This window comes from Pipistrellus kuhlii, unplaced genomic scaffold (genome assembly GCF_014108245.1).
Source record: "Pipistrellus kuhlii isolate mPipKuh1 unplaced genomic scaffold, mPipKuh1.p scaffold_m20_p_5, whole genome shotgun sequence".
Taxonomy (NCBI): domain Eukaryota; kingdom Metazoa; phylum Chordata; class Mammalia; order Chiroptera; family Vespertilionidae; genus Pipistrellus; species Pipistrellus kuhlii.
The window spans coordinates 50,221,103-50,365,281 of record NW_023425551.1 but is presented as its reverse complement, the minus strand read 5'-3'; the positions used below and the strand labels follow the sequence as shown (position 1 = coordinate 50,365,281).

Sequence of the window (144,179 nt, the reverse complement as noted above, 5' to 3'; positions counted from 1 at the left end):
AAGTTATTAAATGAAACTAGAATTAACAAACTTGCCAAATGTTTCACTTTTAATTGTAGACACAGCTCCTATATTGAGTTTTACCAAAAAAAAAAAAGCTTGTTTTTCAACATGCTTCCAAACTGTTCAATGTGAAATGGTGTAAGAGTAACATTTAACATAATTCAACTTCTTTAATCTAAATATACTTACTGCTTAAGTACATCTTATCATAGAACTAACTTGAGAAAAATGCGAATTGTTTAACAGTTATGGTTTACTGAACTTAGTTGTTACATCCTAGATGAGTATTTGTGTTAAAAAATAAGGAACCTTTAAGTCTTTTATTCACTCCTGATTTTCACTTAGAGTAAGCATAACTCAGAAGCTGGTATTGCAAAAATGTTAAGTTTTGTTTTTTTCTCCTTTAAAATAATCTTAACCAAGCGTCAGTGATAAGGATCAATTACATTCCCCATCCACCACTCACACGAGACATGCTGGACATCCCTCCCATTCCCCTCGCTCCCACAGATGCACAGCTGCCACTACTGTAGTAGCTGCTGCTCACGGCTGCTTGGCTGCCTATGCAACATTTGATTGAAAATCACTGGAGTTTTCCTGTAAAACTTGGTCATATCCACTCATGCTGCTCTGGCTGCCAAAGCCACCTCCACAACTACCACTCAGCTGCTGGCTGGCAGGCCACTGTCACGGGACTGGCTTGACAAGCCTATGCCTCCCAGCGTTTGGCTACTATAAGCACCACCACTTGCTCCTGCTGTAGAATTCAACAAGAGGTCTACATATCTGTCTTGCATATTTGCTTTGTCTTTCGACATAGCTGCCACAGCATCTCCATGAGCTGCAAATTTGACATCTGCTTCACCAGTTACTCTGCCACGAGCACCAATTTTAATACGTACTCTCACAGGGTGGAGCAGTAGGGGAAAAAATTATAAATGTCATTCTCAGTACTTCTGTAAGGCAATCCCCGCATGTGCGCATGGTGTCCAGTTGTGCTCTGGAAAGTAAAGCTACCATCCCCATATCTGTGGTCAGGCAGTCCTGAACAACAGTAATTGAGGTCTCTTCCAAATCTGTCTGACCCCAAACCATAGCCATTCATATAGCCATTATAATCATCATAGCCTCCATAACCTCCACCATAAGCACCACACCTCATCCTTTCAAAGACAGCTCCCCTGCCAATGCTGTTATGGCCCTCTGCCAGCCCCAGGTCTGTGGTAGGGACCTGGCTGCTTCAAGGCCATAAGCCTTCATAGTGGACCATAGTGAGTTCTAACTTCAGCTCGACGGCTCTTAAGAATTTCTATATACCTGTGCCCTGTTCTTTCCTTGTGTTTCTTTAGAGCCTTTTCGGCTATTTCCTGGGAAGCAAACTGCATGAAGGCCTCCGGCGTACACCTCTCCTTGAAGTCCAAGGGCAATGTTATTCCATTCGGCATGATTGCCAACCCTGTGAAGAACTACATGAGTCCTCTACGCTGTACAAAGCCATCATTGGCCCTGTCAGGACTGTTTGGACCAGTATGCTTCAACACCCAATCCATTTCAACGTTGCTTGATTTGAATACTTCAACATATCTGTGTCCCATGGTTTCTCTGTCTTTTTTTTAAGGCCCAATTTGATTTCATCTCCTGATTCAAGTTGAACAAAAGCCTTGCCACTCGCTCTGCCTTCTCTGGTGTAAATGAAACGTATACCTTGAGACCCATGTTGAATTTTGCACAAAAAAAACACACACACACACCCCAAAACGTGCACTTCATCTGCCCAGCAAGCCCAGGACAAGCCTCAGACCTTCACCACGAATCCCTCTCTGCCTTTGGTACCCAACCTCCTCATCTCTTAGTGGATCCTGACATCGAAGCAGACGTGACTTGTGCATGGCTGAGTGAAAATCTGTGCATTTCTTTTAATGCTTTCTCAGCCAATATCCCAGAAGAGCATATCTTTTCATGCAATATTCAGCAAAGATGTCCTACGAAAGTCAGTAGTCATGGATGAAGTGTTAATTGAACATCAAAAGAGTAGCATGCCAGCCTACTACAAGCAATGGGCCCCTTTGGAAATAACCACCATATCAAGAAGCCTGATGTAGACCATTTGAGAATTTTTGTGCAATGTTTCCAAAATGTGAAGAGCAATTACTTTAGAATGACTTTTTTGACTGACCCCTCTGGTGGGCTTTTCCACTGCAGGCTATCAAGACATCTTAAAGTATGTATAAGTTCTTTGGAATTATAAAGTCTTATCCCCAAATTCTTTACTATATAATGGAGCAGTAGAAGCTATTGAGTTATTAAGGGAGCTCTGGCTGCCTTCACAGTGGGTCAAATAAAAGTCAGCTAGGATCTTTTTCTGGCTAAGGTCTTGCCTCTCCAAGTGGGGTCCACAAATAGGCAGTGTCATCATTGCTGTGAATTACTCAGAGTTCAGGCCCTACCTGAGACCTACAGAATAAGACTCTTCATCCCAGGTGATCTGTGTGCTCAGTAACATCTGAAAAGGACTCACTTAGGAGAATCCAAGGCCACTTTGGGAAAGTTCTCAGCTGTCAAAACAGAGGCACTACATCTTATGAATTCCATAACTAACTTCTGAGCATGCCATACTGGTTATTTGCTATTCAAGGTGAGTTAGAAAGTTCTCAGAATGACAGCAGTATTTCAGATTGCAGTTATTCTAAGCATGAGACGCTGTGCCCTAGGGTTTGGAATCAATCCCTTCATTGCCTTGGTGGTTCAGACCCTTTTAATCGTGGTTGCAGATCACAGAGGATTCCATCCTCCAAAGAGTACTCAGTTTTTGGGGTAGAAGTTGCTTTTCAGTCATTGCTGAAATTTTTCTTTGAGAAGTACTTACATAATTTAGCCAAATAAAGTAAGGGAATTCACAGCAGATGTGGGTCAAAGAACAAAGTTCTAGTTTACTACCTCATTTTACTACTTCAGAAGGACTCCTCTGAGTTTGTAACTGCCAGTCCCAATCACAAAGAGGCCCAGTGCACAAAATTCTTGCATGGTCAGGGAAGGGGGCAGGGAGAGGGCGGCACCTCTAATCTGGGACCACTTAGGGGATGTTTAGGCCCAATCCCACAGTCAGACACCCCTCTTGCAATCTGGGACCACTGTCTCCTAATTGCTCACCTGTCTGCCTGATCGCTCTTAACCATTCTGCCTGCCTGTCTGATTGCCTCTAGCCGCCTCCACCTGCTGGCCTGATCATCCCCAACTGCCCTCTCCTGCCAGCCTGATCTCCCCCAACTGCCCTCTCCTGCCAGCCTGATCCACCTACCTGCTCTCTCCTGATGGCCTGATAATCCCTAACTGCCTCTGCCTTGGCCCCACCACCATGGCTTTGTCCGGAAGCCATTTCTTTTAATGGTCACTTTAAAATTCTGTGGTCAGTTGAGCTGTGTCGAGAAACTAGTTCATGAGTACAATTCTTGAAAGCCTTTGGGGAGGGAGTCAAAAAACCTGACTTTACTTATTTTTCCCGTTGTGACCATATTAGGTATAATTAATAGTGTGCCATTATGATGATTGTCTAATGAGTAAAAAAGATTAAGTGGGAATTTCTGAAGTGTCTAGAAGTTTTTTACATAAGAAATTCCAGTGGTGGAAAAGGGACATACTTTTTAAATCACAAAGTTTGTGCTAAGGTCAAAATGTACACATAAATATTAATAGAGCCTTTCCAATCTTTTGACAAATTCTACTGACAGTCATTTGAGAGTTCTTGTTTGTGGAGTATCCTGTGAAACTCAGTAGAGGATTTATTGAGGAGACTGCAACAGGGAATAAAGCATGTTGATTTGAAATTTGTAATTCAAATGTCCTAAAACCCAGTCAATAGGAATGTAAGTTAAAAATATAAAATTTAATAGCTTTCATAATGCAGAGTAGTGCAATTAAGAGCACAGACTTTGAAGTCAGAGGTTAGTCAGACTTGGGTCTGTCACTCAAAAGTTACAACTTGAACATGTTACTCAAACTCTCTAAGTTTTAGTAGTTTTTTTTTTTTAATCTGTAAAATGGAAACCATCATGTCCACTTCCTCAGATTATTTTGAAAATTAAATAAATAAGATAATTGCTTGGTAAACCCCAAGGCTAATTAACGTAGGTATTATATAATAATAATAATTATTATTATTATTATTATTATTATTATTATTATTATACAGGGTAGGGCAAAAGTAGATTTACAGTTGTATAGAAAGTTATACAATTATTAAAAAATATAATACAAGAATAAACTGTGTTTATGTATTGACAAATGTAAACCTACTTTTTCCCCCATCCTGAATACCTGGCAATATCTAGCCAGACAATTTAAGATAAATATTATTAAACCAGAGCCCAGTGCACGAAATCATGCGGGTATAAATCCTAGCCTCCTGCAATCAGGGCCATCTTCTGCCCCTTCGCCAGTCCTCAGGCCCAATGCTGCTTCTGTGCCGGCTGATCACCAGCTCATTCCCAGCTGTTTAGGGGGCTCAGGCCTGAGGGAAAGCAGGAGCCAGCGACTTCCTCATGCGTGTGCTCTGGGCTGGACGCTGATGGAACGTGCTGCCTGCTCAGGGCTGCTCACGTGGGCACCATCACTGCCTCCGTTGCTGCTGCCACTGGGGCTTGAGGCGCTGATGGAAGCTGCAGGGCACACCCATAACCTCTTCTCCCTGACATGAGCGGCCCTGAGCCCCTGAGGCCCTCAGCAACTGGGGATGAGCTGGTGATCCCAACAGCCTGACAACCACCCGGTCCTCCCACCCCCCACCCTGATTCCTACTTTACCATCGCTAATCCATTGGAGCCTGTGGGCCAGGGGCAGGAACCAAGAGGTCAGCCGTTCAGCCCACTCACCAGTCCCCAGTCCTGCCCTGCCCCGCTCGGGGGTTAGGGTGCAGGGGGGCTGAGAGGTGCTCAATGCACCTCATGGTGACCAGTCATTTGGTCATCATGTTCATCATGGACACTAGCTATATACATATATAGTTATTATTGATAGTGTTATTATATATCTATCAATAACTGGCTTGATAATGTAAAAAACAAAATATTTCACAATAGTCATATTCTGTGACCTAAGAAAAAACTAAAAATATACCATGTCTCCAGAAAGGAAAACAGAGTAATTTAAAGATGTCAAATTATTCCAAAATGACTTACAGGCTCACTGACATCCAAAAACCATTTATTTAAAATTTTCAAAATGATCTGAAAATATCTTTAGATGAACACTCAAAGTAAGTTGAAAAATAATAGTTATAAGGAGAGTTATAACATATCCAAATATTAATATATTGTAGTGCAACAAAAATTAAAGTATATGATAAAGAAAAGTTCTCAAATTAACAAAAGATAAAAAATTATTCATTCAATTATTCTAGGATAAGTCATAAGTATAGGGATGTTTGTTTAAAACCTTTACTCATACCATCTCTGAATTTAAGAATAGAGTGTACAAATTCAAAATGTAAAAAACAAGCATAAAATTAGTAAATAATTATCAAATTTTTGCAAGAAGGAAACTTTCTAAATCACAAATGGTGAAAGTAATCTTCACTAAACATATGAACAAGAATATGAACAGATAATTGGCCAAAGATAAATAAACACATGTTCAAAAATGTGGGAAACTCTAATATCATTAGAAGTCTTTTTTTAATTCCAAATAAAATTATTAGATAAAATTTGATTTTGCTATTATCTCTCCTATTTCAAAAATAAAAATATTGAATGCTTATAAGGAGATAATAAAAACAGACACTCTTATACTCTTGGGGAGTATGAACTGGTTAAAACCTTTTTGTTAGCAATATGTCAAAAGTCTTAAAGCAACTGTATCCCTTAACCAAATAATTTGACTTTTAGAAATATTCTCTTTGAAAGATTTTCTAAATACAAACACTATAAAATGCAAACATACACTTATAGTATCACAAAGTTATTTTTGAAAGAAAATTGAAGATACCATAAATAATATGTGGTTAAATATATTATGATTTTGGTTAAATTTTGAAAAACATTAAAAACTGTTCATAGCATTTTATAATGATAAGAAATAAGTATAATAACTTTTTAAAATAAATGAACTAATATGAAAGTATAATAAATGTGTAAAAATATTCATCTTTGGATGGCAGAACTAAGAAAATCTTTTTGTTACTTTTAAATATATGTTCTGATTTTTCTATCATGAACCTATTTAACTTTTGTGATTAGAAAAAGATAAAATACTTTTAAAAACTCCAAAGTAACATATTTACTTTTACAGCAATGCTTTCTAATTTTGTGAAAAATATACGAAATAACAATTTTCAATTTATATTTTTCCCTGACTACATGCATAATTACAGACTACTAGGTGTCCATGTAGAATGATATATACATGTCAACAAAGTTTTACAAAAAGACATGAACATTTTTTAGTTTTAATCTGAAGATATAAGGAGTATCTGCAATTTATATTTTTTATAATACTTTATAGACCATATCAAAACTAACTAATGTTAAAAAAAAAAAAAAAAGGTGATTGGGAAAAGAAGAAATACAGAATACAACTAAGTCAAATTTTTACTTTTATTAAACTAATACTTATCTATAACTTTTTTTGCCTTTTTAAGTTATGATCACTTTAGTAGTTCATGGCAAAAATTAAAATTCATGAATATGAAGGAGATATTGAATTTTCCAAATTAGTGTTAAAATATAAAAGATTTAAATTCTTTTTGAGCAACAAAAATCATCTTGCATGTTTTCAGAACATCTGCAACATGAAAAATAAATAAATAAATAAATAAATAAATAAATAAACGTGAGGAACTATTAATAGTGAAACGAGAGCACTGGAGCATTCCACTGGGAATGTTCCCAGACTGCAGCCTTCCAAGGGTAATTATGGTTAGAATATTTACATTTGGACTAAATGTGCACTGGAGGAAAGTGCTTCGTAATTAGTAGTGGATAAGCTTGCTAGGAAGCATGTTTGCTTCAGCCGGCAAACATTAGATGTCCAAAGAATGTATATTTTTCTAGGCAAACCTTAATATTTTATGAGACAATTATTCATTTATATGTCTCATTTGGCATGCAAAATTTTTTCCAGAGTGCTTCCAGGTTAACTTCCCTCACTGAAGGGAGTTTGGAATTAATCAGACTGGAATGGACAGACTATTATGTACATTACAGTTTATTATTTTGAACCTCACTCATTTAGGATTATTCAAATCTGAGTGGGCTCTTGTTTTCCTTGGAATCATCAAGGAAGAAAATTTTACAGTGCAAGCTAAGACCTTAAATGAGAATCTCCTAAAAGAGAAAACTAAACATGTCAGCACCTTGTTTTGTTATGAGGGTTAAATGAGCTTCACTTGTATGAGCAATACAGGCAAAAAGGAGGAGACAGCAAGGGGAATAAACAACAGAGGAGAGGATGTGTGCAGTCTGCTGAGGTAACTCCTCTAGACAGCTCAGCTCTGGAGATGGATGGACTGTAGAATCAGCAGTTTGGGCACAGGTCATCCATACACAGGAGGGTCAAACAAATAGGCAATGGCTTAGGTGTTGTATACTTTAGGATAGCACTAGATCCTGGCCTCAAAACCACCATTCCATGGTTGCATAAATGTATACTATAAATGTAATTTTAAAAATCCTTTTTGAAAGAATTTTATTTAAGGATATTTAAAGCACAGAATCCATTCATTAGACAGAGTCATGTATTTACTTTAAAAAAAAAATGAAAACACTATTTCACCCAGGTTGTCCAATTTGTTGGCATATAGTTGCTTGTAATAGTTTCTTACAATCCTTTGTACAATATTTCTGTGGTGTCAATTATTACTTCACTTCCTTTGTTTCTGATTTTATAGACTGAGAAATCTCAGGAGGTGGGAGCGTGGGAAGAGATTAACCAAAGACTTCATATGTAACAGTTTAGTAATTCACTTATTTTCAAATGTATGACATTCTTCTTCTGAAACTGTCCTATCAGATAGGTCTTGAGAGAACAAACATACAAAGTTAGGTTATAACCTCTCTGAACGTCAGTTTTTATCATCTAGATCACAGAGGTAAAATGCTGAAAACAAACATCTTGATAGTGTCATGAAATACATCTGGTAGCAACTTTTTCTACCCCTACAGTTAAATGTGAAATGCATCATCTACACACGTTTCTTTCAATTTTAGAACATTAAAATATGGAGAGTTGTGTTATGTCATTTAAGCACAGACCTGGGTGTGTAACATAACACGTCAACTACTATCACTGGTTAAACATTTTCTGTGTAAAACTGACCATCTCCAACAAACTACTTACTCATTGGCTCTCCTCTACCCAGCTATGCAAAAATCCATCACAGCCAACAATGTCTATTGTTTCAAGGAATTCCACTGGTGTGCTTACTGTTTTCATGTACTGCCCACCACTCCCAATCTGAATGTCTTGGGTGAAAATAATATTGATTCATTTCATTATATTTCAGTGGGGAGTGAATTTTTTAAATTTTATCATATTTAGAAAGTGATGATAATTTGAAGTCTGAAAGGCAAGTTGGGTCAACTATATGAATTACAGTATTTTTACTGTTCTCTTCATAGTGTTTAAGACAACTTCTTTAGGGATAATAAGCAAATTGGTTTAAATTAAAGTTTGACATTAAAATATAATCAGAATTCTCCCGTTTGTAGCCATTGCTGAAGCACCAGTGGCCAAAATGAAGTTTGATCCCTTGACTTCTGACTGAAGCAAGGACCATGAAGGCATTTCAGTGCACCTCCCCACATTTGTAGGAAGAGTACGTTTCTCCTCTTTCCAAAGAGCTAACACAGAAGTACAAGATTTGATCCGTGCCCATCCAAAAGAATGATGAAGTTCAGTTGTATTGAGAAGGCTAACCTCTATTTTGTAAAACTATTGTTTAGAATTCTCTGCTATTTTTTTTTAGATGGCCTCTTTATTCTAAAAAAACAAACAAACAAAAAAAACAACAACTTTGCTTTCTACTTGAATAATCAGGAAGATAAACTTAGTTGTCTGACCTTGTAGGCCAGAGACTAGATCTGCCCATACTCTCAATGCCATATCAGATGTATTTTTTAATTGGATAGAACTGTGTTGTTTTTAAGGCCAGCAGCAAGATAACGACTAAGCACACAAAGGACTGGCTCTTTAATAAAAAGGGAAGTTCTGCTTGTAGTTTTGCTTAGAATTTGAATTCATTTTCTCTAAGCCCACCAGGGTGAATAAAGAGTGACTCCAAACTCTCTGAGCATTGCTTGATTTGTTCCGGTTCTCTGTAACAGTATGAGGACACTACAGAGGGCAGCCAATTGGCAAAGTGGTCCGGCCTATAGGAAGAAATGTGTCATCTAAATTAAATGAGTGCTGCAGCAGAAGAAAACTAATTATACAACTCTTCCTGGGGCATTTGCCCCCGCAAGGTGGTCATCACTAGACTGAAGCTGGACAAAGACCATAAAAAGATCCTTGAATGTAAAGCCAAATCTTTCCCAGCAGGAAAGGAAAAGGGCAATACTAGGGAGAAATAGTTGAGAAGATACAGGAATAACGTAATATTCGATACAACTTTTTTTTGTTGCTAATACTAACCTGAAGATATTTTTCCATTGATTTTTAGAGAGAGTGTAAGGGAGAAGGGAGAGACACACAGACAGAAACATAGATTGAGAGAGACACATCGATTGGTTGCCTCCCACATGCACCCGGACCAGGGTTGGGGTTAGTCTGCAACCGAGGTCCTTGGCCAGAATCAAACCAGAGACCCTTCAGTCCTCAAGCTGACATTCTATCCACGGAGCCAAACTGGCTAAGGCTCGATACAACTTTCATTAAAAACTGTTAAAGTAAAAAAACAAACAAACAAACAAAAAACCCCATAAAATCTGAGTTCTTAATTTGAAGTTTAAATATGCAAGCTTGAATGGTGGCAATATGCAGGAAGGGCAAAACCACATGTTTCAGAATAGATTATCATGTTTATTCTCCTATGGCTCTCAATGTAATGCTTCTTCTTTTCGCAATGAAATTGCCCTCTCACTGTTCTATCTGTAAAATCCTGTGTGTCCTTTAAAACCAATTCAGGCATCACCACCTGTTACAGATTGTTCTCAAAATTTCCCCTTACACTCATGCCATGACCATGGATGGTCACCTCCCATACTGAGGTTTTGCTTAACCAGTGAGAAAGTAGCAAATGGGACACGAAGACTTGAAAAGTGATTACACATGGAAACTTACTTTCTCTTGTTGGTTCTGGAACTCAGCAATAAGGAGCCTAGACCAGCCTGCTCCCTGTTGGAGACATGTGATGCGACTGCCCCTGATGTCCCAGCCACCACCATGAATGTGAGCAAGGCCAGTTGGATGTAGCCACGAGCGAGTCCAGGTGGAATCATCCAGAGAGGTCTAGCCAAGATTGCTAATCTACAGATTTGTGGGCTAAGAAATGATTATGCTCTTAAGAGTCTATGTTTTGGAGTGGCTTGTTCTAAGCAAACATGGATACAAAAATTTATTTCTATAAGTGGGGTGTTGCTATAACAGATATCTGAAGTGTGACAGAGGATTTAGGACTAGGCAGCAAGTAGAAATGGAAAAGCTGTGGCCCAAGGCTGTTAGCTAAGTCTAGAATAGTACAGCAGGAAAAGGTTAGCAAAGACTGGAACATTTTTTTTTTTTTTTTTTTTTTTTTTTTTTTTTTTAGCAAACCAGTAGTGAAGGCTGGAACAATAAGTAAACTACTATAGAAGGTTGAAACAATGGTGGCTCAAGTTGCATAGCAGAGAAACAATTTTTAAATTGTTACCTGTGGTAACTTCGGAAGATAGAAAGTATATCTATATTTTTAAAAAAAGGAAGTATACCTAATAAACTTGTGGAAAGTGACTGAAGAGATATCCCGGGTCAACTGGTTTCTGCTAGCTATGTATTAGAAAGTATTGTAAGAGAGAGATGAACTAAAGAACCTGTTCAGTTTGTAGATAGAATTTAGAAGACAGTGGTCTTTATGCCAAGCAGAAGAAATTTTAAGAATATAAGTTGTAGTATATTTTATTCAAATTTTAGCTGTTTTAATTCAACATTAATGCATACTTCCTCTGAATTTGCATACCGTAGTTCGAATCTTTTACTAATTCTACATGGAATTTTCTTAGAAAATACTAATCTCAGGTTATGGATGAGGCAACCAAAGCTATCTTCCCAAACACACAGTAAGTAGTAAATCCAGGATTTGATCTCGGGCTCTCTGAATTCAAAATTACTACTCAATCCTTCTTCCTACTTTCCCAAATTCTTTTAATAAGGAGAGCCTTCCAATTTATGAGTTACTTTACTTAAAATAAAATGTACCAGTGTACTATATTATCACGTGTAACTGACTCTCAAGAAATACACAAGAGCTTTACAGACCTGAATCCTTTTAATATTCAAGATGGGCGACAGAATGATACATTATGTATGAAGGGCTAGAATATGCTTTCCCACTTTTGTAATTATAAGAGAAAGGAAATTATTGTGCTCCAGCAGTTTGTGCTACTGAAGGTGAACTCTCTTTGAAACCTGACCCACAATGCTCTCTTAGTATAACTCCTGCTGCTTCTGACTTACTATCTTCCACTTTTTCTGGGTAAGCTTCATCTCTCTTTTTATTCAGAAAGTTCCCCTGTAGATTAATGAAACGGAATTTTCTCTGGCAGGAGAACAAGGAAGAAACGGATTTTCAACAACAGGAGGATAAGATATTTAAACCTGCCTAGGAAGGGAGAAATGCATTCAGCTAAGATAATTGCTCTTTGTTTTCCTTCCACAAAGGAAAGAAAACTCTATCATTAGGATGACTAATATGGTATTTTTTTCCTGGAATCATAGAACACAGATGATAAATTTCTTTTAAGTCCTTTATTCTCTGTATTTCCTCTTAATCTCCATCCTTCGAGGATTTAGAAAAGAGAAAGTTCTCATCTTTTTAAAACATGAGTACAATAACAATTAGGCTTCCTACAATGACCGTTTTATGTGGCAGTAGAAATTATAAAGATATAAAACTGCACTGTATTTTTCCCAATTTTTAGATATTTAAAAAAAATTCAACATTAGCATACTTTCCTTGAGTTTGAAAATCATGTATTTCACTACTTCTGCCATGATATTTGATTTGAAAAGTAATGCTCATTAACTATAGCTGTTTTGCCATTTATCAAATATCTTACATATTCTAGAAGAGAAATAGAGCACAACTCATAGTTTATCATATTATTTGGTGTCATTATATGCAGTTTCTCATCAGAGGCATATTGGTTAGCATTCTGAGCAGAAAATGTTTCCTTGTGTGAGACTGTCCTGAGCTTTGCATTAGCTTTTCACCCCTGGTCCCAACAACCGAAATGTCTATAGGACCCCAGAGTCATTGTAATAAGTAAAAATGCCTAGACACATTACAATCTCCCGTTTGGAATATGGCATTGTCTCTAATTGAATGAGATTCATTCAATAATGCAGATTTGAGAAACCTACAACTCATTCTCCCTGATAAATCTCTCCTGAGAATTATGGGAGTCTCTAGGGAACATCTCCCATGTGCTCATGCAATGGTCCTCTCCTCTCCCATGCGGCAGCAGCAAATTTCCGACTTCCTGCCTCAGCTTTCTGCAGTGGTGCCCAGGTCCTCATTGCTGGTGCTTCTTCCTATTTACCAGTGCTTTTCGAGTCTCCACTGGCACAACCTATTTCTCAGAACTTGAGTGTTTCCTCCATGCTTCTATGGCTCCTATGAGTGAGAGGAGTGGTACATCACGGTGAGTGCGGGAGTGAGGAGGATGGGACGTAGAGGAACGAAGGAGCTGAGGGCTCTCTCCTCCCCTCTCAGAACCTGTGCAGCACTTCCTCCCTTAGGATGAGTTACTTCCCGAGAGCATCTCAGTGCTGATCAGAGTCTAGATTCCATGAGAACAGGGATTTCTGAGGAATAAGACTTGGCTTATTGCTGGTGTCAAATGTCTGCGGTTGGAATTGCATTGAATTCATACACAAACCTCCAGAATTAAGCAGCAGTCACTAGATGACCTCTAGATACACTCAGAAGTCTCCCATCCAAGCACAGCCGTATTTAAATTCTCAGGCGGGGAGGCCCCACTATAATGTTAGCTTTTAAAAACATAGCAGGCCGAAACCGGTTTGGCTCAGTGGATAGAGCGTCGGCCTGCGGACTGAAGGGCCCCGGGTTCAATTCCGGTCAAGGGCATGTACCTTGGTTGCGGGCACATCCCCAGTATGGGGCGTGCAAGAGGCAGCTGATCGATGACTCTCTCATGGATGTTTCTAACTATCCCTCTCTCTTCCTCTCCATAAAAAAAATCAATAAAATACATTAAAAAATAAAATAAAATAAAATAAAATAAAATAAAATAAAATAAAAACATAGCAGATGTCTCAACTATGTTCTTACCCCATGCTTCCAATTGCTTATGTTTTTCAATTGTCCCAAACTCAGTGTGTACAGAACAAAAGTATTTTCTTTCCCATCAAACCTTTTGGAAAGTCCTTCCAAGTTCTTAATTAGTGGAGGAATCAATAGTATAGTCATAATTCATGAATCCCAGGTGAGAAAATTTGAGGTAATCTCTCTTATTAGATACTAATTATTAGGTTGATAATTCCTAATCAGTGACCTAATCCATCACTAATTTCATTGATCCTTTTATAAATATTTAAATTCACTAACTTACATTCTTCTCACATTGCCATGACACTTTCCTCAGACCTCTATTGGCTTAAAACTGGATTCATCAGCTCCCTGAGGCTCAGGTTTTCCTTGACTCATTCTGCCCTCTAACCTATCGCGAATTTCCCACTGGACCTCCATTTATACCTTCTGTACCTGTTTGATGAACTATTCCTTGATGTCACTAACTTTACAAATATTTATTGGATGTCTATTATGTACCAGACCTTGTTCTTCCTTTCTTTGTTTGCTTTTTAAAAATCCTACTTCATTATGAAATATATCCTGATTATTTCAATTCACACTGTTCTCTCGTTTTTCTGAATAAGTTTCATACTACTTCATGGTCAGAACTTCAAAATTTGGAATTTTATTGATAATCAATTGTTTCCACAATAGATTATAAATACTTGGAAGACCTAAATCATATTTTACACCATTTATATATTTTCTATGTTATCTAGAACAGGGCTTGGCACATTATAATTGCTTATGAATAAATACTTATTCACTGATTTTATTGAAAGCTTAGATTTTTCTAAGATATAGCTGATTCAAAAATGAGCTGGCTGGGATAGAATATATAAGATCTCCATTCATTTATCATAGCTGGGTTCTTATAGACTGTGATGTTTCATTTTGTTAACAAAAAAGAAATCTCACAAATTAAATTTTTAGGATTAATGTTACTGAGTTAACTCATTCCTTAATCATTCTGCACCCCTTTAAAATTATTTAACACTTATTTGTTCAGACTTAGTTATGTTATGGAAAAATTATAATTAAATAAAGTAAACCAGCATGACACATTTATTAAATTGTTTCTGTGGAATATGATAAGCTAATTGTAAAATTTATACAAAATAGCAAAAGAACAAGAATAGCCAAAGAGAAAAAAGAATAGCCAATATACTACTGACGAAAAAAAATGTACATGTGGAGATGGAAAGACTTTCCCACTGTATTTCCAGGATTACTTCAAGTTTCACTAGTATGTTACAGGTGTACAGATAGAAAAATAAGACCAATGAAACAAAAACAGAAACCTCAGGTACAGACCCTCACATATATGAAAGAAGTCAGAGCAATAATTTTTAAAATATGGAAGGAATGGGCCACTTAATAAATAATGCCTTGACAACTTGTTTTCTATATGGATATTTATTATTCTAATAAAAAAAATGAATTCCTCATGGATTAAATACATATAAGTTTCTAAACTTTCTGAAGAAAACATAGGAGATTATATTTGCAACTTTGTGTTACAAAAAGGATTACTTAATACACAAAAGGAGTAGTATTCATAAAATAAAAGAGGTAAATACAACTCAATTAACATAAGAACGTGTTTATTAAAGGACACTATTTTAAAAGTGTGAAAAGACAAGACATCAGCCAGGGTGAGGTAAGGTGGGAAACTTATGTGTTCCAATTTCTGACATATATTAGTTAGAACCAAGTAATATATATATAATATATAATATATACTACTTGGTTCTAACTAAGAAAAAACTAATTATATATTTATAATACAAATATATATATATATTATATATATTTGTTCTAATATATATATTACTTTGTGTATGTACTAGTATATGTATATGTGTACTAGTATGTATATTTGTTTGTGTATCCAGTAAAAAACAAACATGCAAATTAATAAAAATATGGGCAAAAAGCATGGATACCCATTTCATAGAAGAGGAAAATGATTAGTAAATTTGTGCAAATATGTCCAACTTCACTTGTAATTAAGAAAAGACTGAAATATCATTTTATATCCAAAATATTGGCAAACATTTTAAAGCCTGGCATATCAACTGTGCTTGACAACAGGAACCTTTATATGTTGCTAATGAGAGGGTAAATGTGTCTGATCCCCTTTGGGAATAATTTGACAGTATCTAAGAAAGTTAAAGATGTATCCATCTAACAGTCAGCAATTCCCAGTTCTAGATCAATACCCTCAACTATGGGGAATCTCACATACAGAACAGAGGTACTAAAATGTTCAGCACAGCACTGGTTTAATAGTCAGCTGGAACCAACCCAAAGGACTGTTGCAGGAGACGAGATAAATAAGTGGTGGTAGATACATAGTAAATGGAATCCTTACATATAGCAGTGAAAATAAAAGGACTATAGTTTTATACACCCATATAAATGAAACATAATGCTGATGAAAAAGAAAGTGACAGAAAATATATAGTTTGCAGTACCAATTATATAAGATCCAAACATACAAAAGCCAACAAACATTATTTAGGGAAAGAAAAAAAAATAAATGATAACCCATAATTCTAGGAAGCAAGGACTGGAGTATGCTAAGAGGGTGGTAATGCTAGGTGAGGTACACAGAAGCAACTTCAAAACATGACAGTTTCATTCTTAAACCGAGTGGTGGATAGCAATGTTTATTTTTCTTATTCATACTGTACTTATACATACATACACATACATATATATACACTACATTCTTTACATATGTAAAATAATTAAAATGTAAATCTTTGTTAGCATATGAAATAAATGTTTAACTAAATAAACATCCTTCTGGTTTGTAATCTGATGCTAAATTTGGGTTTGTTTGCCTAAATGGCTACACACCTAGAGTGGTCTCTTTAAGCACAATTTCTGCTTCGGTCTCAATGACTACGTATATGTAAAAACAGTTAATTCTTTACATCTCTATCTTCCTTCACAGAGAATTTACTCCCCAAACTCTACAGAGCAAGACTGTCCATGGGAACATGCAGAAAGGGTAGTTTGCTGACAGTAGGAGCTGGGATTATTTATATGGAGTCTGCATATAAATAATTTGGGAGATCTCCATTTGCTCTGTGCTGAGTGGTAGTGGTCTACATGTCTACCATTTTTAAGTAACATTTTCAAAAGGAATCCCTTTCCTCCTCTTTTTTAGGACTCTCCCCCACGCTGTGTATCCTTAGGAACATATGGCAGCTCCCAGAAAAAGCCACGTGAGAAACATCCATGCGCCCTGCTGCATCACCACGAGAATAAAGAAAACTCGGAATCCAACCATCTCCTAACACAACCGCTGCCTCCTGCCAGTTCTTCCATCAAATAGAAATCATCAGTGAGGAGAAGATGGTTGCACAGTGACTAAGCAGACAGATGGCAGGTGTGAGTCAAAACACACTGGGGTGCTAGCTCAAAGCATTCCGCCCCTCTCGCTGATGGAGAGGGAGGGAGTAAAAAAACAAACAAAAAACAAAAAAACAAACAAACAAAAAAACACAACAAAACAAACCACCCAGGGGACCAGGCATAAAATACTGACAATCCAACCAACAGAAATACGAAAGTTGGAGGAGACAACCAAAATTTTAAGAGTTGTACCGCAACTGCTAAACCAAATTCTTCAGGCTGGCCCTTTGATCTCGCCCTGCCTTCAAATGACTTAAGCCTCTCCCACCTGCCCCAGCTGGCCTTCCGGGTCATGCACAAGGAGGTTACTGTTCCTCCACTTCACCTCCCTTCCTGGGGGGGGGACCACCTTGTTAGGAAGGTTAGCTGGCTGCATTCCTGCAGAGCAGCGTTCCAAGGCCAGAGATAAGATGCTGACCGCATCCTTGCCCGGCCAGCAGCCCGCGGGTTCACTGTCGTAGCGTTCCTGTGAGTGACCAGGTCCAATCTGTATGTGCTGGACACAGACTTGGAGCAAAACAAAGACAGCCACTCTCTCTTATTTGCGTAACTGTTTTTCCTCATGGCTGTCCTAAAGATTAGCTTTAATGAGTATGAATGTAATTACAGAAAAGGGCCCTAGGTGGCGACAAATGGAGGAACAATTGAAAATAAAGTCCAGGTCCTCCGAAAATCCCACAAAGAATTGCAACACCGTGTTGAAAAACTTGTTTTGCTACTGTTGTTCTTCCTGCACAGGAGCCAGCTGAACCTACAAATATGTCTCTTGTTGAAGAGTAACTCTCAAAAGAGCATGGCTTTGTAACAAAGAGTGAAAGCTGGTTTTCTGTCTCCGATGGCGTTTCTACAAGGCAGTTTATGGGCGAGAAGTGTCCCTAACCTGTTAGCATGTTCTCCTGAACATTTCCTCTTGCTCCTGAGAGGGCTACCACCACTGAAATTTATTTTTATAGCAAAATGAAAAAAAAATCTCATATTATAAGAGAAATATCAGAATTATTTTTAAAAACGAATTGCCTTTAGTAAATTACAGACACAGAAACTGTAATATGTCAAAATTATTTTCTCCATTTGTTTTTCTAATTTTTGTCAACAATGTCAAAGCACTGAGAAAGAATTATTGGATTTTGAAACTTTAGTTTACTATGAGGAATTTGTGTAGCATAGAAAAACCTATTTGTATTCCTAGTCATAAATAAAGATTATGAATGCAAAAATGAGATTGGAAGATTCTGATGGCTCTTCCCAAACAATGCCAAATAAGTCGTTACAAAAAAGTGGGACAACCTGCCTAAAATGTAGGAATTCTTAAGCTAGAGTTGGGGCTCGTGGATAGAAACCCTAGGGAAAGTGGTTAGGATTTAGGACCTCTATATTGATCCTCTCTTTATTTAAAAATCTTGATATTTTGTTCATTCTGATTTTTTTGCCTAAATTTTTAAAGTATTGCATTAAAATATTTTGATAATTGAGTTTTTAGTAATCATTAAATTTGCTGACTGAGTATGATTGCTTCATTCACTTCATACTAGTCTTGGTCTGATCTATGGACTATTATTATTTTCATAAATGTCTAACCAGAACTTAGCATTTTCTTTAGAAATGAACATAGACAACAAACCACAATAGTATAAGCATCATCTATGACTTGGAGACCAGTATACATTATGATTGTTGCTAATATTGCCAAATATAATTTATATTCATCAGTACTTTCAAATTATGATTATTATATCTGCAGTATATATTGGTACTCAATGTCTCAATTTAAAAAGCACACGATATTTAGAAAAATATAAGCTCCCAAAACTCAATCAGGAAGAATCTAAAAACCTGAATAGGTTGATAACCATTGGAGAAATTGAAGCAGTAATCAAAATCCCTGGTCTGGATGGCTTTACAGGGGAGTTCTACCAAGCATTCAAAAAAGAACTAAAATCTATCCTCCTCAGACTATTTCAAAAAATTCAAGAGGAAGGCACTGTTTCCTTGAAGCCAAGATTACCCTAATTCCCAAACCAGATAAAGACACCACAAAAAAATAGAACTACAGGCCAATATTCTTGATGAATATAGATGCTAAAATCCTCAACAAAATTCTAGCAAATCGAATCCAGCATTACATTAAAAAGATCATACATCATGACCAAGTAGGATTTATTTCAGGGATGCAAAGATACTACAATATCCGCAAATCAATAAATGTGATACAGCACATAAACCATTTTGAGAGTCAAAAATCACATAATCACATCAATTGATGCAGAAAAACTGTGGTACATCTATACAATGGAATACTATGTGACTATAAAAAAGGAAGGAACTTTTACCATTTGCAACAGCATGGATGGAACTGGAGAGCATTATGCTACGTGAACTAAGCCAGTCAGAGAAAGATAAATATCACATTATCTCACTCATATGTGGGATATAATGATCAACATAATTTGATGAACAAAAATAGATCCAGAGACAAATGGCAGGGGAGATTGGGAGGGGAGGAGGTTAGAGAACAACCAAAGGACTTGTATGCATACATATCAGCATAACCAATAGATAGAGATACTGGAGTGGTGGGGCTTGTCCAGGGTGGGAATGGCTGGGGTGGGGGTCAATCGGGGAAAAAGGAGATATATGTAAAAATTTAGACAATAAATAAATAAATTTAAATAAATAAATGAATGAATAAAAAGCACACAATAGCCCGGCCTGCATGGCTCAGTAGTTGAGTGTCGACCTATGAACCAGGAGATCACGGTTCGATTCCCAATCAGGGCACATGCCTGGGTTGTGGCCTCAATCCCCATTGTGGGGCATGCAGGAGGCAGCCGATAAATGATTCTCTCTAATCACTGATGTTTCTCTCTCTCTCTCTTTCTCTTTCTCTCTCTCTCTCTCTCTCTCTCTCTCTCTCTCTCTCTCTCTCTGTCTCTCTCTCCCTTCCTCTTTGAAATCAATAAAAATATATTAAAAATAAAAAGTACATGATATATCACAAATTTGTTTACTTTAATAATGTGTAACTGCACAGATTTTTTAAATGTTAACACAATCTAAATGATTCACAGTCTTTTCCTTAAAGGTTTAATTTTTTTTTTTCCTGAATAACACAATAGTTCCTAACCCTGAATGCATAAAAATATCCTAAAGGTTTTGTTTTCACTCCACATAATGTAGATTTTGTGTATAGATGAGTTAGGAATCCAGTTTCACTTCCCCCTATATAGATATCCATTATCCCAGCTGCATTTATTGAAAGGCTTATCTTTCCCTCCTGATCCACAATGCCTCAGATATTAAAAATCCAGTTCCCATATGTGCTTGGCTCTGTTTCTGGACATATATTCTTTCCATTTCTCTCCCTCTCTTTTTTATTCTTTTGCTAAAGCCACATGATCTTAATTATCATATCTCTGTAAGTCTTATATCTGGAAGAGGCTCCATTTAGTAGAATCTTTCATTTAGGATTAGCTTAAGGTATAACAAAATAAAACAAAACAAAAACAAAAAACCTGGTAGAATTTGGAATTGTGTTGAATTTGAAATAAAATTGGTATCTTTATGTTTGAGTCTTTGTATTTACATATGTGATATATTATTAGTAGGTCTCTTTCAAAGTGTATCGATAAAGATTTATAAATTTATTTCTAGAATGAGCGTAAATAAGACATTAATCAAGTCATCATGAATTAGGAGAGTTAACACCAATAGTCTCTTAACTGTAAGAAATTCTAAAGAATATGCTCCAGACAGAAAGTGATCCTGTTGCATGAATGGGTTGCATGAGAGATAAGAAGGAATGGCAAGCAAAGATCTATATATATATATAAACCTAAGTGACTGGTTGACCATAGACTGGCTGACTGGCGGATCAGCCGACCTGCAGACCATCCGATAACTATGAAGCACACTGACCACTAGGGGTCAGACGCTCAATACGGGAGCAGAAACCACAGGCATGGAAACATGGCACAGACTGATGAATCTCAGAGGGAAGTGGGGAGGGGAGAGGGTGGGAAGAGACTAACCAAAGATCTTTTATGCATACTAGAGGCCTGGCGCATGAAGCTCTCAGCCTGGCCTGCGCCTTCTTGCAATCTGGGACCCTTAGGGTATGCCGGAGGCCTGGTGCTGTGCACTGTGGGATCCCTCAGCCTGGCCTGTGTGCCCTCTTGCAATCTGAGACCCCTTGGGGGATGTCTGAAAGCCATTTTTAGCCTGATCTCTGCAGGCCAGGCCAAGGGACCCCACCAGTGCACGAATCTGTGCACCAGGCCTCTAGTATGAGTATAAATGTAGCTAAATAATAACCATAATGTCTAATTTATGAAAGTTAAACAGGATAAAGCTAAAATACTGAACAATAATAGCATATGACTTGACAAGTGGATAATAGAAGTTAAATCATATTATTATGGAGGAAGATAAAAATATTGACTATTTTAGACTTTAAGTATGCATGTTAAATGGCAAGGGTAAATACTAAAATATATATGAGTGTATAACATTTCAAAAAAGCAGTAAGGGGGATAGAGTAAGAAAAAGTATGAAAAAAAAGGAGAGAAGAGGAAAGAAAAGATAAAGACAGAAAAATAATGAGCATGATATCAAATAGTAAAAATAAACAAAATATGTGAATAATTAAACAAAAATATCTTTAAACTTCTCACAGCTCTAATTAGAAACAAGGCTTTTCAGACTAGAATTTTTTTAATCAGGCTAATTTTGTTTGTTTGTTTCTAAAAGGCACATGTAAAACATAAAGGCATGGGAAGGGAGGGTGGTTTTATAGAGAAATGTTTCAGAAATACACCTTTGTAAAGTAAGATTCTAGTGCTATTCTCAGGTGTTTTTGTGTTTTGTTTTTTTTAAGTTTTGTTTCTACCTATAAACTGGACTAGATACTAAATTCTAGTTTCCTCCAATATCTAGCTATGCCATGAGAGCTGAAGTTGGACAACTTGATATAAATGAGAAAAATCAGCAGAATCATTCATATCTGAACAATCTTTGTGTCTGCTGCAGAAGGGTTACCAGAGATATTCAAAATGCAAGCTAGGAATATCCAGCAGATTGTCGCTGACTGAATTCTGTCCATCTAAGATGCTTCAAGCCAGATATCTAGAAATCTCGACTGGCTGACTTCAGAACTAGGATTGAAATCTGCTTCAATCATTAACCTTTGGCTCACTTCGGTTTCTATAGATGTCTCCTATTAAATACTTTTTAAATACCCGATTGCTTGCACCATGGGCCTAACTTTGGGAACCCACCCACATCACTACCTTCTGAAATGAGACACCACTATTTAACTCACTGACCTCTTTTCAAGACTAACACTGGCTTAGTGAGATATGAAGCAATCTATCAACCCAACTTCTGGAATGTGAAACTTCTCAGGAAGTTTCAAGGGTGGGACTAAAAAGATTTAGAACAAGTTTCATACATGTTCAAGACCTTGAACTAATCAATGGTTTCTTGGATATGACACCCAAAGCACAAGCAACAATAAGAAAAATGATACATTAAACATCGAAATAGAAAACTTTTGTGCTTCCAAGGACATGATCAAGAAGGTGAAAGCAGCCCTAGTTGGTTTGGCTCAGTGGATAGAGTGTTGGTCTGTGGACTAAAGGGTCCCAGGTTCAATTCCAGTCAAGGGCCCATGTTTGGGTTGTGGGCATGATCTTCAGTAGGGGGTGTGCAGGAGGCAGCCAATCAATGAATCTTTCTCATCACTGATGTTTCAAGCTCTCTCCCTCTCCCTTTCTCTCTGAAATCAATAAAAATATGTGTTTTTTTTTTAAAAAAAAAAAGGACAACCCCCCAAACGGTAGAAAATTTTTGCTATTCTCTATCTAATAAGAAACTTGTATGTGAATTATATTATTCAATAATAAAAAGATAGTTAACCCAATTTTAAAAACAGGCAAAGGATCTGAACATTTCTCCAAAAAATATATACATATACATATACATATACATATACATATGCATATACATATGCATATGCATATGCATATGCATATACATATGTATATGTATATCTTTTTTGGAAAAATGTCTGCATATAGATATGTATATGTATATCTTTTTTGGAGAAATGTATTATATAACATGTATGCTATATATACATATAACATATATACATATAACATATGTATATTATATGCATGCATACATACACACACACACACTAATGGCCCATAAACACATGAAAAGGTGCTCAATATCACTAGCTATGAGAGAAATGCAAATCAAAACTAAATTGAGATACTATCATACTTCACATCCACTGGGATGGCAATAATCAAAAGACAGATAATAAATTGGTGAAAATACGAAGAAACTGATAGTAATGCACTATTGGTAGAATATAAAATGGTGTGACCACTATGGAAAACCATCTGGCACTTTTTCAACACGTTAAGAAAGAGTAGAGACACAGAAGACAAAATCGGTTGACTCAAGCAATCCAACAAATTGCAAGGAAAATAAAAGATCAAAATAAAATATTAATGATATCCAGAGAAAGAAGAAGGGCAGTGAAAATACTGCCTTCCTTTTATATGGCATACTCCATAATGTTATCTCTAAGTCGATTAGAAGTTTGCTTAATATATGTCAGCACCCAGAGAATGGCAGACAAGTCAAGACTGATTTGCCTTGGGAAGAAAATGGTGAAATGTGCTTTATACAGGGAGGACTAATTGGCATGCACCTTAAAATATTCAAGAAATTAGCCTACAATGCCAAGCAATTAGCTCTTACTAAAAGACATTGCAAGTCAGTACATATATATTATACTATGCTTGAAAAGGGCAAAAGTTATATATGTTCTTTTTCCATGAAAAACTGTCCCTGTAAATTATAGTAATTCAGTTTCACTTAGAGTCCCAGAAAAATACTGGATTTAATCTTCACACAATCAATGAAAAAATGTCAACATTGCCAAGTGTGGAAGAATGCTTAGCCTGACTGTGAAAGGAAGCTCATGAAACCCATTTACTGCTCCGTGACAGCCAGCCAGGCTACGTGGATAAGGTGAATGCAGCTGATGCAATGTCATGGACTTGAACAAGATTTTAATTCTATAATACCTGATTGTTTTCATCATCAAGAAAGATTTAGAGTTATAGTAATCAGGTTTGTAAACTTAGGTAAAGGCTTGTATTCAAAGAGCTCAAAAGCTCAAGATCTCAATATTGCCAGAAGGTCATTTCTAGAAGTGCTCCATTTATTTTATTTTTAAAATTTATCTTTATTGTTGAAAATATTACAGATATCTCCCTTTTCTCCCCATGTACTCCCTTCTACCTCCCTCCTTCCTCCTCCCCTCCCCCCCCCTGCCTTCACTGCACTATTGTGTGTCTCCATGGGTTATGCATATATGCATATAAATTCTTTAGTTAATCCCTTCCAAACGCCATCCCCCTTCCCTTTGAGATTTCTCAGTCTGTTCCACGCTTCTATGTCTCTAGGTCTATGCTGTTCATTAGTTTATCTTGTTCATTAGATTCCACATATGAGTGAGATCATGTGATCCTTGTTAAAGACAAATATTTTGGTCACCACCCGCAGTCTCCGGAATCCCTACCTTGATTAGTTAGAAAAATGCACCTTTCTCCTCAGCAGGGGGCTGGATTTCAGCCCCTCCTCCGCCTCCTCAAACATCCTCCTGCAGGACACAACTGTACAAGGAGGTGGCCTGATTGCCATTCCCTCACCATCCTCTGATCCTCCCCCTCTGCTTTATTTTCCCCACAACACAAAACTGCCTGAAACATACCATATAAATGAACTTGCTTTGTTTATTTTGGTCTCGTCACACTATGAGATATGTGTCATGATGGCAAAGATTTTTGTTTTGTTTACTGTCACCAGCACCTAATATGCCTGATTAAACATGACAGCGCTCAGTAAATATTTGTTGAAGAAAATGTGCTGGAAATGGATCAAGAACAAAAAATAAATAAATAAATAAAAAATAAATAAAAAGAGTGACTATGTTATCTATCAATTCCACTCCTAGAAAATCCCCTCTCTGTACATAAATACCAGGAGGCAGGTGTAATAATGTTTATTATAACCATAAAAGACTGGTACCACTCAATGTCCATCACCTGTGGAATGGATGCAATTGGCTGGCACTCGGCAGGTACCTTACCAACTGTCCCATGGAAACTGCCCACAACGAGGCAGAGGACATTCTGTGTATGGAAACTGGGCGCTATTAGGAAAGAGGAATGCCCCAAAACAAACACCAATACCACAAAGCAAATACCCTCTACACACTAGGGTGGGTTTTGTCCCCATACGTTCCTAACCCAAAGGGAATAAGGTTGCGTTACCTAACTCCCTCTCTCAAACTTCTACAAAGCAATGCACTCCATTATTAGCCCAGCATGAGCTCAGATTCATAGAAATAATGTCAGAGTAGAGAGAAAGGGGGCTTGGTGACTGTTTTCCAAGGTGTATGATGGGGCTTTATAAGGTGAAAGACACTGACCCTTGCTATGCAAGGAAGAAAAGAAGCAGTAGGCAGATCACTCTCCATTTGTCCTCTGGCTCTATCCCTCCTGCCCCACAGCATCAGGGAGAGGGACAGAGGAAGCCCGGCCCGGACCTTCCGTTCTTGAACTGGCTCAGGACCTGCCTCACCCACATTAACGATTTCTCCACTCTCCACCCACTCACCTGGAGGCCTGGGAGAAAATCAACTGAACTGCCTTTTTTCATTCCTGTCCCCTCAGGCACAGAAGCAGGTACTATCTGTCTTCTCACAGTCCTGGGAAAAGGACTCCCCTATTTCATCTGAAGTGGTTCCCAGCTTCTCTTGCCACTAATCACTTCTTTCCTGTGCGACATTTCCTCAGTTGTCCTTTCTATTAATAAATCCTCCCTTGTCACGCCATCTTCCCAGGTGACGCTATGTCACTGACGGGCTACCCCACCATCGCTTCCCCTTCTGGCCACAGAGACTGAAGAGTGCCCCGAGAGTCCCTCTAAAGCTGCCTCTCCTCCCCCTCCGACAACTGCAGACAAATCGGGGTCAGTGGAAGGACTTCATGTCCTGAAGCTGCAGGCTTGGATGGTCTGGCAACACTGTTTATTTAAGGTGGAAAAAACAGAAATCATGATGGTCAGACAGGTTTTTCTTCTCTACAAAAAGGCAGCAAGGTCCCATATGGGCCCCAAAAAGGCATTTTAAGTGGGTTCGCAAGAATTTATTTTACATACATATATAAAATATGTTTTTATATATGTGTATATATATTTTTTATATATGCAGTAAAGTAATACTTCTGCATTTCAAGTGGATTTTATCTTTTACAAATCCAAATATTTTGCTGATTAATATGATTAGTTTTATATGTAATGTTTACTCATTTCTCACTCAGTGCCCTGTAACATAACAGAAGAATAAAAAAAGAAAAAAAAAGCCTTTTCAATTTTCTACTATTTTAAGTTTCTGTGGTTACTGTTCATGTTCATGTCAATACTTAAGAGTTAACCATTCATAGTATATATCATTCTCCCTCCTGAAAAAGTTATTTTACTATGAAGGACCTAGTATATATTTATTATTATACTAGAGGCTTGGTGCACAAAATTCATGCATGGGGGAAGGGGTGTTGTTTCTCAGCCCAGCCTGTAACCTCTCCAATCTGAGCCCCTTAAAGGATGTCCAACCGCATGTTTAGGCCTGATCCTAAATGGACAGTTGGAAATCCCTCTCACAATCCAGTACTGTTAGCTCCTAACCGCTCACCTGCCTGTGCCTGATTTCCCCTAACCACTTCTGCCTGCCAGCCTATCATCCCCTAACCACTTCCCTGCCAGCCTGATTGATGCCTAACTGCTCCCCAGCTGGCCTGATTGCCCCTAAATGCCCTCCTCTGCAGGCCTCATCACCCCCAACTGCCCTCCCTTGCTGACCTGGTCACCCTTAACTACCCTCCCCTGCTGGCCTTCCTCCACCCCAACTGCCTTCTCCTGTATGACTGTGTCTCCCCCTCCCACCCCCCCACCCCCCGGCAATTGTCCTCCCCTGCTGGCTTGGTCTCCTGCAACTACCCTCCTCTCCTGGTCCAGTCACCCCTAACTGCCTTCCCCTGCAGGCCTGGCCCCCCCAACTGCCTTCCCCTGTAGGCCTGCCCCCCACCCCCCAACTGTCCTCCCCTGCTGGCCTGGTCTCTCCCAATTGCCCTTCTCTCCTGGTCCTGTCACCCCTAACTGCCTTCCCCTACTGTCCTGGTTCCCCATAACAGTCCTCCCCTGCAGGCTTGGTTATCCCCAACTGTCCTCCCCTTAAGGCCATCTTGTGGTAGCCATCCTGTGTCCACATGGGGGCAACCATCTTTGACAGCCATCTTGTGACTTGGAGTGATGGTCAATTTGCATATTACTCTTTTATTAGATAGGATGGTAGTTGCTTTCAAGAAGATTTTGAGGTGACTTAAAATAAAAATAATACAACAGTAAAAGAAAAGCCCTACTAAATAAAGGAAATAAACATGTTCAGCTTCGTAGCAAATACAACTACACTGATGGAGCACTAATCTAACTTGAGCTTCCTAGCAGCCAAAGTAAAAAGGGAAATAGTAACAATGCTTCAAATAAAAAATAATAAATAAATAAATAAATGAATAAATAAATAAAAGATTGATTTTGTTTTACACCCAAATCTAAACGGAATTTATACAAGAAGAAACATTCATTCATTCATTTGAAAAGTATTTATTTACATTTACAATGAGCCAAATCTTGCATAAGATACTGGGAATAATATGTTAAACAGTTCAAAAATGATCTCTGCCCTCAGAGAGTTTAGAGTCTATTTGGGAGAGACAGGCAAAAACAAGTAATTAAGCAAATAAATATAAATTACAATTGAGGCAGTGTACGGGGAACTAAGAGAATAACCCAGTGGGAAGGCCTCTCTGAAAGAGTTAACATTTAAAAGACAAGAGATAAGATGTATTTTCTGCACAGAGATGTTTCAGGGGAGAACAGGGCCTGAAGTACTCCTACAGAAGATTGACTTCTGAGCCTACGAAACTCCAAGTGTGCTTGTCAGATATCCTGCCTGGCAAATTGGAATACAGGCTCCAGGTTTTTAAATTAAAATGCCTCTAAGTATGAGGCCCTTGGCATTGAGAGTCAAGGAAGACTTTTAACAGGAGGGTAGCTAGAGGTTAGATGTAACTTAAAGATCTAGCAGAATCTGCTTCTAAGAGCCTTTGAGGGTGCATGCCTACCTATTTGGGCTCCTATGATTTTGCCTGAACTAAAATAGTCTCATTTTAGTAACTTTGGGCTTTATCATTGCTTTTCCTCCCACATGTCCTATTTAAGGAAAAGAGAGACAAGTAAGAAATGCACTTTTATAATGGAAACATTGTAATTCAGATTTGTATTATAATTTAGAGATTGAAAAACCAGGAGGAAGTTATATGAAATTTCTTTGTTCTTTTTCAGTCTTCTGAGAGAAAGTGTCAGAGGGAGAGAGAGTGCAAGGGGAAAGGGGGAAAAATGGAAATAGTGGAGGGGAGGGTGGAGGGTGGAGAGAAAGAGAGAGCGAGAAAGAGATAGGGGAAGAGGAGAGAGAGAGAAGGCCTTTGCTTTAAAAGGAATATGATGTTGAAAAAAGCTGACAGGCAGAAAACAAGCCCAAGTGTTGTTGCTATGGTTACTATACCATCTGTGTTCTTGCCCACCTTACACCAAAGGGTTATATAATCTGGTAGCTAAGCTTAGTATTAAAATGGACTGAACAGTGGAACCAGTTATTTTTGTTATCTTTAAAAAGGGTGGTGGTACATCAAAATGAAGCACTACGCAATGCTCTTGATGTCTCCCTCCACGTGGGCACTCTGGGATGCAAGCACATTCCCCAAAGAGCACCGAGGGATCTCGGAAGTACCACAGTGCCCTGACTTTTAGTTCTCTGGGGACTATTGTTCTCATTTAACTCACAATTAGGCGATGTCATAGCAGTTACACATTTAAATATTTTTAAATTGCAATTGATTTACAAATAAACCAAAGGTCAAACTAAAACATAAGAACGGTCCTCTACAAGGAAATGAGACTCTCCCTTGATCAAAAATCAATTTTCCTTGTAAGTGCAAAGAACATACTGCCCCAGACATAGAGAAGAGAATATTCAAAATCCATTGACCTAGCTTTCTTATGCTAGGTCACCAGAACTGTGATAAAGAATTGTTGTATCACGACTGGCAGAAAACACAGCCCTGAACCATCCACCTACCCACGGCCCACAACAATCACCACAAACGAGAATTGGGCAGGTGTTGGATTTTGCCAGTTTCACCCTTACACGGCTTCTCAATTTCCCTGGGAAAGTATTAGGGTCTCAGGAAGGCCAATCATTTCTAAGCTCTTCCCCATGGATTTCCTGCAGGCACCTCAAAAGCCACACATCCAAAGATAACTCAGCTTCTCCACCTCCTTTTAGCTTCTCCTATCCCAGCGACTATCCACGCTAGACACTAAAAGCTACCGTCCTCTTTCCCACCCATACATTTAGCCACATAGCTCAGGTGAGTTACCTCACCTATTGTGTCTTCGCCTGGCTTTACCGGGGTTTCCCAACAGATACCTTTCTTCTCGAGTTAGCGACGAAATTAAAACTCTTGGAATGCTGCCTTGAGACCACCACACAGTGAGAAAGCCCACAGTGGCTCTGTGAAGCGGCCACACGGGGTAAGATCACTGTGCCTGTTGGCTGAGAGCCCAACCCCAGCCAATCTGCCAGGCGGGCACCACCACGTGAATGATGCCAGGAGAGGTCAGCAGGAGAATCACGTAACCCACAACCCATTGTGAGAAAAAATAAATTGTTAAACTATGAAGCATATGAATGAATACAGCAGGTCCCACAATAATACCCTCTCTTATTTTATTATTGAACTACAGACCCGATGCACGAAAATTTGTGCAATAGTAGGCCTCCCCAGCCAGGCCCGGAGCAGCCGGGTCTGGTGCGGCCAGGCCCGGAGCAGCGGCTGCCAGGCTGGAAGTGGCCAGGCCCAGAGCAGCCGGGTCTGGTGCTGCCAGGCCCGGAGCAGCGGCTGCCAGGCTGGGAGCGGCCAGGCCCGGAGCAGCCGGGTCTGATGCGGCCAGGCCTGGAGCAGCGGTTGCCAGGCTGGGAGCGGCCAGGCCCGGAGCAGCTGGGCCCAGAGGAGCCGGGTTGGGTGCAGCCAGGCCCGGAGCAGCAGCAGCCAGGTCCAGAGCAACTAGGCCGGGAGCAGCTGGTTGTGGAACGAACCAGAGCAACAGAGGCCAGGCCCGAAGCAGCCAGGCCCGGAACAGCTCGCTTCTCACCTGCCCCTGCCCCACGGCGGCCTCTCAGACATGGCTGGAAACTTTTGTGGGAACTTGAGGGTCTGCTGAATCAAGTGATGAAGGCTTAGATCTGGATGTGTTGAGTTAGTATAGGGCTGGGGTGTTGATCTGTGAGTGCCTTGGGTGGGGCCTGGATGAGGCTGGTTGACCTATTTGGAAATGTCTTTTGTGTGAAGTGTATCATTGGGCATGTGGTGGTATTATTGATATGAGAAAATGCTAAGTAACAGATTTACTATCTGAAAAGGGATTTACTATCGGGGAAAGGGAGGGAGGAAGAGACTGAACATAAACTGTGCACCTATAAATGAGGACAATGGGGGATGGGGAGGGGGCGGAGGGTGGGGTGGGAACCTGGTGGAGGGGGGAAGAAATGAGGAACCTTTGTAACAATATGAACAATAAAGAACAACAACAAAAATAAAATAAAATAAATAAATAAATAAATAAATAAATAAATAAAAAAGAGCAGGCCTCCCTTCCCCTGCTGTTGGCACCAGCTTCCCTCTGGCACCAGGACCCGAAATTCCCTCAGGCTGCCAGCACGCACCTGGGACCCAGGCTCTTTCCTCCATCCCCAGCTTTATCCGGAAGGACCTCTGGAATGACACCTGGAAGGACACCTGGTCCAATTAGCATAGTACCCTTTTATTATTATAGATTTACTGGGGTGACATTGGTATAATAACATCCTTCCATTCAACACCTTTTCATTGCAATGTTGATGAGATACTACAGGAACTTAACGCTTGTTTATATCCATGAGCCCATGGTAAAAAAAAAAAACTGGTTTCACTACAGACCACTTCGCTTACTGTCACCGAGCCTATCAACTGCGGGAAGGACTTACTGTGCCTTCAGGTTCTTTTTCCAATCTTCCGTGATAGTGAATTTTCGACAGCCTGCCTTGAAGTTGCATGAGGAATTACTCTAACAAAAATATAGGCTGTCCCCAAAAAGTCTATACACACTTTGAATAATTATTAATTTCAATGTTTGTTATCCCTGTACTAAGGCCATAACTTTCTTCACAGAGTATTATTACCCTAAACCACGTTGAATCAGCAATGGAGGGACAAAGCTGTAACATTCACATCAGTACATTTTAAAACATGAAGAATTATTTTAATAAACTCTCAATCAAATGTTAAGTGCCAATATGGGCAATCAAGCAGCTGAACAGCATTGTTATCATTCATTGACTTTGGTGCACTACTCAACACGCGAGAGTCGAAATGCAAGCTCTGCAAAGAAAACTTTGGACATGTGTGGGTATTACCATCAGTTTGAGTGAACACATTTTACAGAGAAATTTTTTTTTCTGCTGAGCAGGTCAGGAAGGAAAACAAGTGTCTGAAAGCATTATGGCAGAGCTGGTCACTAAGAAGCACATGTCACTTGGAAATATCATCTTGGTGGCAAGTTTTACTTGAGTTAGTTTTTCTGGAAATAAGATTGCTGACTTCATCATATTAATCCCCACAGGAAAGAATCCAGAAGCTTCTAATTTAAAAGAAACAACAATGTAATGAAACTTTATTACAAGATTGATCTTCAAAACCTGACTCTGCAAGCTGGGAAACTGATGATGCTAAGAGGGTGGAAAGAAAGGTGGAGGTGGGAGGTGGTCGGGTAGAGCAGCTGGCTGAGGGGCGCTCCCAGTGGTCCAGGCGGGGACTGCAAAGCATCCTTTCTGCAGATGGACAGAACAAGTGTGCCCTGCTTAGATCTCTGGGTGTTCCTCAAGGCTCAGGACAATCCTTACACCAGTGGTTCTCAACCTTCCTAATGCCGAGACCCTTTAATTCAGTTCCTCATGTTGCGGTGACTTTTAACCATAAAATTATTTTCGTTGCAACTTCATAACTGTAATTTTGCTACTGTTAAGAATAGTAATGTAAATATCTGTGTTTTCCAATGGTTGGTCTTAGGCTCTACAGCAGCGGTTCTTAACCTGTGGGTTGCAACCCACAAGATTGAAACGGATATCAGGGTCGCCTAAGACCATCGAAAAACATAGATATTTACATTAAGAATCATTAACAGTAGCAAAATTACAGCTATGAAGTAGCAACGAAAATAATTTTATGGTTGGGCGTCACCACAACATGAGGAACTGTGTTAAAGGGTCTCGGCATTAGGAAGGTTGAGAACCACTGCAGGTGGGAGGGGGAGGGGCGTATATTTTGTGTTTCCTAACTCTTCCTTGTCATATCTTACCTAATAATAGACAAACATGTAAATTGACCATATCTCTGCTACACCACCAGCCAATCAGTGTTATACAGATTAACCCAACAAAGATGGCGGTTAATTTGCATACAAAGGTGCTGAGTGGTGGGTGTGGATGCTTGTTTTGTCACCATGGTGACAACGCAGGCGTTCTGCCCCACCCCCAATCTCTCAGGGCCTCTGGGCGGCTGGGAAGGTGGGGCCTGAGCTGAAAGAGGTGAAAGGGGCTGGGCCGGAGTGGAAAGGCTATGCCTGAAGCCAGGGAAAGGAAAGCCCATGCTAGCATGAATCTTTGTGCATCAGGCTTCTAGTCCATCTTAATTTCGTTCTTTGTCTTCTCAGGTCTCTGAAAACTGATTTCCTTCATGCTGGGCATTAAAGGCCCTTGCTGAAGAATCTGGACTTTCTTGCTGCCACAAGAATGGTTACATTGCATTTCCCCTACTCTGCTGAGCACTGCGGGCGGTGATAACTGGATTCCACCAGGTATATCACCGAAAACAATCTGACCCTTGGTGCCTGGCTGGCTGGCTGGTAGACCTTGAGAAGCCACTTGCTTTTAGGTTAAAATGTCACAGCTTACTGTGTCAAGGAAATTTGGTATTTGGCCTTTTAGAAATCCGAAACCCACATTCTCTTTCTTTTTACTAAATACCTTATTTTTTGTCCCTTAAGCTCAGAACAATTTCCTTTTACATTTGAGTTTATATAAATTAACAGCTCTGGTCATCTATTGACACTCTAAAATCTGGATGGAAAGTTCTGCTGGTAACACACATTGTGTAAGTAACGCTGTTAGCTCCTATGACATTTTTTTTTTTTTTTTTTTTTAAAGAAAACTATTTCAGTTTCTAGACATTCATTATTTTCAGAATTAAACGCTGGGCTCCAGTTTTAAGGTGGACATAAATAATTTTTCTGGTTGTTTCGGAGAAAAATACACGTTGCTTCTTTGTGAGAATAGAGAGAAACAAGTGCCCCTCTACAGTGTGTTTTTAGAATTCTCCAGGCCTTGCCTTGGAAAGGATGTCGCTGCTGACTTTTTTTTTGTAATATATTTTATTGATTTTTTTACAGAGAGGAAGAGAGAGGGATAGAGAGTTAGAAACATCAATGAGAATCATGGATCAGCTGCCTCTTGCACACCCCCTACTGGGAATATGCCTGCAACCAAGGTACATGCCCTTGACCGGAATCGAACCTGGGACCTTTCAGGACCTTTCAGTCCACAGGCCGACGCTCTGCCAAACCGGCTTTGGCAACTGCTGACTTTACTAGCAGAACCCAGCCGTCCTTCCCTCCAGCACTCACTTAGGAGGAAGTAAGGAAGCTGGTCTCACAGCACACCCTTTGGTACACAGTCCTTGGTTCCTCCCGGTCTCATTTCGATCTCAGTTGATGAGTTTGGCTCAGCGGATCTTAAAATTGTCTGCAGTTTGGAGCCTTCTACCCGCAGCTGATTCCCTGCAGCTTCAAAATCACAGCAGTGGAGCATTCGCCTTGCAATAGAGCATGCATAAGTAAGAAAATTAGCATCTGATGGCCAGATCCAGGAATGGAAAGCAAAGCGCTGGAATATTAGGGTCAGAAAGCACAGCTGGGCAAACTTCACATGCTGAGCTCCCAAGGTCCCTGGCAAAAGGCAGTTCCCAGCTTTTCTCATTTATGTTTCTTGCCTTCATTATCTCCACCTCCTCCCCTCCCTCCCTTAAACCCACAGTCCTGTTCAGTCCTTACCTCCCAAATCTAGGCCTTTCTGGCTATTCCAGCCTTCCTTCACTTCTTCCCTCAGACACTGGGAGGTGTTTCCATAGGCTCCACTCTAACCCTATCCGACAGCGGCGCCCAGGACTCATGAGTGCACGCGCGCGCGCGCGCGCACACACACACACACACACACACACACACACACACACCATGCTTCAATCAGTCCAGAGAAAGAGAAAGCAGCTGGAGGCTGAAAAGGGCCCTCCCTGGCCTCCTAGGAGGACAGTTACCAGCAGGGCCTGGACCAAGATGCGGCAGGATCATCCCTTCAGTACGTCTGGCTCCTTCCGTCTCTAGATTATCATGTGATTGTTCCATGTACGGGAGTCTTGTTTTCCACAGCCTAGATTCAGTGTTAGCTTCCTGTCGACAGGAAACATGTTTAACCCACTGTGTTTCCCAGAGGGCCTGGCTCATGGTAGGTGTGCAAGAAGTTCTGACTTCATAGGACCCAGAGCTCCCTCCCCAAAGATCGCAATTCAAACTAAGGGCAGTGACAGAAGGAAACATAAGTCATAATGGCCCATGACATTATAAAAATTCCTAGGGGGTGTCTCAGCAGTTAGCATTCTGTCTTATGATCTACAAAATCATTTTTTCCCCCTGAATTCAACCTAAAAATCAGACTTCCAATCCTGGTGGAAGATCGAACTGAACCCCTGAGTGCTAGCTAGAACTATATAGCTGACCTGCCTCCAACCCCATCCCCCTTCACAACTAATTCTGATTCATTAGATATGGGATACAGTTGGAAAATACGCACTTATTTTTTAAATATATTTTATTGATTTTTTACAGAGAGGAAGGGAGAGGGATAGAGAGCTAGAAACATCGATGAGAGAGAAACATTGACCAGCTGCCTCCTGCACACCCCCAACTAGGGATGTGCCCACAACCAAGGTACATGTCCTTGACCGGAATCAAACCTGGGACCCTTCAGTCCGCAGACCAAAGCTCTATCCACTGAGCCAAACCAGTTACAGCAATATGCACTTATTTTAAGTTGCCTAGGTAATGGTCTCATGCTTGGCAAGGCTTGGGTACACTGCCCCCACAGAATGCTGCCATGCAGAGAAGAAGTGGGGAGACTAATCTTCCACACCCCGCCCAACTGCTGGCAGGACTGGGGTGCAGTGCTTCCTGGTCTCCCTATCAGGGCTGGAGCAGGACGGGTGGAGATTCAAGGTGAGCACTTTCACTAAACATCCCTTGTCTGTTGGTACTAGAGGCACCTCCTCACTGGTAAGCAAGAGAATGTTCCCTTGTGGGACACTCTCCTCTCCCATTCGTGACCTCGGACATTGGAATATGTATTTGAGGTTGATGTGCTGAGTCAAAACAATTAGGTAGGATTGGCTGCCAAATGAAAGTTTTATGAGGGAAAATGTATATAAAGAGCAGGAAGCACGTACTGTTTTAAAAGTCTGGGCCTGCCTACCACAGACATTGTGCTTAGACACATCCAGACAGGTTTGACCAGAAGAGGAGGAATGGCCATACGGATACTGGCTTTGATTCAAGAATGTGCCCCACCTTTCCAGGTCCTGACCCCGCACTGCCCTGCCCTCTTTCCTGCTGATGGGCAGCTGACCCTCCCAATTAGAGGAGTCTCTGTCTTTCATTCCTCACATTTCTTCCAGCCTCATTCACCCCAGTCCCACAGCACAGTTAAATCAGCTGAGCCTTCTGAGTTGGCACAACCTTTTTTTCCTATAGCAATTATTAATAGTTCATTCATCCACGAGCCATACTGATGCAAGCAGTCACATAGCTATGTTTCCATTAGCTGTCAAGGGTTCCAAAACACTGAATCAGTCATGTGTCAGCCTTGGTGCCTTTATGGCAAACACAGTCTTGTTTATCACTAATGCAGCAAATACGCCCGTGGACATGGAGTTAGAAGAGACTGGCTAGAATCTTCTCATCCATTTATCTAGGCAAAGAAGGCAGACCATTCAAGTCTCATTTCTCATGTAGTCCAGCAAACAGAATTATTATTGCATTTCTGCACATGGGAACATTTTTCCAATGTCAAATTAGAGAGTTTCAGAAATGTCATTATTCACCCTGTATTAGTTTTAGAGATCTGCTCCTGAGATAATGCCTGCCTTTCTATACATTGACTTTACATTTGCTTCTTCCAAGATTGTAAGACATTTTGCTCACATTCTTATTCTGGAAACGAGGAAGGCACGATATTACTATCCTTTTTTATAGTGTGGAAAGATTCCAAAAAAAAAAAAAAGGCAAATTGATAGAATGAAATAAAATTGGATGGACGCTTCAAGCCCAAGATTGCTGCTAATTAGTTATATGTAACCGTGAGTGGTGATTTAACTTGTTGAGCTCACTTTTCTCAGTAACTTTTTTCTTCATTTGACATACATTTCTTCAATAATGTGCAAATATTTTGAGCCTAAAGCATCTTATAAGTACAGTGCTTTGGGAGTTCATGCTTTCGGCTTGTGGAGACAGAGGTCCATGTCCTTGAAGCTATACCTTGTGCCTGTCTTATGCACAGCGGGAATGCTCTTATCTCCATCAATGCCCCTAGCAGTCCCCAAGTCATGAACTTGATGAATACGGCCCCCTGTTACAGAAACAGATGCTTCTCGTTATTCTTATTAACTGCATCAAAATAAATCATCCAATAAGGTTGTAGTCAAAAGGCTTGGACTTGCCGGGACTGGTTTGGCTCAATGGATAGAGTGTCGGCTTGGGGACTGAAGGGTCCCAGGTTCGATTCCGGTCAAGGGCATGTACTTTGGTTGCGGGCATATCCCCAGTGGGGGGTGTGCAAGAGGCAGCTGATCGATGACTCTCTTTCATCGATGTTTCTAACTCTCTATCTCTCTCCCTTCTTCTCTATACAAAATCAATAAAATATATTAAAAAAAAAAAAGGCTTGGACTTCATTTCTTGCAGGACAAGTCACCCCAAAAGTAAGTCAGAATGGTATTTTTGACACTCACATTTAGGATTAAGTTATATACCTCATACTCCAGTCTGATCTCTCCCCTCTGGCTTCAGGGGCAGGCAGAAGGGCTTTCTCACTAATTGTGGTCAGTCCCATGACTTAAAGCGCGTGTCCTGACCACACAGCCTTCTTACACAATGTCAGACATGCCCTGCCTTCTACACAAGGTCTGACAGAGTTTAGGAGTTGCGTGAACATCTGTCATATTTCACAGTTCAAAAAGAGAATGGTGCCTGGCATACAAATAGGACCCCTCTAGAGGTACAGTGTGTGAATGGGAAGTGAATGAACGAATGAATGAATGAACACAATTCCCTCCACAACCCTGTCATGACCTGTTCTCTTTACTCTTTAGGCTGCAGGGTTATCCCCTACAGAGGTAGAGGTGAACTTCATGACCTTCGGCCCCATGACCTGTCTGCTACACAAGATCTGACAGAAAAATGTCCTAAATCTGGGAGATAGGAGACCTGACCATGTATTTTAGGGAAAGGTTGTAAGCCCATTTTCCCACACATAAAATAGATTAATTAAACTAGGTCATCTTGATTACCCCTTTCTGCTCTAAGATTCTATGATTTTTATATCCTACTTGCCCACCGTTTGGATCCACACCCTAATCCTCCTATCTGGGGCTGATGCCCTGAACTGCTCCACGAAAGAGTGCTAGTTTCATGCACAAAGGTGCACAACAATCCCAGGGCTGTTTTGTGGCTTACATGAAACAAGGGACACAAGGGACCCTGAAACATTCCTGACACCTGGAAGGAGCCCAACAAATGAGAGCTCTTGCCATTTTTATTATTAAACAGCAGCGTTTCCTCTCCTCTTTTAACTAATGGGTTTTGCTAAGTCAGTTGGCCTTAAATTAACTCTAGGTACCTCAGTTCACTAGTTTGAAAATATTCAGTCAAGGACTCCAGTGTTGGGCAAATCTAGATTCTAATAATAGCTCAGCCACTGACTAGGTGTGTAACCTTGGACAGGTCACTAAACTACTCAGAACTGCAGTCTCCTCGTGTGTAAGCATAGAGCATTATGCTTCTCTCGCTGAATTAATTGCATATAAAGAATGTGGCACAGCGATAGTTCAAAAAATGCTAGCTATATTCACAAGTCCATGCTGTTAGGCAAAGCTAGGCCCTGGTGTGTGTGTGTGTGTGTGTGTGTGTGTGTGTTTGTAATAACATCACCATTCACAGGAAAGAACAGGCATGTGTAGTCTATTAAATTCCATTATCCCAACTGCAGCCTACAATAATTTCTGCCAGCATTCCCCAGGAGGATTTTATTCCACTCACCCACTTTATCCAGGAACTTCCCCATTATTATCAAGGATCTGCTAAGTGGGTGAGAAAGTTTAACCCAGTCCCATCCATAAAGACAGTTCTGCAACCTGCTCCTTGTCCCAGTGCTGCTAAAATATAAACTTGGAACATCCAGGTAATCCAAAACCAGTGAGCAATTAAGAAATCATTTTGATTTGACTTTGAAATGAAGCTTAGGATGTTTCAACAGCAAACTTCCTCTAAGTTCTGCCGTGGATTAAAATCAAATCCTATTTCCTGAACTCAAATCAGCTGAAACCAGGAAGAGGCGGCTCCAAAACCTACCCACTTTCAGAGGAGCTCACCTTTCTCAATGTTAAATATTTGCCACGGAAATCCTACTCTTCACACAGGAAACGTATGAATTCAGCAAGCATTGGCCAGTCCCACTCACATGCATCTGTGCCCTTCCTGGCCATCAGGGGTCCGGGTGCAGCCCTTGGGGACATGACTGCTGCCCACTGACTCCAGCTTTGCTGGGGGGCCTCAGACTCCCCTCCCACCCCCAGAAAGGCCAGATGTACTGGCACCTTCATTCCCTGAGAGGCAGAGGCTGCAGCTTGGAGACACCTGCAGGCCTGTTAACCCTAAGGCAAGCAGCAGTCGGTTTAGATTTAGACCGAAGCTAATAAAAGATGGGCCATATGTTCTCTTCAGAGTCAGAAATCAAAAGATCCTGCACCTCAAAGGAGGGCAGTTTTGAAGGGCATGTCGCCTCACTCTCAATCTGGCAACAAAACCCACATCAAAACCCGGCTGTGAGTGTCTGAAGTCGGCCTTTGTCCCTGTCATGCCTGAAATAGGTGAGCCGTGACCCGGGGAAAGAAAGAGCTGCAGCCACTTAAGTGAGTGAAACAGGCTCATCTTTAAATATTACCGTATTTTTCGGACCATAAGACGCTCTGGACCATAAGACACACCAGTTTTTAGAGAAGGGAAATGAAGAAAAAAAGATTCTGAAACAAATAGTGTCCTAAAATATTTTATGTGCATTAAAACCCAACATCACAGTCATAAACACATGTAATCAACCCTGTAAAGTAAACAGCAGCATTTAGAACCATTTTAGAGCCGGGCAAGCACACAGAGACCACACAGAGCAGGGCAAGTAAAAAAACTTTTTTTTAAAAGTATATGTGTAGGCTATATTTGGACCATAAGACGCAGGGACTTCCCCCCCCCCCCACTTCTGGGGGGGGGAAAAGTGCGTCTTATGGTCCGAAAAATACGGTATATCTTAGTTCATAGTATATTATAATCCACTAGAGGCCCGGTGCACGAAATTCATACACGAGTAGAGTTCCTAGGCCTGGCTGGCGATCAGGGCTGATTGGGGCCTTCCTTCCTTCTGCATCACCCCCTGGTGGACAGCACACATAATAGTGAGTGGTTGAACTCCCACTCAGTGGAACACTGGAGGGGACAATTTGCATATTAGCCTTTTATTGTATAGGATAGTTTCTGGGGATGTTATTTTTTTTTTTGGGGGGGGGGGATTGTAAAGAGAAGGAGTTACAGTTCCTCTCAGCATCTGACAGGATTTGTCCTTTAGAGATAAGCTCTGTGTAAACTTTAGAAATAAGGTTTTTGTTTGCATGAACTTTGAAACCACCACCTGTCAGATAACTCTACCTCAGTTATTCCTGAAAAGCAAATCATTGTGACTGTCCCTTTTAGTGACAGTGTTGTGCAGTCCCTGAGGAAGGTGAGTGTGGGCATCGGGTGACATGAAACAGGCAGCTGTGACCAGAGCCCAGCAGCGGGCAGTGAAAGGGAGAAGCCACACTTGCTGCCCTGAGCAGAGACTATGCATAATGCTGTGGCTGACTGATAGGATGAACCATTACTGTTTTTCTCCACGAACATTTTCTGTTCTCCTCGCCCCCTCACTTCTCCCCTTTCCAGTTTCATTGCCTCAAAAAAGGCTCAGGGCAAGGGTCTGTGGGCCCTTCTGGGTTTTGTTCTCCAGAATCCAAACCCATGGGAGAGGACGAGGTTTGCGGGAGAAGCAGAGAGAGGCCTGGAGACATCGGAGGGAGAGCAGGTCTGGGCCTAGATTAAAAAGGGGATTTTCCCTGGCCTTTGCCCAGGGGAAGGAAGAGCACTGTTGGGCCCTGCTGGGAGCTGTGCAATAATGGGCGGCTCTGTTTTGAAGAGGTCACAGGGCTTCAGGTGGACAGCATGTGTGCCCAACACGTGGCAGAAGCACAATCACACGACTCTGGGCCTGGGGCCATGTGGTGCTGGCACCGAGTTATGGGCTGAATATGGGTGTCCTACCAATATTCATACATACTCTGAAATCCTAACCCCACTGTGGTCTTAGCAGGTGGGCCCCTTAGGAGGCAATTAGGTTTGGGTCATGCCATGATGGGATTAGTGGCCCATAAAAGGAGGAAGAGGCACCAGGGTGCTCTCCCAGCATGCCCTGAGGAGAGGCCATGAGCACAGCACCCAGGTGGCCTTCTGGAGTTAGGAGGGAAGATCTCGTCAGGAAGTGAATGGCTCACACCTTGATCTTGGATTTCCCACCCTCCAGCACCATGAGAAACACACATCTGTTGTGTAAGCCACCCCGTCTCTGGTATCTTTTATAGCAGTCTGAGCTAACGAGGGCACAGATACTACATCAAAGACATTTTTAGTTTTCATCATTTTTAGCTCTCTGTGAGCCTCCCTCCCAGATTCTGATGCAACCCTGGAAGGGGGAGGAAAGGCCCCCAAAGTAACACAATGGAAGTGCAGGTCTATTCACGTAGAAGCTTGAAGTAAAGATAAAGTTAATAACTAGATAATAGAAGAAACACTATTTCTGGCATATGTACATTTGAACACAGAGTCGTATCAGCAAGAATCGGTAGCTTTGGAAGGTTGAAAATATTCTACACATCTTGAATTTTAGAGCTGAAAGGGATCTAAAGAGAAGCACTTTCAATTTTTTAGACTATGATCTACAGCAGCGTTTTTCAACCGCTGTTCCGCGGCACACTAGTGTGCTGCGAGATGTTGCCTGGTGTGCCGTAGGTGCAGACAAGACAAGAATTTTATAATTTTTCACTATTTTGTTTACTTAATATTTCATAATAAAGTAATTATAAAGTACTTTCTTTGTGTTTATTTGATTCCTATTCAAGAGAATTACTTTATATATAGTCAATATAGGCACAGAGTTAAATTTTTTAACATTTTCTAATGGTGGTGTGCCTCGTGATTTTTTTCATGAAACAAGTGTGCGCCCAAAAAAGGTTGAAAAACACTGACCTACAGTAAGAATTACATTTATCTATGACCCAGTGTGAACACACACACACACACACACACACACACACACACACACACGTGCTACCTAATATATAGTCTATTTCATATGACTGTTATTTATTCTATTTCATATTCTAATGTTTGTTTTGACCTGTTAAAGTGGTCTTGACTCATTAATGGGTCATGACTTGAAGTTTAAAAAATACTGCTAGAGAGATAATAGAACTCAGAATGATGAAGTGACTTGTCTAAAGTCACACAGCCAATAGCTACAAAGAACAGCCGATTCCAAGGCAAGGACAGAAACAGGTGCAGTGGAGGTGGGTGAGAAGAGGGCATAAAAGGAAGGGAGGTCAGTGAGGCCCAAACATGAAGCTCTCTGTGTCCTAACACGCACATATGCGCTTGCGCTCGCTCTCTCTCTCTCTCTCTCTCTCTCATACACACACACACACACACACACACACAAACACACACACACACACACACACACACACACACACAAACTCCACAAGCAATAGGAGACAGGGAAGAATTGTGAGTAGGCAGCCAACCAACAAAGTTTATGTTTCCAGCTTTTGGTGGCCAGAGCACTGAAGATGCAGTGGGTGTGGAGAGCAGGGGAGAGGCGATCTGTCCTTTTCGCACACCTTCTGTCCTTCTTTGTAACAACATCTTCCAATCCTTGCACCTATTCCCCTCTGAAGTGAAGATCTCATCCCTGGACTTCCTGACACCAACCTTGATCCCTTACAAACCCATTTGTACGATCCCTCCAACGAGAGACTTTATACAATAGGTCTATGCTTCCCGACTTTGATGACCTCCACTCCACCTTCCCCACCTGGAACAAGGCCTTGCCTGAAACGCAAATAACATTTGTGTTTGGTGCTTTTCTCACAGTATTTGCATTGGGCCTCGAGCTGTAATCACTTCCACCTTGTTCTGACTTTCTGCTGGATGATAAGGCGTGCTATCTGAAGCCAGAGCAGCAGAGGTTTACACAGAGTAGCTCCTCATTTATTTACTGAACCAGTTCCCGGAAGGATTCAGGGGAGCTTAGGAGCACGCATTTGGCACATTGTGTACAAAAGCCTCTGACTCAGACTGAGACAAACCCGGAACCAGGTCTGGGGATGGAAGGAAGTATGCATTTCCTGGCCGTGTGGAGGTCAGCAGCCACCGCAGAGGCAAAGGGTGGTTTTAGGAAGGACTGGGACTGCAATGAGGACAGAGAGCAGCCAGGTGCCTGGAGAAGCGGACAGGATTCACAGTCAGACAGACAGGAGAAGAGGAGGGCTGAAAGCCACTTTCTGACTCTGGGAGCAGAAACAGAATCATAACAGTGACTCAAGGCAGCCTGGAGGTTCATATCCTGGGAAGCAGTTCTGCTCCAAGTAGGCCGTGCCCAGGTCCCCTCTCAGGGCTCGGCCCAGGGGCTGCTGGCACAAGGGACTGATTGGACGCAGCCAGTCCAGAGGACTCACTATTAGCATCTGCAGTGGCCAGTGGCCTCGGCACCAGCATGAAGACACTCTCGGGTCGGTTGTCTCTGAGGCCCTGAGGCCTGAGGTGGCTTTAAGTTCAGAAATCCCATTGTGGAGAGCACAGCTCCTGGAGTGAGAAGAGCGAGGGGCTCAAATGGAGCTGGGATTTCAGCCAATCAGCAAAGTGGGCTGGACGACTTCAAGAGTTTACCCATTGACTGTACTCCCGGGCTGACCTGGTCAGAAGGCCAGCTACCACCAGTGGCCTCCTCGAGGCCACTTCTGAGCAGGATAACGCCACAGCCTGCAGCACCGTGTTGGTGAATGGAAGTGCGGGGACCCGGAGACGAATGTGCCTCGGCAGCTTACCAGGCAGATCACCTGGCATGCTCACCTGTGCCAAGGGGATCACGGCTCCCTCAGAGTTGCTATGACGATGAGTATGATCACACGTGTAAAGGGCCCAGGGCAGCAACCGACACATACTAAATACTCCACACGTCGTCGTAGCTATTTACTTTTTCTTCAGGTGCCCCAGGCTCGTAGCACACAATAAACTCTACCCGTCTATCGTCAAATGATTTCCAAGTTTGCATTTTATTAACACCTTCTACTTCTTTTCTAAAAAATCTGTTTTAAACCACCCCTGAGTTCTTCAGAGTTTTATTTTGTAAGAACGTGCCCTGAAGCCACCTTTCCTTTGTGATGCTGCGGAGGCATGAGGCCCTGAACAGCCCGCTCATGCCCGTTCCTTAACACAGTGGCACAGCTCGGCTGCCTTCAGAGGCCAGGCCCCGAGCCGCTGCGAGGAGCACCCTGGTGTGATGGTCCTGCACAGGGCCTTTCTCCCGAAAACCCGAGGGAGATGGATCTGAAAAGCTGGAGGAAGGAGCAAGCTGGGAGGCCGTGAGGAGATAGATGGCCAGAATAACAAGAACCGACCTTGCCTGGGATCCTTGGCTACCAGGCAGCTCTGCTCTAGGCTCATCAGACACGTTTTTCTCACTCGGTCCTCAAGTGACTATGTGAGAGGTGGCTTATTAACCTGCTAGGAAGATAAAGGGAGAAGACGTGCCTCAGCACTGTTAAGTGACTTTCCTGAGATCACACCAGGGGCTTCGTATCCATGTCGGCCCGACCTGGAGCTCATTCTCTTACTGGGAAGAACAAAGCCTCAGGAGGCGGGGCCTGAATCCGCACCAACAACCGTGCTCAGGGACCAGCCCTCATCCTCTTCCTGGTTCCACTGAGTGGTGGGACTGATGACCTCCACGGTCCCTCCCACCTCTCACACGTCACTTTGCAAAGTTCTGCTCAGTGTTTGGTTGGCTTGCATATTAGGCTTTTATTAAATAGGATATCTCTGAGAATCATAAAAGTAACTATGTATCATTCTCATTCTTTTTTGTCCCTGCATATTTTATTTAGCAGTGCTATATTGTTGTTATTTAGTTCAAAACAAGCAGTTTTGTTAGTAGACTCTTGCTGGTGGCCCTTTTTGCCTTTGTTTACACCCTTCTGGTCCTCTCAGGCATTTGAGGTTTTGACCTCTGCAAAGGGCTGTCCCTCAGGGTGGAGGCGGGAATGTGAGGCCCAGTTGATTTCCACAGGACTCATCAATCCACCCACTTGCCTGTGGTGGAGATGAAGGTAAACAGGAACCCAACTGCTGCTCTTTTCCCTGAGACCCAGCCCCAGGTACCCCGGGCTTCTTCCTGTTTAGAGGGAGAGCTGGGAGTGATACCCGAGGGCAGGGTGTGGCTTTCACAAGGTTTGGTTTCAACTTCTGCCTCTATTCCCTCTCCCTTGCCCCGTGGCACAAATGGGAGTGATTTCCTTCTTGTGCTAATTTAAAGGCTTTTTTTTTTTTTTTTTAAAGGGAACATGGGATTTTACTAACATTCAGAAGTCATTCCATTTTGTTGAAGAAAGATTTTATGGCACACTGAAGCTGAGCTTCCACTCTCAAAAATAAATGCTTCCGATTTCTCAGAACAGCTTTAAATACAGTGCACTTGAGTTCTCTATATGCTGACACACACACACCGGCCCCAGGTCCTTTTCAAAGCTCATAACACACACATTGTCTGGTTTTCTTTTTCTGCTACAACATACCATTCATCAATTTCACATGGGCCAGGTGCTGCCTTTTTTTGAGATGATAAACAAACGTTCTTTCCTGCTGGTAATTCTCTAGCAAGACTATTTGTTCAAAGCTCGTTTCTTAAGTTGTTTGTCCTATTTCTGCCCTACCCTTTTTCAAAAAGGTGAATAAACCAATTTGGCTCAATGAAAATGTTTTTGCCTTTCGCTTACATGATTTTCTTCTGATCTTTGTGAGAGTGGTATGGCAAAAAAAAAAAAAAAGTAAATAAATCGATGCAATGAGGTGTGCTTGTGAGCTAATGCACACATGCTGGGTGCGTGCCTGTCAGCTGGCCTGTGAATTACGTATGCTTTAGCATAGGGGTGTCGAACTCAATCAGAGAAGGGGCCAAAATCTAAAATCCAGCCTAAATTGTGGGGCCGAATGGTTTACTGAACAGTCATAAACTGTCATTGTGATGGAAACGCAGCGGAGTGCAGTGATGACAGCGCGGTGCGGGCCACATTGCAAGGCCTGGCGGGACGGATTTGGCCCGAGGGCCTTGTGTTTGACACATGTGCTTTAGCACATGCAGAATACATTAAGCCAGCGCTGAATATATCACCCATTAGTCCTTGAGGTTAACTGTCCCCAGGAACCTGGAGAGTGCTGTGTGAGGGTCAGCATCCTTTTTACCTTTGGAAGTCAGGAGCAGGGTGAAACAGTGGGAATTCCCTGGCCTAAAAGGAAGGGGTGGGGGTCACCAGACAGGAAAGAAACATGCATGGGAAAAGGAGATGGAAGGGGAAAAGTGGGGAGGGAAGAGGGAGAGAAGAGAATGAGAGCAAGGGAGAGAAATGGGGGTGTTGCAGAGAAAGAATCAAAAGGGTCATCTAAAATGCATCACAGGCTGAAACCGGTTTGGCTCAATGGATAGAGCGTCGGCTTGGGGACTGAAAGGTCCCGGGTTCGATTCCGGTCAAGGGCATGTACCTTGGTTGCGGGCACATCCTCAGTAGGGGGTGTGCAAGAGGCAGCTGATCGATGATTCTCTCTCATCGATGTTTCTAAATTCTCCCTTCCTCTCTGTACAAAATCAATAAAATATGTTTAAAAATAAAATAAAATAAAATAAAATAAAATAAAATAAAATGCATCACAGCCAGCCCCACCGACGTGGCTCAATGGTTGAACCAGGAAGTCACAATGCAATTCCCAGTCAGGGTACATGCCTGGGTTGTGGGCTCAATCCTTAGTGTGGGGCATGCAGGAGGCAGCCAATCAATGAATCACTGATGATTCTCTCCCTTTCCCTTCCTCTCTGAAATCAATGAAAATACATATAAAAATATATCTCAGAGACATAGGTCTGGTAGAAAGAACTATTCTCTGAGGGTTGGAAGCATGGTTTCCAGTTCTATAATTTCTGCACAGGGTGCTATTTCAGGGAATCTGAGGAATCTGGTTGTAAATCAGGCTCTCTGGGAAATACGGTGCCTCTTTTTATTAGCAACTAATATTTATGCGTGCTTAACCCGTACCACTCGTTTATTTAAGCATTTGGCATAATTATGTGATGTAATCCTCACCCAAGCCCAGGAATTAGGTTTCATTTATTATCTCCATTTTACCGATGTGGAAACTGAGGCACAGCTGCTAAAAAACTTACCCAAGGTCACACCAGGCAAACAACTAGCATCGCTGCTGTCACTTACACCCCACTGCCTTCCTTGCTAACAGAACCCCGGTAGTTAGCGTTGCCAATATGCCCACACTCCACTCTATTCCTCCAGGATGAATGATACCAGACCCAAACCCATCTTGGCTCTTGCATTCTCCTTCCTAAATATACACTTTCCAGCCTCCTTTGCTTGGCATGAGACCCAGTTCTGACCCAAAGAGGTTTAAGGAGAAGTCTTCGAGGGGGCTTCTGGGAAAGGTTTTCCTCTATAATAAGAAAGCACGTTTCCTGCTTGCCCTCCTCTTTCTTCCTACTGGGATGGGAGTGTGAAGATGCCACCCTGGCGCCGTGGTGGCCTCATTGCAACCGCGAAGCAACCGGCCCCAGGAAGAGCACGGTCATGCTAAAGACGGCAAAGTGGAAAGTGGAGAGCGCCCTGGGCTCTGAGGACTGCTGTCATCGTCTGGATTCACCGCCCTGCACACTTCGGGTGAAATAATCCAACGTCACCATTACTGCTAGAAACGTGTCAGGGGTGGCCAAGCTTGGAACTGCGTTGATATCAACTGGTATGGGGACAGGAGTGGGTGTTGGGCAGGCGGCCTTGGTTTTAAGCTGACGGGCTGCTGTTCAGAGCTGCAGAACTGTCTCCTCCAGCACTGGCACCCTCAACCTTGAAGCCAGCATACAGTTGTTACGCTTAACTGAGGAACAAAGACAAAATGTAGCCAATTACAGGAAAACAGACACTGATGAGGTTTTATACCTCAAATCCTACTTTATACCTACACCAGGAAAAGTAATGACACTTATTGCAAGGAGATCATACTTTTTCAGGCGTCTTCAAACTACGGCCCAGGGGCCACATGCGGCCCGCAGAGGAGTCTGATCCGGCCCACCAGGTTTTTTGGGCAGTGAGCGCAGCCGAGGTGTTACAGTAGGAATTAGTAGTTCATATAGTCCGGCCCTCCAGCTCTCTGAGGGACCGTGATCTGGCCCCCACTTTAAAAAGTTTGAGGACCCCTAAAGTTTAGGTCATACTACAGAGACTCCTTTGAAGGGACCCTATTCCATGCCTCTCTGCATGGTTCTCACTCAACCACTCACTCAGGGAGCTTTGCACTCCCACCCAGAACTTCAGTTTGTGTCTGAAATAGTCTTGCCCTCACCTCTACCACACACTCTCTGCTTAATGAATCTTCCTATTCCCCTCATCTAATAGAGTGCCTAGTGCCTAACACATTCGATAAATGCTTTTAGTAAGGAATTAAAATAGCACCAGACCCTTCTATTGAATAGCTATCAAAGTCACAGGTTTCTTAGGAATTACAAGGGCATTTTAATAATTTTCTGGTCTTGAGATATTCTTTCTTCATAATTATTGTTTTAAATAAATGCAAATTGCTGAAGAGATGAAGTTTGCTAAGTTACTGATAGAGAGCAGGTGTTCAACAAATAAAATGAACCAAATGGATTGGGCTTTTAAAAATGACATGTGCTGGGCAAACGTAAACTGTGCTTAAGGTAAAATTAAGGGATCTCACTACGCTGTTCCTGGGGCAAGAAGAAGTTAATGAATTTTTAAAATATGTCTGGTTTACAACCAGGGAGCAATTAGTACTGGGTGGGTTATAATTCCACTCTTAAGTACTTTACTTTGTCATAAACTTGGTGACATGTTGGCCAGTTCATGGCTTCTGAGTACAGTAAGTTGCATTCATAAAGAAGTCTTGCTCCCTGGCATCCGTTCTAAGTGGAATTTCACTCAGTGCAAAAATGCTTCCCTTCTCAGAAGATTCTGTTTAGACCCAAAGGCTCTTACTGCAGTGGAGACCCAGGTGCTGCAGAGCGATGCCCGCAGCTGAAGCTGCTCGGAATGAACCAACAGAGAGCGGAGGAGGAGAACCAGGAATCTAATCTTAAAGTGCTTTATGGTTACTCTCATCTTTTTCTAGTAATTTCACTTCTAGAAAAGAGTTGAGAAACTTAAAGGTAAAAACCTTTACAAAATCATTATTTAAAAAGTTATGGTTCAAGGTATTAAAAAGTACTTAAACGCAAATGTTTGTAATTTCCATTCAGAAGGCCCTTCAAAATTATAGGAAAAAAATATAATAAAAATAACTGCTACAACAATAACATTTTATGTTTGTTTAAACTGACTTCCATTTTCTCTAGTTGTAGTTACATATAAACATTTTTTAATATATATATTTTATTGATTTTTCAGAGAGAGGAAGGGAAAGGGATAGAGAGCTAGAAACATCGATGAGAGAGATACATCAACTAGCTGCCTCATGCACACCCCCCACCGGGGATGTGCCCGCAACCAATGTACATGCACTTGCCTGGAATCGAACCTGGGACCTTTCAGTCCACAGACCGACGCTCTATCCACTGAGCCAAACCGGTTTCGGCTATAAACATTTTCTTATATTTCCTTTGTTGTAATTACTCTAAATGGCCTTTTTACTTAGCATAATGAGAAATTATAATGAGAAGACTCATAGCAACGTATTCATAAGAAATCAAAATGTTTCAGAATTCAACCATAACCTAATGTAAAAGTTTATTATAATATTGGTAATCTATTTATAAAGTAGTGACCTGATAACCAAAATATTGTAGAGTATTACTAGTTCCTCTAACTTATGTTGCCTAGAGCTATTTAAGCAATATCAACTTGGAACCCTTATTTTGTTATGGCGATGCCATCTCCTGATCTATGATGTAGTCTAGTTGGGGATATCTATATCTATATCTATATTTATCTCTATATCTATCGATATCCTATCTAATAAAGATGGAGTATGCTAATTGACCATCACTCCGTCACAAAGATGGCTATACCCACAGCTGAGGCCAAGTTCCCATAAGGAGCCTTAACAATCAGCAGGGCTCTGAGGCTACCCCCTCCCTCTGCTCCCCCTCCCCACTTCTGGGTGGTTTGACAGGAGACCTCAGGCTGTATCCCCCAACTGGCAGGGCTTGACAGGGGACTCAGGCCGAGCCCCCCGCCCCAGGGCCAGGCCAGGGGACCCGAGGCCATACCTCCCTTCAGGTGGGGCTTGACGGGGGACTTCAGGCCACACACCCCCACACCAACACCAGGCCGGGGGACCTCAGACCACATCCCCCACCCAGTGGGGCTTGACAGGGGACCTCAAGGTGCACCCCAATGCTAGGTCAGAGGAACTCAGGCCATGCCCCCCACGCACTGGGGCTTGACAGAGGACCTCAAGGCGTGCACCCTGCCCTGGTCTGGGCTGGGGGACCTTAGGCCACGCCCCCTGTCCTGGCACTGGGCCAGGGCACCTGAGGCTATGCCCCCTGCCTGGCAGGGCTTGACAAGGGTGGGACTGGCTGGGTCTGAATCTAGCCCTATTAGGGGGCAGGGAGCAGCCAGGTCTGGGTCTCATGCGATTTTGAACCACATGTGGGTGGGAGGGGACTTGACTCTGGGTCTTGAGGTAAGCCCCAGACTCTGACAGGAGGAAGGTTTTCATATACATTTTACTAATTTTCTTTCATATCTGACACTTCTATTATAGAAAAAGGGCAAATAGCAATATTAAATTATTTCCTCTAATTAATCCCCTTTTAATATGCACAAATTTCGTACAATGGGCCACTAGCTCCAGGCTACAAAGTTGCATTTGTAGATGGTAAATAAGTTCCAGATACCAGAGCCTCCACTTGGGTTGCTGAGGACATGGCTGGCCTGCAAACCACTACAGGCCCCTCACTCAGGCCACCCCATGCCCCAAGGGAACCCCCACCCTGATCCGGGACACCCTTCAGGGCAAACCAGCTGGCCCTCACCCATGTACCAGGCCTCTATCCTATCTAATAATAGAGTAATATGCAGATCGACCATCACTCCAACACACAAGATTGCTGCTCCCATGTGGTCAAAGATCCTGCTCCCATGTGGATACAAGATGGCCACCACAAGATGGCGAGCAGGGGAGGGCAGTTGGGAGGCACCAGGCCTGCAAGGGAAGGCAATTGAGAGGACCAGGCCTTCAAGGAAGGGGGGCAGTTGGAGGCGATTAACTCTGCAGGGGAGGGCAGTTAGGGGTGACCAGGCTGGCAGAGGAGGGAAGTTGGAGGCAAACAGACTGGCAAGGGAGCAGTTAGACATCAATCATGGGAGTGGTTAGGGGTAATCAGGCTGGCAGGCATTAGCGGTTAGGGGCAATCAGGAAGGCAGGCAGGTGAGCAGTTGGGACTGTTGGTGGGATCAGGCCTAAATTGGCAGCTGGACATCCCTCAAGGGGTCCCAGATTGGAGAGGGTGCAGGCTGGACACCCCTCCCCCACGGCCCCATGCACAAATTTCGTACACACACAGACACACACACACACATTGAGTGGCCAGATTATTATGTGTTCAGAGATCATAATAATTTGGCCATGCAGTGTGTGTGTGTGTGTGTGTGTGTGTGTGTGTGTGTGTGTGTTTGATATATTTGATTAGGAAAGTCCTACAAGATTAACAAAAAAGCCAAACAATAAAATCTAGACTTTTCCTTCAAGCACTTAGCATACTCTTGTTCAATTTTCTTCTTCCCAATTAGCCATAATCTCCATGAGGGTAGGGACTGTTTGATTTACTGCTGGATCCCCAGCATTTCGCATAGCATCTGGCACACTGTGAATGAATATAACTGCAAGAAATGAGTAAACAGCACACAAGGCTTTCAGTTTATCCGGTGGTTACCAGCAAATCTCAAAGCCTCCTTGATACGAGTTCTAAGATGGTGGCTTGTGCCACTCTCTCTTTTCATACCTTTTATCTAGTGGGAATGAGATATTGGGGAAATAACAGTGTTTTCTCCTTTCTGAGAGGATGGGGAACCCTACTGTTTGGGGTGAATGTGAACTGATTCAAGACTTAAGTGCAAATGTTGGTTTCATTCCTAATTCCTTACTTTACAATTTGCCTCCAGGTCTTTAACATGAATGTTAAAAGTTCCATCCAGTGCAGGGATTACTTAGTATGGTTCCAGTTAATTAATATTTTATTTGAGTAAGAATAAACAGAAGGGGGCTGAAGCAGCAACATAAAAGCAGTGGATGAATTCTCTTAGGAAATTCAAGCTACATTATTTGACTTTATTGCTTGCTTCATTTCACTGCTGCCCCTTTTATCTTAAAAATGGCCTCCAAACTTCATAACATCAAAGAGTTTTTAAGTATTTTATCTGCCCATGACACTGTACAAAGAGGTTTATATAACCCGATCCTTGTTATTTAGAAGGCTAAAATCACAGACATGAAACAGAAATGTTTATTGGACTTACTGTATTTTTATGCAAATGGAGGCCACCCCAGCTTTATTTTGCATGATTAATAATAGTTCATGCTTCCTGGGTCCTAACTGTGTGAGAAGGCTTTTTATGTGCATCTTCTCCATTAAGGCCCCCAACAAAGAGGAAGGTGAATTATCAGCAAGTGAAGTGAACTGCCTTAGGAAGGTCATACAGCTGTGACATTAATACAAGTCCAGCTAGGAATCTTCCTTCCCTAACGACTCTGACCTAGCCCTGCCCTTTGGCTTCTGACCTCCCCTCCCACAAATCTGCCACCCACTCACAGCCAAATGTGCCGAGTCAGCTTTTGGAGGATCTACCGCCTGGAGCAAGGCAGGATGGTGACAGGCATGCTGTGGTGGCTGAAGTTCCTTAAATCCTTGGGGAACCAGATAGTATTGGATTAAGTGCTGTTAAGAACAGGGCAGCTCTGACAGCACAGAATTACCAATCAGATTCAATTCCATTCCATAAATAAAATCTGGACAGTTGATACTCCAGAGTGCTTGAAAGAGCTCTTTATTTAATCTGTGGCTAAACCTTAATGAACAACGTTCATGTTCTCTGATTCCCCTTCAAACTTCTGTCCTTGCTTGTCCCCTGGCATTAACCCTCAAGACCTCATTAGAAAAGACTCTATCATTGCATCTACAACCTCACTAGCTACTAGTCCTCCAGCCACTCCAATCTGGCTTCTGCTTCCACCCCTCTGCTGGGAGTGCTCTTGCAAAGGTCAGCAATGATAATAAGCAATCCTATATAATAAAAGGCTAATATGCAAATAGACCAAACGGCGGAACAACCGAACTACCGGTCGCTATGATGTGTGCTGACCACCAGAGAGCATAGGTGAAACATGGCGGGCGTTAGCAGTGGCAGGATGGTGGAGTAGGTGAGCAGGAGTGCCAGACCAAGTCGGGGCCCTGGGGCATCAGGGCAATCCTCTGATGGTTACTGAAGATTCTTTGCTCCCACACGCCACTTTCCTGCCTAGAGCCTGCTGCCAGCACCAGCCCTGCTTGCCCCTCAGGGCTTCTCCACCTACCCTTGCTCCTGAGGAGTGATTGGGGCCAGCAGCTGCCTCTTACACCCATTGCTGGCAACTGCAATACAAGTAGTTTCTTTTGTAATCTTGTCTCTTTTATTTTCTGTATTTATTTTTATTGATGGATTGATTTTTTGGGGGGAAGAGGGAAAGAGCGAAATATCGATTTGTTGTTCCACTTATTTATGCATTCCTTGGTTGCTTCTTGAATGTGCCCTGACCAGAGATAGAACTCACAACCTTGATGGACCTGGATAATGCTCTAACAAACTGAGTTACGCTGCCAGAGTTATTGTCCATATTTAGAAACTATTTTTTTTTTTTGAGAAAGAGACCACAGACTTCACCAGACTGCTAAAGGTTGAGAACTTCTGCTTTAAAACACTTTGCTCATTAGCCAACCTTATTGTGATGATTATTTCACAATATATATGTATATCAAATCATCATGCTGCACACCTCAAATTGATACAATGTTGTATATCCATTATATCTCAATGAAGCTAAGGGGAAAAGCCACTCTAGCTGGATGGTCCATCATGACTTGTAAAGGAGATCAAGTCTTAGGCAACGCAGGGGCAACTTCCCTAAAATCTAATGACCTACTCAATTTTCTGCATTCTGTCTTTAAGTTTCAGCTGCCTGCTCTATCTGCAGCCTCTACTTGTCAGATGGGCATCTAATCCTCTCTGTGCTATGATACCCTGGTGTTAATCTTGGACCTCTAGCTTGTATCCCAGATTGCTTTCTACCCTTGGTCACTCTTCCACTTTACTAACTCTGAGTCTCAACTTCATTCTGGCCTTTGAGGTTTCCTGGACTGCTAACACTCTGTCCTGCACACAAGTTCTAGTCAACCCAGGGTGGAGAAAACATAGCCAACAATTATTACCAGAGCAATTCTTAAAGGATAGCTCTGATCATATTTTTCTCTTTATCAAAATGCTTACAAATTAAAGTACAGACTTCTCAGTAAGGGCAATTTTGGTTGCAGAAAAGTTGAAGTGGCTTAAGTACCAATAAGATGAGGAATTCATGATATAGATACAGGGATATTACACAGGCCTCCATAGCAGGGATAAAGAAATAGGTTGAACCATAAACAGAGAGTGGCAAGCTTTTTTGGTAAAGGGCTAGACAGTAAATGTTGTAGGCTTTTCAGGCCATATAGTGTCTATTATTCTGCCATAGACATTATGAAAAAGAATGTGTTCCAATAAAACTTTATTTACAAAACAGACAACCAGCTGGATCTGACACACAGGTTTTAGGACCCCTGGACTAAAGGATTGTCAGGACACTCTGAAACTTATTTCTGCCATGCACCACATGTCTGCTTTGTTGTTCTCTTCCTACTGACTACCTTCTGTAGCTTTTCTGGTTCTAGGTTGGATCATGGCTACTGAAAGCTCTGATCTTCCATGCTACACATTCAAGGTCAAATTCTCTCTGTGTGTCTGTCTTAATTCCAAATCCTTAGGGTAGGAATGTTTCCTGGCCTTGCTTGGGCCAGGCGCTCACTCCTAGACCAATCTACTGTGGCTAATCGTCTGGGTCTTGCTGTATGGACAGGGTTTGGGGGCACCATCATCATTATAACCTCTTGGATCAGAATGGAGATACAGATTCCAGAAAAAGGCAAGGAACTAGGCAGATAACCCAGGCTAGTCCCTTGCTGTATTCATTCCAACCTTTTTTTTTTTTTTTTTAGCCCTATTCTCTATAAGTCCCCTCACTTCCCTTTTGAAGCAAAACTGACCCTTTGCAATTCTCACATATTATGCAAATTCTCACCCTGCATTCTCCCCAGCAGAAATTCTACTCATCTTTAATCTATTAATCTATACATATAATACATATAATATGTAAGACTTTACACACACACACACACACACACACACACACATATTGATTTCAGAGACAATGGAAAGGGGAGAGAGAGAAACATCAGTGATGAGAGAATCACTGATTGGCTGCCTGCTGCCTGCTCCCCACTGGGGATGGAGCCCACAACTTGGGCATGTGCCCTGACCAGGAATCAAACCATGACCTCCTGGTTCATAGGTTGATACTCATTGAGCAACTCCAGCCAGGCAATTCTACTCACCCATAAAGTCTCTTCCAAAGTTCCCCTATCTTTCTTTTATATCCATACAACACTCCATAGGTATGGCATTTCTTGTTCTGTCTCTATTTCTGTACCCTTTTCTTTTGCAGACAATAGGTGCTCTGCTGACTGAGAAAATGACTTTTTCATCTTTTCATCCATTTTGTACCTTTCAAAGAATAGATTCTGATTTCCTATTATTGAGTTTAACCATATCTTCAGAGCTATATAACTTCAAACTAAAGAAAATGCTGACTGTTATAAAGTTGCATTTATACAGGAAATTAGTATCTACCTTTAAGATACATTCCCAATGTTGAATGTTTTAAGTTTTTATAAACATTTATTTCCACACTTATGGTAGCCAAATTAAAGTATATTTGAACAGAGCTACTAATTACAGCAAAATTTATTTAAAATTATTGAATACTAAGAAGAAATAAATTCCCATTAAGATTGTATCTCGTTATACTAAATTAAAAAGGAATCATACAGAAATGATGTAAGATAAGTAATAGGAAAGGCTATAAACTTAAAGTATTCAAAATCGCTCTAAAAAAACAAATGGCCCAAACCAATTAGTATTTGCGTAAGAAATTTTCCAAGAGACCTCATTTTCTTTGTTTCTAGAATTATTAATTACCATCTTTCCGAGAACTCTGCCAGGCTCCCCTGATGAAAGGAAGAAAGTAAGTACAGTACTGCAGGGGGAAACTGGTTCATTTCCACTAAACAGAGAGGCTGGTGCTTTTGTGAACCAGAAAAGCCCTTGCTAACGAACTATTCCTAAACCATTAGCAACTACATAAAGGCTTTTTATGTAAGGGCATCCTCCAGGGAGCCCACGCTGGAATGTGCAGGTCTCAAAAAGGCACAGATTTGGCTCCGCTGTAAATATTAGGTGGACAGAGGCAAAGCCATTGTGTAAGGCAGGGGGTGGGGCGGGTGGGGTCCAGATATCCAATGTTGATAGAAGGATTCTGATTTCGCTTGGTATTTATTTTTTTTCTACTACAATTACAGTTTTGCTAGGAAAAATAAAATATCGGTTGTGCTCTCCCCTGGGTTTCTAATTTTCAGTATCTGCATTAAAAAAGAAAACCTCCCATTTATCTAAAGGAATCGTCTTTCCGCAGTCTCCAGAGTGACTAGGAAAACAGAGGCGCGCCCAGCCCCGTGAACACCCCCCCCCCCCGCCAAGCCCCTACACACACACACACACACACACACACACACACCACCACCACCACCACCACCACCACCACCACCACCACCACCATCCCCCCCCCCCCCCCGCCCCTCCGGCGCGGAGGTCCCCGGGGCTCGCCCGACGCACATGAACCTGGGTGGGTTTGCTGCAAACCAGTCAACCACAACCCAACTTGGACTTTGGACCAAGCCCTTTTGCCTCGTTTCATGTTTCCTCGTCTCCCTGGCATCCTCGCCACCCCATGTCATCGTCTCTTCCCTGCCACGGGCTCTCACTCCTCCAGCCACGGGCACGCCTAAGGCACTGACAGCGCAACCAGGAGGCCACCTGAAGGAGCTCCGTCCACCGTCCCCCAGGGGAAGGCGGAAACTACAACTCCCAGCATGCCCCGCGCCGGCCTCCCTCCTCCTCCTCCTCCTCCCCCCGCTCCCAGCCTGGGCAGGAGGCGGGGAGGCGCTGAGCTTTTTTATCTGCAGACCAGGAGGGAGGGACCTAGATCCCTGCGGTCCTACCCGGAGGAAGCCTTCGGACCGGTGGTGGAGCTGCGCTTCTCCGCAGAGTTCTGCCCCCGCGTCCGCACCAGCCCAGAGTCCACGGGGGGCGGACGGTGCGTCCCGGCGGCGCGGCGAGAGGATGGTCATCCGTGTGTTCATCGCCTCCTCCTCTGGCTTCGTGGCGGTGAGCACGGCGGGCACCGGGGCGGGCCGGGGTCCGGGGAGCCGGGGTCCGGGGAGCCGGGGAGCCGGGGAGCCGGGGAGCCGGGGAGCCGGGGAGCCGGGGCCCGGGCGCCGGGGGCGCGTCCTGCGGGAGGAGCGCGGCGCTCGCCCTTGCGGGTCTGGGCGCGCGGACGTCCGGACGCGCCCCCCGCCAGGTGACCACTCACACCCTGGGACAATGGAAAGGGCGGGAGCCAAGGTAAGGTGGGGGGGCCCCGGGTCCTACTTCCTTGGGTGCCGATGACTCCCGATGTGGGACTTGCAGCCTGGTTAAGTTTTGTGCGGGAGCTTTCCCGGCTTGTGGAGTTTGCTAACCTGGCTCATGAATGAAACAAGTGGAAGAGGGGATTGCTCGCTACCCACCCACCCTTCCCTGCCAAGTACTGTACATTGCTTTAGTTGTAGACCTGCGCGAAGAGAATGGTAAACCAGGTTTTTCCTGTTGCACTAGGAATTTTTGTACTGTGAGTATTGTTACAGCTTTATGTAAATGTATATTTTGATTCTATCATCTTTCCCCCCCCCCCCCTGTTCCCGACCCCCCAATGCTGTTGTCAGTTTCACCTTGGGGATGTGTAAGTGGTGGTCTCTTTAGTTGCTGTAAGTTATTTTGTTTGGTCGATATTCTTGAATAGTTTAAGGAAAACATTTTTGTAGGAAGAGAAGGTAAAGAGCCAGATGTCAGATTTTAAGGAAAATTCTGTAGTGTACTTGGTAGCCCCCCACCTGAGTAAGACATGTGGCGATACACGATTAAGACTTAGTTTTCTTAGCTAAGATTAAACTACAGGTGTAAGAGGCTTTTTGGTGAGATATGTAATACACCCATAAATACATGAAAAAGTGTAGTATTTGATTGCTTACACTTTGATCTGGCCAGTTGACTTCCCAGCAACTCGGCTCAATTATCCCAAAATTTGTTTCTGAAACAGGTGTGATGGAGTGCGGAATAGAATGTTGTTTGCAAATCCTTATAAAAATCCTTATAAAGCAACTGAGGCTTTTTATTAAAAGGAAATCAACACTGCAGTATAAAAAGAACTCCCTTTTGCTGTAGGAACAATGGATGGGAAATGCCAACTTATCTTTATATGCAGGCATGCTGTGGTCCCCAGACTCCTGATAGTTTTTTGTGTTTATAATTATTTGTGGCTGCTTAGTCATACCTGCCTTTTTATAGACTTCTCCACTGATGCTACACTTTCATGTGTTTGGAAACCCGTAGTGGTTTGTGGATAGATTTTTTTTTCTTTTTTCAAATGCACTCCTTCGTAAGAATGCAACAAAGTCTTTGGTTTCACCACCAACTTGCCTGCTTCAATAATTGTTCCATTACCATTTTTTTTTTTATTGCACCAGGGATGCTTTTAGTATTAAGAGATCTAGGCTATATTGAACAAGTCATAGGCAAAACTTGAGGCAATTACTTGGCTTATCCTATCAGTAGATAGTTTGCCAAGTTAGTTCTGGAACCCCATATCAATTCCATTAACAAATATTTATTTCCTGCCTGCTATGTGCCTTTTTAATTTTTAAATTTAATGTTCTGTGCTTTGCTCATGACGATAGACTTGAGAGACCCAAGTGTTTTATTTTTGTTTTTAAATTCTCACTCGAAGACATGTTTATTGATTTTAGAGAGAGGGGATGGGGGCCAGAGGAGAGAGAGAAGCATGGATGGGTTGCCTCCCATACAATCACAACCTAGGTATGTGCTTTGATCTGGAATCGAACCTGCAACCTTTTGGTGTATGGGACAGTGGTCCAACCAACTCAGCTAAACTGGCCAGAGCAAGAGACCTATGTCTCAATGCTGTCTCTGACTAGTAGTATAAGTTTGGATAAAGTGACCATCTCTGCCTGAGTTTGCCTCTGTAGAATGAAGAATTGTTTGATGGATAGCCCAGAATTACACTCTAGCTTTATAATGCTTTGACTTCACAATTGGGTAAATGTGGATAAACCGTGGTAACAGCTTCTTTTACTTTAGCAATATACATATTAGCCTCACAGTGAATATATTTTTCCTTTACTGTGATGTCTCAGGTCCTCTCACCACCCACCTGGTAGTATGTGTGTTGACACGATTTGATTTGAGCTGGAAGACATGCTCTGTGATCACATATGTACAGCCCATAAAATTAATTGTCCACTTGGTGGACCCCATCTTTTCAAGTCTCAGTTAATCCTCAGTCATCAAGTCTCTCCAACTGTACTATCTCCTATATCAATACACAGTTTTTCTGTAACATGATATTGATGCTTTTGGCAATGACAACTTTATGTACAAGAATGATGATGGCCGAAACCGGTTTGGCTCAGTGAATAGAGCGTCGGCCTGTGGACCGAAAGGTCCCGGGCTCAATTCTGGTCAAGGGCATGTACATTGGTTGCGGTCACATCCCCGGTAGGGGGTGTGCAAGAGGCAGCTGGTCGATGTTTCTCTCTCATCAATGTTTCTAGCTCTCTATCCCTCTCCCCTCCTCTCTGTAAAAAAATCAATAATACACACACACACACATATGTATATATGAATGATGATGTCCAAGAGATAATGAAGTTGTTTAAGTCAATTTAAACAATGTCATGCAGGAAATGTAATAATAAGAATTTCTAATTTAAAAGTATTGAAATCAGTTAGTTGGGCTGGGGAGGCAGATGGGGCTTATAGCATTGAGCAATATGAAGCTTTGAAGCCATCGCTGCCATGTTTTCCCTCCAGCAGTGGTGTGTTGACCATTGGCGCGGTTTTATTTGATGTCCATTGGTGAGCAGCAGCAAGTGCATGGAAGAACAGATAATTTGATTCCCAAGTCAGTTTGAATTTAGCTGAAGTTTATTAAATCTCGAGGGAAGAATGTGACTAGAATTAGACTTAGCTAAGTAAGTCCCAGGAATTTCTAAAAAGATGCTCTGCCCCAATCAACAGTAGATTCAAACTTTCTATTTAGAGTAAATGCTCATCTTATTCTGATTTCCCTGAACTCTCTGGCTTTCAACACTTAACAGTGGTAGTTGGAATAATTAATGCAAAAGACTGATATAGCCCCTTTACCCTTCCCAGCTCCAGGTAAGATCTGCTTTTACTAGGAAATAAAAATGATGACACTTTATTATGGTATGGATACCTGAAAAACCAGATTTCTTGTGTAGCTGATAAGGTTGCTGTCATTCATATTGTAGTGAAGGACATTTTATTTCAGTCCTAGAAAAATACTATATTTTCCTAGGCTTATCCTGGTTGTATACTTAAAAGGGGAGGTCTTAGTATCTTTATGCAGGAAATATATTAACATGAATTTCTAATTTAAAAGCATTGAAATCAGTTAATTATTTCATTCATTCGTTAATTCATTTCATTCATTCAATAAGTATTTTCTAAGTGTTTGCTGCTTTGGTCTTGTGGGGAACTAGAGGAGAATAAAGGGTGTGGTCTCTGTCCTCAAGGAATTCACGTGGGGGCCAGGTGGGGAGATAAGATAGGAAAGGTGAAACTGTCCTTAATAAAGTACAGCCCAAGGACACATGTCTCTTTCAAGAACATTCTTACCAGAGATAGAAATAATATAGGCAGCAGAGGGATGCCTTGCAGGATGTCAGATAAGGAGGAAATGTGCCAGAAATCATGAAATATGCATGTGGGAGCCTCAGGCAGATGGCAGGGAGCGGGATTGAGTTAGATTTGGAGCCAGGGAGACAGCGCATAAGCCCACCTTGTTCAGCCTGGAAAGGGGGGAGCTTTGGGTGAGAGACGGCAGTCAGCAGAGGTCCCCTTGGGCTCCTTTTGAGGAAACAATAGACTCTAAGGTTTTTAAAGAAGCCCATAATAACACACAAACTCCGTAGACTCAGTGTCTCAGAGATGTCTTCAGTATCTGCAGCTTGCATGCTCTCTGGAGCCTTTTGTCACCAGGGAATGAGGTACTCTCTGACAGAGAGAGACCCTGGTATGTGATTTCAGAAAAACACCCTGCCCCCTTGCATTGACTAAAATTTCTCAAAAAAAAAAATCCAGTCTTGTAACCTCGGTAAAGTCCAGGGGCTCGCCCTGGTCAGTGTGGCTCAATTGAGGGAGCGTCTTGTCCCCTGTACCAAAAGATTGTGTGTGGGTTCGATTCCCTATCCGGGTCATGGCACATGCCTGAGTTTCGGGTTCCTTCCCGGTAGCGGGCATACAGAAGGCAGCCTCTTATTTTGATGTTTCTCTTTTCCCTCTCTCTTTCTCTCTAAGGAAAAAACAAAACAAAACTTGGGGGGTGTGGTTCATGGGCTCAGTTAGAGTTGGAAGAAAACATAAAGAGATTTTTAGTGAAGTCCACCCACCTAATTTCACAAGGATGGACATTTGGGCATAGAGATTTAGTGGCTTGCCCTGAGGTCATTTATGTCACTTAAAGCAGAGCTGAACGGTAAATGGAAGCCAGGTCTCCTGATTCCCGAATATACCCATATATGTGTTCATTCAGCGATGCATTCATGCATGCATGGATTGAGTCTTGCATTCATCCATCACTGAAAACCTGCTAAATACCAGGCTCTGGGTTAGGTGCTAGATGTGTATGTGATGGTCAGGAGAACAGGTTTAAACTGTGCCCTAGTGGCACAAATCGATGCTGACTTGGGACGCAAACCATTTAATCAAGGAGAAAGAGGGATTCACTGCCTGGGGGCAGGGTGAAATGAGCTAGACCACAGTGTGTCCCTGGAAGTTGGAGAGGAACCTTTACCGAGAGCAAAAGCTACAGAGAAATTGAAAGCAATGTCAGAAAACTAGAGCTTTGCCCAGGCCTTCATCTATGTTTTCAAGGAGAGGTGAGAGTGGTGGGAGAACACACAGAAACTGTACTCAGAGTAGTTGTCTTGTTCTTTGCAACTGTGGAAGGCATACCTCACAGCTCCGCATGACTTGTAACTATTCTAAACATCAGTGATCAGTAAAGCATCTCCACAGAATGTATTCAGTGAAGCTTCCTTCCTATGAGGAAGCCATTGAAAGGAGTTCCAAGGCAAGTGAAAATCAGGATGTGACTGTGTAGAACAGATTGGGCATGAATTCCTAGGTGATTCTAATGCCGGAAGGAGTTCATAAGGGTAAGTAAGCCTGAGCTCATTTGCATCTTTAACTCATTGATCTTCCAAGTCATACAGCTAGGTAGTTATCTATTCCCATGATACAGTTGAAGAAGCTGAAAATTAACTGACCTGATACGATCACATACAGTAAAAGGTGGGACCCTGAATCAAACTCAGGTGGGCAAGTGGCTCCAAAGCTTCTAGAGCAGAAGTTCTCTGCTGTGGAAACTGTGGTGCCCAGGGTGAATGAAAGCACTAGGGATACTCGATATCCTGCAGTATGACGGACAGGCCCCCATAAGAACTGCCCCCTACAAAATGTCAGTGGTACCCGAGGGCATTGGCAGGGGAAGGTGTGGAGTCAAGTTCAAGACTGGGTGGGCATGAAATGATCAGAAGCAGAAATACGTTGAGATTCAAGGAAAAGGAGGGGATTTTAAGAGCAGGTCAAGCTGGGAAAGCATATGTATTATATTAGTTTCTTAGGGCTACTTCAGTTTCCTGAGGTAAATTGACAAAATAGATGGGGGGCTTAAACAACAGAAACCTGTGTCACAGTTCTGGAAGCTAGAAGTCAAGGCCACAGTGTCGGCCCGGTTGCCTCTTCTGAGAGCTGTATGAGAGACTCTTGGTGGTTTGCTGGCAATCTTTGGGTTTCCTCAGCAGGTAGATGTATCACCATGCTATCTGCTTCCATGTTCACATGGCGTACTTGTGTGCCTGCCTGTCTGTCCAAATTCTCCCTTTGTACTGTAAGGACACAGTCATATCAATAGAGCCCACTCTAATGACCTCATCTTAATGTGCTGTCTACAAAGGCTCCATTTCCACTAAAGCCACATTCATCATGGCTAGGACCTCAACATTGTTTGGGGACACAATCAGACCATAACAGTATGTCATATGAGGATTGAAATAGACTAATTGGTGGAATTTCCCCCTTTAATTGGGGAGATTTTTGAGCAGATTTCTTGGATCTTAAAGGCAGTGGTTGGGTACATAATAATATGGCATTGTAGTCAATGTATAAGGTATGTTGCTGGGAAGGGAGATTTCTCAATATTCCAAGTGAACACCTCACCTCAGTCATTCTATTGATAGTTCATTTCAATTTTCTCCCAATTTGATATTTTTCATTCTATAATATTTCAAAATTGTAAATATAAATATAATCAAGGTCATGGATTCCTTTATGAAATCAGGGGCTTTTTTTTTTGCCAATTTGTTTTAGGATACTTGCAATGAATATTTATAATATGAAGTATAAGGTGGTTTCCACATTTCAAACATGTAAGACTACTTGACTCTTGTGGGTTTTTTTTTCTTCTGTTTTTCAAAAAATTTTAATCAAAAATAGAAAAGGAAAACAACTATAGCCAGTTAACTGCCACAATATTTTTAATTTAATTAAAAAAGGTCTGCCACTTTCGTCTGTAGATGTACAAATGGTGTATAAATGGATGGGGGGTCGGGGGGAGGGCGAACCTCAACAGTGCAGTAGAAAGCAGCGGTACTAACTCCAAAAAAAATATTTCTTTAGATTTTTTTTCATGTTTAATTTATAAAAACTTCAGAAGTAAATTGTGTGTTCCCCCCCCCCCAGCAAAGTTAGAATTGTGTGATGAGTTAGAAAAAGTCTAGTCTTAGTGAATATTCAGTTTTAAAAATAAAAAATAGCATGATATACTGTTCATTATATATGAAAGTTTAAAATACTTTATTTTGGAATGCACATTTTAAAAATAGAATAAAAAATTATTAGTTAAGCTGTTAAATGCCCATTTATTAAATAGTTACTCTCTGATCTCTAAACTCAAAGACCCTTTCAGATTTTAGCAATTTTTCATTAGGAATCGCTCTAATCTGTGTGATTATAAATGTAGAGTTAATAGAAATTAAGTTGTTCTGAATTAAATACCATTCCTGTATTCATTATTTTTCTGATTAATTTTTTGTTATACTACTTATTCATTATGCAAAAAAGGACCTTAGCTTTCCAAATTAGAAATTTAGTGAATATTTTTCTGTGAAATGGCAAATGCTTATTAATATTTGAGGGAAATTTTTCACTTCTGATTATGTACAATTATCTTTTGGGGTCCTCTTTATAGATGTGGATTAGAAACATGTCCTTGAACCTTGCTGTTGAGTGTTTTGTTTTTAAAAAAATATATTTTATTGATTTTTTTACAGAGAGGAAGGGAGAGAGATAGAGAGCTAGAAATGTCGATGAGAGAGAAACATCGACCAGCTGCCTCTTGCACACCCCCTACCGGGGATGTGCTCCGTGCCCGCAGCCAAGGTACATGCCCTTGACTGGAATCAAACCTGGGACCTTTCAGTCTGCAGGCCGATGCTCTACCACTGAGCCAAACCAGTTTCGGCTGTTGAGTGGTTTTTTAGCTCAGTAGTGATAAGTATGTACTATTGCCTAATTTTGGGGGTGGTTGGGTGGCGGGGAGAAGTGGGGTTGGGAGGCGGGGAGAAGTGGGGTTGGGAAGAAGAGTGGGAGATTGGTAGCCTATACTAGCCACATACAACTTGCCAGTCTAATTTAAGGCAGCGCAATTTCCCTTCTGTCTTCTTCTTGGGCTTATCTGCGTTTATCTGCTAATTATTGGCTAATTACTCCGGAACTGGACTGTGGTAATTTCAAGTTAGTGTTGTTATTTCTTTTATGTTTGATTGTTTCTTCCCTAAACTCTAGAAAAGAAATCAAACCTAGGAAAAGCACTTAATTAAATGTTTCCCTTTTGGTCGCATGACAGCTTTGCTGTAAGAGCGAAAGCTGAACTAGCTGCTGGCAGACTGGGTCCCCCTCAGCCTACAAACCAGGTACTTTTAGGCTGGTGCAGCCCTTGGCAAACTCCAGGACAGTGTGGTTGGTCCCCGGGATCTGCCCCTCAGTTGCCATTGGCAGCTTATTTATTGCCGAGGGGACCTGAATCCTTCGGGCTGGCTCACTATCTGGCGGCAGAACCCCAAAGGGGGTTTCCTGGAACTGACCCAGGAAGTGGGAAAGTAGGGTGTTTGCACATCGGGAGTGTCTCCCTTGCTGTGGGACCTCTGTGGGCTCTCTGCCAACATGGCTCCAGAGCTCCAGAAGCCGGACATGGAACACCGGCTGGGACTGAAGGCAAAGGGCTCTCAGTATTTCAGGATGCGTTTTCCATTTCATACTGGTAATGGCCCAGGTCAGGAAATGGCTTTTTGACGTTGTCAATCTAGTGGCTTTGGGAGTGGAGGGTTGAGGGTAAGAGAGACCCAGTTAGGTGACTTGCTTGACAAGTCAGTTGAGATATTTCGTAAATGCAAATAGAATTGAAGTAAGCAGCTATGGATGTACACCAATCCACTATTATAATCAAAAGAAAGCAACACAAAAACCCCAAAGTAACAACAAACACAGTAACTCAATTACTTCTGAGTAATTGGTTTTCCTTCTGTGAGTTGCATAAGGAGTGGGAGTGTAGTGTTCTTCATTCATGACATTCCTGTGTGGATTGAAGTTGACTGGTTTTCTGTGTTGGTAATTATAGTCATTTGAATGGGAAATTGGCCATTTCTCTAAGCCTGGAATCCCCCATTGATAAGAGTTTTGGGTTGCTCTGTCTTTTTGTAATTTTTTTTTTAATCCTCATCTGAGGATATTTTTTTTCATTGCTTTTTAGAGAGAGTAGAAGGGAGGAAGAAAAGGAGGGAGAGAAAAACATCGATGTGTGAGTGACACATCAATTGGTTGCTTCCAGCATGAGCCCTAACCAGGGTAGGGATCTAACCTGCAACCTAAGTACATGCCCTAGACCCGTGGTCTGCAAACTACGGCTCGAGAGTCACATGGGGCTCTTTGGCCTCTTGAGTGTGGCTCTTCCACAAAATACCACGGCCTGGGCTAGTCTATTTTGAAGAAGTGGCATTACAAGAAGTTTAAATTTAAAAAATTTGGCTCTCAAAAGAAATTTCAATAATTGGACTGTTGATATTTGGCTCTGTTGACTCATGAATTTGCTAATCAACAGAGCCAAATATCAACAGTACAACGATTGAAATTACTTTTGAGAGCCAAGTTTTTTAAACGTTAACTACCGTATTTTTCGGACCATAAGACGCACTTTTTCCCCCCCAGAAGTGGGGGGGAAAAGTCTCTGCGTCTTATGGTCCAAATATAGCCTACACATATACTTTAAAAAAAAAGTTTTTTTACTTGCCCTGCTCTGTGTGGTCTCTGTGTGCTTGCCCGGCTCTAAAATGGTTCTAAATGCTGCTGTTTACTTTACAGGGTTGATTACATGTGTTTATGACTGTGATGTTGGGTTTTAATGCACATAAAATATTTTAGGACACTATTTGTTTCAGAATCTTTTTTTCTTCATTTCCCTTCTCTAAAAACTGGTGCGTCTTATGGTCCGGAGTGTCTTATGGTCCGAAAAATACGGTATATAACTGAATTAGGGTACTCGTAAGCGGGCCTTTGCTAAAAACTCAAGAGGCCAAAGAGTCTCATGTGGTTCACGAACCGCACTTGCTGAGCACTGCCCTAGATCAGAACTGAACCTGTGACCCTCCCATGTATGGGCCAACATTCAAATTGCTAAGCCATATTGGCCAGGGCTGCACTGTCCATGTATAATAAACTATTTCCTAGCCAAAGTAGGTGTTTGGATTGAATCTGCTGTTATTTAATCTGGAGTCAGTTTATATTCAGCCCAGGTGCCTACTTCTGCCCCATCTATGGTCTTTTTTTTTTTTTTTTAATCATTGGAGGGCAGGGTTCCCTCATGGGTAAGGCAGGGACTGAGCTCAAATCTTAGCTCTGCCATTGATGAGGGATATGGCATTAGGCAAGTAATCTCAGCCTCTTCATTTCTAAAAGTGGGATAGGTGTGGTACCTTCTGTGTAGGATTGGCATGAGCTTTGAATGAACGAAGTATTCCACATAAGGTATTTAGCAGAGTCGTAAAGTACTTAATGTATGTTATCTATTATTTCTATTGTATCATCAGCAATAGTAGTAATACCAGGAATAAAACTAAAAATTATAACCTTGGATCATGTAATATCTTTAATTTATCAAAATATTGTGTACAGTACATAGTACTTACTAAGCTGAGTGCGCATGCTGGTATAATTTTTGGAGCATTTTTAGTAAATTTAAATATAAAAAATTTTCCACTGAAATTTGAACAAACAAACATTACAATGTGAGATAATTCCCCACACATACCATTGTAAATTTTGAACAGTTTATAGGTATGTAGCATGTTGTACATGAGTCACTAAACCATATGTATTCACTGCCTACAAAGTGCTTACTTGCTTACTACTATGCAAATGGACACCATTCTTTGCTGTACATAGGGCATGATTTTAGACTTCTGGCTTGATTTAAAGCTTCCTAAACTTGGCAAGTCGATTTCAATTCAGGTGATAGCTCTGACTGAGGGGTGGTGGCTGCCTGGAGAGCTGGGAGAGGGGTTTTGGAGCCTTGTCTGGGAAACGAGTGATGTGATTGACTGTTGCTGTCTTCTCCGGCACCAGAGGAGTGAGGACCGGAGCTTATGCCAGCCCTGTCTTGGACTGTGTAGTTGAACTCTATCTTTCAGGTTTGTGTAACTGAATGTATACTATTTGGAGTCTGAGAAAAATACGAGATACCAAATTGAATTGATGGGTAATATCCTCTCCAAACACCTCACCCCAAATTTTGGGGTAAGGATGGTGGAGAAGGGCCAGGATTTCTGTGTTTAATGAAGATGAAACTTCGCAGAAAGGACAGTGGTTATCTTGACTGCGAAACTGAACGCTGAATCTTGACCCTTGTGACGTGAGGTGGGGTGCTTTCAAAGCTGGCAGGTGGGCAGGTGGGTGGTGGTAAGTGAGGTAAAAGGGGCTTCCTGGGAAAAGGGGGTGGAGACAGGAGAGGGAGGAAGACACGGCAGTAGGTGGACTCTAGAACATGACTCTCTACCATGCTGAGCCTCGGAGCACTGAAAGGTGAGGTTCAGGTGAACAATGTGCCCATCAATGGGATAGGACTTTTCCTTCAGGTTATTTAAACGTATAATGACCCTATAAACTGAAGTTTATTATACCTGTTTTATAAGTGAGAATATTGAGGTAGAGAGTGATTAAGTAACTAATGTGCCTAGGATCATTCAGCTCAGCGAATCCATATTCTAAGTCCTGTTCAGTATTTTTTTGTGTTCAGTACTTCTTTGTGTTCAGTACTTCTTTCATTACCCCACTTGCCCACCAGAAGAGCCTACAATCAGAGACCAATGAGAACCTGGGGCGTGCTGACCCAGAAAGCTGGCTAGGGTAACTGTGTGTGGGCTCAAGCTAAAGAAAGGGGAGGGACAGGACCCCTCTGGAATAGTCCCAGGGGTTCCCACTCAGCTGTTGAACAAGTCATTCTAGGCACACTGTCCCCAGGGCATGTGAAAGCAATGGCTTCACTCTGCAGAGACTGGTAAAAGCTATAAAGAATATGGGTTGAAATAGAAAGCAAATGTATCGTCTTCCTCCTCCTCCTCCTCCTCCTCCTCATCATCATCATCATCATCCGAACAACTACCATTCATACCATGTGCAGGAAGTACTCAGGGCTTTTTTGTTTGTTATTTTTATTTCTCAAAAGTAATTTGGCACGGTAGCCATTCATATTCATATTCTCTCTCTCTCATAGGAAATTGCTGTATTTCCAAATGGCCATGTCCCAGAGCCATGGTCAGCAAACGAGCCACACGCAGCTCTTTGGCCCCTTGAGTGTGGCTCTTCCACAAAATAGCATGGCCTGGACTCGTCTATTTTGAAGAAGTGGCATTAGAAGAAGTTTAAATTTAAAAAATTTGGCTCTCAAAAGAAATTTCAATCGTACTGTTGATATTTGGTTCTGTTGACTGATGAGTTTGCTGACCACTGTCCCAGAGGAAGGAATCGGAGATTAAAGAGAAGTTAGAATAAGCAATGTTTCTGAAGCGAGTGTGGACTATTTTGTTGGGCGTCTTGAACCAAATTTGCTTCAAATATGATTCTCTTGCTTCGTGTGATAAAGTTGAGTAGAACTAACTTGATATGTTGAACTGGAGGGAGTAGAGGAAGGGATGGGGGTGTAATAGGGTGATATGGGAGAAGGAAAAGTTAGTCCCGTGGCTAGAACCCGGGGATTGGGTCAAGGGCAGAGATATTTAATGTCTTGGGACAGACTGTAGTGGTGGGAGTGTGTGCCCTCATTCTATTCATCTTGGATCCTGCACTCCTGGGGGACGTGTTCTCCATGGGCTGATGAGTTCGTTTCCTACCCTGCAGATAAAGGTTATCAGCATCCTGCAGCCTCCTGTGGGAGTTCAGTACGAGAATGAGGAGGGAGCGGGAGGCCAGAGGCAGGGCTACCCGTGGTTGAAGGGCCTGTGGGAGTGCAGGCGGCTGCTGTGTGTAAAAGGAATAATGTATCAATACCCACAGGAAGGCAGGAGTGGGGGTATGCAAAGCCACTGTTCATGTACATCACAAAGATCAGCTTCTTCACATGTAATTTACCGAGAGAGCCTCATAAACTTAGTAAGCAGAATAAATGTTTGTGATACAAGCAACGTAGTAAGTGGAAAGAATGCGGATTTTAGGAACACTAAGACCTGGGTATATAAATTGTAACCGGTACCCTAACCAGCAGAGTAAGTCTTTTAATTTCTCTGGATCTCAGCATCCTCATTGGTTAAGTTGTTAGAGTTTAATGAAATGCCAGCCATTTAATGAAATACCATGACTTTTGTTTAAATTTAAGCCAGCAATAATTCTCTTGTCTTTTGTGAAGTCTCCATTGTAAATGAGCTATTAAGAGGTAATTAGCCCTGCTGGTGTGGCTCACTGGTTGAGTGTGGATTCATGCATCAAGAGGTTGCTGGTTTGATTCCTGGTCATGGCAAATGCCTGGGTTGTGGGCTCCATCCCTGGTGGGGAGTGTGCAGGAGGCAGCCAACTGATGTTTCTCTCTCCCTCTCCCTTTCTAAGAATCAATAAAAACATTAAAAAATACATTTAATTAAAGAGCCCTGATAGGTGTGCTTAGTGGTTAGAGCATTGACTCTCATTAACAACTCCCATTCACACCATGCGCAGGAAGTACTCAGGGCTTTGTTTGTTTGTGATTTTTATTTCTCAAAATAATTTGGCACAATAGCCATTCATATTCATATCCTCCCTTTCTCTCTCTCTCTGTCTGTCTCTCTCTCTCATAGGAAACTGCTGAAGTTCAGAAACTTTAAATAAGCTGCCTTGTCATAGATTCCAGAAGGACCAGAAAGGCCATATCCCTGAAGGATTGCAGGTTCAATCCCCAGCCCTGGGGGCTTGCGGGAAGCAACCAATCCATGTGTCACTCTCACATTGATGTTTCTCTCTCTCTCTCTTTCCTCCCCATCCCTCCCTCCCTTTCATTCTCTCTAAAAATTAATGGAAAAAATATCCACAAGTGAGGATTAACACACACACCCCCCCAAAAAAAAAAGATTTAAAGAAAAAAGTTGTTCTTGTAATCAATGGGACCTGAGTTTTATTTAAATGTATTTATAAGAAGATATGAAACTGACATTGTTTATTAGGGTTATTGAAGGTTCCTGGCTGGAACTCCTTTGTTTTTAACTTAATACTGTGTTTTAATTATTATTTTTTTAGCCAAGATTCTAACTACTAGGAGATCTCTCTGTCTCTCTCTGTCTCTGTCTCTGTCTCTCTCTCTCTCTCTCTCTCTCTCTCTCACACACACACACACACACACACACACACACACGCACGCACACACACACCACAGTATTTTCTATTCTTTCTAATCATCCAAAGATCGCTTAAGCCCAGTGCCTCCCTCCATCAGGGAAGGGATCTGTTGGAGCTAATTAGTGGTGGCCCCTTCATCCAAGCAGGTACCCTTGGGGTGTCCACAGTTCTCCGCCATCCCCACCATCTTCCCTAGTTTGAGCCATTTGTTATAGGGCTTGTGAAATTTTTTTTCTTATTATAAAAACTATTTATTGGCAGTTATGTCTTATCAAAAGTGAGAAAACTAAGATTATATTGAGAGGGTTATGTATATTTCATGAAAAATGGGAGCCAGAGACATTTTTTTTTTTTGGAAGGAAGGAAAGAAATAATAGTCCTAAATGATAATTAGGTGTTTGCTGGCTTCATTCCTTCAATGTTACATGCCTGACTGCTTTGGGCATTTGGATATTCCACTCTCTGTGGAAGTTTATTATCATGGGGGGTACAGAGTGTCTCTATTTCCTATGTGTGCTTGGTGCTAGCCTCCCAGCCACTCGGTCACCTCAGAATTGCTGTTTGAGGTCATTATGCTCTGGAGCAGAACTTCCTTGAACAGCTTGGAGGGGAAGTTGATCACACCCTAAACCACAGCTTATCACCATGGTTGCTATTGACAGTTCTTTGCCTGGAGTTTGTCCTAGTCTAGTCATAGAGTTGCAGGCAGGTCTCTACCTGCTGGGTGCTGGTAGTACCCCTGCCTCCCCAAACAACCCAAAACTTCTCCAGATGTTCTCAAATGTCCCCCGGGGAGCAAAATCGCCCCTGGCTGAGAACCACTGCCCTGATCTGTAGTTGCAGAGAGAACGTACACACAATATGATGAGATTCGATGGCTTTAAAACTGGAAGAGACTGAAGAGACCATTTAGTTCATCTTGCTCTTATGATGAGGGTGAGCCATTAAATGAACTGTGAGCAAGTTCACACTGCTTGTCCCGGTTCTCCTAGAGCAGCACACAGTGAGCCTAGAGTGCTGCGTTGGGAGTTGGGAGACTTGGAGTCTGGTTCTGGTGATGCCATTTAATGAGCTTTATATCTTTGGACAGGAAATATAGCTTCTCTGGGCCTCCAGTTCTTCTTCACGTTGTTTTTGTTGTTGTCTGGTTGACATAATGTCCTATACCGTGGAATTCACCCTTTTCGATTGTATACTTCAGTGGCTTTTAGGTTTACTGTGTTGTGCGCCCATCACCACAATCTAATTCCAGAATCTTTCATCAGCCCAAAAAGAAACCCCAGGCCCAAGCCCATTAGCTGTCACTCTCCATTCCTTCCTGTCTCTAGCCCTGGCAACTACTTTCTGTCTCTGTAGATTTGCATATGTTGGACATTTCATTTAAATGGAATCATACAATACGTGCCCTTTGGGTCCAGCTTTTTTCACTTAGCATAATGTGTCTAAGCTCATGCATGTAGAATGCATCAGCACTTTATTTCCTTATATAAGCTGAGTAGTATTCCGTTGTGTGAATATACCATATTCATTCATAAGTTGATGGATATTTGAGTTGTTTCCACTTTTGGGCCATTGTAAGTAATGCTTCTGTGAATAGCTGTGTACAAGCTTTTGTGTGACCATATGTTTTCAGTTTGCTTGGGTAGAATTGGTGGTTCATATGGTGACTCTATATTTAACTAAGTGAGGAACTGCCAAGTTGTTTTCCAAAGCAATTTTTATTTATGTTTTCACTAGTAATTATGAAGGTTCCAGATTATCTACATCCTTACCAATAGTTGTTATTGTCTGTCTTTTAGTGGTTTAGTTTTTGTTGTTGTTTTTTAAGAGCTCTTCTAGCTTTGAGGTTTTTTCTTTTTCTTTTTTTAATATATATTTTATTAATTTTTTACAGAGCGGAAGGGAGAGAGAGATAGAGAGCTAGAAACGTCGATGAGAGAGAAACATCGACCAGCTGCCCCCTGCACACCCGCTACCAGGGATGTGCCCGCAACCAACGTACATGCCCCTGACCGGAATCGAACCTGGGACCCCTCAGTCCGCAGACCGATGCTCTACCACTGAGCCAAACCGGCTTCGGCTCTTTTTCTTTTATTCCATACATATGCCAATATAACTAACACAGAATCCAGTCTTTAAGGATATATATTTTGAAAATTAATAGAGTTAATCATCTCTCATATTTTTTGAGGCCCTTCTATTGTCCAGTGTTCAGTCATGTAGAAGGAATAAATAGCTTTACTCTACCTCTGCCCCTCCCCCCCAACTAACTCATAATCTGACTGCGGGAGGGGGGGGGCGGGGGGAGAGGGGAGATGTACATGAACACAGAAAGCAGAGGACAACACAGAGTCAGGTGGAATACAGTGATAAAAGTATCTCAAGGGCAGGTGTTTGCTTGAATAAGGGCAAAGAAAGTCATATTCAGAGCTAGACAGAAAAGGGCATCTCTTGATTTGGGAAGGTGGCTGGTTTTAAGATTTTAGAACATGTCCCTTAAGTAATAGGCTCCCCTGGAAAGTTAAAAGGCCTCTTTTATGCCAAAATATTTTGTATTAGCTTGTGAACTGGAGCAGATGTCATTCATTCTCCCCCCTCCTTTTTTGGTAGATGTGAACTTGAACTTGATTTGTATATCTATGCTGCCCTTTGTTCTAGAGGAGATGACTCTCTGTCCATGGCTGTTTGCTGGAGTGTGAGGGGAAGACACATGGATGCTCTATGGTTCGTTCCACAGGGATATTTTAGTGAGCTGGGTTCAAGAGATACTTCATAGGAACAAGATGACTAGTGATTCACCTTTTGAATTCCTTTTCCATTAAGGGGGGAGGAAACCCTTATCCTTTTAAAAGAGTACATGTGTGTGTTAGGTCAGAAAGCTCATAAAAACCTCCTTGATCCCTGAGAGCTGATAGCTTCCAGGCCAAATATTTAGCCTAACATTTTGGGCCCTCTGTGATCCGATTCTGACCTCCCTTTGCAGCCTTTTCTCTCACTGTCCTTTGGACTGCTCTGCAAACGCACCAGGCTTTTTTCTCCCTGCCTTCTGGGCCTCTTCTCATGCCACTTTCTTTGCCTCGACATTGCTCCCCCTCCATTGGGACGAGTCAAAGTCCCCTCTTTCATTAGACGCTGATGCCAGTAACATTCCCCAATGAAGTGCACCCACACCGCCCCCTATCTCCCTCGCCCTCCGGACTGGGAGGACCCTGCTTCCCTCGCCCTTCATGGCTCAGCCGGTGGACTTCTCTCTGTGGCCTCAATACAGTCCGCCCTTGGTTATGATCATTTTGTACCCAGGTTGTTGGAACCATAAGCTCTACGTTCTTTGAGGTCAGGGACTCCTCCACTCATCTTTTCATTCCTCCAAGGTTCCTATTAGGAAACCTGGCACATACAGTATTTATCGAACTAAAGTGAAAAAACAAACAAAAAAACGCTGTTTCTGTAGCTTCTACTATATCAAGAATATAAAGCTATATCAAGAGTCCATGACCACAGCAGTAGGGCTGGAGCAGGTCATGCAGATGGACGTGCGCTTTGGCAAGTGTGAAGGCTGTGAGGGACACGATTTGTTTTACTGCTTTTTAAACAAGTGGCATGAAGAATCTGTCGTCAGAGATCACTTGGTTTGAGCATTATTTCTCTTATCCAGATGTCAGAATTCTAGAACCCCCGGGTGAAAAGAGGCTGGAGACCTAGCAGGAAGCAGACAGGCCACTAAGAGGCGATGGGCTGTTCTACGTTCTGCAGGTTCGCAGGCTGCCTTCCCAGCCTCCCCCAGAAACCAGTAAATAAAAGAGGCCACAGTGGCCGCAAGCCACGCTGGGAGGAAGCTCTGAGACATGACAGCTGCCTTCAGAAGGCCGGAGTGGAGACTTCCAAAAGCCCAGTATGGTAGAGAGTAGCAGCAGGCTTTCACACTGAAGTGGACTCCGGGAATGTCGGTGCACCACATCAAAGTACAAAATCGGATCATAATGGTGATTCTTCATCCAGAACAGATGAAATCAGGTTTGGCATATTTTGGTTTGATGCACTCTGCTGAACAATGCAGGAACAAGGGGTGTGTTTTAGAAAGATCCCTACACGAAAAGTAGTTTAAAATAAAGTAGTAGGTTTGTGCCTAAAGGGGTGAGCTTCAGTTATGCAGAAAACCTCAATCTCCACATCCAGGAGAAAGTAACTTACTTGCTCCTCATTGTCTTCATGTTGCAACTCCTCTCTTGCCTGCCATTTCCCTTTCTCTCCACCTTCCCTTATAGACTCTTTTTTCCTCCTCACCATATGAGCTGTGTATTTATATTCCTTCTTTTTATATTTCTGATGCTGTACTCATGTTCTCTTTTTACACATCGCTGTAGCTTTGCAGCCCTCTCTGTGCACCTTCCCCACAGAGTGCCACCTTTTGACAGCCTGGGTCCATGTTACTGGTAGTTTCATATGGAAGTTACTTGTTGGCAAGCCCTGTCTCCACCCCCTCCCCCTACACACACACACATCCACACACCTCCAGTAGACTATGCATTGATCAATGTAAAGGCCTTGTTTGTCACCTGTGTTGCCCCAGTTCTTAGGGCAACATCTAGCACATGGAAAGGTCTTCACAAGGTCTTATAAAAACCTGTTGAGTGAACAAAGGCTCCTTGACCTTTAAGAGAGAAATATCGATGTGAGAGAAACACATCAATTGGTTGCCTCCTATATGCACCCCAACCAGGGCCTGGGCTGGGGAGGAGCCTGCAACCGAGGTACATGCCCTTGACCAGAATCGAACCTGGGTCCCTTTGGTCTGCAGGCTGATGCTCTATCCACTGAGCCAAACCAGCTAGGGCTGATTTTTCTTTGTGTTGACCCTCTGTGTGTGTGTTCCTTCTCTCTCTCTCTCTCTCTCTCTCTCTCTCTCTCTCTCTCTCCCTCTCTCTCTCTCCCTCTTTTTGTCTCTCTCTCCCCCCCCCCCCAATTATCCTTTCTTAATTTCTCTGCTTAATCTTTTGAGTCAATATGGAATGCAGAATCATATACTGAAGATATAGAGAAATTTTGAAATGCAGACACCAGAATTTGGAGGCACTTTTTAACACACTTTATCGTATCAGGAATTAGGCTCATCTGTTCAAAGGGTGAGTTCCTGTGGAGATTTGAGGAAGATATAAAAGCTCCTAGTGGTGTTTGTGAAGGAGTGAAACAGAATTGTGTCCCGCTGAAGTTAGATGGTTGAATTTCAGCAGACAAGGCCCACTGAGTAGCCCAAGGAGGGCAAAGGAAGCTGATGACATGGCCAACCCAAGAGGGGGCGGGCCCCTAGAATGCAGATAAGAGCATCCAGACTCACTCTTAAAGGTATCATTTGTGCCTGCTATGGAGATATGAACTAATTATACGATCCCCTGTAAAATGTAATTGTGAACATGACCTGTCGTTCCCCCTCACCCCACCCCACCCCCAGTTATTTTTCAAAGGTAAGTAGAAGTAGTTTCTAGATCATCTTAAAGGATCATTTTCAGCCGAAACCGGTTTGGCTCAGTGGTAGACCGGTTTTGGTCTGTGGACTGAAAGGTCCCAGGTTTGATTCCAGTCAAGGGCATGTACGTTGGTTGCGGGCACATCCCTGGTGGGGAGTGTGCAAGAGGCAGCTGGTCGATGTTTCTCTCTCATTGACGTTTCTAGCTCTCTATCTCTCTCCCTTCCTCTCTGTAAAAAAATCAATAAAATATATATATATTTTAAAAAAGATCATTTTCACACATTCGAGGATGGACTGATGTAGAAATGGGAATAACGTATTCCAGAACCCACTGTGTTACAGCGCAGCATCTCTGGCTGTGGGCAAAGGCACAGCCTTTGGCTGAAGTCCTGTGTTCTTGCCTGTGGAAAATATTATACTATACTCAGCAGGATTTCCTCTTTGCTGTAGAGGATCTGGCTATGATAGCAAGTTTTGCCAGAGCAGCTCTTCTGCAGAGAACCCTCTAATTAACAGGAAGCCTGTGTGTGAACAGTCATATATAATTTTTATGGCGGCATTCTAAACATATTTTGCACTTGGCTGACTTTTTTCGTTAAGGAAATAAACATGTAATCTTGTCGGGGAATGTAAAGACTATAAAATCAAACCACCCACATCCGCTAATGTTTTATTACAGCTTCACATTGCTAAGTAATACGTGTGTGTGAGTGTGTGTGTGTGTGTGTGTGTGTGTGTGTGTGTGTTTAATGGTGACCAAGGATAGTTTCATAGACGTGTTGATGCAGAAATTGGTTTTAGGCATTTTTATTCCACCAAGCGAGTGGGAAAGGAGATAGATCAGTCCACAGGGCTGTATGTGATGAGCGGCTCCTCTGAAGCTATCCTACTGCGCCCCTTGTGGGATGCACTCCTCGTCTTCAATCTCCAGAGGAATTTACTGTTGAGTTGGGGAAAGAGGCCCAGATGAGTTTGGTGAAGGAGATGATCTGGGAGGGAAGTGGTTGGTGTAAGTTGGGGTTTTTCTACATTGGCACTATTAATTTTGGGGGCTAGGTCATTCTTTTTGTGGGTCATTTTCCTGAATATCATGGGATAGCTAGCAGTATCCTTGGGCCCTGCCTACCAGAGGCTGGTAGTATCCCCAAGTTGTGACAACCAGAAATGTCTCCAGACCTTGACAAAGGTCCCCTGATGGAGGGGGGTCAGGGGAGGTGGGTTCAAAATCCCTCCCAGTTGAGAACCACTGTACAGATATAATTGAAAACAGTGTGGACTTGGGTCTGAGCTGTGAAGAATAGATAGAACTTAGATAGGAAGTGTGAACAATATTGGGGTGGTTTAGTGGAAATAAACCATTCTGTAAAGACCCAGTCAGTTTCCACATTGGAAACTAGAGCAGAGCTATTCAAAGTGTGATCCGTGCACCAAACTTTGTTACTGACATAAGTGCTGTAATTGAGGATAAACATTTTTAAAAAATTCTTTATCGTTTACGTATTACATATACTTTATGTAATTACATATGTCTTTTTTTCCCCTCATTGACCTCTCCCCAGGCACTTCCCCACCCTCTCTCCTTCTCTCCCTCCCTCCCCCCACCGCAAACATTTTTATAGCAAGTTTACAGAGCAATTTATTTATTTTTTTAAATTATAAATGAAAACTTTAGGCTTCTGTTTTGTATATCTTTGGTATATCATTTATATGGGCATTCAATTTCTGGAAGTATAAATTTGTGACAAGTTGGAACATTAAAACAACAAGAATCAGAGCATCTGGTCCATTATCACTGGTACTCTGAGAAACATAGAGGCTGTGACCAGATTGGATTTAGGGTGCATAGAAGGGGCCAAGGGATAAGACTGGCTAGGTATGGCCCAGATAGACCATGAACTCAGACTGGTTCTTGAGATCTCAGAGTGCCTGGCACATCTTAGGCTTGGTGCTCAAATATTTTTAAGATGAATGAATGAATGAATGAATGAATGCTTCAAAAGCCTCCAAGAAGAGCAGGTGCACCTAGAAGAAATCCAGTGGATATTTTAGAGATGGGAGTGACTTTTATTGTACAAGGGTATGTTAATGTCCTTTGGTCTACAGCATATCCCCAAAAAATGTTCACACACTTACAAAGGCAGTGTTTTTTAAAAGTTTTCTTTTTTAAAATGTTTTTATTTACTTGTTTGTTTATTTATTTTTTTTTTAAGAGAGAGAAAGGGAGAGGGAGGGAGATAGAAATATTGGTGAGAGAGAAACATTGATAGGCTGCTTCCTGCACGCCCTCTATTGGGGAATGGAGACTGCAAGCCAGGCGTGTGCCCTGACTGGGAATTGAACTGGTGACCTCTTGGTACATGGGACGACGCTCAATCCAGTGAGCCACACCAGCCAGGCAAAATACATTTCATTTCAAAATGTAACAGAATCAGTTGTTAAAGTGTGTATTCATTTTGGAGGGGACACACACTATTTCTGTGGCTTTAGTCTTCCCCTTATCCGCGTCTCCCCGGTTACAAACCTTTTCTCATTTTAGAACTTGCTCAAATTATGTGTGAGTTATTTGGGATTTGTAAACATGTCAATGTCTTTGGCACAAAGTAACTTTTGTTGTTATTTGGTGATGCTTGTAGCTGTCCCTTAAGAAATAACAGAGAGTGCATTTTGTTTCATTTGTATTTTCTGTCAGTGGAAAAAGATCTGTGCCCTAGGCACTGTCTTTATAGTGATGTTGGTAATCTGTGCTTGTCTACTCATAATTGGGATTCCTGTTTGGAGAGCATTGGTGTGAGGATATGGAGGTTAACTGCTTAGCTGACAGCCATGGACTTGGCTGAAAGCTTTGGAAAACTGTAGTTTTCTGAAATTCCATCTGCTACTTACTTTTTAATCACCTCTCTTTCACCTGCTACTTACTTTTAGTCACCTTTGAACGTAGCAAACAACTCTATGTTAAATTTCATATCTTTTTCTTTCTTTCTTTCTTTCTTTTTTTTTTTTTTTTTTTTTTTTTTTTTTTTTTTTTCCTCCTCACCCAAGGATATTTTCCCATTGATTTTTAGAGAGAAGAAAAGACAAGAGAGAAATATTGCTGTGAGAGAAACACATTGATTGGTTGCCTCCTGCATGAGCCCCGACCAGCGCCTGGGCTGGGGAGGAGCCTGCCCTTGACTAGAATCAAACCCAGGACCCTTTGGTCCACAGACTGCTGATACACTAAGCCAGACCGGCTAGGGCCATATCTGGGTGTAGCTTTATTTTCCACCCTTCTGTTTGTAGAGCTCCGGGTCATAATGCATTGTGTGTTTCCTGAAATATTTAATTTTTGAATCTTAACTGCTTCCTTGCTAATACCTTGAAACAAGTTGCTTGAAATAGTATTTGGAGCTTAAGGCATTGTATTTTTCATTTGGAATGGTATTATGTTATAAGAATTCCTCATCTTCTAAATGTATAGCATATGGATGGTGGGCTGCTTGATAGGAGATGTGAATTCCAGTCCCAACTCCTGCTACTTACATAGTGAATGATTTGCAGTAAGTTACTTAACTAACTTCCATAACTCAGTTTTATCATTTTGTCACACAAAGACACACCTGGAGTACCTGCTCACATGACCATGATCAGGAAGCCTGCACTACTGAGTCCCACAGGACACCTACTACATAATGGCACTCTACCAAGACTGGAGACATAGAAACTACTTAATGCAGAGAAACAAACGCAGGGAGGCAGACACCACACGAAGACAAAGAAATAAGTCCCAAGTGAACGAAAAGAAAATAAAGATTCCATTTAAATAAAATGGAGACAAGCAGTCTACCAGATAGAGTTCAAAACACTGGTTATAAGGATACTTGGTAAGAACTTCAACAAAGAGATAGGAAACATAAAAATGGAGAAAGAAACAAAAAAGAACCAGCCAGAAATGAAAAATATAGTAACTGAAATGAAGACTACATTAGTGGGAATCAGCAATAGATTAGATGAAGTAGATCAGTGATTTGGGAGATAAGATAGTAGAAAACACCTAATCAGAACAGCAAAAACCAAAAAGAATCCCAAAAGAATGAGGATAGTTTATGGGCTTCTGGAACAATATCAGATATACCAACATGTATATCATGGAAGAACCGGAAGGAGAAGAGAGAGAGCAAGGAATTGAAAACCCATTAGAAGAAGTAATGTCAGAAAACTTCTCTACCCTAGTAAAGGAAGCAGTCATACAAGCCCAGGAAGCACAGAATTCTAAATAAGACAAACACAAAAAGGCCTCCAATAAGACTCATCTTAATTAAAATGCCAAAAGTTAAGACAAAACGAAAATCTTAAAAGCAACAAGAGAAAAGCAGTTAGTGGCCTACAAGGGAACTTCCCTAAGACTGTCAGCTGACACCATACAGAGTTATTATACTATTCACCACTGGAGGCCCAGTGCATGAAATTCTTGCACTGGGGTGTTTGGGGGGTCCTTTAGCATGGCCTGCACCCTCTCACAGCCTGGGACCCCTTGGGGGATGTCCGCCTGTTGGTTTTCTTCTGACTACTTTTAAGATGTTCTCTGCCTTTTTTTGTGTGTGTGTGTGTGTGTGTGTGTTTTTGTTTTTTGTAGTTTCCCTCTAATGCACCTAGGTATTAATTTTCTTTCTCCTCACAATCTGGGACCCCTTGGGGGATGTAACAGTGTGCCAAGCAGCAGATGGCCACAGTGGAGCCCAAACCGGGGCCAGGTACCACGTTGCTTGTGCTCATCCCGGCCTACTGTGCCTGCTGCCGCTGCTCGGTAGTGCTGCCGCGGAGTCGGGAGAGTCTCCTGCCACTGCAGCTACACTTGCCAGCCACGAACCCGCCTCTGGCAGAGCAGCACTCTCCTGTGGGAACGCACTGACCACCAGGGGGCAGCTCCTGCATTGAGTGTCTCCCCCCTGGTGGTCAGGGCACATCATAGTGACCACTCGTTCCGGTTGTTCCGCTGTAATGGTCGCTCGGGCTTTTATATATGTAGAGAGATATTCCCTATTCTATACTGTACACCCCCATGACGTAACTACCAATTTGTACTTCTTAAATCCTTCCTTTTTCACCCATTCCCCCGACTCTCTCCATCAAAATGTTCTCTGTGTATAAGAGTTTGCTTCTGGTTTGTTCGTTCACTTATTTTGTTTTGCGGTTTCTACCTGTAAGTGAAATCATATGATATTTGACTTTGTCTGACTTATTTCACTTAGCATAATACCCTCTAGGCTAATTCATATTGTTGCACATGGCAAGATTGTAATTTTTTTTTATGGCTGAGTAATATTCCATTGTGTATAATATATGTACCACTTGTTCTTTATCCATTCATCTGGTGAAGGACACTTAGGTTGCTTCCTTATCTTGGCTACTGTAGGTAATGCTGCAATGACCATGGGGATGCATGTGCCTTTTTCAAATTAGTGTTTTGGGTTTCTTTGGATAAATTCCCAGGAGTGGAAAATGCTGGGTCCTTCTTTGTTTCTTGTTACAACCTTCATTTTAAAGTTTATTTTACCTGATATAAGTATTGCTACCCCATTTTTTTGTTTGTTTTCATTTTCATGAAACATATTTTTCCAACCCTTTTCTTTCAGTCTGTGTCTTTGTCTTTCAATTAGAAGGAAGTCTCTGTAGGCCACATATGTAAGGATTTGTTTTTTATTTTATATTTTATTGATTTTTTACAGAGAGGAAGGAAGATAGAGAGCTAGAAACGTTGATGAGAGAGAAACATCAACCAGCTGCCTCTTGCACACCCCCCTACCAGGGATGTGCCCGCAACCAACGTACATGCCCTTGCCAGAATCGAACCTGGGACCTTTCAGTCTGCAGACTGACGTTCTACCGCTGAGCCAAACTGGTTTTGGCAAGGGTTTGTTTTCTTATCCATTCAGCCATCTTATGCCTTTTGATTGGAGCATTTAATTCATTTACATTTAAAGTAACTATTGAAAAAGATTTAGTTACCATTATTTTATTATTCATATTTTTTATCTTTTTTTCTTTCTTCTCCTTCTTAAAAAGCCCCTGTAGCATCTATATATAAGAAAGGCTAATATGCAAGGGCTGACGTGGAACAAAGGAAGGCCCTAGCCGGCAGCTGGAAGGCCCCAATTGGCCCTGATCACCAGGCAGGCCTAAGGATCTTACCCTGTGCAGGAATTTCATGCACTGAGCCTCTAGTTTCTTATAATGGTTTTGGGGTGATGAACTCCTTTAGTGTTTTTGTTTTGTTTTGTTTTGTTTTTTTGTCTGGAAAGCTCTCTTTACCTGTCATTCAATTCTAGATGACTGCTTTGCTGGGTAGAATAATCTTGACTATAGATCCTTCCTCACTTTTCATCACTTTGAACATTTTGTGCCACTCCCTTTTGGCCTAACAACTGTATGTGTACACTGACCCATAAGTTTTCCAAATCCTTCTGATTTTCCTAATATTATTTTCTTTTCTCTAGCTTACTTTATTGTAAGAATACAGTATATAATACATATAATAGAAAACATGTTAATGGACTGTTTATGTTATTTGTAAAGCTTCCAATCAACAGTAGGTTATTTAAATCAAAATTATAAGTGGATTTATTTTACTTAGCGGGGGGGTTGGCACTCATAACCCCTGCATTGTTCAAGGATCAACTATATATGGACTTAAACATTTAAGAGTAGCTTTGAAAACCAATACTATATTTGAGGTAGCAGGTTATACAAACTCCTTTATCTTTTTTGATTCACTTCTAATATTGTCTTACTTAGCTATCTATTAACATTCTATCACAAATTATAAGTAAATATTGTTTCAGTTACCTGTAATCTGGAATGTGAAGGAGGTAGCCTAAACTATTCTGCAAGTATTGGTTTCCAGTGAGAAAATACATACAGGTAACCTTTTCATTCATTTCATTCTGCCAGCAGCAGGGCAGTAGTAAGCTCTCTTTGATCTGCTCTGAAATATTTTTTGAACTCAAGAACAGTAGACCAGAAACTCTGAAAGTGCCCCAGTTTCAGTTTGGAAACTAAGTGAAGTGATTGGTTTTAATTACATGTCAGCTTCTTGATCTTAATCTATAATTCTAAAAGCGAGACAAGTGAGTCTACTTAAAATAAACAGGTATTAAATTGATGCTGTGTATCAGTTTGAAGATACATCAGGACAGACTTTTAAATCCTTGGGGATTGCCTTGGGGACATTTGTTAATTACTCTTTTTTTTTTCTTTGTTGATTAAGGTATTACATGTGTCCTTATCTCCCCTTTGCCCCCCTCACCCTACCCCCTCATACCCTCACCCCCCTGTAATTACTCTTTATGTGGCTAAAATTTCTGGTTCTCCTTGTTCCGAGTCCTGGTTTTATCTTTAGCATTCCTTCCTAGCCCTGTATGCAGCAGAACTGGGAAAGTCAAAAGGTCACTCTTGTGCACACTCAACAGTAAACAGTGCCTGTTTGTTCCTGGGTTTGGCTAGTCTACATGGAGCAGTTGGACTTCATTCTGCTGATGACAAGACTGCAGGGTGTGTGCAGGGAGACCCTTTCTTTCCTCATCACTCTCTCTGCTTTAGTCTGGCTGGGATGGGGTATTTAGGTTAGTAGGAGCCTGGGTGGGAAATAAATCCTTACAGAACATGTTCTGCTGGTGTGACAGCATTATTCTCATACCTATAGGGAAACTCATTCTTATCAAAGGATAGATATGTTCCCAGAGAGTGAATTATCTCTCTGTTTAAGTCACGTTTCTTAGTTTGGGCACTGTCAGCGCTCGAACTATTGGTGCCTGTAATTCACAGCTTTCTCGGGGGTGAGCTGAAGTAAGGCAGAGGCAGGTGTGTGCCCCCTGTGCTTAGCACAGCGCCAGGCAGTTGCTATTATAGAACCTCAAAATGTGCTTGTGGGATGAATAAGAGTGAACCAGTGATCACCACAGACTGATTCATTTGCCTCTCAGCATAACCATTACTGCTTGTCTCATTTTCCATTCTTGTAAGTGTATTTCTAGTATCACATGATCTCACTCATCTTGGGGAAATAATGAACAACATAAACTGATGAACAAATACAGACCCAGAGACAGGGAAGCATCGATCAGACTGTCAAACCTCAGAGGGAAGGTAGGAGAAGATAGGGGAAGCAGGAGAGATCAACCAAAGGACTTGTATGCATTGCATGTAAGTCTAACCAATGGTCACAGACAACAGGGGGTTGGGGGCATGTGTGGGGAGGGGATTGAGATGGGAATGGCGGGATGAGGACAAATATGTGATACCTTAATCAATAAAGAAATTTAAAAAAAAAGTGAACCAGTGAAGGAATGGAGAAAGAAGCCAAATTCCTGTGGAGTCATGGGACCAGGTCTCCGAGTGACTAACTGTATGCCTGCTAAAGAACAATAGCTGACGAGGTTTATGGCCTTAGAATAAAGATCACTATAGTAATAACAGTAACTCGTGTGTGTGGAGCTCTTTCGGTGTGCCAGGTGCTAAGAGCTCTGTATTACATCATTTAAATTTCATCACCACGCTCTGAGCTGAATTATGATGTGCATTTCACCTATGAGGAAATTGAAACTTTGATAGGATAAGTATCTTGCACTAGATGATCCCTTTCTGACTGTCAGGACTAGAACATAAATCAAAACTAAGTGGCCCTAGTGAGACTCAGTCCGCTGCCCTTGGCATCGTTGTCAACATGCTCTAACCATCATGAGCAAACTGCAGAGACGAGGCCGCCCACAGACCTGTGTCAAGCTTGCAAAGCTTGCAGTGGCCAGGCCTGCCTCCTCACCTACTTTCACATCTTCCCTGTGTTCATACTACCAAACCACGTACAATAACTTGAGTGTGTGCATTGTGTGTGTGTACACGTGTGTGTGTGTGTGTAGGGTGTTTCATTTAGGTAGGTTATTTTTGTAACAAGTAAGCTTTGGATTTATAGGCAGTTCTGTTGTCAAGCTGAGTCAACAACAAAGTGGTGTATTGTTAATAGAAGCATGAAAGTTAGGAGAAGGAGGTGAATCATGAATTGATAGGTTGACCTTTTGAAAACAAGGTTTTTGTTATTGCTGTTGTTTTGCTTTACCAGTCAAGTTTGAGGTGATGGTGACACATTTAAGCATACATTTTCAGAAAGGCTTTGAGTATGGGATTAGCTCTTGTGAAAGAGATCAATTTTCAAATGCAAATTTTGGTTCTATTTTATAAAGGTTAATAATTGACGTTCTGGAAGTATGTGATATCGTCAAGGGCAAAAGTGTTAATATGAAGAGAAAACAGATCAGAAAGTAAATTGCAAGATGTTATGATGTCTTCAGTTTGCCTGATTCAAGCATAACATTACTATGTGCTAATATTCCTATCTTTTCTGCCTCTAGATTTATTACCCTGTCACATTTTTGTTAATAAATAGAAAATATATTAGCTGTATGGTATACTTATATGTCTACAGCAAAACCCAGGTTAGTTTTCAAGGATTTCTTTATGAACCGAGTAATTTTCCCAGCCAGGGGTATACTAGAATGCTTTTAGGTAAAGAATAGCAAAATATCAGCCATACAGAGCCAAAGCCTAACGTTGTTATGAAAAATACCACTACATATATTATTTTTTAAAAATATGGGATGGTTTGTTGGGGTTTTTTGCCCTTATTTTTGCAAAGTAAGAATTTATAAATTGACTTTTAAAACCTGATACAAGGAGAAAAACTGAAAAATGAGAGCAATAGACTTTAAGATTTCTCAGATGTTTGGAACAGAGATTTGCCTTCTGGCTTGAAAGTTACTTAGACAAACATTATAAAGGAAAAAAAATATATAATCTTGTGTATTTGCACACCCACATTTCTCCTGGCCCCTACACTTCTCTCATGCAATGGTCTACAGTGTTTTTTGATCACATACCCCCATTATAAAAAAATTATTTGTGGATATATTTCCAATATCTATATATTGTAAATAAATTATAGGCATATATCATTGTACTAATAAAATATGTGCATAATAAAGTGTACACAAAATAGCAATTAAAATGATGGGATACTGTTGAAACAATATTCTTAATTTTTTAAAAAAATATATTTTATTGATTTTGTACAGAGAGGAAGGAAGATAGTTAGAAACATCGATGAGAGAGAGTCATCGATCAGCTGCCTCTTGCACACCCCCTACTGGGGATATTCCCGCAACCAAGGTACATGCCCTTGACCAGAATCAAACCCGGGACTTTTTAGTCCTCAGGCCGACGCTCTATCCATTGAGCCAAACCAGTTTTGGCTTAATTTTGTTTTTTAATGATAAAATTTTTTTTTTCTGTCTTCCAAAATTTCTCTTAGTCAGCATGGTGTAAGGTAATGACCAATACTACAGTTTGAAAGTCTGCTTTTAACAATTTTTAAATTATTTAAAAGGTACCTTTCTAAAATACATAGTTGCATATGGAGAATGAGCACCATTATAATTGAAGAATAGTGGTACTCAATTTTCAATCCCATTTATCAATCATGTAACAGTGGTAAACATTTTCATAGTTAAAATCAGACTGTCTTTCCTGGTGTCAATTAGTTGTTCCTGACAACCAATTGAAAGATGTTATATTTTTACATTAAAAAAAAACACACACAGCCAGGACCGGTTTGGCTCAATAGATAGAGCGTTGGCTTGGGGACTGAAGGGTCCCGGGTTCGATTCCTGTCAAGGGCATGTACCTTGGTTGCGGGCATATCCCCAGTAGGGGGTGTGCAAGAGGCAGCTGATCGATGAATCTCTCTCATCGATGTTTCTGACTCTCTATCTCTCTCCCTTCCTCTCTGTACAAAATCAATAAAATATATTAAAACACACACACACACACACAAAAAAAAACCAAACAAACAAACAAACAAACAAAAAAAACCCCTCATTAATGAAGGCCTGGGGCCGGAAGGGGGTGGGTTTAGGACAGGGTTGGGGAGAGTGGGGGTGGAAAGGAGGGCGAGGTAGAAGGGGTCAATGGGGAAAAGGAGGACATATGTAATACTTTAAACAATAAAGCTTTAAAAATTTAAAAAATAACTCACTAAAGATTTTTATGTGAAAGACTTTTAGGAGATTAGAAAATTATCTTACTAGGTTTTCACAGTGACAATTTTTATAGACAAGTATTGTTTTCATTAACAAAATAATAATACCAAACATTATTTAAAATTCGTTTTATAAAAGTTGAACAAGAAAGTTACTTGTTTCTTATTAAAGAAGAAGAAGGAGGGGAAGGGGGAGGAGGAGGAAAGAAAGAATATTACTTGATAAAGTATCATCTTTGCCTTGAAGGGACAAATCAAGAAGGAAGAAGGTGTGTGTATCTGTGTGAGATTCTGTGTTTTAGTGTCTGTTGGGAGGCATACAACTGATATCATTTGTCATGCAAAGCACACTCAGAGCAGTTACCCTTTTCATAAAAGAAAAAAGTCTGTATAAGGCACTCAAAATAGAATAAATACTCAATAGAATTTGCACGTTCAATAAGATAACTGAAGATTATAAAATATTTAAAACATGTATGTTTATAGCAATTTTATACTAGTAAAGGTATGTTTCTAAATGATGAATTCTTGGAAGGTAATATGAAAATTACTTCAGCATGATGAGATTGTGTGTTTTTAAGTAAAAAGCAATTTTAAATTAAAAAGATGACTTAATGTTATAAACATGGAAAAAAGAAATCAGTATAAGGTGATTAAGAAAACAGGACCAAAAATGTTACCTGGTTAAAATGAAAATATGTTTAAAGTATTTATTAAACCTCAATAATGTTTGTTTAATACAAACATATTGAGTGTCTAATAAGTACCAGGGACAAACTTTTCCATCATTAAAACTGTATTGCCTATTGATTTTTTTATGATAGCCATTCTGACAGGTGTGAGGTGATATCTCATTATGGTTTTAATTTGAATTTCTGTAATGATTAGTGAGTTGGAGCACTTTTTCATTTGCCATTGTCCTCTTTGGACAAATGTCTATCCAGGTCTTCTGCCCATTTTTAGTTTGTATTTCTTTTGGTGAGTTGTATGAGAGTACTTTATATATTTTGGATACATTTGCTTATCAGATGTATCATTGGCAAATATGTTCTCCCATACAGTGGGTTCCCTTTTCATTTTGATGGTGGTTTCTTTTGCTGTGCAGAAGCTTTTTATTTTGATGTAGTCCATTTTTTAGTTTCCTTTGTTCCAAGAGCTGTATCTGTAAACATATTGCTACATGAGATGTCTGAGATTTTACTGCCTATGCTCTCCTCTAAGATTTTTATGGTTTCTGCAAAATATGGTAAGTGAAATAAGCCAATCTGAAAAAGACAAACGTCACATGGTCTCACTCACTCGTGGAATCTAATGAACAGAATGAATTGACCATCAAAGTAAGACCCTAAGCATGGAGGCATGGAACAGATTGGCATCCCTCTGTGTGGGGTTCGGGGAACAAGAAGAGATAAACCAGAGAACTTACATACCTATAGGCATAGCCCATGGGCATGGGCAATAGGAGAGTGAAGACATGGGGGGGGTGGGGAGATAGGGCCTGGGAGGAGAGGGGTAAGGGAGGGGAAATTGGGAGATATCTGTTAATACCGTCAACAATAAAAAGTGTATTTAGAAAACTGTATTGTTTCATTTATAAAATATCATAATGGTTTTTTCCAAAATTGCTCATTTCATAATCCATCTTTCTGATATTCTGATTCCCTGAAACTCGTTTCAATCTCTTTCATGACAGCATCTCTCGTGGTTATCTTTGGCTTGGTCACCTGGTATTTGCTTTCAAGTAAGATAAACTGAAATGGACACTAGAGATACAGTACTTTCTGTGTAATCTCATGTTTAGTTAAACAGCATCAGAACGTTGACAGTTAGCAGATGGCTTGTTGGTTCTTATTCTACACCACGGCCTTACTCCCCAACAGGGAGGCACATCTGAAAGTGTTTTAGTTAAGAACGTGTTCATCTGCAAGTGCGAGAGAACCTGACTGATGTGTTTGGTCTCTGCTCGTAAGTCTGGAGGCCCATTTGCTCAGGGCTTATGTTTCTAGGCTTCTCTTGGATGTTTTTTTCCTGATGCTCATTGCCTTAAGATGGCTGCCTCTGCACCTTATACTTGGGTTTCTAGTAGGAAGGAGGAGGAAAGGCAGAGACAAGAGCCCTAGCATCTTAATCCATCTGCTGCAACAGGAGAGCAAAGCCTTGCCCAGAAGCTCCACCCAGCAGACTTGGGCTCACACATAAAAGGCCCGATTTAGGTCACATGACTGCCCTAGCTGCAAGGGTGGATGGGAAAACTGGGGCTCGAGTTTCCCAGCCTTCACAGGAGAGGTCATAAATAGCCACAATACTTTTTTCTATTTACGTCTTCTTTATTACAATAGAATGCCTAATGTGCCTGACAGTGAAGACTTGAAGAATTTGCCACAAAATTATATATTTTTGAGATACCCTACTCAATCGCTGGAAAGTTTCTGGGGTCTTTGACCAGAGAGAGGTTATCAGTCCTTTTCTCTTTTTTTAGTTGAAAGAAGGAATTATTTTGGGGCCCTCTACCTCTCTTGGTCTAGTTCAACCCTTCTGTAAGTTTTGTCAAGTTATAAGAAAATCTTTTTTTTTCTCTTTCTTCTGCCTGACTTTGACTTTCATGAGATACATGAAAGACCTTAGCCTTACCTGAAGTCAGAAAAAAGAAAACTGTATATTTAAAGTGTGCAAGTAGGTGAAATAAAGAGCTGTCGCATAGAATACCTAAAGCCTTTGAAAGCACCAAGAAGTCACTATATTATTTTCAGAAGGCAACATCGGCAAGAAAATAAAGCTAATACGTTTGGATGAAACAGTTGAGCAAGAGCCTTTTATTGCTTTGTTCTTTTCTTAGTTAATCCTCCCAATAAACCAATGAACCAATGGCAATTGGGAATTAAGCAAAAGATATTGGGTCCATTTAACAGATTTGGAACCTGAAAATGAGAGAGAAGCTGAGTAATTTCTCCAAGGCTACTCAAGCAGCAAGGCCAGAACTCACCTCTGTCCATCTGTGCCTTGTTTTGCCTTTAGGCTTGCTTTCCCACAACTGCTCACACATGAAATGTCAATTTTTAAAACTCTGTCTTAATTCGAATTGATTATTTCTCTTTATTTACTGGTGACTCCTGAGGTCCCAGGGTGCTTGGAATGCAGACATGACTAGACATGTTGGGAAGCCTATGGAAGGAATCTGTCAGGGGCTGCTTAATTACATGTTAACTGGCAGTCTTCTGGAAAGAACTAATCCTACAAGAAGAGAATGGAGGAGTTAAAATGTACTTAGAAGTCAGTGTCACAGAGTAGGGGGTAAGTCTAAGTCAAGCGCAATGTAATTTATTTAGCCCGCCTGCTGATGTAGTCCCTAGGGACGTGTGGAGCCAGGAGATTGCCAGATTCAAGCATCTTCACAGGTTTCCAGGGGCCCTTGAATGTTCTGCCGCATCAGCAGATTCTGCAACAGCAGCCCAGGCAGCTCATCACCCCAGCGCTGGCTGTGCGGGTGGGTCACCAGGGCGTGGTTCAGGCATCCGGGTCTTAGCAGATGTGGGTCTTGCAGGGATTTGATGTTGAAAGGGTGAAGATTTATTGTCTTGGTCCAGTCAGCAGTTCTAACAAATGGGTGGCTTATAAACAACCGAAATTCCCTTCTCACAGTTCTGAAGGCCGGAAGTCCAGAATCATGGTGCCAGCATGGTTGGATTCTGGCGAAGGCCCTCTTCTGGATTGCAGACTGCTGACTTCTTGCTTTGGTGACCCGGGCAAGGGAGTTCTTGGGACTTTTTATAGGGACACTAATCCCGTTCATGATGGCTCCACCCTCATAACCTAAGCACTGCCTTTTCACTCCACCTTCTATTCTAACACCATCACTTTGGGGATTAGGTTTCAACAAATGAATTTGGGGGAGATACATTCTGATCTTAACACTTAATTGATGCAGTGGCTAAGAAGGCCGCTTCAAAGCACATCGAAGGCACTTGCTTCAGAGCTCCCAGAGATAACTGGGTGAAGTGCTTACAGGTGATAGAATTCTGTGGCAGCAGTCCAAAGCAGAGTCAGGGAAATAATTTGCTTAATTCCCAGATGCCATCAATGTGCAAATATACCAATAATTTAATACTAGTAAAAATACATTTGGACAAAACAAAATACTATAGTATGTACTTGCAGTTCTTAAAATTAACTGACAATTGCATTTTTATTTAAACATACAATCTTCTTTAATATCAGTGTCAATGTTAGAAGTGAAGCCTTCTTTTTGCATTCAGAGCCTAGAGATTCCTCTGATTATTTAGGCTACTGGTATTTCCAGTTAGATATAACATGCTCGACACACCGATTTTAAACTCATAAAGTTTTAGCATCCATTGAGAAATATTAGCATTTGATGTACATTTCTGTTTGACTAAACTTCAGTTATATTTGTTCCTAACTCAAATTAGCAATGAGTGTGATCTCTTGAACATCACCTGGGAATCTTTGATGTTCAGCACTGGAATGATGATTCTTTAATCATCCCTTCAGTTAATATTTACTGAGGGCCTCCTTCTTGCCAGTCCCTTGCTTACAGAACGGACATTGTGTGGAGAGAGAGATGATCCTAAAAATGAGTAAACCGATAAATAAAATTTTAATAGATTTAGACAAAACTTCCGCTAAGGTGGCTAGAGGGGAATCTCCAAGGAGGTGATGCTGAACGTATCTCATTTAAAATAGTAAGGAAGTCAGCACCACTGTTACATTCATCCTTCTTGTGAGAATCCTGTCTATTCATTAACAAATGTTTATTGAGTGTCTGCTATGTGTCAGTCACCCATTCTAGGCTCGGGATCCAGCAGTGAACAAACCAGCAGACAAAATCCCTAGCCCTTTGGAATTTATGCTCTAGCAGGGGGAGGTGGACAAGCAATAGTGAACATAAAACGCACAGTATGTCAGATGCTAGGTGCTAAGGTGAAGAATGAAGCTTGCAGGCAAGTGGAAAGTTGTAGAGTGGCTGGTTAAAAAAAAAACAAAAAGCAAAATCAGGTGATTAGGGAAGTACTCACTGAGAACGTGAACTTTGAGCTGGAAATGAAGATCTGGGTAACCTAGCCCAAGGTTGACAAACTTATTCTGTAAAGGGCAGCTGGTAAACACTTTAGTCTTTGGAAATGATACTGCCTCTGTTGCAACTATATTCAACTACCATTGTGTGGCAAAAGCAGCCTTAGACATTATGTAAATGAATGGCTGAGGCTGTCTACCAATGCAACTTTATTTATGGACACTGAAATTTGTATTTTCATACAATACATGAAATCTCATTTTGTCATGAAATATTGTTTTGACTTTTTTCAATAATTTAAAAAGTATAAAGACTAGAATTGGCCAATGGGCCATAGCTTGCCTACCTGGAAGCAGCCTGAGGCTGTAGCAGTGTCTGTTCCCTTTAACAGCTTTGGATGATGTATAAGGGCACATGTTTGAACTGTAGGTGAGATAGAAGGCACCTTCCGTGCTTCTATAGATATCTCCCTGTTGTGGGTTCAACAACTTTGCTGTTGGTTTTCGAAGAAAATGAAAATTCATCTGTTCATCCAGTGACAGATATTCAGTTCACTTCTGTTAAATTCTTATTTTGCAGCTTTTATTTCTAGGCTCTGCTGTGCAGTAAGAGCTTTTATTTTCAGTCCATCATGCTACAATATTTCTGAAGACATTATAAGTAGCAATTAAGAATTTAGGTAGCATTGCATTTAGATTCAAACTATAGAAAACTTGATACACAGTGGCTTAACTGATTAGAGGTTTGTCTGTCCAGTGCACAGGGGTTTAAAGTTGGCTGCAGAAGACTGTGCGACACCTGAAAAATGTCATCAAGGACGCAGGCTCCTGTCCTTCTCTCTGACCAACCTTAGCATACGGCATTTGTTTTTACGTTTTCAGAATGGTTTCGTCACCTCCCAGGGAAAGGAGAAGGGCAGAATGGACTTTGTCTTTCCATTCATGGTGGAACATCTGCCTTACATCAGATTGGCCAGAGCTGTGTCATGTGATCCCCTCACGCTGCAGAGGAGTGCGGATTAACACATTCTGTAGCTGAGCACATTACTTTTCCAAACAGAACCAGACTTCTGTATTAAGAAAGAAAGAGAGATGTTCCAGGCTCCCAAGGGCCCGCCTTCTGAGGCAGGGGGCCCCCTGCCACTCAAGCCCGGGCTCCCCCTGTTCCAGGCTGCAGTCACCTTCAGGCAAATCTCAAAAACAGTGCTCTGCGTGACTCGTCTTCCTTCCTGATGTTAATGTCACAAACATCCACTTGAAAACCTCCTTCTCTGGGTTGAATGTTTCCTTTTTGTTTAGTTGAGTGACGTGCTGTCGCATTAGTTAATTTTCTAGCCTTAACACTTTTCTAAAATTTTATTTTAACCATCTGGCCTTTTATTTATTTATCAATATTTTAAATATTATTGATTTTTTACAGAAAGGAAGGGAGAGGGATAGAAAGTCAGAAACATTGATGAGAGAGAAATATTCATCAGCTGCCTCCTGCTCACCCCCCACTGGGGATGTGCCCACAACCAAGGTACATGCCCTTGACAGGAATCGAACCTGGGACCCTTGAGTCCTCAGGCCGACTCTATATCCACTAATCGGCTAGAGCTGGCCTTTCTTTTAAGTGTAAAGAAACATGGGAGCCAATGAATAACAAAGTGCTGTGAGTCCTGCTTCATTGCCCTGCTGGGAGCCCTGACTTACGTAAAACACCGCCTCTCTCTGGCCTGCACCCCTGCTCCCCTCGGTGAGGCACACGTGCAGTTCTCTCTCAAAACAGATTTCTTCTGCTTAACCTTCTGACCCGTGACACATTCACCCTCTTCAAAAACGTCTGAAGTTTATACAGGTAGAAAGTGAAAAGTCTCGTCTCCACTTTGTCCCCATTACCCTGACCCCTAAGCCACCACTTTTGTTCATTCTTTGATAACCTTCAAGAGTTTTTAAAAATGTAAATACAAGCAAATACAAATATGTTCCTATTTTTCTCCCTTTTTCTTTTCAGAAGAATGTGCTTAGTCTACTTACAATTCTGCTCTTGTTTTCTCACTTCATACAATATATATCTTGGAAATCTTTTCATAACAGTGTTAATGGTAAAACAGTCTCTCCCTTTTTCTTTTTAAGTTGTGTTGTATTAAAGTGATCTCCTTGAAACACATGCCTGGCCATGCCTCCCCTTGCTTGCCCCTTTAAAAAAATACATTTTACTCCTTACGTGACTGTGTTGTTATCATTGTCAGTGAGGAACTGTCTTTTGCTTCTTGAGCATTGTCAGTGTGTCATGATGCACTGAAAATTTTTTAGAACAAAACCCATTTCTCTGTTTTCTTTAGTTTTATGGCGATACTAGAGGCCCAATGCAAGGAAATTATGCAAGAGTAGGCCTTCCTTCCCCCGGCTGCTGCCACTGGCTTCCCGCTGGCACCCGGGACCCGGGCTTCCTTCACAGCCCTGACTTTGTCTGGAAGGTCATCCAGTCTAATTAGCATATTGTGCTTTTATTATTATAGATTATTATAGATAATCGACATAATGTGTAAGTTTAAGGTGTACAAGGTAATGATTTGAGGTTATGGATATATTGTGATACGATGAGTATAATAAGTTACATTCCAGTTCCTCACATTGTTTGAACTTTAATCTCCTACAGTACAACTTTCAAATATTGTCTAAAAGGAGGGAGAGGTGCTGAGACATGGATACTTTCAAATATTGCTAGTGGGAATGTAATTAGATGTGGCCTTGTATTTTTATTGAGGTATAATTGACATACAACATTATGTTAGTTTCAGGTATACAATATAATTATTCTATATATGTGTCTATTGTAAAATATGACCACAATGAGTCTAGTTAACATCCATCAACACCACATCTGTTATAATCTTTTTTCTTATGATGAAGACTGAAGATCTACTCTTTTTAAAAAATATATATATTTTATTGATTTTTCACAGAGAGTAAAGGAGAGAGAGTTAGAAACATTGATGAGAAAGAAACATCGACCAGCTGCCTCCTGCACACCCCCAACTGGGGATATGCCCGCAACCAAGGTACATGCCCTTGACCAGAATTGAACCTGGGACCTTTCAGTCCACAGGCCGACGCTCTACCCACTGAGCCAAACCGGTTTTGGCTGAAGATCTACTCTTTTAGCAAATTCCAAATACAATACAGTATTTTTAACTGTAGTTACCATGCTGTTTATATCCCTAGTACTTATTTATTTTATAACTGAAAGGCTGTACTTCTTGACTAATGTAGCCTTGTTGCAAAGAAATTGATGCAGGGTCTGCCCTTTCATTCATAGGACTTTGTCCTAAAGTATTGTGAGAAACAATAAGAGATTTGTAAATAAAGATATAGTATTATTCCTAGTGGTGAAAGTTACAAGTATACTAAATATCCAGCAACAGATAACTGTACATCTACATGGTGGAGTTGCCAGGGAGACATTAAAATTCATACTGTTGAAAACTCTTCTTTAACATTGATTTTTAGAGAGGAAAGGAAAAGGAGGGATAGAAACATCAATGATGAGAGAGAATCATTGATTGGCTGCTTCCTGCATGCCCCACTCCGGGGGTTAAGCCTATAACCCAGACATGTGCCCTGACTGGAAATTGAACTGTGACCTCCTGGTTCATGGATAGATGCTCAACTGCTGAGCCATGCTGAGCAGGTCATACTCTTGGAAATTTTTAATGATGGGACCATATTCGTGATATATTGTTTAGTGAAAGGAACAAGGTGCAGCTATTTTTTTGTTTTGTTTTTACTGATATCAGAGAGAGGAAGGCAGAGGGAGAGTAGGATCGAAACATCAATGATGAGAGAATCATCAGTTGACTACCTCCTGCATGCTTCTTAATGGGTATGGTGCCCAAAACCCAGGCATGTGCCCTGACTGGGATTCAAATACTGATCTCCTGGTTTATGGGTCAATGCTCAACCACTGAGCCACATCGGCCAGGCAACGTCCAGCCATTTTACCTAGTATGACCCAGTGAAAGAAAAGACCAATTAAACTATAGAGGATTATAATCCAGCAATAAATGCTGTGTGTGTGGGGGGGGGGGGGGGGGGGAGTTGGGGTAGCTATTTGTTCAGGGCAGGGAGGTATAGATGGAAAAAAGCTGTATGAGTCTATCTTTGATGTATCCCTAGTATTAACCTAAAATAATTAACATAGATCCTTAAGAAATTGGTAACATTTCAAGGACTGCAAATGTGTTTGCAGCTCTTCATGAACACACCTGACCCCTAGTGACTGAGGAAGGAAACATGAAAGATCAGAAGAATGAAAAGGGTTAGGAAATAGAGTTCATAATAAAATGGTGCTTGCTGTTTACTCTTACTTCAGAGTGGAGAACACTTTTCTCTCGTGAACTGATAAAAGGATGCTTTCATGCCCACGGCTGCAGCTGAGGAATATCTGAAGGAGGCTTCTGAGGGGAATGAAAATGTTGCTGCTCCCGGGAATCAATAAAATGTCGGCCTCTCAGATGGGCTATATATAGTTTTCAACAGAGAGAGCGCTCATGACTATAAATGTCAATTCTTGTGGGTGGGAAGGGGGAATGGAGTTGGCCCCCTAAGAACTGTGTGAATCTCCAGGCAATCTGAGATGTGCCCCAGTTCTGGGGAGTCTAGGTGACGAAATGACTGTGTCAGGACTGGCTTAGACCTCTGCTGGATATCCACAGAGGGGGCAGTGCATGGCGCCTATGTAAATGGCTTTTTTTTTAATTATTTTTTTTTTTTTTATCAGTGACCTCTGACAATGGGAAGTGAAATCTAGTTCAACTTGGAAATATATACATATTGTTCAGATGAGCATTTCTCCTTATGTGTCTTCTCTTTTTAGATAAAGAAGAAGCAGCAAGATGTGGTTAGATTTCTGGAAGCCAACAAGATAGAGTTTGAGGAGGTGGACATCACGATGTCGGAAGAACAGAGGCAGTGGATGTACAAGAACGTGCCCCCAGAAAAGAAGCCCGCTCAGGGCAACCCGCTGCCGCCGCAGATATTTAACGGTGACCGGTACTGCGGAGTAAGTAGCCAGATGGTCATTACACCATTTCTTTGCAATTCTCACATCACAGAGCCACCTGGAGCACAGGGTTTTTTTCAGTTAGGACTGTCACCTCTTCATACGGTGCCTATTCAGGTCCACAAGTCTAAAGGAGGGGCTAAGAGTCTAAGGTCACAGACAGTGTGTGTGTGTCTGAGTGCATGTGTGTCTGGGAATTTTCTTGTCTGTTTGCTTTAGAAAAAGGGGTGAAAGGGAAGCTGTGTGCATGATTTCATTGTGTTATAAAATTTAAAGCATATTTTTTATTAATAGGTTTTGGGGGACAGATTAAGAGGAGTAATTATTCTTGAGCCTTTTCCCCTTTACTACACACACACACACACACACACACACACACACACACACATATATATATATATATATATATATATATATATAATCATTATGAACATGTAAAATACATTAGGTGCCTTCCTGCTGTATATAGCATATGAAGTTCCTTTTGTCTAATTATCTGTTTTCCTTCTTACTCTTAGGTTAAGAAAAAAAAAAAATCAAGAAGTTTCTTTTTTTAAAATTGATTTTAGAGAGAGAGGAAGAAAGAGATAGAAACATCAAACCCAGGCATGTGTCCTGACCAGGGAATCCAGCTGTTTATCTCTTGGTGCATGGGTTGATGATGCTCAACTACTGAGCCACACAGGCTGGGCTCAACAAGTTTCTTGCTCATGAGTAATTAGAATTTGCCTTTGCCAGCGCTCTAAGAATGTAAGTCAGTGTTTATTTTGGAACCTATATTCCAGTTCTTCAGGATTGCCTGGAAAAGAGCAAGGGGCTAAGCTACGGTGGCCAGGTGCTTGAGGTGACATGAATAGCTAGGTTGTCATTAAGGTGGAGAAAAGGGATAACAGAGTGCTTTTGATGATTTGAAAGGAAACAGTTTCCTGTGTGCAAAGGAAGAATGAAATATTAAAACATTAAGCCATAAATATTACGCACAGAGTTCTTAGATTCATGTCAAGAGGAGACTCCTGAACATAGCATTAGAGATAGATTTGAGTTCTACTACTTTATGTTGTCTGTGACACCTTTGAAAAGTCACCTCTTTAAGCCTAAATTTCCTCATCTTTAAGCAAGGGATGATATTATATACCTGCATAGGATATTGTTTCTAAAATACTTAATTAATAAGAACAAAGGTTATTGTTTTGTGGGATTTTTTTTTTTATATCATGATCTCATATTTTACTAGGGAAAGAATGTGGTAGCCAAGGGTACATCCCATTCACAATTTCAGAGTCTAGAAAATGTATTCTTATGTGCAGACCAAAATAAGGTAACATTGAAAATATGTACAAACTATAGTTTCAAAATAAAGCTATTAGTCAAATAATGCTAGAAGTCTTAAAGCAAAGATCTTTGTTTTAAGACTTCTATTATTTGCACTTATGAAAATGCCATTATTCTGGGCTTGTAGTTGAGTGGTAATTTGGCTGGGTATAGAATTCTAGCTTGGGAAGAATTTTGATGGTTTTGCTTCAATATCATTGTTGAGAAGATTGCAATTGAGAAGTCTAATGCCATTTTCCTTGAACTATTGTATGTTTTTGTCAATTTCTTCTATGCAAGTTTTTAAGATCTCTTTCTTATATATATGAGATCCTAAATTTTTTTTTGGGGGGGGGGGGGGTGAATTATTATACTAGTGGCCCAGTGCATGAAATTTGTGCACAGGTAGAGTCCCTAGGCCTGGCTGGTGATCAGGGCCAATTGGGGCCTTCCTTCCCCTGGCTGCATGCGGGCCGGGGCCTTCCTTCATTCTGTGCCACCCCCTAGTGGTCAGTGCACATCATAGCGAGCCGTCAAACTCCAGGTCGGTTGAACTTCCGAGGGGGCAGTTTGCATATTAGCCTTATATAGGATAAGCTAGTATTCATTCACTGAGATAAGTGCTCAGTAAATCCTTATATCTAAGAATTATATAATTGAGTCCTTAAAGATGTCATTGCTCTTCCTGTAATTAACTAGGACTCTGCTTATTACCCCCCTCCCCATTCCTAGAAAACCTGTGCCTCATTATTGCTATTATGACATTTATCTCGTAGAATTTTTTCCTTTTCACGTTTTGCCTTTAGTTGATTCCTGAGTTCCTTGTGCTCACTCTCTGTAGGCTCCATGGCATGTTCATCTTAGTATCTGGTGCCTGTCAGAACACTAGGAACATAGACCACATTTTTTAAAACTGGTTCTGTGAACGGGTCAGTAGTTCCACAGATATTTTCAGCTTAGCAGGGAGCTACTCCATTCTGTTGGGTCTTACCTTGTCAAGGTTCTGAGCATTTGTATTCTCATTTTATTAATAAAACTCAAAGCCAACTGTCTCAAAAACAAGCTTATTAAGACTTCTAAATTTTGCCGTGAAATCTATTTCAGAAATCATCTCTATTAGAAGCTCACATATCCCACAGGTAGAATTTCCTTAGGAAACTTTTTATCTGAATTTGAAAAATCTGTATTCCAAGGCCTCCTGTTTAAAAAAAATCACTTATCAAGAGAATCTTCTCCTCTAGATATTTTACTGTAAAAAATCGTATCCGACATTATCCCAGCTACTAGGAAAGGAAACGGGTGCTGGGGAAGGGGTGAGAGAAAAGTCTTCTTTATCACTGATTGCTGATCAGATGTATGCCCCAAAGCATAACATTTTCTCTATAACCCCACTTTTTCTTCTTCTGTTTAATCTCCCTATTTTCACCTTATGGAGATGTTTGCTGCAATATTCTACAGTGATGAGTCAGTCCCTGGGACATATCTGTCATAAAAACAACTTGTGCTGTGAATATTGAGAACCTTCAACCAGACAGTTTCAGGCCACCCCAATTGCATGTTTAGCACTCTATTTTAACTTATATCCAAACTGGCAGTTCTCTCCCTCCCTCCCTCCTTCCTTCCTTCCTTCCTTCCTTCCTTCCTTCCTTCCTCCCTCCTTCCTTCCTTCCTTCCTTCCTTCTTTTTATTTTTTATTGATTCCAGAGATAGAAGGGAGAGAGAGATAAAAACATCATTGATCGGCTGCCTCCTACATGCCCCCTACTGGGGATCAAGTCCCAAACCCCAGCATATGCCCTGACCAAGAATTGAACCCTGGTTCATGGATCAAGCTCAACACTGGCCGGACAAACTGGCCATTTCATTTTTGTTAAAATTTTTTTCTCTTTCTGAGCCTATGTAAATAAAATTAATGAAAAGAAAACAAAACTATTAAGACCATGTTAATATCAATGTTAGGACAATAAAGCCTATTTACAGGAGGGTCAAAGTGAGGAGTCAGTTTTTTTCTGTCCTTCTTTATACATGTCCTCCCCAGATTCCCAAGATATAACCTCTTTTACAAGGTTCTTAAGTTATTACCACTTTGTTTCATATACTAATATATATGTTCCTTGGCTTTAACTGTAGACAGTGTTTACTTTTTTTTTTTTTTTTAAGATGCAGGGTGATTTGCATTCTTATAACTTCTCTTATTTCTCTTTTGTTTTGATTTAAACACACACAACGCGCACACACAATTTAGCACTGCTAAAATTTATAAGTCAAATTCTCTTCTGTAACTATAGTAACTATTATATATGTAAACATATATTTATATTGTTTTAAACATAGAAATACTATTCCCTACAGAACTGTTCAGTTCTGTGGGCAGTCACAGAAGGCAATATATAATCCTGTTTTACTAACCCCCGTGGTGTAAAAGGGAATGACAAATGTCAATATCCAAGAGAGTCTCTTAACTAATTTTAGCCTTTTCACTTACTCCTCGGGGTAGTTATTAAAATTCTATTGCTGGTTCCTTTTCCTATGTTTAGCACAAAAATATTTTCCATCCAATTTCAATTGGTGCTTGGGTACATGTTTTTGCTTGCCTTGCCATCTTATATTAGTATGGTTGGAAACATTGAACATGAATTAGGAATTTAAAATAGTCAGTTTTGGGCTTACTCATATTTTTAGTGTTTGGCATAAAAATTGCTGAATGAAGCTGTTTTAGACAACTGCATCTTATATATCCTACTAGGATTGGAACTGCCAACTGTTTTTTTCCTTCTCTACCAAGATTTCATAAAATAGAATATAGTACTGCCTTTAACCACAAAGCCAAGAATTCTGCTCAGAGGAAACTTAAAGGAGTAGGAGCTTGGCCCAATGTAAACAGCAGCAGTAACTCTTATCATCTTAGAATGAATATTTTAAAAGGATTTTCATCTTTTGGAGAAACTAGATTTGCTTGGGCTCATTTTGAATCGATTGCTGCCACCATTTCCTTGTAGGCCTCGTATTATCTTGTTCCCTGCAACCTCCGCCTTGGATATGGCCTCAGCATATAGAAATAATGTAGGTCTGTCGATTAATTGTCATTGACTTAGCGTGGGAAGCGGCACCACTTTTCAGAGTGGCTGTTGTGGGTTTTCCCACTGCTCTCTTAGGGGACACTAAAAGGGCAAAGAACTTTAAGGTCTTTGTCTCAAGTGCCCGTCTAGCACACAATAGTCCAATCATTGTGGTGTGCTGCTTATGTCCTTAAGGAAGCTCTTTGGAAGAATGAGACCATTGTGAACTCCACCTGTTCAGATTTTATCATGCCCTTATAAATGTCTCGAACCTTGGTTTTCACTTGAACACAAACAAGTATAGGTGATGGAAGTTCTTTCTTTTCTTCTTTTTTTAACATCTATTTAGCTTGTTTTATTCTTCTTAAAATTGCAACATTCAGATAAATATTCCATTAATAATTGTGCTTATTTCTGATAATCTATATAGTCCAGAAATATTTCTTTTCATAAGCAGCTGACACTGGAATTTCTAACCAGCTGACACTGGAATTGCAGACAAAGGAAATTTCTAACCCTTTTTCTTTAATGTAATAAAAATGTACCAGCTTCTGAAACTGGGCAGTTTTATCTTGAATATGCTGTGTGATTGTACCCTTCGCCAGAGGTTCTATCATATTAACTGATCATTAACAGAAAGTTGATTGTCCTGAAATATGTCATTTATGGACGTTTATTTACAAACACTTCTGAGTGTCTGACTATAAGGAATTCAGCAAGCTTATTTAGCAACTTGAGAGTGAGTTTTTACAAATGGCGATCTTAATGTTTGCAGTATAAACCGTAATATATGTTTTAAAATATAAGCCTGATAAGTGAAATGAATTTGTTAAGGAAGCAGATCTTTCTCTTTTATTGGGAAATGCCTAAGGCCACAATAACTTATACTACTAATCAGTAAGATGTGATTTAAAATTTTCTAATGCCATTTAACTCTGAAATTATTTCACATCATGCTGTTTGTTATATTTGGAAGGAGGTATTAACTATTCAGAAATCCTAGATTTTAAATTATCAATCGCATACTCTTTGCCTAAACATGACAAGGAAAGTAATTTAACCTTTTACACTTTGAGATTCCTCAGACCACTCAAAAGCTTTTGAATGTCAGAAAGTAAATTGTGTACATCATTCTTTAAAACCTGTAATTAATAGAGTAGAAATTGTATTTATTCAAATTATGTTACTAGCTTGAGATTACCTAAAACATGGCACACCAGCCATTAATCAGCAGACAGCTAATTCATCCACTTGACAAGTATTATTGGTAACCTGGTATGTTAGGTACTTTTCTAACATTGACTTTTAAAAATTATTTCATTAAACTATTCTGCTTTTAAAGTTAATTACCAATTTTTACATTTGTCACTTGGAAGGAGTTAATTACCTTAAGTGACAATTTCTAAACTCTTGGGAGGATCCAACTCAGTATTTGGGTAAGAAGCCCGCCCCCTAGCTATAGTTATGTGGTAGTTAGTTAAAGGTTCTTAAAAATAATGCTTATAATATTTATGACCGAGATACAGTTAAAGAAGATTTTTTAAAAATCTAAATGAGAAATGTTGCCCTTCTGAGATTTCTAAATACTGTATCTGAAATTTCTAAATACTTTTGTTGTTAACTAAAATTTACAGTTTTGTAGAGAATAGTTTTGATTGAATATTAAATGGATTCTTTATAAAGTTACACATTTTCTCTACATGTATAGATTTTACATGTCCCGTATTATGTATGAAGCGTGTTTGTGAGAGTTGACCTTATTTCCAGTTTTATGAGTTGGAGAACTTTAACTATTTTTAAATTAAGATTTTTAACATAAACAGTGAAACCTGAATTATACACATTTTCATGGTAAATTGCCTTTTGATCTGTTGCATGCAAGATATTTTCATGTTAGCATTTCAGTCTTTTAAAGTAAAATTCACGCTTCACTTATAGAGATTGAGTCAGGCATTCTCTCTCATTTTTTATTTCTTACCTTATTAGTTTTTTCATTCCTGCATTTCACACTGACCATCAGAGATTATTAATCAAGGAGAAAGGTAAAAAGGCCTTTCAAACTTCAAAACAAGGATAGCATTTTGACGACTGAGTCACTAGTCTTAATGGTTTCTCTCCCACTATTGTCTCTTCCTTTTCCTATTCAGTTAAATCAGAGAGAGGTAAAATTTTTAAATAGGTATCTTTAGAAACCAGAATATTTGGGTGACTTTACACCTAGACACAACTAACCACCCATTTAAAAGCAACTCCGCTGAATGCTCCATCACTTCAAAGAATTATGAGGCTTCAGGGACTTTGTTAGTATCTGACGCAGAAAGGGAGTAATAGTGTGAGGAGGTTAAATGAGTTGATCAAGATCATATAACTCAGGAGACCACAGGACACCACATATACAGTTCACTGAGCATATATACCATACAAAACCTGTGAACTAGATAGTTGTTGGTACATGGACCTCTCTTCTCCTTAGTCTTGACTAAGTCAGAATTGGGCCACATAGAGTCTTTTAAGCCATGTTAAGAATTTTAATTCGTATTGTAAGAGCAATGAGAAGCTTTGAAGGAAAGAATTTAAGAAGAGAGCGATATGATCATCGTCTCATTTTTAAAAAAGCAGTCTGTCTTCACCTGAGAATGATGGGATAGAAGTAGGTTATTTTGGAGGAAGGCTGATAAATTGAGGTGCTACTGCAGAAATCTAGCTTAGATTAGGGTTCTGAAATGGATGTCAAAATGGAGAGGTTGAAGGAAATGGAAGACAGTTGTTAGCTGAGGAAAGGGAGGAGCTGTGTGGTACCTTGATTTCTGATGTGGTAGAGTCCATTAGCTGGTGGTGCCATTTTCTTAGAGGCCCATCTTGTGGTGTGGCAGGAAGATCACGAATTGTGATGTAAATCCCTTCTGTTTAAGAGTCTGTGAAGAATTAGTGATTATATATCAATAGAACCAGAATTGAGAGGAGTTAAAGTTGTGACTTTAATTAGGGCCATGACTAAATGATATTCTCTAGGGAACGAATTTAGCCTGAATAGTGGCCGAATGTGGTAGGGGGAGGAACAAATACACCAGTTTTCGTATGGTGGATATCTAAAAGGGTGCGATAAATCTGGCTGTAGGTTAGCCGTCTCCCTCTTGTTACATTAAATATAAGCAACAAACGACCAGCTAGAGAATACACAAGGTGTCCCAAAAACATGTATACACACTTTAACAACTGATAGCACAATTGATGTTTCTTTCTTTTCAGCCAGACTAGGCTTTGAACATAGGAAATTCATCCTAAAAAGCTACTGGAAGTTTGAAAATGCAGTTCAAACACGAGCACTGTCTTTATCATTATTCAAAGGGTGTCTCCCCCCAAAAAGTATATTCGCTTCAACAGCTAGTAACTCATTTAATTTTCACTCCTTTTCACGTTTAACTGATTTGAAATAATGGGTGAAGCCAGGCTAAGCTGTGAACAAAGAAAATGTATCCACTAGACATTTTTATAGGGACATATAATAAAGTTGATGGTACAAAACCAGCAACAGTTGACAGATTGAGGGCACACAAATACTGAATGAAAGGATTCCTGATATTTGTGATTCCATTGCTTCGAATTATCAGCAGTGCCTGGGCCAGAAGGTCATCAGTTTGAAAACAGGCACTGACAAAAAAAGTTATTCATTTCTGAAGAAGTGTGTATATATATATATATATATATATTTGGGGACACACTATATATATTAGGGGTGTCGAACTCAATCAGAGAAGGGGCCAAAATCTAAAATCCAGCCTAAATCGTGGGCCGAATGGTTTACTGAACAGTCATAAACTGTCATTGTGATGGAAACGCAGCGGAGTGCAGTGATGACAGCGCGGTGCGGGCCACATTGCAAGGCCTGGCGGGACGGATTTGGCCCGCGGGCCTTGTGTTTGACACATGTGATATATATGGAACAGGATTATTTTTTGAACCCAGTGAAATGTCATTCAACTGTTTGGAAATATCTTCGTTATAAAGAATATTTTTAACATTTTCAGCTCATGGTATTTTGCCTAAATTCCATATCAGATGTAGACCTGCATTATTTGTGACATAGTTTTCTTCTAAAAATTGTAATATTTTTCATAAAATTCTACAAAATCTATAATACTGTAGAGTCACTGCTTGGGTATCTCGTATAATTTCTCACACTTAACATTTTGAAACTCAATTCCAACCTCACCCTGCTGAAACATTTGTACAAGAGAGTCTCTACATGGAGTCAAATAATTCAGATTTTTTTTCATCAACTGAGGCATGCTTTGCAAGAAGCAGATCTCCACAAATCATCGACGCTCGTTTAGCTTCCTAGATAGGTTTCAAAAGTGTCTGTGATGCCACTGGTTCAGCTTGGCAGTAGATCACTAGGGTTCAGTGACTCTCATACAGAGTGCCCTACACGTGGTTCCTTCTTGGGCAAGAAGCTTCATAGAGAACAAAAAACATCAGTTACAACATCAATGGAAATGGGCCCAAATCTCAGCTCTCTCATGTATTAGCTGTCAAACTTGGGCAACATTTTTTTTTTCCTTCTCTGAGCCAGTGTCTTACTTGGTGGGCGGTGGTAGAGATTAAATGATAGATTGATCGGAAGGTGCCTCCCACAAAGGGAATGCCTAAATATGATTCTGATCCTTGTCTGCTTACAGTATTTACTCTCAGGATAAAGTTATCAAAAGGGACCTCTACCAAATTTTAAAACTGCTTTATATCAACTTAGAAACTGTGTAGTATTACATATGCAAACTGTGGAAAAGAAGCCATTGAAGAACTTATTGACCAGAATTCCTTAATGGTTTCTTTTTGTGAGAGTAGGAAGAGAAAAAATGATTCTGCCTCTGAGGCAAAGGTAAATGTCATAGAGAATTTAGTTTTCTCTAGTTTTTACTTGATCTTTTTATTCTCTCTGAAGACACATTCTTTAAGAATGTGGACAACTTCAAAGGCAGAATAGAAGCACTCATATTGACACTTGGAGACCTTTACAGGTTTCTGTTCAGCCAGTGATAGGCTTTTTAAAAGCCTTAGATAACAGCCTATCTAGAGTAGAATTGGGAGGCAGCCTTCCATATTGAGGTGCTAGAATAAAGTCTTAGGTCACGGTGGTTTCACACAAAATGTTAGTTTGTCCCACAAAGGAAGGGGAGTTTGTTTAGATTTCATTTCTTTTGTCATTGTTTTATGTTTTAATCCTGTCACAGGCTTTGGATTAAAAACTTGTTACATTTATTGTCATACTCAAAGAAATTTTTAGGCTAAAGCAGGGAAAATGAGTAGATTTATAATAGCTTTTCCCTGACCTGGATGGAGCAGTGGTACACTTTTTATTTTCATGAAGAATTTGTGTGCCTGGCAGGGCTGGTGTGGCTCAGCAGTTGAACATTGATCCAGGACTCAAGAGGTCACTGGTTAGATTCCGATTGCCAGTCAGAGCCCATGCTCGGGTTGTAGACTTGATCCCCAGCAGATGGAGTGCAGGAGGCAGCCGATCAATGATGTTTTTCTCTCATCTATGTTTTTATCACTCTATCCCTTTCCATTCTATCTCTCTAAAACTAAAGGGGAAAAATTTTTTTAAATTACAAAGCATTTGTCAAGCCCTGGCCAATGTGGCTTAGTTGGTCAATTGAGCATTTTCCTGTGCACTGAAAGGTCACCAGTTCATTGCCAGTCAGGGCATATGTCCAGGTTGTGGGCTCAGTCCCCAGTCAGCAGCTAATTAGCTAATTGATGTTTTTCTCTCTCTCCCTTCCTTTCTAAAATCAATAAAAACATGTTTTTCTAAAAAAAAAAAAAAAAAAGGAAGAAAGCAGTCTCTCTAAAAAAAACAATTGCCTAAAGCACCAAATACAAAGATAATTGCTTGCTTTTGTTTATTTTCTCCCCCTCCCCTCTATTTTCCCCCCTTAGGATTATGACAGTTTCTTTGAATCAAAGGAAAGCAACACAGTCTTTTCATTCTTAGGCCTGAAATCACGGTTGGCATCAAAGGTAAGTAAATCTTTGCATTTTTCTTCAATTATTCTTAGCTGTTCTCAATTGAAGTTGGAAGTGTTAAGAGGATGCACATATACCCTAAATATTTAGCTTTCGTTTGTTTAAATGCATAATTAGAGACTGCCCAGGGTAAAAAATACAAAAAGAAGCCTAATATTTTCTTTTCTTTTCAGTTTTCAATTGTTTATATTAGTTTGTTTTTAATTAATAATTTAATTTATTTATAATGTATTTCCCCTTCTTCCAAGAAGAATTTAAGATAGCAAAAAATGGTAGGTGCTTTCTATTTTGAAGTGCAAGCTTATAATAATTTATGCTTTTTTTTAATTGCAGCAGAAAAGCCATATTTTTAAGGTCTTTTGCATATTTAATTCATTTAATTTAAAAGAGAGATGGACTGCATTAGCAAGTAGTCAATGTTGAAAAAACCCTACAATTCTTAAACTAATCAAAATGTTTTCAAAGCTGCTTTATTATGTCATATGTCTTTTAGAGAACAAAAGGCTCAAGTTTTTAAATATTTAGGTGTAGAAATGATGTATATTATCACAACTTTGTGAAGCACATGGGTTCACTTTCAAAATAAAAAATTGCATTTCCTGCAGAAACCGGTTTAGCTCAGTGGATAGAGCGTCAGCCTGTGGACTGAAGAGTCCCAGGTTTGATTCTGGTCAAGGGCATTTACCTTGGTTGCGGGCACATCCCCACTAGAGGGTGTGCAGGAGGCAGCTCATCTATGTTTCTCTTTCATCGATATTTCTAATTCTCACCCCTCTCATTTCCTCTTTGTAAAAAATCAATAAAACATTTTTTAAAAATAGCATTTCCTTATTAAATAAGGTAATATTTTGATTATTTACCCTTTAAAGACAATATTTATTTTATTTTATTTTATTGATAATTAGACAGAGGGAGAGAGAGAAGAGAGGGGAACACTGATATAAGAGAGAAACAACAATCCATTGCCTCCCATATAAGCCCTGACCAGGGATTGAACCTGCAACCTGGATATGTGCCCTGACAGAGAATTGAACCCACACCCTTTTTGGTGTATGAGATGATGTTCCAATGAACTGAGCCACTCTGCCAGGGTGACGCTGGTTTTATTCTGATTATGAAAGTAGCTTAGGCTCATTTAGAAAAATTGAGAACGTACAAAAATGTGTTGGTTAGAAAATAGAAATCGACTATTATCCCAACATCTAGCGATAAACACATTAACATTTTTGGTGTATTTCCTTGAAATCTTTATATACCTAGCAATTGAAGTTTTTACTGTATTTCAATGAGACTGAGTTCTAAAGTACCATTTTTAACACTGGATTGAAATAGAAGTGCATTATCGGCAACTTTGATGTCTGTAAGTAATAGGTCTTTTGAGGCTGCGTAGGATTTGCACCATTTTTGGAACACCTGTAGGAGGAAGGCAGCGACTATCAATAATATGAATTTTACACCAGCACTTGTAGTTTATAGCTGATGGGAAGTCTTCCTTTGTTTTTGCATCAGTAAGTCCGCAGATGGTTGTGGGTGGTTTCCATGCACATATTTTAAACAGAGGCAAAACCCACATATGTAATATTAAATGGTTCTTAAGACTATTTTTATAAAGGTGGAACATTGGAATACTTGTTAGAAAAACTAGTATTTTATAACCTGTTTTATCCAAGGATATTAAACAATCCAGATGTACCTTCAAAGAACTGAAAAAAACTAGGGTAGGAATAATCTGATTCATAAATCCAATGGACATCACTGTCTATACAAAAGCCTTTTTAAAAAAAATACTGGCCCTAACTGGTTTGGCTCAGTGGATAGAGCGTCGGCCTGCGGACTCAAGGGTCCCAGGTTCGATTCCAGTCAAGGGCATGTACTTTGGTTGCGGACACATACCCAGGTAGGGGTGTCGAACTCAATCAGAGTAGGGGCCAAAATCTAAAATCCAGCCTAAATCGCGGGCCGAATGGTTTACTGAACAGTCATAAACTGTCATTGTGATGGAAACGCAGCAGAGTGCAGTGATGACAGCGCGGTGCGGGCCACATTGCAAGGCCTGGCGGGACGGATTTGGCCCGCGGGCCTTGTGTTTGACACATGTGCGAGTGTGCAGGAGGCAGCTGATCGATGTTTCTTTCTCATCGATGTTTCTAACTCTATCCCTCTATGTAAAAAATCAATCAAGTATATTTTTAAAATGGTATGTTTATTTAAAAGAAAATAATGTGTGCTTGCCTTCCTTGCTCTTATTTTCCCTGAAGATCTGGATTCCTTAGGCACTCTTTAGGCTGACTGTTCTACTCTTCAAAAATATTTATTCTCTCAGAAGTTTCTCAAGAAACCTGTGATAAAAGAATCATTCTCACATGACTTGTAGTCTTAATATTAAAGTTGGTCTTGATGCCATTGATGTTTACTTCGCTTCAGCAGACCATTCCAAAGGATTGAGGGCTCAGAGCGTCCCCACCCAGTCAGACCACCATTTGCAGGTGCCTGAGCAGGAGCACATGGGACCAGAGTGGAAGCCCATGGTCCAGAGTTTGATATTTAGAGAGAGAAGAGAGGGAAACACTGATATAAGAGAGAAACATCAACCCTTTAGCTCCCATACAAGCCCTGACCAGGGATTGAACCTGCAACCTGGATATGTGCCCTGACAGAGAATTGAACCCACATCCTTTTTGGTGTGTGGGATGATGCTCCAACGAACTGAGCCACACTGGCCAGGGTGACACGAACCATTTGGGGCCAGAAGGGTTATTAACAATCCATACTCCCTTCATCTTCATTGGAGAGAAATAGGAGTATCTTTAAGAGCAGTTCAGCATTTCCTTCTTTTCTTGTTACTTATATTTTACCATGGTGGTAATTCATTACACAGTCTATACTCTTAAGGCCTGAGAGCATTCACAGGTGTAATGTAGTAAAAGATGGTTAGCCCCCTGTTCTCATCTCCTTCCCTACCCTCTCTACAGTGTGCACGCACAAAACACAGGCCTAGAAAGCCTGCCAGGGAGTACAGACAGGCACCATTAGCATCTGTAATTGCTCTTACACAGTGAGGAGACAAAAGAGAGATGGTAGGAAAGGAACATTTATGGCTCAGAAGGCACAGGTGCAGTGTGGACTCCAGCAGTTCACAAAAGTAGGCAAGGTGGGAGGCAGAGGAAGGTGGAGGTCCCACCGTGGTGGCCTTAGGGTGTGTTTGTCTGCCTAAGACTTTTAAAAGAATTTAAATGAGTTGTTAATATTTAAAATAACAGATTCCCACTCTTCTGGAGAAGTTGAAAGGCAGGGAAACCCTGGGGAAACCCACTTTCTTCTCTGACTGGAGCCATCACTGTTATTTTATAGACTCACAGCAGGGACTGAAGAAGTTTCTGCTTTCAGAGATCACTGTCTTTCCAGGGTGATAGCAACTGGTAGACCCTGGGCACCAACCAACCAGAGCTGGAGCAGGGCGGAGGCCCTGCATGCCAGGTGTCTGGTGGGTGAAGCACGGAGCCCTCCGGGGTATTGGGGTGGCCGCTATTTACCAAGAGGCATGGCCCTACAGTGCTGTTCTTCACCGTGGGCCACTCTCCACAGCCCCCTGAGGGGGTGAGCCACACACCCCCTGCTCACCCGGGTGGGACTGGAACAGTACCTCTGAGAGGGGTCTTGGCGGTTGTTGAAACATGGCTTTCTTTTCGCTTTCCTATTTGGCAGGCCAGGTGTGTGAGATTTAAATCTGGCCTCTCATCCTGTAACTCAGGATTTGTTCTTATCAATCATGTGGAGGTGATTTATTGGGATTCCCAACATCTCTGTTCCTGGTATTTAAAATACTACTGTCCGGATGAATTTTGTTGTCAGTAATAACTGGCTGTTTTTAATTATCATTACTAAACAGGCAGAACCTTAGAGAAGACAAGCAGGAGATGATGGAGATGCATTTTGGAGCACCCCTGATACTCAGCCACACCTCTCACCTAATGCATCACTGTGACAAGAGCCACAGGCATCATCAGTAACCCTGCTTGCATTTGGAAAAGGTGTTCTTGGAAGACATGGGTATAATGGGATTGCATGATCACTTTAAACCAAATCAGAACTGTGGTGGGTTTTTTTTCTTATTTTCAGAATTGCCTGCAGTTGCCTCACTCACCCGGAGGTACTATAAGCTGTTACAGGTGTGTGCTTCCTTAAAGACTGAAAGATGAGTGAGTGTCACCATCAGAGAGAGAACATTGGATCTGTCCTAGGTTGTAGTTGATGCCACTATTGCTCAGACCTTCTTCTCTTTATGTTGCCTGGGTTGTATCCTTAAATTAGTCTGCCAGGATATTAGAGTCTTTGGATCAGAAAGAAAAAAGAAATGTTGGTTGACAAAGGAATTAAGATTTTGCTGCAAAATCACAAATGTCACTTTCAGCGCTTTGTAATAACGCCTACCGAAAAAGTTGGATGTCCTAGGCTCCTTTTGGTAGTGCAAATTCTTACCCTCATAAATCCTCTAAGCACCACAGATGTTTCCAAAAAATCACTGTTGCAACTACGTGTGATCAGAATCAAATTATGTGGGTGAAAATAATTGCTATTTTGGAAAATAGATGCTTCTTTATCTCTTGCAAGAGGAAATTTTCCCCTCATGCATAAAACTGCTTAAAAGTATATTTTAAGAGGTGCACTAATTAGATAGTAAATTTGTAGGAAAAGTACTTAACTCATATCTGAAGGCATTTTCAGTTCTAGCAACTTATACATATGTGCACATATATTTTTAAATGGAGCTACCCTGACTAACAGCTGCTTATTATATTTTGTGAAGGGATTATATTTTTTTGAGAAAGGAAGATCTTGGTTAGATATATTTTGTGAACCCTTGATAAGGCATATTAAAAGATGCTAATATTGCTGCACAATTTAATTTTTTTTCTGACTTACTTTCCCTTGATTCTTTAACTTTGCTTCTTCATATTTCTGGCCAATGCACAGTCTCAGATTTTTCAGAGTAATGTAAATACATGTTCTCATCCCATATACAAGCTCAGTGAGTTTCCAGAGCAGCATGTATGAGAAAGGGGCTGTTGGGGATAAATCTGAATTGTACTTGGCATGCAAAATCTTTACTCCCTCGGGAGTGGATGCTGATAAACGCTAAACATGCCTGTTTTATTAGGGCAGAGGCTACATCCTTGTCCCCGCTTACATTTTCTTTAGAGTTTTTAGTTGCCAAACGGGAAGAATCTTAAATAGGACATATTACCAGCAGGCTACCTAAAATATTCGCTATTCTCAGCATCCTGATGCCGGACCTTCCGCTTAGATTCTGAGCAGGGTATTTATAAGAAATTGAAAGAACAGAAGAATTGAAGCCCTATCGCGTATGTGCTCTCACCCTCCAACTTGCTGTATGTGGACTCGTTGAATGCAAAAGCTAAAATCCTAGACAGATTTGTAGCCCAGCACTGCAATCAGGAGAAAAGAATGCCACAGATTTCTGCTGGACTGGAACACAAACACGACCCCCAGTTTTCCCAAGGAAAGCTGTTGTGAAACAAGGGTATTACTGCTTAGTTGGCATTAAAGAAGATCTGGGTCAAATCCATTTGATAAATCCCAGAGACTATCCAGGATTTTTTTTTTTTTAAACTGGATATTGTGACTTAGACTTTCTTTTTAAGCTACAGCAATTAAATTTTTTTTAATGTTGCAATGATCTAATTTATATTGTCTGCTCTTGCCAGTGAGCACCAAAAACCAACCTGTGAAGATCGAGACTTTCTAAGTTAAGTTCTGGGGTTTTAGGGTACAATACTTGCCAGGCAGGGAAAGTTACTCAGATTTGTCTTAAAAATTTTGAATTATTATGGCTATGGTAGGCCCAGTGCGATTCTTCTAAACAGACTAGATGAATAGTAGTGCTAAATTACTGTCACAGTTACACATCATCTACTCCTCACCCTACTTTTTTTTTTCTTTTGTTTTTGGTCAGCGAGGAAATAAGAGAGACCAGCCTCGGCTGTACTTGCTATGTGTGAGCTAGAAGCTACACTGTGTGGCGTTAACGCCGTACCACAGTACCCAGGCTCTGCAGAGTACTGAGGGATTGCCCTGTGGAACCACACTGTCTTCAGAGAATGTTGGGTCCTTACTTGTACTATATTACCAGCTGAATTTCAAACATGGAACCGTTTTCATGTTCCCTTTTTTAACTAGCTGCCTTCGATTTAGATAATCACAGTTTTAAAAGTCTAGGGAAAAAGTGGGTGGGACTGCAGGCATAGAGGTAATATCAAGGGCATTTCAAGACAGAATTTTTATTTCCTGTAGAAGGCTTGTTGGGACAAAGGAAATGTGCTGCCAGAAATCCAAGTATGCCATTTTAAAATTAGGTAAAATGCACAGTGCCATCCTGCTAGGTATATGCGGTATATGCATTCCACAAGGAAATTTTGTTGGGGAGAAATTTGTGTTTTTTCCCCCCTCCAAATTATGGTGTTCTCTTAAAAATCAAAGAGTAGAAAAGGAAGATTTTTTTTTTCTCAGACTTTAATATATTTTAGATTTGTTTCTGTTTTATAGATTTATTCAACATTCCCACATACATGTTTTTGTATTACATGGGTTTATATAACTAAATTTGTTTTTTCCTGTTATTGAAAGGTACCAAAGTCTCTTTTTGTTTATTTACTTGTTTGTTTGTTTTGGTTTTTTAAAATTTGATTTTGCTACAGAGGGATTTGTTTTTTCCTAGAAATGCTTTTCATTTAGCAGCTTTCCTTAAGTGTCAGGGCCACTTTGATCTGCATAATTGTTATTTTTAGATTTCAATTTGTATGCATTTGTCCCTAAAGGCATTGGTGACATCTCAGATTTTATATTCAACATTAAAAAGGAATAAATTCCAGAAAACATATATTCTGAAAATGGAGTGTTTGTTCCCTTTCTTTCACCTTTTTTAATGTTAGTTCAGTGTTTGGTTGAAACCTTCCTGTTAAGTTAGGATGCTGGGTTTCTACTCTCATCCATGAGCCCCATATCCACAGATTAATTATAAAAATGTAGACATATCATTTGACCATTTGAGGAGATCCACATGCTGCCGTGTGTGTGTGTGTGTGTGTGTGTGTGTGTGTGTGTGTGTGTGTGAGAGAGAGAGGGGGGGGGGGGGGGAGGGAGAGGGAGATGGGAGTTGACCACAGAATCATCTCAGACAGGATGGCATTAAATCCCTCGGTCTCTTGGTTGGTAAAACAGAGGGATGGTTTCCTGAGTACACTGAAGCCCTAGCTGGTAGATTTGTTCCTCTAATTGGAGGTAGAAAGCAAGTACAGTGAGGCTGCCACCTTTAATAGAGGGGCCCCCTTGGATGCAGCCACCTCTGAAAGCGGAAGAAAGCATTTCTGAAGGCAGTGTCTAAAGCTGACCTCATCACCAAACTATTTCAAACCTTAAACACCAAGACCAAGGGAGGAGGAAGGAGGAGATAAAAGAGAACAGGCTGTACGTTTGCAGAATGTGCTAAATCATGAAGCCAAATAAGCCACCCTCTTGTAACCCTGACTTTCAGAGTTTTCCTAGTTCTTCTAGAAATGCAGGTCAGGTTAGTTTAGTCATCCTTTCGATCAGTGATCAGCAGGCGTGGAGGTCTCAGAATGTTACGGTACTGTCTAAGAAGGGCAGTCTCTACCCGCAAGGATGAGAGAAACAGGAACAAAAGCTGCAGCGACAGCCCAGTGGAGAAGGACAGAGTTGAGGTGAGGGAGTTGCACTCCAGGCGATGGACATCATCTGAAACACAGTGTGTAATCTTTGCCTGTTTGTTACTGCCACTCCAATTTAAAATTATTTCATACATTCAGTGGAACACAAACACCTGTACATAGCTAGAAAATACGTATGTACTCACTGAAATGTAAAGAGTAACGAAGAAACCCCTATCTGCCTGCCAGCAGCTATTGCCTTTCCTTTCAAGCACCGCGAGCTCTTCTCTGCCCCTGTCCCATCCCAATTTGATGGTGGGGCCCTTCTGAATTCTGTGTTATCATAGTCTTTCTGTCCTTTATCGTTTTACCTCCATGTATGTATCCTTAAGTAATAATAAAAGAAATGGAATTCCTCTTTTCTCACTTCCTTTTTTGCTCATTTGGGCATTATCATTTTGAAACAAGTACCCTAGTCTCCTGCTTTTCACTGTTACGTTTCATTTTATTGTATGACTGTATCACAGTTTTTCTCTTCTGTTGCCAGATTTGAACTGCATCTTTCTTTTAAACAGAAAAAGGAAATGTTGTTATGAACATTTTTATGTGATTTCTGGTGCGCACACACAAGAGTGGATTGCTGTGTCATCATCAACTTTAATAGATAAGGCCAAATTGTTTTTCAAAGCAGTATGAACTTACATTCTCACTGGTATACTAGAATTTCCAGTTATCTAGATCCTCACCAATTCTTGGGATCATCATACTCAAATTTTTGCAAGCTGAGTACAAAATGATACCTCATTGTGATTTTATTTTGCATATATTTGATTACTAGTACATTGAATATTTTTATTATGGGAATTCTTGTTTCATCTTGGAAATCCCTCTTCCAAGTCTTTCACCTTTTCCCCATTATGTTGTTAAGTATTAATTTTTAAAAACGCTTTACACTCAAATCTCTTATCAGTTAATACTTATTTAACTATTAAAGAGAACCTGTACTCAGAGTATAACAATTTTCTGAAGCCATTTCCAGAAGTGTGAAAAGCATATGAAACTTTATTCTATTTGAGGGAAATAAAGTTAAAAGCATATATTGTGTGCTTATTGTGTGCTAATTTTCAGCTTGTCAGCATTATCAGCCAGGAGATGCACTTTGGAAACCTCTCTACACTCCAGAAGTTTTTCTTCTTTGAAACTATTTTAAGGCTCATCAATTCCAGTTATTCAGAAGGAAATGAATGTCATAATTTGGTTTTTCTGCTACAGAATTTCACCAGAAGGAAATCTTTATATAGACTGCCTGTTTACATATGCACATTTTCTTAGTATGTCAACACATAACAGGCTTACATCAGTTGGCCAAATTGATATTATAGGTAAAAGCACATTTTTTAAACTACATATTTAAGTCATAGGAAATTGTACTGGACCTGTACTCATCATTAAATAATCGTTAATCAGAATAAGAAGGACCAGCATCATGTGACTATAAGCCAGTGAGTTATGGCAGTAGTAGGTTTTCTTTCATGTAAACGGATTGGTTATTAAAAGAACAAGAAAATATGATGCAGTCTTCTGAGGCTCCTTGCTAAACAGAGGGCAGCATTTTTAATAGACCAAAGACCCTGGCATTTGAAAGTATATCAACTAAAAATCTGGCACTGCTTATAATGAATTACACAAAGATGTAGACCTTTTTATAAAACATCACTCCACACTCGAAATATACATCATTTTTGGTCCTATAATGAGATTCACTGTAACCAAACTTCCCACTGTAAAAAAAAACTCTAGTGCAAATATTTATGATTAATGTTATGGAAATGAGAGCTATAGTAAAGTACAGTGCTACGCAGCATGGTCCCAACAAAACCACGTATAACTATTAAGCCCTTGAAATTGCCTCGTCAAATTTGGGATGTGCTGTGAGTGTAAAAATATATATTCCAGATTTTGAAGCGTTAGTATGAAGAAAAGAATGTAAAATAGCTCACTAATAATTTTTATGTCGATTACATTTTTAATGTTAGTTTTAGGGATCTATTGGGTTAAGTTAAATATTAAACTTCTAAAGTGGCCACTAGAAAAATATTTTAATTACATCTATGGTTTGCATTATAGTACTACTAGACAGTACTGGTCTGGACCAGCCTCTTTACCTAAAGTTAACAACAGAGGAATTAATACCTTCAAAAGGCTTGTAGGGTTTGGGCAAAATATCTTTCCTTCATTTGTAATTACCAAAGGAAATGTGAACATCTTTCAGAATATAATTTTCTAGTATCGCTTGCCAAGATAAGTGCTTTTCTCATTTTCGATTTTTCATCCCTTTAGATTAAAGCATTTTTGTAGTGGGGGAGCGTTCTTGTTTCCCTGGGATAAAGAGTAATGTTTGTGTATGGTATGGAATATGGGACATCTATGCATCCAGCCTCTTATTCCTTTATTGTCTTAGGAAGCCGAGGTCCCCTGTTGAACTGACCCACATCTGTGAACTAAGTCATGGTGGCATTTTTTGTGTTTTTCCTTTCGTTCAAGAGGGAATTTAATGAACCACACAGATACCATCTATAATCTGCAGAACAGTGATGAATATTAATGGGATTTTTGTCCTAGATTTCCTAAGATGCTAATTCTCTGTGTCTGTAAAATCCATTTGAGCTCATAAGAATATATGGATAATCTGCTTTTTAAAAGTTTCTTTCTGATCTCACCGCCACAGATGGAAACAGAATGTGAACATTAAGGGAAAATGCGTTCCTTTCTCTGCCATGGGTGTTTAACCATTTTCTTTTTTTGACTCTTCTTAGCAAAGCAGTTTTGGGGGAAAACCTGTGTTTGTTTTGTCATTAAAATAATTGATGGTAACTACTGGGTTAAGTGGAAGAAAATTTGGGGGGATTATTTTGTTGAGAGACCCTTCCCGGAAATAAGAGCGTGATTGTGCTACAGCCCTTGCAAGCTTTGAGAAGCCAGCCATCTGTTCCTGAGGCTGCTTTGCATGTTGCTTCGGGGCTCATTATTTGTCATTCTAATGAGCTACCACACCTAGGTAGGATTTTGCCTTTGGGGATGGGTGGAACAACTTGTCTGAGATAAATTATAGACAGACATTTTCCACATTAATTTGATTTAGTTTAGTGATGCTATTATCCCATCTGTTAAGTTGGGATAATATTTGTAACTTACTTTTCCCCCTGTCAATCCACTAAATGTCATGTACTAATAACATCACTAGGTTGACATACAGATTCTGGGTTCTCAGCCCACGGGTAGGCTCAAAGATGACTTTGACATCAATTAACTGGGGGAAAGGGAGCACATAGCAATTTGGCATGATTGTGTTATCCTAGACCAGACTTAAGCCTTTTCTTTCTCTCTTCCTGTCTTTGGTGGTAAACCACTCTTAAGTACTGTACCTTAATCTGCTGCTAGCCACTTCCTAACCAACTAGTACAGCGGGTAGCAAAAGTGTTGACGATAGCGGTATTTTTCCTCCCCAGACTGGCAACCAGAAAGAATCACTGACTGCAGCTCCCCTGACTCTAGTGTTTTCCATGTCTAAAAGATGCTTATTATTGTACTGTAGTATCCCCATCATAGATGAGAAACTGGGTACTGACAGGTTTTCCGTCCTAGTCACAAGATGACCGGGCAAGCTGAATTTTAGCAGTTATTCCGCGGGTAAAATGACCACAGCATTCTGGGTTGTGGACAGTTTCTGAGCAACAGCAGGAAACCACTTCCTTGCCATGGACTCATTTAGGGGCCAGGGGGCCTCCAGTGAGACCATACCAGGGTGACCCCGTTCTCTAGGGACAGCTTTATAGGAACCCCAAAACTAAACAGTTACATCCACAGTGAGAAAGGGCAGAAATCACACAGATTATCTGGAATCACACAGATAAGCAGGGAAAATGATAGGGGAATTTGGGTGGCAGTGGTTTCTGCCAAAAGAGAGCATTTCCTGAAAATGGGCCATTTTAGTAGAGGGTGGATTTGAAGTGTTGGAGATTTGTTTTCATCATTACCAAACCTGTTTATTAGTCATTCTTGTTGAAGATTGCCTTATATTGGATAGTATTTTCAATATACATAGTGTTAATTTACATTCTGATGTTTTGCTGATCAAAACAGCATCCTTTGTGTGGCTTGTGGTAGACACAGAAGTCACCAGATAAGCTGTCCAACCAAAGCCCAAGAATTCTGTGCTATTAAAGTCATTTTTCTTGTATCCCGGCTTGTATATTTTCCCTGGTGAACAGTAAGCCCTGTCTTACCTGGCCGGTATTCAGACAGTTCTGTTTGTTGACACCAGGTGTTGATATTTATATCTGCATGATGTTGATGACAGAGTAGTGCTCTTTGTGAGCCTAAATGTTTACTATTCAGTATCTCAGAAGCTGCTTGTGTGTGTGTGTGTGTGTGTGTGTGTGTGCTTTTTATTTTATACTATTTGGTCTGGGTCAGCTTTGCATTAAGAAAGAGGAATTACTTATATGTTCTCTTTTTTACTTCAACAACAGATTTGTTCTATAAAAGCAGACTCTAACTAAGCTGGTGAAGTGTCTTATCACAAACATAAATGTCACAGACAAATGATATACATGGCCTATTAGTATGTGTTCAATAGTCTGTTTGATAATTAACTACATGGCCATGTGCTGAAAAGTTTATTTATTTATTTTTATTGTATCACTAGCAACTTGGAATCTGTCTGTCTTTTCCACTGGCAGTTACCAGTTGCTAAGTGTGAAATGTGTTGTATTAGTCTGTGACTAATCAGGAGAGGAACACACAAGCAGGAAGTTAAATATAAAGATTTACTAAGCTCTGGTGAAAGACTGTGAGATAGATGAAAACTCTATTTGCCCCTGGAATGGAGGAAGAATTCCCAAGGAAGGACAACCTTAGACGGGAGGCCAGGCTCCGGGGAGAAGTGGTAGTTGCAGTCCACTGCATGGCAGAGACATTCGCCGGGGTCCTGGGCGGGGCTGGCTTAGTCACTGGTGACAGGAAGCAGCCCTCTGGAGCTCAGGCAGTGGCAGACCAGCATTTGGCTGTGCGTGTGCTTAGAGAGGGAGTCAGGTGCCAGTGCGGACAGGGCACCTAGAACCAAGAGGCCGCCCCCAGGGCAGGCCACACTGCAGGGGCCCTGAGGAGCCCTGTGTTCTGGGACCCCCCCCCCCCCCCAGATGAGGCAGCACCATCAGACCCCCCAGGAAGCCCCACAGCAGAGCCCCTTGCTCCTACACTGTCCCTCCAGCACCCTCTGCTGTCAGGGACTTGGTGACTTCTCATCTGGAATTAGCCATGCTCATTAAGAGTATAGGTAATTTTGTCGAGCATAGGTAATTTAAATGAAAATTTGCTTTGCAAACCATGCTGATTGCCTTGCTTTTTTCAAATACGTATCCAAAACTTCATTATGGGAGCTGGCAACCAGTTGTTAACTAAGCTGGCGAAGTGTCCTGTCACAAACGTAAATGCCACAGGAAGATGCAAAGCTCGTTCTAGTCTTCTTTGTGGTTCTCAGTTTTTTTGTGTTTTTTTTTTTTAAATATATTTTATTGATTTTGTACAGAGAGGAAGGGAGAGAGATAGAGAGTCAGAAACATCGATGAGAGAGAGTCATCCATCAGCTGCCTCTTGGCACCCCCCCCACTGGGGATCTGCCCACAACCAAGGTACATGCCCTTGACCGGAATCGAACCCAGGACCTTTCAGTCCCCAGTCCCTCTATCCATTGAGCCAGACCGGTCCCGGCTGTGGTTCTCAGTTTTAGGAAGCTGCTGAGATGTTATTCAAAGGAAAAAGCATGGTGCTAAAATATATATTTAAAGCTTCCAGAAATGACTCCATGTGATCAGTTATTCAGAGGCTATGCACCAAGCTATTTTTAGAGCATCAGTCTTATCCTAGCAGGAGAATTTCTGTTTAATTCCAAAGCAATAAATACCAAGGACCCAATACTTTTATAAAGGTATACTTAACTATTGGTTCTTTATCTTTTTTTTTTAGCAAATAGAAACTTGAAAAGACAGTCTCTGTAAAGTCTGATCTATTCACTCACCCTAAAAGATCTTACCTGTAATGCAAGACAAGCAGAAGGTTATTAGGAGGAGATGGTAGGTGCCAGATCCAATTAGATTCAACGATTCTCCGCATCCCAGACTCTCGGTCCATGGTGGCCAGTGATTAAGCTGGGGGGGGAGGGGGAGGGAGTGTAGATTGAGAGATAGATGGTGCTGCCGGATATCCTTCCTTTACTGTGTAGAGAGCCTGAAGTGAAAGAAAAATTAATTTTACTGAGAAAGTAATTAGCTTCGAAAGACGGCTAGTCCGGGACTCGGCAGTGCCCTCTCGGCTTGTTGCTGCTGGGTTTGCCTGTTTTCTTTCTCCATGTTCTCATCGGATTTGAGGGTTTTGTGTGCCGTAAGACATGTTTACAAAATCAAGAGGAACACATGGAGACTCAGGGCACCCGCATCATTCTGAACTGCGCTGGGGATAGAAGAGGAACTTCCAGCGGGGCTCTGCCACGGGAGTCTGCCGTGTTGGTGGCACCATCGCGACGTGCAGAGATTTCTGTGGTGGAGCGGACCTAGGCGAGGCAGCCTCTGCACCCTTCTCACTCTGAGGTCCCATGGTACGAGTCTCAGAGGTGTCTATAAGTCAGTAGTCCCCTTGGTGTTAATTCCTGGAATCAATTGCCCTTACCCCGCAAGCCCCGGCTGTTTCACCCGTGAGTAGATATGCCAGGGAGGTTTGGGTCTATTTACTATTTTACAAAAATACTAGTTCACTAAGCATTCTGATTTCTTCCAGAGCCCAGTGGAAGCGTCACTGTTGGCGTATAATGAAAGCAAACCAAAACGTGATTCACTTTTATTATATAACCACTCACTTTTTCAATTTGATTCTTATTCTTTTATGTACACAATTTAAAAAACAAACAAAAAATACCTTAACTAGCACATCCAATTTAGTCACTAATATAACTCTGGGATTGCTTCTCTGTTCAAGGGGAAATCCTGGCCTTCCTGGTTCCCTAGTTAATTTTAGCTCCAAAGTCAGAACTCCGTACAAATTGCTTTTAGAATCTTGACAGAATTCTGCCAGTTTAGCAGTAAGCAGATAGAGCCTTTAATATGAGCTAACTGCTGTTCGGTATTTTTCTTGGGTAGAGCAAGTGGGAGGATACAAACACAGCATGTTCTCATGCTTCACAATAACCTTGATTGTAGTCAAAGTTCTCCGCCTAACAATAGCTTTGGTTCTATTCAGAGTTGTCAGAAAATGACTGTATACATATTAAATGTAAGATTCAGAAAGCTTTCATTTTTGCTTGTGTGTGTACAAATATATACATATATCTTAATGGAGTCTTGCCTCAATTTTTAAAAATATACATTTTATTGATTTTTTTACAGAGAGGAAAGGAGAGGGATAGAGAGTTAGAAACATCAATGAGAGAGAAACATCTATCAGCTGCCTCCTGCATAACCCCTACTGGGGATGTGCCCTTGACCAGAATCGAACTGGGGACCCTTTAGTCCGCAGGCTGATGCTTTATCCACTGAGCCAAACCGGTTAGGGCGACGTGCCTCAATTTTTAATTCTACTAAATTTTGGTTTTTTAAAAAAGAGGCAAAGGGTATCCTTAAAGAGAATGTTCTTTCCAGTTATGCCAATTAAGTCTTGGTCTAGCTTATGAGATGTGACCTAATGCAGCCATCAGAAGTAAAATGTAATAATTACAATGTCAGCAACAAGAAGAATCTCAGGAAAGGGTGACGCATAGAACCACAGAAGTGGTTGCCACAGTATAAATAAGGACATGTGAACAAAGGAGGCGATTCCAGCATAAAGAAAAAGAACGACTGAGCTGGTGATTTTTTAAAATATGTTTTTATTGATTTGAGAGAAGATGGGAGAAGGAGAGAAAGAGAGGAACATGGATTGGCTGTCCCCTGCACGCGTGCGCGCACACACACACACACACACACACACCCATAAAGGGTGCCCTGACTGGGAATCTAACCAGCCACCTCTCAGTGCATGGGGTGATGCCCAACCAACTGAGCCACACTGGCCAGGGCTGAACTGGTGTTTTTTTGTAAAAGTTTGCCATATTTTTGAAGCCAAGGCAATTTTACAGTATAGAGAACTTTATAAAATTAGAAAGAGCAGTACTGGAGTGCAGGGTTTCAACCTTTCTGAACCCTTTTAAATATTCCCATTAGGCATTCTTCAGATTCAATATACCATATGTTTACATTTGTAAGTTGTCAAGTTTCTGAATGGGGAAGAATCTAATGTCATTGACTGTAAACTTGAGACTGTTTCCAGAACTCTACAGGTACTCTACGATGTTTGCTGCCTTCATCCTGCTTTGAAATCCAAATAAACTCACAGTAGCCTCCAAAAAAATATACAAATCTAGAGGAAGGGAAAACACTGGTATAGTGTTGTACAAGGAAAACCATTTGCTTGTGTGTAAATGGAACTGGGTGTATCTTAATGAATATTCTGATAGTCAAACAAAATCCAGGATGGTCCAGTGCTTTTATGAAAATGCAACAAAAATAATATTTTAAAGTTTTTAGGAACATCATTTACATCATTTAGTTTGAATTTTGCACATAAAACTAGTTAGAATGGAGCAGAGGAAAATGTCCATGTTCTGTGATTATTTTACACACACACGAATGAAAAAAAAATATATATAACATGGGTGAAAATATAAATTAATATATGATTTTATATATATATTTCCTAGATAATCTTAACAAAACAAAACAAAAACTAAATGCTTAGCAGGTGTTTACAGAGCCAGGAACCCTTTGATATCAGGACTTGGGTGGTGGCGACACCTAGAGGTCTGATAGCTGAGTACAAATTACAGAGAGGACTCCGTGTTGCATTTTAACTGTAAAGCATCGCAGTTAGAGACCTGTAAAATTACCTGTGTAAAGGAAATCTACCTCTTTAAAAAAAAAAAAAAAAAAAAAAAAAAAAAAAAAAAAGACTTTTTCAGTATGTATTTTCATGGGTCAAATTGGAAATGAAGGCCTATAGATGGGGAATCTTTGAAGCATTTCTTAGAAAGTTACTTAAGTGGGTTAGAAAACCTGGGTTTTCAATGGAGACTTTGGGCTTGTCTTCTAAGGGGAAGCCAGAACAGTCGGGAGCCCTGGTGGAGAGCAGAAGCTGATCACAAGAGGTGTTATGTTTGAATTTACCTTATTGCAATACTCATTTTCAAGGAGGTCTGGAGAGTTTTATACTAACCTATAGACTAAATAAAATTTCCCTCAGTATCAACCACAGAGACTTGCACCAATAGGTGACAGAAAATATTTAAGTAAGCATGACTTTGCATTTTGCTGGAGTGATATAGTAGGTAGCCCTTCCCAGCCCTGACCCAGCTGGACCAGCAGAACGCAGGGGGCAAAACACCTGTGGGTCTAAAAGGTACCTCAGCCAGGTCTCAGAGCATCACCTGCAGCGTCCCCTGCAGGTCAAGGAGAAAGGAGGATGAAAAAATACATGGACAGAAAAAATGAGCCCAGAGGATTTTCTGTTCAGGGATTCTGTAAAAAAATATTGAGCGCTGTATCAGTTTCCTTTTGCTGCTGTAATGAATCACCTGAACTCAGTGGCTTAAAATAACCTTAATATACCTTACAACTCAGGAGGCCAGAAGTCCAAAATGAGGCCCTGGCTGGGTAGCACAGCTGGTTAGAGCATTATCCTGACATGCCAAGGCTGTAAGTTCCATCTCCTGTCAGAGCACCTAAAGAATCAACCAATGAATGCATACATAAGTAGAACAACTAATCAATGTTTCTCTCTAATAATTTTTTTTTTTAAAGAAGTCCAAAATAGGTCTTAGGCTAAAATCAAGTTGTTGTCAGGAATGCATTCCTTTCCGTTGATTTTAGGAGCAAATCCGTTTCCTTGCCTTTTCCATCTGAGGCTGCCTGCGTGTCGTAAAGGCTGCATCATTCAGGCTGTGGTCAACTCACTTCTCCTCTGACTCTGACACCTCTGCCTTCCTCTTAACAGGGTTCTTGGGTCCATTGGGATAATGATCTCGGATAAACTCTCCATGTAAACATCATCAATTCTATCTGCTAAGTCCTCTTTGCCAAGGTGAAACTGCACAGCCACAGGGGCTTAGGATGTGGTCACCTTTGGGAGGAGGAGGGCAATTCTGCTGCTGCCAGGAGCACCTTGTAAGTCAACACTGTGTCCGCCAGGCCCAGGAGACAGAAGGTTCCTGCCTCTGAGTGGGTGGGGATGGGGTCATGCACATAAATAAGATTTTTCAAGCAATACAAACGGTGGTGATTTTTGCAGAGAACAGTAAGGAGCCAGCTCAGCGGAGGCAATTAATTTAGGCTTCCTCATCCAAGTAACATTTGACCTGAATCTGAACGATGAGGAGGCTTTAGCTACAGGAATGAGAAAAGGAGTTGTAAGCAGAGCACAAAGAATATGCAAAAGTACAGAAATATGCAAAATAGCTCAGTTCCCATGATTAATAAGATGTTGGATTGTCTTTCTGGAAGTGGTAGGAGATGAGCCTGAACCTAATGGCTCAACTACATTATGAGTTTGTTCTTCCTCCCACATAAACACTGCTTCCCAGTGGTGTGGGAAATTATGTTCAACCCTGGTCAAACAGCCAAATGCATTGTAATCTACCTCTTTATTAGTCACTCCTAATGATAAAAGAAAAACGAGCTATAAAGCTAGAATGAAGATATTAAAAGACAATATCTAGAGAAAGATACATATATTTTTCATAAGGCTCTTAATATAGTTCTGCTCTCTCACCACTGGCCTCATAAAAATTTTAGTGAGATTTTCATTAAGCAAAAAAGATTACCACGGTAAAGACTCAAAGGTGAATTGTTAAGAAATGTGAAACAAATGTGATATTATTGAACCATTTTTGCACAAAGAGCTTGTAACACATGTATTTCCCTGCTATTATGGAAATTTTATTTGATTTTTATCTTTTGAATATAGACTAATCCCCAGCTGGTGCTCATTTTACTGACTGACAAAAGCTATGAGACATGTGGCTGGAAAACTGTGAGGGTCTCTAGATGAAGGGGAGTGAAGGTTTGGAGTGACAGGTATCACAGGAGTTCTTCAGGCAATGCCAGGAACCGCAGTTGTAATGGTAAGCAGGAAGCAGACTGTAAGGGGGTCCCTGTTTAATATTTGGACATGAAATTGGAACTCCTGATACTCAGAGTGTGGTGCAAGGAGTAGCAGCAAGATCATGCTTAATAACCTCCCAGGTGATTCAGTGTCAGGCTGAGTGTTGAGAAGCACTGTGTAGAAATTAGAAGGTGTCAAAGGATGTAAAGCAAGAGTGTCAAAGAATAATATTTGCCTGTTTAGAAAAATCACAGAGTTGGCAGTGAGAGAAGAAGATGGGGTGTGGGGAAGGATGATGTGGGAAAGAATTGAGGCTGAGAGACCAATGAGAAAGTTAATTCAGAGATGAGAGAGCTTGAACCAGGGTCACGGCTATGGAGATGTCCTTTTAGCTCATGGGAAAAGGGAGGAGTAAAGGGTGACACCCACGTTTTCTGGCTTGATTAATGAGTGTAGGTGACAAAAATGGGGAAGACAATGAGGCTGCCAGTGTACACTGTAAGTTTGAGGTCCAGATGAAATACCCAGGAAGTTAAATTTACCACCAAACAGCACAGTAGCTATGATAAGATAGCTCAGGAAGTCCCAGAGAATGGAAAATGAAGGATTGCCCTGAGAAGTAGGAAAAGCATTCATTGTATGGAAAGATGAGAGGGAGAAGCGTCTCAAAGAAAGATCTGATCCAACATTAGAATGCGTCCTTTAGACTTGACGTTCTGGAAGTTTGGGGTGAGCTCCTTAATTATTTTCGTGCCAAAAAAAAAAAATGTATGAGAAAGAATTGTTGAAATTGGAAGATAATGAATAGAATGAAATAGGATCAGAAAATGCACGTGGAAAGTTACTAAAGAAAAAAGAACTAAGTTGGGGCAAGTGAACTTGTAGTAGCAGGTGTGGTTTTGAGGACTCTCATGGGAGCAGGCAAGCCACTGAAGGAGAATGCTTCAGCAGAAATCTTTTAACAGCCAACTGCAGTAGGGGAGCTCAGAAATGAGAAGGAAAAATGGGAAATGGAGAGCAGAGGTGATAGAGGCTCTGTGAAGATTTTTACAAAAGGAAAACAGAGAAGAAGTTGGACATAAGTGAAGGAAAAGAAAATATCTCTCTCTCTCTCTCTCTCTCTCTCTCTCTCTCTCTCTCTCTCTCTCTCTCCCTCCCTCCCTCCCTCCCTCCCTCCCTCCCTCCCTCCCTCTCTGCCATTAAAAGCCTTCAATTTCGTGCTATCTCATTAAGAGCAGGTATATGGAGTTCATCCTGCCTATTGTCTTCCATGACTAACCTTCTCAGTTGGCTATTCACGCTGCTCCGTGGGTTGGAAGCTCTCCAAGCACTCGGCCTCCTGTCACTGCTCCACTTTTCACTCCTAGGTGCCAGAAACTGGGTGGGTTTCATCAAGTTCTTGTGCTTTCTAACTCCCTCACAGTCTGTGAGCTACAGAGAGATGTTTTATGGTGACGTCAACAAAATGCATGCTTCCAGGGATCTGTTCTACTCAGGAAGCTAAGGTCACAGGAAGGCTTCCGTGCAGGTGAATGGCAAAACCTCACAGACACTTGGTGACTGGCTTTGTCTGATTCTGTCTCCTATTGTAAAATAACTCGCTGAGAATTGATATGAAGCTATCCCTTTGTTCCCATAATTTTGTGTGTTTTATGATATAAGAAGTAATTAAAACTAAAAGTGTGAGACTATTATAGTTGTAGTAGTCTTTAAAAATAAAGACTACTACAACTATAATAGTCTCACACTTTTATATATATTATATATAATGATTCTTAATCATCATTATATATAATAATTTACTCTTTAAACAAAACACCATAAACCTGAAAGATTTGTAAATTGCCTGCTAATTGGTTTAGTTCATTTGTTGGCCCTACAGGGAGACCTCCTATACATGGTTTTCCTTCAGGTAACACTTTGTTTACTGTTGTTTTCCCCAGTTTATATGTCTTTTTTTCCGGTACTGAATCCAACTTCCATTGTCTTTTCTTAAACCTGCCTCATTTACTGTATCACTGAGGAACCTTGGGTCTATTATCAGCTCACAAAATTCTCACTTTTGGCCTACTATACTCCAAGGATAACTTTGGATGGAAGGCAAGTGGGACCAAACTGATTTGTTAAATTCAAGCAATAATAACAAAATACTGATTTGGGGAACGGAAGTTAACACCTTAGGCACGGCTGCATCTCTGGTCTCCAGCCACATTGCCAGGGGTCTTTCTCTCCAACTTTCTGCTTGAGGCTTATCTAGTCCACACGTAGGGTCCTTCATGCTGAAGGAAAAACAGCCCAGGTTCTCTTGGACCCTGTGTCAGATACCAGGAAGATGTTGGCCTGTCTAGATTACATGTCCATCCTAAAATAAAGTCCACAAGAACCTCCTGAAGTAGGAAGAAGTAGTCTCCCTGCCAAAGTCAGGGGGCTATTGCCAGATGGCAGGGGTAATGCTGAGCAGATGATAATAGCAAATGAGTGAACTAATGGGTGACATTATCCATTTGTAGATGTTCTGAAAATGATCAGAAGCCACACAAATCAAGAAGCAATAAGACCTTGTGAAAAGCAGAACTTGCTTTAAGGCAGAGTCAGGAGCATGACAGTGTAAACAAAAATCATAGCCTAACTGATCACAGTATAATATCAGAAAAATGTGAAAAGAAGAGAAGTCCTTATAGAGCCCCAACAGATGATGCAAGTATCGCTTAGCAAACACATTGAGCTCCTACTATGTTCTACACCAGTGGCTTCCCAGCTTTTTGGCATTGAGCCACATTGAGAAATACATTATATATCAAGAACCAATACACACACATTTGAACCTCAAAATAACCCTGTGAGTTATATATATATAAAAAAAAACAAAAAAACAAAAACAAAACCAAGTGATGTCAAATTTATGTTCAGAAAGGTTAAATGCTGTATTGCCTTAAGTCATACAGTTTTCAGTTTATCTGCCCAGTTTCCTGCCATCATCATCATCAATAAAAAGTTTAGCAGTTTACACTTGATGTAGAGGGTTTTGTTGTTGTTTTTTCCTGTTAAGAAATTCTCTACTCCTCCCATCATCTCTAATCTTCTAAAACCTGTTTTGTTCTGGTTCCCCAGGAAGAAGCTGTGCTTTACGGCAATCCATTCCTGGCTGCTATGTTTTGTGAGATCTGGTATGCAGACCCCTTTCCTCACTCTTGATGAAATAGCACGGGGTTTGGCAAACTTTTCCTATCAAGGGGCAGACTGTAAATATTTAAAGCATTGCAGGCCTTGTGGTCTCTGTCACAACCACTCAACTCTGCTATTGTAGCATGAAATCAGCAATAGACAACACATGAACAAGCGAGATGGTCATTCCAACTAAACTTATGAGCACTGAGATTTGAACTGCATAATTTGAACTCCAAATAGCATCTTCTTTAAATGGATTAGTTCAACTTTTTACAAAAGCAGTACACACCCCCCCCCCCCTTTTAAATGTTGGGCAGTCATGCATTCATTTAACATCTGCTTATTGAATATCTAATACAGTGTAATTAAAAAATTTTTTTCTGAAGTGAAGCAAATATTCTACATCTGTGCTGTCCCATACAGTGGCCACTAGCCATATGTGCCTACTAAGCACTTAAACTGTGCCCACACGAACCAAGAAACTGAATTTCAAACCAGTTAATTTAAATGTAAGTAGCCACAAATGGCTAGTGCTATCACCCTGGACAAGCACAGATCTAATACTAGTATGTGCAGGCCACTTAGATATCCTAAGTGGCTCTATTAATACTCAATTTCTAAAACTTGTACAAAGTTGGGACTGGGCCCCACTGCCAATGTGCAGGATTTAATTAAAACCCCATAGTTTATCATGGCTCCCTGTAATCACCATGATCAAAACTTTCACTGTTCACTTCTCTCAAGTAACTGAGGATGTTCCCTGACTTTCAAGGATCTCCTATTTTCCACTTCAGTTGTACACAGATGAGAAGGTTTGTGTGTGTTTTTCCTCCCATAGGCAAATTCCTCACAAAAAGCACATCTTCAACCATGCCTCCAAATAGTATATAGATTCCAGCTGTTTCTTTACCAAGTCTATGGACACCACAGCTGGTCTTCGTTTTTAACGCCTCTCCACTTAGGCCAAATATTTCATCTTAAACACTGTTTTAATACGTTAACATGAGGATGACCCATATGGAAACTATCCTGTGGAAATATTGATGGTTTGTACACGAGGAGATTGGTATAGCCAGATTAGAAAGGTTTTAAAATAGTGCCAGGGCATTTCTCAGAAATGTCTCTGGATGTGTCTGCAGATCAACATAGTCCCTTGGGCAATGAAGGCAAACTTTTGGCATTTTCAAAGAATATAATTAACCTGTGTAGCAAAGCTAAAATCATGGCTACAGGCCACTTGAAACATTCTGCCAGATAATGTAATATTCAAATATAAGCAGATCTTCGAGAAGCTTGGATCTTGCAGCCTCAGAGGCTAAATTAGTGTTGAAATTCACTCCAAAATAATGGTTTAAAACAAGTTGGTATCTAAAAGGGTCAGCATATTCAGAAGGCCAGTTGACTCTAGCCTTTCCTAGTTGTTTGAGTCATTTACTAAATGGTGGGAGTGTAGGATTCAAGATAAGAGATCTTGATAACTAGCTTGCAGATTAGTAGATCAGGTATAGAAACACCCAGGTTGGACCTTGTCATACAATAATCACCTGACCAAAGTCAGTTCCCTTTTTCCGACTTTGCTCCCTGATCTTTGACTGCAGTCCCTGGGAAGGTGCCACATCTAAAGGAGCCCTCCTTCAGGGATGCTGTGACCAGATAGATGATCTCCCTCTCTGGACAGCGCCTGCAAGGACTGAGACCGGACAGAGGTGGGGACTAGCTCAGACCAAGACCAAGCTGCTCCAAACAAGGTCACAAGCAGTAGCAAACGGAAAGAAAAAAAAAATGTTCCAGAGAGTGCTTGAGGAAACATGTTTTGGGAAATGTTCCAGAAAACACGAGCTCAGATTAAAAACTACTAAATGCAAGAGGAAGTAAACCACCACAACCAAGAGTTAGCAAAAATGACCAACTGCAGAAATAGAGGTTAGATATTGGAAACATTTTAATAGTAGTACTGATATTAATCTCTTACTGTACCTAATTTATAAATTAAACTTTATCATAGGAATGTATGTATAGGACAAAAAATAGTTTAATAGGGGTTGGTACTACCCGCAGTTCCAGGAATTCACTAGAGGTCTTGGAAGGAATCCCCTGTGAACAAGGGACACTGCACTGTAACCTGCGTCCGTTCACAATGGAAGATAGTTGCTGGTAGTGCAGTGGTGAAGGGAGAGATTTCTAATCCCACCCACAAGTAATAGCTCATGTCCAATTCCCCAAGGGCCTGTACATTACTGTGGAAGCATAGGATCAGGAGTGCTGTTTTGCTGGGAAAATAAAAGAGATGATTTTAAACAACATTTTGGCATGAGCTCCAATCAGCTTGAAAGAATAATGGATAGAATGGTGAGAAAGGGAAAAAAATACAGCCATGAAACCAGGAGAACTGGCTTCTAGCTGGGGCTCTCTCTGAGTTCAGTTGGATACGAAGCCTTAAGAATATACAATGGAATAATGACAGTCTCCTCAACAAGTGGTATTGGGAAAACTGGACAGATACATGCAAAAAAGAAAGCAGACCATTCTTTTACACCATATACAAAAATAAACTCAAAATAGATTAAAGACCTAAATGTAAGATGTAAAGCCAAAACTCCTAGAGGAAAACATAGGTAGCAAACTATTTGACATCAGCCTGAATAATAACTTTTTATGTATGTTTCCTCAAGCATTGTACTTACAGTTGCTAATGTTGCCTCCACCCTCTCTGGTTCTCACATTTGACTTGTAAAGTGAGTATGTTAACCTGTTTGCACACGGTTGCTCTGAAAGCTCACAAATGCAGGATCCCACAAAAGGTAAATTGCCTCCCCCATTTCCAGTTAGCCTAGGACAGTGGTCGGCAAACTCATTAGTCAACAGAGCCAAATATCAACAGTACAACGATCGAAATTTCTTTTGAGAGCCAAATTTTTAAAACTTAAACTTCTTCTAAAACCACTTCTTCAAAATAGACTCACCCAGGCCATGGTATTTTGTGGAAGAGCCACACTCAAGGGGCCAAAGAGCCGCATGTGGCTCGGGAGCCACAGTTTGCTGACCATGGGCTTAGGAGCTCATGGAAAAATAGATTCACGTCTATTTTTATGATTATGTTAGAATAAAAGTTGAAAAGATTTTATAAGGAACTGATACCTGATGTTGATATCTTGTCTTCCTGATGATGAAGTAGAATTCAGTTTTTATTTATTTTATTTTATTTTTTTAGAATTTAGTTTGAACGGACATGTCTCAAAGAGATTTCTAAAATGGCCTGGGAGAATTAATAAAAAGCCTTAGGAAATAAGTAAATTGCTGAATTTGAATATATAAATAAAACACCCTAACTCTTACTGTCTGCAGAAATAGATACTAACGCTCAGCCACTTGAAGAAATAATTTCCTAAACAACATTACTACAGCCCAAAAGATGCTAAATGCCTCCCAAAGTAAATATCTCCATAATAACATAGCAATAATGGGACCCAGTGCGATACAGAATTCTCTGGATTCTGTGGGGAAATGTGTTCCTGCAAGAACCAGATGCTCTTCATTTATAACCTCCAACTATAATCAAATCGATAATAGCAAATGAAAAAATTTTAATGTATCTTTATTGTTGAAAGTATTACAGATGTCCCCCCTCTTAACCCCTTCCACTCTTCTCCTCCCCCCTTCCCAGGCCTGCCCCACTATGGCAAAGTGAATTTTTAATGAAATAAGGACAGGGGAGCTCAGGTGTGACCTGTTCCTTTGTGTTTTCTACATAGCCTAGCCAGATCCTTATTAGTATCTGTTGAATGGGGAAGGGAAGAAAACTACCAAAACAAGCACATGACTGAATCTTCTGTCTCTGTAGCAGTGCCTTCCCCTGTAGTTCTTAAATTCCTCTTCTAAGCCAGATGTAAAAACAGTGCTTTCATGTTTTTCTCTCCTTGAATATTTGCTTGTATTTCTCCTTCCCTGTCTGCTTGGGAAGCCAGCGGAGACGTGATTTTCTCCAGTTTGGCTCTGGCAGTGTAACAGAATGCCCGGCTCCCGAGGCTCCTTTCTTAACGCTCATCAAGCTACCCTATTCCTTGCTTCCCTCTGGAGCAGCCATCCTGTTATTTATGGCTTGGTTATCTTTCGGTGCTGCCCTTATTCCGAGCATTTTCTCTTGCACTTGACTGCAATTGTATAGACGCAGTAAAATCACTGAGCCGAGGACGATCTGCCTGCCTGCTGCTCCCGCAGGGCCAATGGCATCCAGAGGAGCAACTCATCGTGGATGCCAAGCTGTTCCAGTCACACCGTGGCTGCGCAGGCGGGTGTAACCCACCTCGCCACAGAGGGGCCTCACCGCGGGTCCCTTTTGTTCCACTTATCGCCAGAATTAACGCACACAGGAAGCTTATGGAGCCCCCACCATTCGTCAGCACGGCCACATTAAACAGTGATTTTATTTCCCCAGGTCAGAAACGATGAAATCAATATCTAACAGGGAAGTTACATTTGCTCATGCCTTTTCATTCAGATTCCCTGACACCTTTTAAACATTTCACATTGCATTTATTTTAAGGATTAAGTTTGTGAGCGTATGGATTTAAATGTCAGCGAAGGTGAAGAGTTAATTGCAACCTCATTGAATTTTAAAGTGAGAGTAGTTATTAAACACACTTGGAAGTATTCCATATTTTTATTGTTAGGATCCACTAATTCATCAGTTAACCTGTTCATTATTTATTTGATAGAAGTGAATGTAGCAGTTAGTATTTTTGAGAGCTTGAAAACAAAAGGTTAGAACTTGACATATAAAAATGTTTTCAAACTGTAATACTTCATAAAAATGTCATTTCTAGGAATACTTTTTGTGTTTCAATTCATTCACTCATTCACAAAATGATAGACACTCATTGCGAATGGCCCAAATCCTGTGCTAAGAACTGTGGATTCACACACAAGAAAGAATACACCCAGTCTCTAGGCGCTAATAGTTTAGCAGGACAGAAGCAGGCACAGAAAGGAGAGACTGGTAAAGCAATCATAGATGAGGTCATGTCACCCATAGTAACCTCACAGGTGTTCCTGTTTCATGGCTCCACTAGAGAGAGGAGAAATATCAGCTCTAAAGTGGCTTGGGGGGGTTAAGAATGTTTAAGAATTATGGTGCCTGGAACAGGGATACTAAGGAACGTGGCTAGAGATATGTCAAGAAGAGCCAAGATGTGAAAGGTTATGGTGCCTAGACTTTATCCTTCCATCATGGGAAACTACCAGTTATATTCATGTTAAATAATTGCATGCCAAATTAAAACTTTTCACCCTGTACCAGCGTTTATTGTGTTACTTAATGAAGCTTATTTTATGATAAAGTTAATCATCGCAATGACAAATCAGAGGTGGTGTAACAGACCTTACTGATGCCCAAAGGTCTTCCTTTGGTTTTGCACCTTACTGTGCACATTACTAGATCTTTGAGAGTGTCATAGCACTTTTAGATTCAGAAAAATTTTATGACCTTGAATGAGGGAAAGCTGTCTTTGTTATGATTCTAAATGTGATGACTATAAAAGAAAAAAAATGTTCAACCAGACTTCATAAAAATGTAAAGCTTTTGCTCTGCGAAAAACCATGTGGATAGCCTGAAAAGACAAGCCACAGAGAATATATTTGTAAATCACACGTATGACAAACAACTTGCGCCAAAATACATAATCTTAAAGCTTGACAAAAAAGAAAGCAAATAACTTCCTGTAAAATAAGCAAAAGATTTGAAAAACACTTCACCAAAGAAGAGAGATAGGCACCTGGGAAGATATTCAGCATCATTATTCACTAGGGAAATTAAAATTAAAATAGCAAGATATCATCACACTCCTATTGGAATGGAAATAAAAACACTAACACTATCAAGTGCTAGTAAAGAGGAGTGTACAACTGTCATATATTGCTGGTGGGCATGCAAAAATGGTATGCCACTCTGGAAAATAGTTAGGCAGTTTTTGTAAAACTACACATGCAACAGCCATTCAGCCCAGCAATTCCACTCCTTGATATTTTATCCAAAAGAATGAAACTTAAGTTCATACAAAAACCTGTACACAAATGTTAGTAACAGTTTTATTTATAATTGCCAACAACCCAACTATTCAACTGTTGAATGGACAGATACCCTCTGGTATAGCCAAACAATTTTGTCCAATTTGTTTGGTAATACTACTCAGCAACCAAAAGAAACAAACTCTTATTAATACAGGCAACAAGAAGGATGAACCTCAAATGCATGACTCTAAGTCAGGGGTCAGCAAACTAATCTGCAGGCCAAATCCTGCCACACCTATTCATTTCTGTATTGTCTGTGTCTGCTCTCACTCAACAATGGCAGAGTTGAATAGTTACAACAAAGACCATATGGCCCACAAAGTTAAAAAAATTTACTACTTGGGCCTTTACAGAAAACGTTTGTCAATCCCTGTGTGTTCTGATGAGCTGTTCTTTGATCACAAATAAATGCTTATTGCCTCTCACTTTGAAAGGCCTTTTTAATTTTAGGTTAACACATGTGTTGAGGGAAGGAAGCTGACACAAAAGATTAAGTGTCATATGGTTCCTTCATATAGCATTCTGGAAAAGGCAGAATTACTGGAATGAAGAACAGATCACAGGTTCCTAGTGGTTGGGCTTGGGCACAGGGATTGACTAATAAAAGGTCAGTATTTGGGGGTGCGATGGAGCTGTTCCACATCTCACTATGGTGACTGTACATGACTCTATGCACTTGCTAAAGCTAATGTAACTGATATAACTGCTGATAAAAAAATTTAAAAAGTGCCGAAACCAGTTTGGCTCAGTGGATAGAGCGTCGACCTGCGGACTGAAAGGTCCCAGGTTCAATTCCGGTCAAGGGCATGTACTTTGGTTGTGGGCACATCCCCAGTGGCGGGTGTGCAGAAAACAGCTGATCAATGATTCTCTCTCATTAATGTTTCTGACTCTCTATCCCTCTCTCTTCCTCTCTGTAAAAAATCAATAAAATATATCTTATAAAAAAAAAAGTGAATCTTCCTGCATGTCAATTAAAAGTAAATTTTTTTAAAAAGTCAAAAATAAGTGCTGCAAAATGGTGCATATAATTATCTGGACTTTTTGATTGCAAGTTAAAGTAACTCAAATGACTGTTAAACACACAGAAAAAAAAAAAGATGATTATTGCTCAGCTAGCTGGAAGAACTAATTGGGTGGATGACAAACCTGAAGGCAGTGAGGGCTAAGAGGTGAGCCATGAGATCACTGAGGCCAGGATTCTTTACTCCCCCACCCTCACCCCCCTCCCAGCTCTCAAGTCTTATATTCATGGTATCACTCTCCTAGTGACCTTCTTGTATCAGGAAACCTGTTCCCTTAACCCAGCTACAAAGAGAGAACTTTCCCCCCACTCTGTTCATTTATCAACTCCAGGGGAAGATGATGACTTGCATTGTTACAGGCTCACACCTTGATCAATCACTGTTGCCAACAGGAAAAAGCACTAGGATTGGCTAATCCCAGCCCTGTGGCCAGAGGACTAGGGTCTGTTGGAGAAGAAAGAAATTGAAAAACTTTTTGGGCAGACAAAATCCAGCCACAGGCTCAGTTGACTCCATCAGCCATCCTATCTAATAAAAGAGCAATATGCAAATTAACCATCACCCTTCTACACCATAAGCCACACCCTCAAGCCAATCAAGAACGAGTATGAAAATTAACCCAACCAAGATGGCTGTGGCCATGGAGCAAATAGGAGGCTTGGGTTTCCCCTGGCGATGGAGGAAGCCAAGCTTTCCCCACACCCTGGCCAGCCGGGGCCTCCACTCAAGGCTACAAAGTTTCAATTATAGAAGATAAATAAATCCCAGATACTGAGGCCTCTGCTTGAGTCACCAGGGGGCATGGTTGGCCTGCAAACCACCACAGGTCACTCGCCCAGGGCACCCCATGTCCCAGGGAACCCCCACCCTAATCCAGGATTCCCTCAGAGAAAACCAGCTGTCCCTCTCCCATGCACCCTCTATCCTATCTAATAAAAGAGTAATATTCAAATTGACCATCACTCCAACACACAAGATGGCTGCCCCCACCTGGCCAAAGATGGCTGCCCCCGGTGGACTAAAGATGGCTACCACAAGATAGCCAGCAGTGGATGGCAGTTGGGAGGGACCAGACCTGCAAGGGAGGGCAGTTGGGGGCAATCAAGCCTGCAGGGAGGGCAGTTAGGGGTGGCCAAGCCAGCAGAGAAGGAAGTTGGGGGCGACTGGGCCTCCAGAGAAGGGCAGTTGGGGGGACCAGGCCTGCAGGGGAGAGCAATTGGGGGGGGGGGGAACCAGGCCTGCAGGGGAGGGCAGCTAGGGGCAATCAGACTGGCAGGGGAGCTATTAGGCATCAATTAGACTGGCAGGGGAGTGGTTAGGGGTGATCAGGCTGGCAGGCAGAAGTGGTTAGGGGCAATCAAGAAGGCAGGCAGGCAAGCAGTTGGGAGCCAGCAATCCTAGATTGTGAGAGGGGTCCCAGATTGGAGAAGATGCAGGCTGAGCTGAGGTCTGAGGGACACCCCCTCCCCCCATGCATGAATTTCATGCACTGGGCTTCTAGTCCTAATATATAAAAACCCTGGGTCCATCACATCAACAACAACCGGAAGCTCAACCTAACGGCCAGGCTGCACATACAGCAGGCTCTGGTGGGTGGGCATTTGTGGTAGCACAGACAGGGATGGGGAGTGGAGCTGGAACTCACACTCACTCAAAACCCCACACACGCACAGACACATACAGCATCCACCAGCTCACAGCCTTTTCTCCCTTTCTTTCCCTCCCTCCCAGCTTGCTCTCAGAGCCTCTCTCAGAATGAGGAAATAAAACAGACTGGGCCTGAAGAGGCCTGGATGGAAGGGAGGGCAGGCAGAGAGTGGATTGGCCCCCACTTGCCCCGCTGCCTCTCAGCCAGGAAAGAGGAAGAGGGAGGCAGGGAGGTAGGGAGGTCTGGAGGACTGCTGAGAAAAACAAAGAGAGACAGAGACTGGGCGAGATCAGGCCAGCAGGGGAGGGCAGTTAGGGGTGATCAGGCAGGTAAGTGGTTAGGAGTCAATGTCCCAGATTGAGAGAGGGATGTCTGATTGGAGAGGGTCCAGACTGGGCTGAGGGACCACACCCCCTCCCTCGCATGAATTTTGTGCACTGGACCACTAGTACATTAATAAAAGTAATTCAACTTGTATTTTATTTCTATTCAACATCTATTTGTAGTTTTATAGTTTTGGAAAACACTGATTTGGAAGGCAGGTTAAAGGCATTTAAAAAAACACAAAACACCTCACAAACAGTTTTGAGGCACTCAATCCAAGACGTTTGTAACTTGTATGACTGTGAACCAATCTTAAATAAGTGTGAAAATATTTATTTCAGGTTCCAGTGTATTTCACTCAACCATTGATATTTCAAAAGGTAATAAAAAAGGAAATGGCCCAATGCTGGTGGCGCAGCCCAAATTAAAAAATGTTATTTACAACTGTATTAAGACTGTACTGGCCCTGGCCAGTATGGCTCAGTGGATAAAGCGTCAACTTACAGACTCAGTTCCAGTCAAGGGCACATGCCTGGGTTATGGACTTGATCCCCAGTGTGGGGCATGCAGAAGGCAGCCGATCAATGATTCTCTCTCATCATTGATGTTTCTATCTCTCTCTCCCTCTCCCTTCCTCTCTGAAATCAATAAAATTATGTAAACATTTTTTTTAAAAAAGACCGTACCTGATTTATTATCTTTTAATTAAGCGTTTTCCTTTCAAGAATCAGTCTTTAAACATTTTGGAATTCTTTTAAAAAATCAAATTTAGATAGTGTTTTTTGCCATAAGATAAAAGATGCATAATTTTCAAGGTTTTTCTCAGGAAGCCACCAATCATAATTGAACTCAGCTTTCTCATTTTCCTGCCTCTGTGTCAGTGAACTAAAACCAACATAGTCTTTAAATGGAGAACAGACACACAAAGACTCTAATTTTCTCTTCCCAGGCAGTGTACGTTATAAAGAAATTGTTCAACAACAACGTATAAAGCCTCTTCCAAAGCCAAAGACACATAAGCTTCATTATCTTGTTTTTCTCTTTCTCATTCTGCGCTGTCATTTCCTGGACTCCACCTGAAGGGGTTAGCTTACACAGAGAAAAATCAAATACGCGCTGACGTCAAGTCCATGCATTACCACCCAGTAACAGGATTAAAACGAAAAAACAAAAGCTGCCTTTCATTCTCCCAGCCTTCTGGCTCATCGACCAAGAAATGGCCTCCGCTGCTCATCTGCAGTCCTGCATCGATGACTTCCTCCTTCCCAGGAGGGAACCACAAAGAGAATCCTTCACCCTGGCACTCTCACTCTTCTAGCCTGGGGACACACAGACAGAGGAAGAAACCGGGATATGACTTGCCTGAGAGCAACACTGAACGATTTCAGAGAGGATTTATGTCATGAGTCTTAAGCTTTTAAACCTAGTTTAATAAGTATAAATCTCTGCAAAACAACACTGTGCATATCAGACCAATTTTTATCTTTTTTCAGCTGGAAATGGAAGCAAAGTTTCCCATTACTAGAATAGCCTGTCAATCTTGCAGCAGCTGCAGAGAAGTTAATTCATCCTATTTTTTTCTCTTGTGCATTAAAATTACATTATGACTTATTTTAAATTTCTCTACGTGTCTAATTTAAAGCTACGTGTTTAAAAGATAGACAATAGCTAAGTAAAAGCTGAGGATTGTAAAAAAAAAAATGTTTTTAGGGAAAGTCTCAAAAGTATCCCATTAACCTAACATAATTTATATTCATAATCAAGCAATGCCAATCTAGGACGATCAAGTCCAATAGAAGTGATTCAAGAACAGATCTCTTTCTTGCTCTAAATTGTGTTGTGGTGTGAGGGGCTGATCAATATCTTTCTGGTTTCCCAGAACTGAAGACAAAGGCCAATTCTGAGAACAAATGGTACCAAGCACTCCCATCCCCCTGATATCCTAGTTCAAATAATAGTTAGAAGTGTGTCTAAGGGTCTGTAGATTGACGTTATAGGTACAAAGCCTCCATTCCAACCTCAGCCTCCCTGATTGAAATGAGGAGGCCCAGAGGGAAGAGGGATAATCTGGGAGGGTGGAAGGCAAGTTAGGGAGGGAAGGGTGGCGGAAGGGGCTGAAGCCCTGGTGAATTTAGAGGCTCACCTTAAGGTGTGTGACACCCAGAACAGTTTTCCCATACACCTTTCCCTCCATAACAAAACTATTACAGTAACGATCACAAATTGAAACAAGTAATAATAATAAACACAAAAGAAATGCAAACAGTATATATATATATATATATATATATATATATATATATATATATATATATAAAATCAGGTCAGTAAAAAATAAAAAGTCAACAAAATACTGCAGAAAATAGAAAAAGTAATGGCTTAATATATTTTAATAAGGTTAATGCTTTTTTTTTTTTTTTGGCGGGGTGAGGAATATTTATTTCTTCATATTGATCTGGCACAGTAGTGAATAACATTACATTCTGTTTTCAAACCTTAATGACAAAATAGATCTTCACATATCCATGTTTTTCTGAATTGGTCAATGTAACCCCTCTCATGGTTGGTTGAAAACTACTTTTTATTAATTTTAATTGCAAAAGCTTTTATCACATGAAGCTATACTTATAGTAGTAAAAAGTCTTAAGTATATCCCTAACTGGTTTGGCTAAAGGTCCCAGGTTCGATTCCGGTCAGGGGCATATACCTTGGTTACGGGCACATCCCCAGTAGGGGGTGTGCAAGAGGCAGCTGATCGATGTTTCTAACTCTCTATCCCTCTCTCTTCCTCTCTGTAAAAAGTCAATAAAAAATATATATTTTTAAAAAAAGTCTTAAGTATAAGTTCAGAAGAGACACATAAAAATCCAATTTCACAAGAAATTCCAGAAATTGCAGTACTGAGCATGGTTTCTTTGGGATTTATTTTAGCAGCTTTCAAATGCCTCCAATCAGAAAAATTTTACTAAAATGTCTCTCCTACTAAATTCAACATAAATTTCTATCATTTTCCGTAAAAATGTTCAAAGTTTTTCTTCTGCAAAAAAACAGACATTGACCCATTGCTTCAAACAAAGGTCCATTTCTTGGTAAGAACAGTGAGGAGTTCAGTCCTAGCTACTTTTTTTTTTGTCCTCACTGTTTTTATATCTGCTGGCAGTGTGAGACCAGCATTTATAGTTATTTCTCCTGTCATTCTTTAATATTTGATTATTTTTCCATTTAAATACTCATTTCTTTATATATATATATATATATATATATATATAATGTGTATATATATATTGACTTCAGAGCGAGAGAATTATTGATCAGCTGCCTCTTGCCCAGCCCCTACTGGGGATCGAGCCCACAAGCCAGGCATGTGCTCCCTCCAGGAACTGAACTGTGGCACTCAACCCCTGAGCTACCACAGCCCGGCACTGCTAATTTTCTTTATGTTGTTGAAAGGGAAAAATTTTAAGCTACCAACTTCAGTCCAAATGGTCAGGGACCTGTAAATTACTTGACAACAGACATACAGCAGGACAAGAATGGATTATGCATCTGGGAGTACTCTATAGAGACATACAGGAATAAAGGTTTATACACCAACTTAATAAGGGGGAGGGCACTGAGTTACAGCTTCAAAGGATGGAAGGTTCTGATAAAACTGTTGTGCAATTTTTTTTGGAATATCCCAGCGCCCAAGACAAGTTGCCTCAGGGACAGCTGATTCTCATAAGGCTCCGCGTTAGTCAGGGAACTTCAGATAAGATTTCTTTCTGCATGTCCTGTAGCTCAGCTATTTTCACATTGATACTGTTTTGGTGGTTTTTTGGTCCTTTCATTGTTATGCGGCATAACAGCCTTCTTCAGAATTTCTGTGTGATCTTCAAGCACTAATTTTAAAGCTGGCTACTTCACTCTACATTGTTCAAGCCTGATTTTAGCTGTTCGCAAATATTTTGGGGTTTGATTAACCACACCTAAAACTTCACATCAGAAGAAAACACAACTCAGAAAAGAAAATCTGCATGCAACAGGGAGAAATTTTAAGCTAATGCTCTTGGGTCCACATTTTCTTTTGGATTGCCTAGCACTTCCAAGATTAAAATTAACCTTTCAAACTTTTTTTGACCATTCAGCTCCATATGAGCACACCACCACTCTTGGGAGTCTTTTCACTGTTATACACACATTCTGCAATGTTTTCCATCAATGAGGAGAGAATTAAACGAATGAATAAAATTTTCCCGAAGTTCCTAGAGAGCCATGGGTAAAGCAACATTTCCAGAAAGAAGTGAAACCTGGGAAGGTTCAAAGTGAGCTTTTCACAGGACATGTGTCAGGATTGGGAGTTATTTCTTTGACTTGTGCCTGACACCAGTGTGAGTATCTGTCATCGTTTCAGCTTTGTCATATCACTGACCATGACGAGTGATCATGCCCATCCATCATCATTCAGTTGTTTCAAAATCTCTTCTGTGGGCTTAGCAACATTTTCCCAGAAATAACGAAGAAGTTCAAGAATGACTCCTTCATTTTCCAAATTGAACTTTTAGACGGGTAATGCCCTATTGTCTCTGTACTGCTTACTCAGCGGGAACCTAGAAACTGTTTTCCATCTGGTTCCTGTTCTCCTCGTCCTTTGTTTCTAGGACTTGCGCTAGTCTGGCCATGCCTTTCTTTCAGAGATTTGCTCCCTTTGACATTAGCCTTTGGGCTCTGAGTTTATCCC

At 41.0% G+C, this 144,179-nt stretch overlaps 1 protein-coding gene and 1 pseudogene across 3 annotated transcripts; one reads left to right on the top strand and one right to left on the bottom strand.

Moving 5' to 3' along the window:
- The window catches only part of LOC118705050, a 1,836-nt pseudogene extending 204 nt beyond the window's left edge, over positions 1 to 1,632 (bottom strand).
- A 55,518-nt stretch (positions 1,633 to 57,150) lies between these two features.
- On the top strand, positions 57,151 to 115,255 carry SH3BGRL2 (SH3 domain binding glutamate rich protein like 2). Of its 3 annotated transcripts, none has more exons than XM_045572947.1 (4): positions 57,235 to 57,471; positions 97,777 to 97,962; positions 108,273 to 108,353; positions 112,249 to 115,255. In XM_045572947.1, exons 1-4 carry the CDS (start codon positions 57,427 to 57,429, stop codon positions 112,258 to 112,260), a joined length of 324 nt encoding a protein of 107 aa, XP_045428903.1. In that variant the 5' UTR covers positions 57,235 to 57,426; the 3' UTR covers positions 112,261 to 115,255. The 3 variants fall into 3 exon arrangements, with proteins under 3 accessions (XP_045428902.1, XP_045428903.1, XP_045428904.1); XM_045572948.1 differs by lacking the exon at positions 57,235 to 57,471 and adding an exon at positions 97,161 to 97,246; XM_045572946.1 differs by lacking the exons at positions 97,777 to 97,962; positions 108,273 to 108,353; positions 112,249 to 115,255 and adding an exon at positions 93,496 to 93,955 and having other exon boundaries at positions 57,151 to 57,471.
- Positions 115,256 to 144,179: the final 28,924 nt, after the last annotated feature.

Coding starts and splice junctions, on each gene's coding strand:
- SH3BGRL2 (XM_045572946.1), top strand. CDS start 57,177: ATGCCCCGCGCCGGCCTCCCTCCTCCTCCTCCTCCTCCCCCCGCTCCC. Junction 57,472..93,495: donor CCTCCTCTGGCTTCGTGGCG/GTGAGCACGGCG, acceptor CTTATTTTGCAG/CTTTTATTTCTAGGCTCTGC.